General features: G+C 39.1%; 2 protein-coding genes and 1 long non-coding RNA gene across 9 annotated transcripts; 2 read left to right on the top strand and 1 right to left on the bottom strand.

The window, feature by feature from the left end:
- Positions 1-24,747: 24,747 nt before the first annotated feature.
- On the bottom strand, positions 24,748-94,184 carry Sgce (sarcoglycan epsilon). Of its 6 annotated transcripts, XM_051177163.1 has the most exons (13): positions 94,007-94,183; positions 77,546-77,653; positions 67,240-67,362; positions 65,815-65,972; positions 61,735-61,807; positions 56,842-57,040; positions 42,550-42,712; positions 40,026-40,237; positions 39,039-39,065; positions 38,165-38,353; positions 28,041-28,084; positions 27,134-27,168; positions 24,748-25,034 (listed from the first exon to the last, which is right to left on the bottom strand). In XM_051177163.1, the coding sequence occupies exons 1-13, from the start codon at positions 94,113-94,115 to the stop codon at positions 24,984-24,986; spliced, it is 1,491 nt and encodes a 496-aa protein (XP_051033120.1). In that variant the 5' UTR covers positions 94,116-94,183; the 3' UTR covers positions 24,748-24,983. The 6 variants fall into 6 exon arrangements, with proteins under 6 accessions (XP_051033120.1, XP_051033121.1, XP_051033122.1 ...); XM_051177164.1 differs by lacking the exon at positions 39,039-39,065 and having other exon boundaries at positions 94,007-94,184; XM_051177165.1 differs by lacking the exon at positions 27,134-27,168 and having other exon boundaries at positions 94,007-94,182.
- Positions 94,185-94,384: 200 nt separating this feature from the next.
- Peg10 (paternally expressed 10) lies at positions 94,385-103,889 on the top strand (the record flags this gene model as incomplete). Its single annotated transcript, XM_051177205.1, is given in 3 exon segments — positions 94,385-94,632; positions 101,331-102,391; positions 102,394-103,889. Coding segments are annotated over 3 exon segments (2,535 nt in total), but the record flags the coding sequence as incomplete, so codon positions are not given.
- Positions 103,890-104,569: 680 nt separating this feature from the next.
- On the top strand, positions 104,570-106,550 carry LOC127216470 (uncharacterized). 2 transcript variants are annotated; one of them, XR_007834027.1, is made up of 2 exons: positions 104,570-105,955; positions 106,018-106,550. It is a non-coding gene; the product is annotated as an uncharacterized LOC127216470 (long non-coding RNA). The 2 variants fall into 2 exon arrangements; XR_007834028.1 differs by having other exon boundaries at positions 106,002-106,550.
- The last annotated feature ends 389 nt before the right edge of the window (positions 106,551-106,939 follow it).

Genomic DNA, 106,939 nt, shown 5'->3' with positions numbered 1-106,939 from the left:
GTGTTTGCAATTCCTCAGAAAGACCCCCATCTCTGAAAGTTAGTATTTTTGTCTATCTACCAAATGTTAAGAGAACCAAATTGGCAATTTTGTGTTAAGCAATATTAAATTGCATATTAATATGTTAGTATTTTTGACATGCAGAGATAATCATGTTCTATTGTCCTACTTAACAGCTTCCTTTGTTATTTTTGTTTTTTGTTTTCTGGGTTTTCTTTTAAGGATCTTGATGCTTTATTAGTTACCTGAAAATTTTTCTACTGATAATTATTCCAAAAGTTGAAATACTATTTGGTCATATGTGGGATAGTTTTATGAGGATTGATGGAAACTTTAGACATTAATTTGTAAAATTATTGGTAAATATTTATATTCAATAAAATTTATTGTTATGAATGATAGGAATTAAAAATACTATTATATCCCCTAGAAGATCCATGAAACAGTATAGAAAGGAAGTTATTTTTTAAAAGATTTGAGGCTATTTATTAATTAACAGATTAATTAGAAGTAACCCACTTAAATCTTGGAGAAAAAAATGAGATAAGTCAGCATTTTAAAAGGAAGCTTGGGGCTGGTGAGATGGGTCAGTGAGTAAGGTACTTTCTGTGCCTAAGGATTTGAAGAGGATCCCTGGGATCCGCATAGTAGGAGCAAAACTTTCATAAGTTTCCTCTGACCTCTATGCATGTGCTAAAGTGTGTGTGTGTATGTGCGTGTGTGTGTATGTGTGTAAGCATGCCTCCAGGTGCACAAATGCATGAGCACACACACATATTAAACATAAAATAATTAAAACAAAAATAGAATGTTGTGGTTATTTAGAAGTATATAATATCAGGTAAAATCACTAAAGCTAATTATTTTCAAATTTCATCTATATTAGGATTTTAATTTTGAACATTAAGTGGTACTTGTATTTTAGAAAATTATTTAACAATTAAAATTCTTTAAAAGTTTTGTCATAAAAATACTATTAAAGCACACCATTATTTTTAATTCTAGAACCATTACAGAGACATTAATTCTTTTAACTTCCCATGGACAGATTGATTCTTTTCCTCCGCGTTATCACTGTCTCTAAAATATAAAGCCTGGCACCTGCAAGGTCACTGTGCATCCTTTCTTCTCATGTTGCTTTGTTCTCATTCTTGTCACCTGCCTACTTCTAATTCTTTTAAAAAGTGAAATTTGAGCATCCGTGTGAGCCCACATACTTTCTTTTCTTTAAACATTAATCATCTAGACCCATCATCTTAAGAGACCCCGTTACTGCAGTGAAAGCAACTCCAGAGTGAAGATGTCATCTCTTGTGAACCTGGGGTGCGGTTGCTAAGAGAAGCCATGGCCACAAGCTAAGAAACTTTGGCTTTATTTCTCCTCTTGTTGTCTTGTATACTCACAGCTGCTGCCTGTTTCTCTCTCAGTCTACCTGCTCCTGTCAGGATAAACAAGAACCTCCATGCTGCTAAATCCCTCCACCACTGCTGTCCTTCTCCTCCTTGACCCCCAGGCAGCTGCCTTCAAATCACCTCTGCCATTTGTGGTTTTGCTTTCTTCCTATCTGAGGAGCCATTCCTGCAGGCTTGTTTTGTAGGTCCTCTTCACACCTCCAGCGTCTAAACAGCATTTCCCAAACCCAGTTCTGACCTCTACTCCCGCTCCTCAATGCCCCTTACCCAATCACATGACTTCACACATCATCTGTGTGCTGAGGACTATGAAGTTGTCCTCTATTTGATCTGGAATTCACATATGCATTTGCTTTCTATGTTCTACTGTTTGAAACGACATCTAACCATGAAAACAATGTACAAAGCCTCAATATTAGTGGTCACACAAAAACTGACCAATCAAACCTCCCAGTCTTCCCCACTCTGACAAATGCTAACCACCCCTCTCCACAACAACCACAATGGACACTCTCTTTGATACCCTTAACTCAAAAACATGATGTCTTACAGTACGGAAATCTTGTCAGCTTCCTTTCAGAATCCATCCATAGTACAGTTACTTGTCATCACCTCCACGATGACTGGCCACTGTTCCAAAATAGGGTCAATTCTCTTCTGGATTACTGTCTGTCTATAACTTGTTCAGGTTTTTGTTTGTTCTGTTTTGTTTTAGGTTTCTTGCTGAGGCAGGGGTATGTGTATGTACAAGTGTACAGAGAGAGCCCTCTGGTCTCATTCCTCAAGAGCCTTTTATCCTCTGTTTTGAGAGAAACTCGAAACTTCTCGCTGACTTGGAGTTCACTGATGAGGCTGCACTAGCCTGTCTCTGTGTCCCCTGTGCTGAGGTCACAGGCAGGCACAGGTACCTCCACCTGAGCTTTTCATTGTGGGTTCTGGGAATCAAACCTGGGTCCTGGTTTTAATTGACTCCCTTAAAGCACATGTTTCAGAAGACAGCAAGTTTTCTTTTCATTCATTGTTATTCGTCCAGGTGCTATATCATTACTTCTCTTAACACATCATTTGCTGAGGTCATGGCTCTATCAACACTGCAAAATCACACCTAGTTCTTACTCTATTTTTGAGGTAAGCAAGCAGATCTAAATCATGAGGCCATTAAAAAGAAGTTCTCTTAGGGGAAGAGACAAAGGGCTGAAGTGATGCTTTAGCTGGCTTTTATGGTATTAATTGCAGTACTCTAACTTTTTTAACAGGTAAGCAGATTGCATTAACATGGGTTCTTTGTATTCCCAATGGCAAACTCCAGCTAGAACTGAACACAGGCTTCCCTGAAGTGGACCTTTTCATCCCCCTGTGGTTATGCATTCCCTATTTTGTCATTACCTCTTATTGTTGTTTCTTACAGTAGTAACTCATTTCTCTTAACTGAAATACTCATCAAAAGGAAGAAAATTTAAAATGCAAAACAAAATAATAAAGCCACCTTTTTTTCAAAGATTGAATTTTTGTGAGAACCAAAACTATTCATCAATGTTCAAACAGAAAAATGACTGTCAAAGGAATACTACTTTAAAGACCACTATGGCTGGGCTGTGGTGGTGCACACCTTTAATCCCAGCACTCACAAAACAGAGTTCGAGGCCTGCCTGGTCTACAGAACAAGTTCCAGGATAGTCAGGGTTACATAGAAAAACCCTGTCTTATGAAACAAATGGATGGATGGATGGATGGATGGATATTAACTAGTGCCAAAACATAGACACACATGATAAACAGATCAATGGACTATGTAAAAAAAAAATCCTGAAAAAAAGTGTTTATTTTAAATAAACAAAATACTTTAAAACATTTAGCTAACATTATGAAATTCATATGTACATATAGAGCAAGTGAAAGACATCAAAACATTTTATACATTAATTATAACAAAAATTACATGCCAAAAATGAGCTTTTAGAAACATAAAGTTAAGAAAAAACACTGTTGTATCCCTTGACATACTAATATGGGATGAAACCTTATGGAAAATCTTGTGAATGATAAGATTTGTGCCATTTTCTTTGGTGATTCATTCAAGTCCAGACATCAACAGTATAACTGGTTCACCCTATCTGTTCATGTTTTCAGTGGGCATTCTCATGCAATAAATAAAGTGGTTCAAAATCCTGCTAATATCTGGTCCCTTATAAGGCAATTGCTTATTGATGAGCAGTATTAATAGAATTATTAAAGTTTCACATGGGTGAATATTAACAAAGTTTCTCACAAGTCGGTATGATTATACAGAGTGTGTGGACTTGTGAGGTGAAATTGAAATGAATAATGTCATGCAAAGACATAAAATTAAATCTATTTTGGTTTGGTGTTTTCGGTTAATATGATTTGATCCTTCTCTCCTGTGTGAAGGGTACAGATAAAGGTGTAGTAAACTAAAAGTAAGCACCCATCACTTCTTTTGGCCTCCTTCACACTCATCTCCACCTTGGGTCCCATTTATTTTCAGAGAAACAGTCATGGAGAGATGTTTAGTTGTAATCTTGGGTCCAGCAGTTAAAAAATAGCCCACCTATGCATGGGAACTGAGACAAGAGGCCTTCCTCGGATGATACCATTTTAAATTGAAGTCATAAAGAGGTTGTACATGGACCAGAGTGGTCAGTAAATGTCTTTAAACAGAATAACGAGGAATGGTAAGGCTTATATAATTGGATATTTAAGCTACAATTATAGCAGAGGGGAAAGAATATGTAGATCAATGTTAAAGCTGACTTCATTAAAAGAACATTCAAATAAAATGAGTTTACATTAGGTATTTTTCTCATGGCTACTTTTTAAAGAAAGCATTTCTCCTGACTCATGGTTGGAGGTATAGTATACCATAGCGGACAAGGCATGGTGGCAGGAGCATGAGGCAGCTAGTCACAGTGCATCTGCTGTCAGGAAACAGAGAGATGCATGCTGGGACTCAGCTCACTTTCTACTTTTACTCAGTTGAAGACCCTAGACCATGGGATACTGCTACCTGCATTAGTGTGGGTTCCCCCCACCTCCATCAAACTTTTCTGAGAACACCCTCATAGATCCACGCAGAGGTGTATTTCCATGGGGATTCCAAAGCCAGGCCAGTTTGCAAGGAAGATTAACCTCAGATTTCATTTACTGTTACTGCAGAAAGACAGATGATAGAGTCTATGTGTAGTCCTAGAATGACAACTCTGAGGATAAAAACGCCAAACTGCTATTCTTATAGCAGTCCAAATATAAGCTAAACAATGAACTGAACACACACACCACACACATCAGAAGTGTGACTATGACTATCTTGTCACTAAATGAAAAATGGCCAATGAAGGGAAATCAAAAGTTAGAATCACTGCATTCTTGTGCATGAAAATTTAAAACTTAATTCTAAATTCAATTATATGAAAAATTAAAATGTAAACATGCCAAAAAGACATAAATAGATAAAAATACAATCTGTAAATTTGCAGAAATGACTATTTGACAGAAATTTAATGCCCCAAGCATATAGAGGGCTCTTTCGGAGTAGAAATACCAAGCTGTCTCTAGATTTCACTTGGTTGCTAATTCTGTACAGAGGACCTCTTCATTCACATGTCTTAATGTATATTGCACTAATAATTTAACTTGGAAGAACACCAGGAAACTGGCATACTAAATACAGTCTTTCTACGGATCCTTCTGGGAACCGGTGAGAAGGGGCAGTTTTTCTTAATAGCCACTGTGTTTTCTTATGCTTCCTCCAATGTTTTCCAAACTAAAATTAATTAAAACTATATTATATTTAGCAGAAATTTGGAAACTAAATGGCCCATCTGTCTGTGTGAGAACAGATTCAATATTATTTTTCTTCCTAAGGAGTATCTTGGCCTACCTCAAGAGTATTAAACTCTTAGTTTCCCCCAAAAGATGTCGCCCCTGCCCAATATCTTAAGTTGCTTTTCTCTGGAACCCTGGGGTAGTTAACTCCAGGTGAATCCCACATAGTAATACAAATAGTTTATGGGTTTGGTTGTAGCAAATACTTTGCAATGGGATATTGAGAATATTCATTTTTGTTACTTCTTCCAGTCCTTTAAAATCTATCTCTATGGCTTGCCTTTTTTTGTCACTGTGATCAAACATGGGACAAGAAGCAGCTTACGTGAGAAGAGAATCAATGTGACTCACAGTTTGAGGTGCTGCTCATCCTTTTCAGAAAGGCGTGGCAGCAAGAGTTCCCTGTCTGCAGGACTGAGACTCCTGCTTGCTCACAATTCAGCGGAAGCGGAAGTACCCTGACACGAAACTGGCTTTCTCTCCACACCACCCCACCACCACCTCGTCCTCGGGAGGCTGCCTTCCACATTCAAAGGAGGGTTTCTGCAGAGTGTGGAGTATATAACTCTAATCCCAGCAGTAAGGAGGCGGAGGCAGGAAGATGTCTGTGAGTTTGAGGCCCAACTGGTCTACAAAGTGAGTTCAAGGCCACTCAGTGCGTAATTTGACCACATCTCAAGACAAAACAAAAATAAGCACAACTAAAAAACAACAATGGATGGTCTTCCCACTCAGGTAATCTCTCAAAACACCCCTTACAGACATACTCAAAGGAGCACTTCACTAATGCTCTAGGCATGTCTTAATCCAACCAAATTGACAAAATTCACCGGTACAGTGCACAGAATTAACTTAACCAAGCACCTACAAAAGATCACCTGGATGAGAACTCCTTACATAGACCCCAAATCTCTCTCGAATGTCAAGTCAATGATCTGTATTGTAGTTCATCCTGCAAAACAACTCTATGAGAATCACCCTTGTATTGCAGCAGAGCCTTAATCATGTCTCCTTTTTGTGCAATCATTCCGTTCCTGCTGCAGTGGACCACTTATTCTAGTTTCTTTGCTAACATCTGTGGGCACCATGTCTTAGCTTTTAATTTTCAGTAATAAGAACTAGAAGGAAAGCTGTCCGTCTCAAAGAGCAGAGGACTTAGGTGTCTGTCATTTCCATCACCCTCATTCTTGGCCACTTGTTCTTTCTCTCTTGTCCATTTCAGTTGATGTCATTTTGCCTTGCCCTCATCCTTTCTTATGGTTTGGGAGTTTTCGTAGACAGCAGCAGTCAGAGTGAGCAATGGACCACAGTCACATGCACTGTTCGCTTTAGTGGCTATGCTAGGATGATAAGCCTGTGTAGCAAGTCTTCCGGGCTTTCTTCCCTCCTCCTTACCAACAATGCTGCAAGTTCTCCCTACCTCCCCACCTCCTTCTTTAAGTTACCATAAGTTCTAGTATTTTCTGCCTGCTCCTCACCAAACTGCCAATACTATTTTCCTTATGGAAATTGTGGTCCTGAAGACAAGATGCCAAAACCACAGCTTCATAATGGTGGCACAGCCTTTCCCTCACAGCAGAACAGGGCCTCGTGTGTGCTTACTTGCACCATTGTTAATAGCTCAACAAGCTCCCTCTACGACGCTGACCCACATTTCAGGGTCCCAGATGTTCTCCATGGCTCACAGACCTACCTTGGCTGAGTACTTAAAGATCACTGGGTTATCACTCAAGTTGCCAAATCCTGAACTTATTACTCATCTGTGTGGTGATGAGGCCGTCTCCGGAAGCTCCCAAATAGCCACTGCAGCTTTCAAACTGAGTCTGTCTGTTAGCTCTCCTCAGTTTCTCCACATCATTTACAGAACAAGCTCCACTGTCTTTTTTTTTTTTTTTTTTTTTTTCTCTCAAAACTTTCAAACGTCTCAATTCCCACACTCTTTCCTCTACTGGGGCATGTGATCGAATTAACACCAGTGAAACCATTGGCGATTATGCCATCATCTTATGCTAAGCAACCATGATCCACATTCTACTTAGTAATGGCTCTTCCCTGCCAATAGCCCAGTGTTCTGGTCTCCATTTAATTCCATTTTTACCACCAACATTCTCAGACTGTTCCAGCTGCTAACTATGCCAGATTAGGTCACCCAGAAGCAGACAGAATTAGATGTGCAGGAGATTTGCTAGGGGAAATACTCCTTAAGAGAAGGGAGAAAAGACATAGCAGGGGTGAGCAGAGGAAGCCACCATGCAGGTCTTACATTTACAGGCAGAACAGCCTGTATGCCGGGCTCCTGAGGGAAAAGCGAGTCATAAGAAGGGCATAGCAGTGTCAAGAAATCATGGTAGGGGTAATGGGGACCTAGAACTAAGACTGTTCATCAGAAATGCCAAGAATTGACCAGCTAGAGGCTGGCTTACCACCCTTGTTGTACCTAGTCATGGCTAAGATCTGTAGTCACAGATAGCCAGGGTGTCTAATGAACTCTAAGGCTGACCCCAAGGTTATAAGTGGGAGGTTATCTGTCCACTGCCTTCCTTGTGATGCCTTGTTAAAGGACATCTCTGAGCAGCACACTTCCATGACAACCACAAGAAACAATAAGGGAGCATTTGTAGTTAATAATAACGATAACCCAGAATTTACAACTAAATTCTCATGCTCCTTCCAGAAACCAGAAGAAAAACTGAGATAGTTATATGTATGTGAAAATTAATAATGCAGAGAACACAGCAATTTAATAAGCAAAGAACGGAGGGAGACAAAATATAATTTAATTTTAATATCTGATATAGAAAGAACAGCTTAAGCATACAAACAAAAGAAAATAAAGTTCTCATGATTGTAATATTCACAAAAGGGAAATATTTCTCTTAGTGAAGAAAAATCCCTTAAACAAAATTAAGAGGTAAATTAGAAAAAAATGAAAAAAATAGCTGCACTTACTTTTAATATCCTTACACAAAGGATTCTTATTAAAACACACACACACATACGCACAACACACACACAACAAGGTATTCTTCAACTCATGGTTGCTTCCTTCTAGTTTGAATTGCACAGTACAACACTTCAACATTTTGGTCTCCATTTCAGAAATAATTTAGCTTGGAAGGAACAGTGAGGCAACTTTGTCCAAAGCAATCCATTCTCTGAATATTTCCCTGATTTTTTTTTTTTTTCTTTCTGCTCTTCTCTCTAAATGTGCTACAGGAGGCTTTCCATGACACCTTCCTTAAACATCACGTGAAACCAAATGATTGCATCTGTCTTATGTGGAGTGGAACCTAGGTGTTCTGAGACCCATCTGTCCATGGTTAAGAGCAAATTCTAAATTTTTCCTGTAGACACTCTTGACCAAATCTTAGTATTTCCTCAGCTCACCCCAGTGCGCTAGTACAATGGCCTTGCTGGTTAGGTTTTTAATATGCAGAGAAAAACTTTCTGTCACACACCGCGCCCCCCCCCCCCCGCATGCCCTAGTAGCTAAGGCCTAAATTTGCAATCCTTGTGAACCAAACAATGCAACCATATGCCAGACACTGGCCAGAGAGTATCTCTACACTCTCACCTTTATTCGATAGCTTAATGCTGAGCCTTACTACGTCTATCTTAATTTACTTGTTTCTATTACTCAGTAGTGAGTGATTTGCTTTTCTCTGTATGTTGTAAACACTGCTTTTAGAGCTTTTCTATTGCTTTCAGTCTTCCATACACTGCTTCTACTATGTCAGGGGTTACCTTTCCCTTGCTCCTCCCAGTTCTTCTCTTATCTGAGCAGGGCTGTGAATAAAAGCAGACATATTAGGGAACAAAAATTCAAATTGCAGTGATTCTCATCAGCTCACACATGGAGCAAGTGCATACTTCATTTCTGGAAAGAATCTCGACTTGAAAATATCAGTGGAGTCATGTGGTGAAATCAAAAAGGCGGCACCAAAGGGCTGGAGCTGCTCCCGAGTCTCGGCATTCTGGTCATCTTTAAAATGCCAGAGGGGCCACGTGAAGTCAGCAGAGACTGGGAATGTGTGCTCGAGCCAGCCCCTGACCTCCACCCTCTTCTCTCAAGGACAAAATACTTTGTCATGTATTTATTCTTAAACAGGAACAGATTTTGAAGGTTCAAAAAGAGAAAACTACTAAGGAGAAATCACACAAAGTTTTGTTTTTCCTCACCTGGGCAATTCTTGTTATTTCTACATTCCAGCTCCATGAAGCCTTTTGTGCTCTTATAATTTTTTTTTTCGTATACTACAAGAAAATTGCCATTTTTTTTCCATTTTAAAATAGTAGAGTTTCGAAGTTTTTCTCACTTAAAAACATTCCTTAGGGTCTTTCTCTCAAGGTGCTATCTTTCCATTGTGACTGTGTGTGTGTGTGTGTGTGTGTGTGTGTGTGCGCGCGCGCGCGCGTGCACGCGTGTATGTGTGTGTGTGTGTGTGTGAGAGAGAGAGAGAGAGAGAGAGGGAGAGGGAGGGAGGGAGGAAGAGAGGGAGAGAGAGAGAGAGGGAGAGAGAGCATGTCAAAAGATAACTCTTGGATGTACCTCCTACCTTTGATTTTTGAGACACGATCGTTCAGTGGCCAGGGATTTTGTCTCTTAGGTGGGATTAGCTGGCCTGTTTTCTGGACACCTGCCACTCTGCCTCCCACCTCACTATCGTTTACATCCATGTGTCACTATGCAACTCTTTGTGTTGGTTCTTGGGACTAAGCTCAAGTCCTCATAACAGAGAGACAAGTACTTTAGCTCTTGAACCATCCTCCATGGCTGTTTGTATCGTTCTTTATCATTACATAGTATAGATGTAAGACATTGACATGGGTGGCATAGCATCAACATCTTTACTTATTGATGTCAATTCCAATCAAATAATAATAAAAACAGTACTGCACAAATAGCTTTGCCTTACATTTCATTTTCCATTAATAAGTGTATCTGTGTAAGAGAAATTATCAGATGTGGACTTTCTGAGTCTTAGGAAATATGCATTATTAATTGTATTCTGGGAGATTGCCCTCTTAATGACCCTGGGGATGTACACCTCCAATAAAAATGCATCATGGACCTCTCCCAGCATCATAGCTTTCCCTCAACACACTGCATTGTCACCTCATATTCTTCCATATAGTTAAAAGACATTAATATTTCTCTTCATGTGAACAATTTGCTTCTACCGTTTGCTCTCTGTCTTAGTTCATAAGACTACTATAGCAAAAAGGTTATAGATAAAAAAGTTCATAAGCTATCCAGTCTACAATCCACAACCCCAGAGAATCTAGGAAACAAGGAGGAACCTAAGAGAGAAACATGGACCCCCAAGAAGGTGAAAGGGACAAGATCTACTGAGTAAATTGGGAGCATGGGGACTAGAGAGGTAGAAGAAAGAGGAGAGGAGATGGAGAGGCGGGAGGAGAACATGAGGGATCAGGAAGGTCAAGTTGGGAGAAGGTCAGAGAAGGAGAGCAAGGAAAGAGATACCTTAATGGAGTCATTATGGGATTAACCAGAAATCTAGCACTAGGGAAATCTCTAGGGATCCACAAGGATTACCCCAATAAGAATCTTAGCAATACTGGAGAGGCTACCTTAAACTCCTTTCCCCTATAATGAGATTGATGACTACTTTAAATGCCATCCTAGAGCCTTCCTCCAGTAGCCGATGGAAGCCGAAACAGAGGTCCACAGCTAAGCACTGAGCCAAACTCCTGAAATCCAATTGTAGAGAAGGAAGAGTGATGAGCATAAGGGTCAAGACCATGCTGGGGAAACCCACAGAAACAACTGATGTGATGGACCCCAGACTGAGAGCTGAGGAACAAGTATAGGACTGAACCAGGTTCCCTGAATGTGGGTGCCCTGGGCAGTCTATGGGGCCTCTGGAAGTGGAACAGTATTTATTCCTAGTGCACAAATAGACTTGGGAACTCATTCCCATGGAGAGACACTCTCTGTCTAGATACACAAGGGAGGGCTTAGGCCCTGCCCTAAATGATGTGACAGACTTTGACTATCCCCCACAGGAGACCTCACACTCACTGAGGAGTAGATGGGGGGTGAAATGGAAGGTAGGTGGGGGAAATGGGAGGATGGCAGGGAGAGGGAACTGGGATTGCTATGTAAAATAAGATTGTTTTTAATTTAAATTTAAAATGTTTAAAGGTTCATAAGCAAGAAATTTATTCCTATCACTTATAAAGTCTGGGAAGTCTAAGGTCAAGATGTTGGCAGACTCCATCTATGAGGTCCTCACGCCTATCTCAGAGGCAGCAATGTCCTCCCTGGTCCTCGAATGGCGGAAGGGGCAAGGCAAGTCTCTAAGGTTTCTTGTAAGGCTGCAGACCCCATTCCTGAGGGACCCATTCACATGCCCTTATCACTCTACAAGGTCCCTGCTTCTTATACCAATGCTTTTCAGGGTAAATTTCAGTGTATAAACTTTTGTTTGGGGTGTACAGACATCTAGACCTAAGTACTTGTTTATCCATTGTTGTTCTTTTTCTTACAAACTCTTAATAAATTTTTATATAATTGGGAGATTAACTCATTATCAGTGATGTAAAATATTCATTTTTTCCTTCTACCTTTTGTTTATTGTTTTATTCTGCAAGAAAGAATTTTTTTCAAAGAATAGATTGTGTCAGTCTGCCATCTTACAACTTTTGCATTTGAATATTTTTGAATAAATAGGATTTCCCATTCTTCTTTAACAAAGGAAAACTGACAGTCATTTAGACCTGTGTAGTGTGTGCTATGAATCTAATTTAATCTTGTTTCAGATGACCTCTCTGTTGCCAGAACTAATTTTTAAGTAATTTATCTTTTTCGTAAGTGATTTCTTCTTTCTTATATTATGTACCTAGACCACTATATGTGAAGCAATATTTTCATATTGTATCACTCACATTGTGTAACAAATTCCCAGTTTTAAGTACAGAGGCTTCCAGGTTCATTATCTCAGGGCATACTATAAAATGTTTCTGTTACAGGTGAAAGTATCATTCTCCATTTTTCTAAAAAGGACATTTGCACAAAAATGTTCATAGCAGCATTATTTGTAATAGCCAGAACCTGGAAACAAACTAGATGTCCCTCAACCAAAGAATGGATAAGGAAAATGTGGTACATTTACACAATGGAGTACTACTCAGCTGCAAAAAAAAAAAAAAAAAAAATGATGACCTCGTGAACTTTTCAGGCAAATGGATAGAACTAGACAAAAACATCCCGAATGAGGTAACACAGATTCAGAAAGACAAACAGGGTGTGTATTCAATCATAAGTGGATATTAGTTGTAAAACAAAGGATAACAAAAATAAAATCCAAAGCTACAGAGAAGCTAGGTAACAAAGAGGACCCTGAGAGGGGCACATGGATCACCCTGGGAAGAGAAGTTAGAAGTTACCTACAAGGAAAACCGGGGGTAGGGGGAGGGAAGGAAGATGAGAACATCAGGGAAGAAAATGGCCTAGGTGGGGAGGGATACAGTGGAAGAGCAATGAAAAAGATATCTTGATAGAGAGAGCCACTAAGGGCTTAGAGAGAAACCTGGTGCTAGGGTAACTTCCAAGAATCCACAAGGAGGACCCCCATCTAAGAGTTCTAGCAATACTAGAGAGGATACCTAAACTGGCCTGCCCTATAATTAAATTGATGAATACCCTAACTATCATCATAGAGCCCTCATCCAGTAATTGACAGAACCAGACACAGAGATCCACAATCAAGAACCAGGCCGAGCTCCAGGAATCCAGACAGAGAGGGAGGGGCAAGGGTGGTCAAGATCATGATAGCTGAACCAAGCTCATGGAAACTCAAGGACTCTGGACCAACAACCATGGAGATTCCAGGGGACCAAACTAGGCCCTTCATATGTGGGAGACAGTTGTGAAGCTTGAACTATCGGAGGAGCCCCCGGCAGTAGGACCATGATACAAACCTGGTACATGAGCTAGTTTGCTGGAGCCCGTTCTCTATGGTGGGATGACATGCTCAGTCTTAATGCATGGGAGAGGGCCTGTCCCTGTCCCAAACTATTCTGCCAAACTATGCTGACTCCTCCTGAGAGCCCTTAGCTGTGAGAATTGACTAGGGGTGAGCTAGTGGGGATATGACAGAGGATGGGAAGAAGGGTAGGAGGGAGAGCTGTGATTGGAATGTAAAATGAAATAAAAAAATAAAAAATAATGGAAGAAAGAACTGAGAGGCCTCATTTTTCTCCAATTAAATTCAAAGTTAGTTTGTCTACTCCCAAAAATATTCTAGGTGTGTGTGTGTGTGTGTGTGTGTGTGTGTGTGCGCACACACACACACACACACACACACACACACACATATGAATATACAAATATATCCAAATCACAACAATTTTACTAACCTAGGATGAATGATACCCTTTATTTGGTTCAAAGAGATAATAGGTCTTTTTATTTATGCACGTCTCTTCTGTGATAGGCTCAGTGGCATTCTGAAACTTCTATGTACATAAAATTTTTCCAGGCCAATTCATTACTAGATGATTTTGTTACTGTTGTTTGTTCATTGCTTGTTCATTGAACTGCCATTTTAAGTGAAGACTTTTCCATCATATCTTCTAACTAGTAATCTTATATATGTGTGTGTGTATATAATGTTATCTTTATATCGAATATACCATTATACTAGTCAGTTTTAAAATAATAATGTTTTTATTCATTTGTAATTGTCTAGTTGACTCTCTTGGATGTTTATATTTTTCCTCACCCTTATGCTGATAGTTCAGCCTGAACTTTTTATTCACTTTTATTTTCTGCTCCTGAAGCCTTTGCGATATCAGATTGTCATATTACTTTTGTAGTCTTGTTTTGGTGGCTCATGTGTAATCACCTGGGGTCAGAACATCTCTGCTGTTACCTCTCCCAGCACGAATCCTGCTAAGCAAGCATGTGTCCGGGTTCTGTCTCAAAGTACTGGCTTCTATTTGATGAAATGAAAGTGAAGATTGCTGTTTTGCTCTTCAGCAACAACGGAGATGACTGCTTCATTTTAAGCTATAAGTTAATTAATGTTAAATTGGATTTGCGTCTGGCCATTTGTGTATCTCCTTTGGAGAGATGTCTGTTCTGGCTGCTCCTTTTGAGCTGGGTGTCTGGGCCTTGTTGCTGAGTTGGAGCAGTTCTTTGCACAAAGTGCCTATCTCTTATCAGATAAAGGAGCCGCAAATATTTTCCCCATTCTTCAGACTTTGTTTCATTTCCTTGATGGTGGTTTGGATGTGTGAATCTTTTTTTTTTTTTTTTTTTTGGTTGTTTTTGTTGTTGTTGTATGTTTGTTTGTTTTTGATTGGTTTCAAGTGAATTATATGTTTATGACTATGTATTTAATATTACATTTTTTCCTGTTTTTTTTTTTTATTTTGTTTTGATTTTTTTGTTAGGCAGGGTCTGTCTGCATCATCCTGGCTGTCCTAGAACTAGTTACAATTAGCAGGCTGGCCTCCAACTCAGAGAGATCAGCCTGCCTCTGCTGGGATTAAAAGCATAAATCACCACCTCCCAGATAATTTAACATATCTCTCTCTCTCTCTCTCCCCTTCCTTCTGCCTGCCTGGTGACCCTGCCCCTCCACTTTCTCTCTCTCAAACACATACTATTTGTTTGTTTGTTATTTTAGCCCTGCCAGCCTATCTTAGAAACATAACTTGCTAAGAACAGGCTGGCCTGTAACTCCTGGATATGTGAATCTTAACACAGAATTTTTTTTCTATATTCCTGAGTTTATAGTTTTAAGCCTTTGTTACATTTTGAATTATTATTCTAATATAATTTTATTGGCATATATGTGACAGGTTTCATAGACATTTTCACTCAACTGTATCGTCTATTTTGGCTGTATTTTTCCCCAATTCTTCCCTCCCCCCCCCTCCCATTATTCCCTCAGACTCATTTCCAGCTTCACATCCTATATTCATATGTGATTTAAAGTGTCTGTAAAAACTCCAGGATCTACAAATAAGAAAAACATGTAGTATTTGTCTTTCTGAGTCTTTGTTCTCTATGACTGAACAAACCCCTCCATAGTTACATACCACATTTTCTTTATCCATTAAGCTGAGTTTTTTTTTCCAAATATGGTATAGAATCTAATCTCATTCTTTCTTCTCTTTCCCCAACCCCGACCTCCTTTTTCCATTTGGAAGATGGATGCCACGTCCTCACACATGATAAACAAGTACTCTACCTCTGAACTAAATTCCTGTTCCCTCTTACATTTTTGTTTTTCTGAACAAAGTCTTGCTCAATTACCCAGGATGCCCTCAAACTTAAGATCTCCTGCCTCAGCCTTCCAGGTGCCTGGACCCGCATGTGTGATTGCACCATACTACCTCTAACCACATTGTTTGCTTGTGGCTATCTTATCTCCCTAGCATCATCTGATAGGGGCTTTCTTTCACCACTGAATGGCTTTGGAAACTTAAAAAAAAACAACCCAGTAGATAAGAGGAAGAGGGCCAGAGTGGATAATGAGTGTGCCTGTGTGAGGGGGTAGGATCAAAGTGCATTATATAAACTCAGCCAAAGTCATAAGAAAGCTCATTATTTTGTATAACAAATATACAGTAATTAAAATCAGGTGATTACCTAGAGTGTGTTTAGACATGAAATTAGACCTTTAGATGTATATGGATCATTTTAAAACATTGATCTGCCAGAACTGAGGATGTATTACAGCTTAGTTAGCTTATTGCTTGCCTAGCATGCCCAAACCCTGGGTTTGATTCCAAACACCAAGTAAACCAGGTGTTGTTGCACACCTGTACTCCTAGAGCTGGGGGAGCAGAGGTCAGAAGATTAGGGTCATCTTTGCCTACTTAGCAAGTTTGAGACCAGCCTGGGGCACATAAGACTGTTTTTTAAAAACAAGTACACCTGTCCTCTGACTATAACTTTTTTTTTTTTTAACCCATTTACCTTAACAGTAATTTCTGGTAAGATGGGATTTACTTCTGCCATCTGTCTACTATGTTATGTATGCTAAAGGTTTTTTGGTTCCTCATTTCCTCGTTCTTGCCTTTTGCGTTTAGTTAATTTTTTTTTTTCAGTGAACAGTTTGAGGACCTTCTTTTTATATAATTTCTACACACACAGACACACAGCGACACCCACACCCTCTATCCCCCCACAGTCCCACAGAACACATACAACACCACACACAGCACAGACATACACCCAACACACACACACACACACACACACACACACACACACACACACACACACTTCTTCTGTGTATTGTTTTCAATGCTGGGGATTGAACTCAGGCCTTCATAGGTGCTAGAAAAGCACTTTAGCGGTAACTGTCCAGCCTTTAAATTCAAGCAGATACTAACTCCCATCTCTGCCTTCTTTTATGTTCTTGATGTCATGGTTTAAATCATTGCCAACTTGGTTGCATTTGGAATAAACCAAGAAAGTTGCTTCTGATGAGTGTCTGTGAGGGCACTTCCAGGGAAGTCTAACAGAGGAGGGAACGGCCACGCTGAATATGGGCCTCTGTGTGCCTGGACTAGATAAGAAAGACAAATCGTTCCGAGAGCCAGCAGTCACTCCTTTTCCTGTCTGCAATGTGACCAGCCATCTTGTATTGCCACGGACACTTCACTGTCACGATGAACCCTAACCTCAATTACACTGCTCTCCTTAACAGGGCTTTTTGTCAGGCATTTTCTCACAGCAATGAGTAAAGTAGCTGATACAGTTCTCCACAGTATGGATTAGTAATTTATCTTTTCAATCATTTACCCTTAAGTCTTGTATACAAGTCAAAATTACAAAGCCCTGGCTTTCATATTTACACATCACAAAAGAACTGGCTTTTATATTAACCCATGGATTCACCCTCATTGAAGACAATGCTGCTTCAAAGGGCATCAGGTTCCTGTTGTCTGTCTTCACCTGAAGGTCTCCCTTTTGTTTCTCTCATCAGTCCGGTCTAACCACATTTAAACTCCCTCAGCTTTTATTTTTTTCTGGGACTGTCTTAATTTCTCTGCCTTGTTTAATAGATAGTTTTGTTAGGTGCACTTTGAATTGGTAGGCCCCCCCAACTTTGAATAATTATGAAGAAAATGGATCTGATGTTCAGTCGAAACCTCAACTTTGAAGGATGTCACTAGAGAGAACTCAACAACAAACAGATTACATGGCTCCTTTTAACCGAGATCTGCCCGTATGTTCTCCAGGCTTCTGTTGCCTAACTGAGGTATCTTAAGGACAAATCCTGTCCCTTTCTGTTCATTTTACCTTGGGCCTGAGAGAGGGAGAATATTTATAGATGCAGTATGTTTCTTCAAAGGGAGACATAGCCAAAGAGCAAAGAGACCTATCTGAACCTAGTGTAGAGTATGAGATTCTATAGTTGAAGACTGTTGCCATATTTGTGAAAGAGTTTGGGGATCTTGTCAGGAGTTTTGTGCATTTGCCTGTGGGAAGAATTAAATACTTAAGATCAGTATATAGTCTGGTAAAGTGACTACATCAATAGTGTCATTCAATAGCATCCCTATAGTTACAGTCTGCCCTATAGTCAGATTCAGGGCACTGCTAATTGACTTGCTTGGTCTGATACAAACAAATGTGTCACAAAGAGTGCTTTGAGAGATATATACTGTGCACATTTTATCTATTTCCATCTCTGCCATTCTATGAGAACACATCCTGCCAGCCTAATCCAGACAGAGGAGAAAGAAATTAAGTGTCCCCAGCATGTCGCTGAGGCTATTCTATATCAGCCAACACAAGGCATAAGAAGAAATCCAGTTGATATCAGAAACATCTTCTGATCAAATATAACCTAAATAGTTGACTCCAAAAAACTTTAAAAAGTTATTTAAATACACTGAAGTTTCAGAGTGGCTATTTACACATCAGAATTGTAGCAACAGACAACTGCATGCCCATGAAGAAACAAGCTACACTGTGGTGTAATCTGTTTGAAGGTCACCCCACGCCCTGCTTCATTTTGAATTTTAAGTACTAGGAATTTCTCACAAGTGGACTGGACAAGCTTGTGAGTCATTCTGATGGAATGAGTGGACATGATGGATTTGATTTTTTGTTAGGAAAGCTCCTAAGGGTATAATCTATGACTATCCTCTATCAAGACAAGGCACCAATATGTGTTGTTACCTCTCAGTGGGACTAACATGCACAATAAATGAAGAATTCTTCTCTCTTAATGACCACAATGGTCTGCAAGTTCTTGGTCTCAACATTGAGATATCAACACCAAAAACATTTTACTTCACTTGAAATTTCCCTAATTTTCAAATGCCATAATGAGCAATTACCAGAAGTAAACTGGGCTTATAGCTCTTATTTACTTTTCCAGTGTGTTTATTGCTCTTGAGGTATGTGTAAGGCATCCTGTGTTACACATTCACCTGAAAAACAACCCCTGGATTTCACTATCTTGATCCACAGTGGAACCTTTGAACACTGTGCATTGTCTGACCTAGGCATTGCCACAGCTTGCTAATGTTTGACCATCTGTTGTAACCATAAAACTTGTTGCAGATCACTGACAAAAAATTCGGCAGATGACACTGAAAACTCTCAAGATGGCACACGTACCATGTCCTTTTCCCCTAGAAAGAGTTGGTATTTGTGACAAGATATAAAAATGCTTAAAAAAGAGTCTCCTTTCCTTACATTCACATTTCATAGCTTAACAGAAACTTCAAGCAACGCTATGTGCAAACTATTCTCAATGACAAGCATGTCTGTTCCGTCAGGATCCTCAGCTTAAAACAGCTGCTGTCTGCCTGTGTATTAACTTCTTGATCTTTCTCTGAGTATTCATATTTTAGTTACTTTTTTTTTACTACTTTTTTATGACTTGGTTTAAGTCTGTATGAGTGTGGCAGAGTGTGCATGTGGAGGTCAGAGAACAACTGTCAGTAAATGGTTCTCACCTTCTACGATGTGGGTGGCAGAAATCAAATTCAGGTCTTCAGGCCTGAGGGATAGGTACTTTCACTTGCTGAGTCATGGTGCCAGCAATTTTATTTTTAAGAATTTATCTCTGAGGTAATTTCAGAATTGTAAAAACTTTAACTATAGTAAACAGTCCAGATATACTTGGATTTATTATGTTGATGTTTTACCACACCGGCTTTCTCATTTCTGTACATGCATTCATTTACCTGTAGTTTAGTTCATGAGGTCGCTGAGGATAAGTTGCAGACATGATCACTTTGCTTCTAAATCAAATCCTTTAGTGCAAATCCCTTTAAAACAACAAACAAACAAACAAAAAACCAAATATTCTATTCTCTCTGTTTAGGCATCAAAACCAGGGATTTAGTTTTGATAGAATTTCATTATCTGATAGGTGGGCCTTATTTTTATTCTATAAATTGTCCCAATAAGGTAACTTTTCTGATCCAGAATTCATGTGGAGATCACATTTTACCTGTGACTTGTCTCCATTGTCTTCAGTAACTCCAAGACTGGAGTTCCTCAGTCTTGGCCTCTATGAGCTTGGTAGTTTTGAAGGCTAAGACTGGTTATTGTATTGCATGCCTTTAAGTTTACTATTATAGTTCCTCTTGTTTAGTCTCAGACAGGCATTTTTGACATACAACCCACAGTACCTTCACTGTTTCACTGTGCAGAAGTCTGGGAAACATCTATTTTAACCAACTGTTCCATGTTAAGAAACGTGATACATTTGCCTCTTGGTGGGCCATGTTGAAAATGGTTGTTCACATTCACACGAGTCAAAAGAAGGAAGCAACCCACATGCTCACATAGAAAGAAAAATGAGATAAATGAAGGAAGATTAGAACAATTACCAGGAATGAATATTATTTTTCTCAATCCATCTCTGCACGGTTTTGGAGTATAAAATGCTATTATTCATATAATCAAGGGGAACAGGGATGAGTTATTTTTCTCCAATGATTTAAGAATTAGAAGGCAAGAAGACTTTGGAAGTCAAGCAAAGCTTAAGTTTCTTCCAGAAGGACATCAAGTTTAGGAGATACCCTGGGGCAGGCAAGCTGTAAATCTTCACAGCTGCCTAGGGTAAAAGCCATGTTTCCTTAGTTAAGCCAGCAGGGAGGTCAGCTACCTGGGGGACAAAGAGGCCCCCCGCTGTCAGGAGGAAATCTTTAGAAGAAGGATAAGCCCTTCTCCCCACCAAATACTTAGGCTCTAGCCATCACCTGAAAGGAAGAGAGACAGAGAGAGACAGAGAGAGAACAAAGAGGACTTCAGGAGCTGTGACCCACCAAGGTGGAAGGACCCAGCCAAAGCCTATGGAAGTGGCTCTGGGAGACTGCTAAGGGTGTAAATTTGGGGAAGGGAAAGTGCATTAACTCATTAAAGGGATAATTTTTCCATCTATCGCTCCAGCACGGCTTAAGGAGAACCAGCTTCTCTGGGGGGGTGAGCCTTGAGTGATTGATAGGCCCAACTGGGTTAACTTTTTTTAATGTTTTGGATAGCCTGGAATATTAAGTCTCTACAAAGGCCACAGATTTCATCCCCTTGACCAGAAAGAACTAGCTGTCCTTTAACAGGTCTTTACTGCTGTTGTGTTATTACCTTTTTTGAAAGCATCCACCAACTGTGTGGATCCTGTTCTCTTGGAGAAATAAAATAACAGTCTTGGGCTGAACAACACCTGGGAAATGTGCATACAGAGAATGGGGTGTTGTAGGCTCCCACTGTTACAATAACTACCCTGCTATCAATTGCCATGCACAGCACAGGTCCTGATCTCTTTTCCGAACTTTAAATTTAAATATCCACTTGCCTGCTGTTCTTGGTTTTCTCAAAAGAACCTTCAATTCACATGCATAAGACAGAACTCATTTGTTTTCTCAGCCCTGCTTACCCTCCTGAATCACCTTGTAGAGCTGGCCCCTTCCTGTTCCATAACACATTTTCTGAAATATAGTTGCTGCCCTTTACTGCATAAGTAGCTCTTGAACCCTCTACCTTCTCATAGTCAAAGCTATTATTCCTTCAATTGTATGTCTAATAGACTTTACAGTTCTACCACACCCACTCTGCCCACTGTTCACCACACTACCATTAGATTACTTGTATAGGAATGAAAAATATGACATCATCGCCCTTTTAGTCTTAACATTTCCCAGGTTCCATTTTTCTGCCTCCATAGTCACATAAAACTCAGCCCTAGAGACCTCTTGGGTCTGCCCAACACCTCACCAACATCCCTTACTGTTCTTCACACTAGCAACACTAGAGTCTCTGACAGAACCCAATGCACGCTCACTGGTTTGTCTTTTGCTTAAAGGGCATGGATTAGATATGGATATGTGTATGATTCAGACACGGTCTGCTTCTTTTCATCGTGAGGTTCAACAGGCCTTTTGATGTCACCATGAACTTTTTCATGGAAGCAGCTCTGTCCTTGGTGAGCAGGTGAGGAATCCCTGAGATAAGCATGTTTCATAGACGCAGTTACTTTCTCACACAGCTGTCCACATGATTGCACTTTGGCCTGTATGACTACTTGGTTAGCATCTGTCTCTCCTACTAGAACATACACACCCTGAGGAGTGTTGCGGTGTATTCAGAGTCACCACTGTATTTGTAGGACACTAACTCAGATTAACTTATTGGCCATTTAAAAATGTTAAGCAAATGGTAAGCATGCTCCATAGAAGCTCTCACATGCACACCCATCATAGTTTTTTTTTAAAAGATATTTTTATCCACCCTCTCCACTGAGATAGTCAAACACGATCATGATAGTTTAAATCATGAACTGTGGGTTTCCAGGGTTACATGGCTTCTTCCTGCTGTAGCTGTTCTTAAAAAAAATATTGGCTTAGATACCACTTTCTAATTATTATCTTAGCTGAAACTCAGCCTTAACACATTTGCCTAGTATTCTTCATTATCATCAGGGCAGACTTGTTACAGATGTGAAAAATTTTATATAACTTTTTTTTTCATTGATTTTACATACTGACCACCATTTTCCTTCCCTCCTCTATTCCCATTCCCTCCTCCCTGACTCCCATCTACTCATCCCCATCCATTCCTCCTCGGTCTCCATTCAGACAGGGACAGGTCCTGATCTCACTGCTAGGAACCTAAATCAGACACATGCAGGCTTTCTAACTGTTTGTCCAGAGTCCATGTGCTCCCATGAGCTCAGGTCATCTGTTTCTGTGGGTTCCTCCATCATGACCTTGACTCCCCTGGCTTGTACAATCCCTCCTCCCTTTCTTCAGGAGGACTCCTGGAGTTTAGCCCAGTACTTGGCTGTGGATCTCTGCATCTGCTTCCATCAGTTACTGGATAAAGGGTCTATGCTGACTATTAGGGTAGTCACCAAGCAGATGAGAAATTGTTAATGAACCTTCTAACTGTTTTAGTGTGTCTTGTTTTCTTGGAGCATGTTAGAAGGTTCTTGAAAGACAATTAGTCTCTTATATTGGTGACTATATTTGAGAAGACAGAAGACACACAGTGTCTGGGGACATCTAAATTCTAAATCCAAGGTTAATTAAATCTCCACAAATGCAGAATACTACAGTTTTAGGACAGGCCTTATTGTATCCAACTGGAAAGGTATTCTAAATTTATTTTTTGGAACTCCAAACCCACCAAGAAATGCTTTCCTCACTACAAGGATGTATAAGGACCTACAGCATATGGCAAAATGCTTATTTAAAAAAAATAAACACTCAAAATAAGGATCTTCCAGGTATGAGCAACTAAATGGAAACTTTTGGACTCTCCGGTGTGACATCAGAGGGAAGACTGCTGCTTCAGGTGGGTTTTCAGGGATTGAGACAGTCAACAGTGTATGAGACTTTGGACAATGGTCAGCACAAAGATCAATGTTATCTCCAGCTGCATTTTCCAAACCCCTCCATATGTTTTTACAAATGAGTAATTGTACTGGCTCTCAATCCACAATTCTCTGATGATTATATCTTATCCTAGTCTCACTCACTTAGTGAGCAGAACACTTTGATTTCAGCAGCAGTTTAAGCCAGTTTCTGTACCACAGCCCACTCTCTGGGGCCTAGGTATGTGAGCCTAACACAATATGCTTTCAACCTCCAGCTTCTCACTCCTGAGGAAGAGCGAGAGGCAAAGGTCTGGTTATCCTAGAAGTAGAGATCTATCTTTAAGAAATAAAATTGCCTTGTAATCCTAGTCCTTGAGAGGTTGAGGCAAGAGGATTGTGAGAGCTAGGCCATCTCCATTGGAAGATGTCTCTAATTTGAAAAATAAAGTAATGGAAACCAAGTCATGCCCATATACTAAGTCCTGGAAAGAATGAGGAGAACTAGGAGGTGATCCAATGACATGCTGGAGTAGTCTCTCTATATGGAAGATAATTTGTCATACACAATAAAGAGGGGAATGCTTTGGATTAGGAAATGGTATTTATATATCTGACTAACTACTGGGTAACCCAGAAACTGGCCCAGAATAGAGAAACAAAATGTTTCCAGCTAGTCTATCCCTAGGTAAAGCTGAAGTTTCTGTGACTACAGCCATATTGGTCCTTGGCTCCTAGCTTCTCAGCTTAGTTACCTTAAAAGGTAACTAAGATCTTCCCAAAATCTGAGGGGGCTCTGATTGACTTGTCACATGACCAGCTCATGGATTCAAAGGAACAAAATACTATGACTACTACTATGACTCAGTGGGATCAAATGTTTCTTCCTAGCTAATCCCTGAAATGGAGGCAGAGTCAATGTGGAATATTTATCAGTAGGAGTAGTGTTTCCCCAAATGAATAGGTATGTTTTTTTCCAAAGGAAATGAAATTTTGTTGCCAGATAAAACAATACCTGTCAACTAAACCGCTAACCATAAACACCATAGCAACTGTCTTAATATCCAAAGATGCAAGATCTAGAAATTAATAGCCCAAAGTAAAAAAGGAATTATTTGGAAAGTATTACATGAACTTAAATTATTTTTAATGGAACTTAGCTCTGTTGCTAATGTTAAATTTCCCCAAGTCTTCTGTAAGAATAAATTATTCAAAAAGGCCAGCAGCAGATATCCATGATAACCCAACAGTTTTGGAGTAATGAAACCACACAAAATTGGATAAGGAAAGTGCCAAGCCTGGAACATGAAATTTCCCATAGTGGACACTGCAGGGCTAATTTACAGCCCTATTAGCAACTGTTCTCTCTGTGTGGAAAAGCCCCTGGCTTGCAAACATCCAATTATAAAGCCAAGTATACACCCTGGGCTGCCCTACATAAAATGGGCATATTCTATTCTACATCAAAAAACACTATGCTTACTCTAAAGCACTCTATGAAACACAGGAGTTGAAGCATTATTTAAATGGATTGCTCACTTGGAACACAGTTTATAAATTCATAAGAAGCACTTAATAAAAATCCCATTGAATGACCCTGCTCTTAGAGACTAATAGATTTATACTACACAGGAGGTAATCACATACATTTTTGAAGAAAATTTTACTGCACATGAGGCTTCATTAATATTTATTTTAAAGATCACTTTTTATTGTAACAAATATAAAGTCATTGATGTCTTATAAATTTTCAAAAGTGCTTTAAGTACAAAAAAAATTAGTAAATGAAAGATACATTGTTGCAGTATTTGGTATATACTTAATACAGTCAGCATGCATAACTGATGTCAGAAAAGCTCATGCATTATTGGAAGAGAAAGGAAATGAGACATAAATGCTGTGTTGCTGATTATAAACTCATGGCTTCAGTCAGTTTTCTTTCTTCAGGAATACCATTTACCTAGAACCAAGATGACAATGTGAGTGTGAGTTATGCAGGATATGGTACATCTAGATTTTAAATACAAGGAATTATTACAAGAAAGCCTCTATTTTAAAATATTATATTGTTACTAAAATTTGTAGTTAATGTAAAAAAAATGGGCGAGTTTTGTGATATCTCCGTACACGTATATCTTGTATATTGCTCATATTTAGCTCCTTATCACTTTTTTTGTACTCTCCTTTTCTTCCTTCAGGTCCTCATCACACTACCCATGCCCTTCCTTGCCGCCAAAGACTTCTACTTTCATGCTGTATATAGGACAGTCAGACAGACAGAAAGACAGACGGGCACACGTGCACGCACGCATGCACACACATACACACACTATCCATACATACATGAAAAGAGATTTCAAGGATAATTTCTCTATCATCTTACTTTAAAATAATTATATTACATTATTTTTCTATATTTGGTTTGGAAGGAGGGAAGGAAGCAGGAAGGAAGAGATTAATTCTGAATTAGCACCACTTTTCCTGAACTAGGATGCAGGGTTTTATTTTCTCAAAAGCCATAGCCTGAAAATTTCTCCCACAATAAACAAACAGAATGAAGTTAACTTCCGGATGTGTGACAGCACTTTTCAAGTGGCTTAAAAAAATTAGCACGTGCACTGGAAGGGCAGAGGAAGTGAGAGGACCCGAAAGAACAGCAAGCCTACTGTCTTGGACCTAGTCCAAAAGGTAGTGCTATTGTCTGCCTGTAACTGCCCTATTATCCCAACCAGTGCTCTAGCCCAGTATCCAGGGTCACAGCGACTTCACTTGCTAAACTTTTGATGAGAATTTTAAAGAAAACAACTAACTGCGCAAAACAAGCTGCAAATCTATAAAGCCCATACAGGCAGCTACAAATAAAAATTCAAGTATGTTCATAAAGAAAAAGCCAGCCACTGTTTCATAATAATCTTGTACAGATCAGCCCCTCCACACCGTGCTAGGAGAAGCAGGGTGAGGGACAGAACAGCTCAACTGAACTCATGAAAATACCTAATCAGCCCCCAAATCCTTGCTTTGCAGATGGAACAGAGGGAATTGGAAACTGAGAAAAGCACCATTTTTATGTAAATAAAAATAAAGGAAACAACTGTCCCTTAGCTCCCTCTCCAGGAGCCTAGCTCCACTTAGTTTTAAAAGCAGGAGAGGCTGAAGCAACAGTCTCTCCTAGTTATACAAAATGATAGGGTGACCTCTTTCCCATGACCCTCAGGACCTTTGGAGGCTCACCGAGGAGGAAAAAACAACAGACAGAGCCCACAAGATAATGTGCAAAAACACACAAGAAAGCAGGAGGTAGGAGGAAAGTTCTAACAAGGAGGACAAACTCTTTCTTAACTCAACCAAAATGCCTGCTCCCCAAAACCTTTTTAGAAGAATCATTTTGAAAATGAGGTTGAACAGCCAAAAGTTATCCAAGGGGAAGCCTTTTCTTATCACACATACTGAGCTCTAAGCGCTCCTTCTATCAGGGAAGAGGAAAGCACCCCAGTATTGAGCACAGCACCCCAACATACCAAACAGGTACCACCATCTACTGACACCATCCCCAACAGCACCTATCCAAGATGTCTAGTCTCTCTCCTTATAGGCACATAGATAAAAAACGAGATTGGTATTAAGTCTCAAAAAGTCAGTTTTCCTGACTTCTACATGTTCATTGCATGGCTCCAATAAGCAAGGATCAGAAGAAAACAGACATCTTAGGAGAGACTGACTTCCTCAGTGGTTGGAGAGGAAGGTGCTATAATCATTTTTGTTATGATCATGTTCCTTTCAATTTTTTCCCTCTTTAAAAAAAAAAAAATAGGCATGGAATTAGTAGAGCTAAAGAATTGGAGAATTTTCCTCTTCCAGTGATGCATATTTATAACTAAGTTTGTTTCTTCATCAATCTCCTGAACGTTTACAGAACAACACTACCCATCAATATATTGAACGGTCTGCTTGAATCACATTAGCATTTAATTAAAACAAGCAATCAAAAATGTAGGAACAATTCTGATAAACATCATCTTATAATTAAAATATGATTAAAAAAATCTTTATCATACTTGCCTCAAATCTTTGAAAAGTTGTCAAACGAAAATCTCCTTAAATCCCCGAAAGCAGTAAGAGAGGATAATTCTGAATGAAAACATCCAGCGCATTTCTACAAGGGGCTGACATTTTTTTGGAGACTCACTTAATGGCTTTCCTACCACAAAGCCACTATTCATACTTAGAATTCCACACTCAACTTACATTTTTAGAACTTCTCTTGCTTCTCCAAGAGAGGAACAAAGGCATTACTGGTTGCCTGGCAATTAGGACTGGAATCAACTACTAATTAGGAGACAATCGCGAGTAAGTGAGGGATGAGGGAAATAATTGGCTGTGGAAAATTTTTAGGGACACTTGAAAGAAATAAACTTAAAGAAAGCAAGTTTGGGGCAAACACACAGCCCCAGGGAGAATTGTCTACCATCTTGTTTTCGGTGGTCTTGTTGTAACAGCCTTTTTTAAAGCGGCTTTAAAACCAGGCCGGCCATTTCTCATTGATCACCCTGAAGGCTCAGTGATTAGTCACAATGGCTTCCCTTTGTGAGAGTCAGATTCAACCTGCTCACTTACTGAGACAAATCCTGGACCCATCCAAGCTAAAAACCTTTTATAGCAAGAGGAAGAATAGGCAGTACCCTCCACCCCCACCCCCTATAGAAAGGGACTTGAATTCAGTCTCCTTAATTAGACTGGACCTCCGAGGATGTGACTGCTTTAAGATCATTTTCCCTTTGTCATTCTCATGCCAATTTATGCAATAATCTAAGCTATTATTCTGAAGTTCTAAGTCTAATTAGGGAATTATACAACTGTTTTGCCTTCCTTGATGAAGATGAAAGTGTCATCAATTGCATAGCACTATGATTAACTTTTAATACATTAGATTCATTCATAAACATCGAATTAGCATTTTAGTACTCACCTGTAGTCTGCTGTTGAGGAATCTGAGTCTGGTGTGGCAAGTTCCTAGAAATAATTAACATTATTGAGTAAAACTCTGTGTTCAGACTTGTAAAGACAGAAGAAGTCACATTAAGATGGAAACTTGCCAGGTGATGTTCTCAGTTCCCCTCTCCAGGGATCACAAGTGAAGAAACCAAAGTCCAAGGAAGACAAATAGGGAGCCCTAATAATGACCATGAAATTCTCACCACATTTTACTAAACACCCTCACAACTCTAAGACATCGTTTTTTCTCTTTCTTTCTTTCTTTCTTTCTTTCTTTCTTTCTTTCTTTCTTTCTTTCTTTCTTTCTTTTTAACATGAGGAAATAGCCTTAGCGTTCCAAGGTCACAACTAAAAACAGTGGATAAAGGTGTAAACAGTGACTCCAGCAACTGAAATACTGATCTGTACAGTTTCAAACTGGGTCTAGATCATAGAGCAAGTATATACCTGTGCACACATATATAAGTATGCATACATGTCATCATCACTAGTACATTGTAACAACTTTTAAAGCATATCACAACCTTTATTCAGTATCCTCTTCACAAGAACCCCATATGTTTGAAAAATTCAATGAGCCTATATTTGTCTTTGCAAATTTATTACCTAAAAAAATCCTGTCAGTTTGAATTTGTGTCCCTGTGTGTGTGCCATGGCACTTGTAGATATCAGTTTCTCCTTCCACAATATGGGTCATAAGGATTGAATTCAGGTCATTTATGTTTGGCAGCAGGTACTTTTAGACACTGAATCATCTCACTGGCATATATATATGTGTGTGTGTGTGTGTGTGTATCACATAGATTACATAGAGCAGATACATATTACTCTTGTGAGAAAAGATTCCATATGAATGTATTAAATGTTGAAGTACTATTTTAATTTTAAAAAATAGCACCTTACAAACCACATCTCTGTGGTCTGGGAGACGGCTCAGTAATCACTTGCTGGACAAGCACAAGAATCAGAATTCAGATTCCCAGCATCCATACAAATGCCAGGTAGGTGTCAGTTTACACATAATTCCAACACTAGGGAGACAGAGACAAGGGGTTCCCCCTGGTGAGGAGGGAGGTAATTGGTCTAGGGGTCAGCAGGTCCTAGCTGAAGCTGAGAGACTCTGCCTCGGTGGATAAGGTAGGGAGTTCTCAGGAAGATTCTTGAATTCAACCTTGAGTACCCACATGCACACATGCATGCATTCTTCATGCACCCACAACCATGAACATGCATATACATGCACCACACACAGATACATGCAGAAATCAAAAACAAACAGGACCACTTGTACATGTTTCACTCTCTAAGCAACCCTAAATTAGATGATAATTAGGCCATTTAGTATGCACTCAGACATGTGCTGACTGCCATTATATTTCTCTGCATATGCTATTTTGTTGGCTCAAATTGCCTTATTAGTGAGACCCATCCTATTTTGTTAATAACTCTAAGAGAAAAGAAACATGCAAAAACTTAATGAATATATGCAAACGGGAGATACTTACAAAGACTTGGGTATTTTGCACATATTTATTAACATATAGATGTATAAATTCTATGTCAAATTTTGATATTGTCATTAGTTCATGAAAATACACAATTTAGGTTGAAGGTGGAATAAGGCCCAGAGTCAACCTATTCTATATTGTTCCTCTTTAGCAGGGCAGTTCCTTTCAGCTGAAAGCACACAGACCTCCGATGTACCAAAGATGAACAAAGGAGGTGGGAAGCCAGCCTGCTTTGCATCCTTTGCCTCACGCACAGCCCTAAAATGTGTCTAGTAACCAAGAGTTTGAAAGTCACTGATGTGAATCATTCCTGCCAGCCACTTCTTATGTTCCAAATAAAGGGGCTGGGGAAATGGCTTAGTAGGCCAAGTATTTTCCACAAAAGCACAGGACCATAGTTTAGATCCCCAGAACCCTATATAAATTGCTGGGTGAGTATGTCAGTCCTCCTATAATCCAGGACCTGAGCACAGAAGTTGGAAACCAGGGATGTGTGAAGCCTATTGGCCAGCCACAGTCCAGAGACTACCCAACATTAAGCAGCAAGTACCAAGGAACACCCTGCCTCAACCTAAAGCTGCTAGCAATTAAAAAATAAAAAGATGTCCCAGCCAGATGGTGATGACACAATAATCTCAGCACTCGAGAGGCAGAGGCAGTTGGATTTCTGTGAGTTTGAGGCCAGCCTGGTCTACAGAGTGAGTTCCATGGTAGCCAAGGTTACACAGAGAAACCCTGTCTCAAAAAAAAAAAAAAAAAAAAAAAAAAAAAAAAAAAAAGAAAGAAAGAAAGAAAGAAAGAAAGAAAGGAAGAAAGAAAAAGAAAAGATGTCCTATGTCAACCTTGGGCTTGAACACATATGTGCACATGTATGCCACGTGCATATGCATATGCACGCGCACACACACAAACACATACACACCTCTACATGCACACACCATGCACATAATAAAGAAAAATAAACAAACATAAATAATGATGGAAGTGAAAATTGCACTTGCTAGCTGAATACTGTTTAAAGCTTCCAATGCTTTGTTTGTTTGTTTGAACAGGTTCTTACTTTTAGATCAGGTTACCCTCCAAATCATAGATATCCATCTGCCTCAGCTGGGTGCTGGGATTAAAGAAGTACGCTTAGCCTAAACTCATAATCTCTACTAAATGAGTTTGAGTGATTAAAAAGAAAAATCAAGTCCCACTTAAAATACATTGTTAAGGAAATAACAAAATCCATTCTCACTCAAGTTAAGGAAATTATTTGATAACTTATCCCAATGACCACATCCTTTATTGCTATTAGGTTTTAGCTATATTCACACTCATATGGTTTAGGCAATATTTCTTTTGGTTTGCTTGTTCTTTCAGAAGTAGTTGTATTGGTTTTTGTCACTAAGGTAGAAGGATCTAGAAACCATGAAGAGATGCGCTTAACAATGGAAGAGTCGAGACCTCTGTTATGCAAGTCAAAATGTAATTACATGGGGCCTTGGGATAAGGGGTGGACCAATTTCATTTCAGATCCTCAGGCATAACTGACATGGATCTATTCTACATCTGAAACTGCTCTACACTTCCCTTACATTCTGAACACACTTCCTCATTCTCCATTAGCTCCAGGCACACCTAGTCTAATGACAAATTAAACCAACACTCTGACAAAATTCACAGAGAAAAGAGGAGAAACCCAGACAACTCTTAGCTAAAGACAGCAATTTCCAAAAGCTGTAGATGAAGGATACCCTAAATTTAAAATCAGTGTTTGAATAAGGCCACTGTTACTCCATACCCCTGTTGGACCCCACAGTGCATTCTTCAATGGAATACTGTTCAAAAACCAGTGGTCAAAGTCAACCCATGCCCGTTATTTCCTGAACTTTCTCTTTGGCTACACTGAGAAACTTACGATCACAATGGTCTTGGATGGGTGATGAAAACTTGATGGTTAAAGAATATATCGCTTACAAAAAATTTGGAAAAGGTACATGAGAGAGCCATTCGTATACCTGAATTAGTCTGGGGGTTTAAAACAACCAATACTGACTGAATGATGTACGTGGTCCCCTGAAGCTGCAGATGAAACTCGAGATGAATTATATAAAAAAGGGCTCACATGTGCAAAGAAGTCAAATAACAACAAAAGCGTTGAGCTACTTGCAGGCATTCATACCTGTGTGTGAGCATGTAGGAAACTGAGGTAGGGAGATTGTAGGTTAGAGTCCACTCTGGGATGTACAGCTGATTCTGGCCCACCTGGTCCCTATGAGGGCATGTGTGCTACCTAGAGAAGGGAGGTGCTCATAAAAGCTCTGCAGCAGGCTTCCTGCATAATATACCTACAACTGTCTGCACTGGGGCTATAATGAAGAGAGAGCAGCGGGAGGATGTGGGAACATGTCCATCTTTGCCGAGAACAGTCCACTAAAAGCAATTAGACAAGAGAGCAGGGCTGACTTCAAACAGAGCACCTATAGTCCTTCAAAGAAAGGACCTTTGCGAAGCCATAAGACTATTTAGAGTAATTAAGTTATTAATGGACTTATGGAAAGGTTATAATATGTAAACTGCAGCATTATATAGAAAAACTAAGAAAAACTGTAATTCCCTAAATTATTAGCATTAATTATTTCCCAATTTTATTGCCATTAATTACCTGCATCTAAATAGAAAATTGTACAAATTAGTCATTGCTCAAGCTTCATTCTTTAAGAAAGCAAAGGTTATAATTTGCAAATTAGTAAATAAGTGATTTGGGGGAGAGCACAATTATTCGTTATTTGTACAACTGTTCTGAAGTAATTTACATTGTTGGCTATCCTGTAGAGTAATTCTATAAGTAAGGTGAATGATTATCAACAGATTATGTTGCTACTTGCTTGAAGACTCAAAAAAAAAAAAAAAAAAAAAAAAAAAGTGATTTGCAAAAAGGCACAGAATCTATGCCGGAGTTGAAAGAAAAAGGACTTCAGTGTGTAAACTATCTTTTAAAATAATATGGAGACATTTAGCAACAAACACTAGTTATATTATTGGGGAAATTTGCCAATTATCTAAGTAAAACACCTCCCTGTGAAAGTGATGGCTTGGACCTACAAGTCTTTTTGCTGAGAAGTCGGGAAGTTTGAAGAAGGTAGATGGGAAGGCTACACAGAACCTGGGAACACCGTTGCGGTTTTAAATGTGAAACCCTTCATTTCAATTAAAATCCACTATACAGTCTATATGAAATATAAGAGAGGACGACTCCTCCGTCTGGCTTTTTCCAGTTCTTCCCTTTGCTTGTTTAAGTCTAGAAACAAACTCATCACAGCTTTAACCTGATGCATCAGGGACCAACAGGACTGAAATGCACCAAGAGACAAAGAGCCCATCATTTTTAGCATACACGTACAAAGTAAGAGAGAAAATTAAACAAATGCCCTGCAACATCCTCAGGGGCTGATGGCTCTTGTGAACAGGAACACCGTGGTCCTGGTCCATGGGAATAGTGAGTTTCAGCTCACAGTTAACTTTCATTAAAATTTGATTGTTTATATATGGAACTTTACCTTGAAAAGTTGGTTTACATGCTCACTGAAGAGAAAACAAATGGAAAGCACTCAAATAAAAGCTAACTGCAAGACTTAATTGCACTCAGACGGATGTTGATTTGCAAATGATTTAAGCATAGTTTACCCCCTGTTTGAGGGACACTCAATCATCCCGGATTAGACGTTAGGTTTAGTGCAATGAATAAGGACAATCTCCACATAGCCAGTTAAAAGTAGTTGTTCTCCATTACATAGGGGTCCTCTGGGAAGATGCTTTACCTAGACAATGTCAGGGACTATGCAGCATGTTGCAACAAGAATAAGGAAGTAGATCGTCCCCCTGAAGGGTAGGTAACAAAGCTCCTTGACACTTCAAAATACATCAGTTTCTCTAGAAAATTCAATATTTGGGATCCTTCAGTCGATGCCTGCCTCTCGAGGCATAAAACAATATATATTGACTACATTTCCTAAGCTCTTCTTATTCCTTTGTTTATTTCAGTTTTTTCAAGGTTCGGCATTTTCCTCTTATTTGGCCACTGTTTTCAAGTCACTACCAATCACTCCCCCATAGCATTCCCTTCAAGCAGGTGAAGAATTTGATAGAAAGTCCAAATGTTAAAGGCATATATTCACAAATGACCTAAGCTTTTAGAGATAAAAATCCAGTCCTGTTTCATACTTCCAAACATGCCCTTCGGGGGAACTTTAAAAAGAAATTGCCTTTGAAAACTTTAGGTGGAAGAGTGTATATGTCATCCACCCCATTAGGATGACCCGAGAGGTTTTGCAATTCTCACACAGTTGTGGTCCTGCTCTTGTGCTGTGCACCTCTACCAGCCTCCAAAGCCTTGAGTTAGGGCTGAGCTCCACATTGGAAAAGCTCCAGGAGATTCTGAGCACCATGGTATGGCGATAGGGTTAGACTGGGTGTCTAAAACTTAAGGACATAAAATTCTATGACTCAGAACTTATTCTTGTATCTATAAAGAGTATCTTCTGGAGTTTTGATTAAGCCTCTAGTTAAACACATCACCTCAATTTCCATGATTCTTTGGGTCAAGGCAATTCACATTAAAGAATTATTTTAAAATGTGATTTCCAGAAATGAATTGTATTAAGGAAACTACTGATGCTCAGGGGAAAGGTCATCAATAGAAATTCATGCACTGAGAGACACAGGCAGCAAAGGGAGGAAGCAGTAAGCCTGACTAGGTAGAGGGATAGGAACCATTCCTCAGAACACTATCAAGGCAGTCAGACAGATCCAGGAAATTGCCCAGAGCACAGAGCACTAAAGAAACATGGTGACTACTGTGTCCTTAATAAAATGTGGGAGAGAAAAAGGACATGACTGGGAAACTAGGAAAATCGAACACATTATCTGTAGTCTAGGTGACAGCAAAGCACCATTGTTAAGAACCTCACCATGGCCATGGTGTCAACTGAGGAACTGGCTGAAAGTAACTGCAAACTCCATTATCTTTGCAACTTCAACAGACCTCCAAGATCATCCTAAACGTATATACATATACAGCATGAGCAAATATATCAGAAAAGATCAAATGAAATTGATCTTCCCTCTCGACACCATGGGAAAATCTCACCACATGATCATATTGGCTCTGCAATTTGAAAACTGAAAAGAACTGCACCTTTTTCTGAGCAGGTGACATGCCTCTCAGTCTTACAGAGCCTTCTGCTTTTCTTCCTCCTTTAATGTATGTAAGCTGGCCCAGAGATACCTTCGAGGTCAATGACCACACAAAGTAGATATCAGAATCCATAAATACTCTACACTGACTTCATTTATCTTCGTCCAGTGTTGGTGTCTTAAATTTATCTCATACAAATGATCATGCTTATTTTTTTTGTAACTGGATCATTTATGGTGTTAGTCTGGAGCCCTGTGAAGTATTGAGCCAAAGCAAGAAAAATATTTCTATGTAAGTGTCAACAGTGGCAGCCTCTAGTTACACAGCTGTTGTGAGCTCTCTATACTCACTGACTTGTTTAAAAGACCAAATTAATTTCTATGCAGCCTTGAAGGAAAGCTTTGAATGTTTCCAAGTCTTACTTATAAGTTCACGCAAGTGTTTAGCCATATGACTTTGCCTGACTATTTCGGTTATTTAATTTGAGGAGTAAACATGAAATCCTGTAGCCGATCAAATCCCTTACAATGGTACGCTTGGATGTGTGAGGCTGAAATGCTAGCCCTTTCACAAAGGACTAATGAGCAAACACAAAGCAGTAGCACCCGAGCACACACCTGGCTATGAGGAGCATACGCGGCTCAAATAAATACCTAATTTTTACTTTGAAAATTCAACTCCATCCAAAGGACCAAAATATTTATTCATAAAAAAAAGACCTTTTTTTTTTTTTTAAAAAAAAGCAATGATTTTCAGTTAAAGTGTAAAAGTTGAATTTTTGTAATAAAAAGTGTTGATGAATCTAACACAATAAATTCTCTATTATCAGGCATAGTTAGAAAATGAGGTTAATCACATATTCTGGCTTATAGGGAGTTACCATAGAGACCGTGCACATATTATCCATTTCCGAGAATAAAAGGAAGATAATATACACTCAACACCGAAACGACACCGAATGTAATTTAATTTTCCTCTGATGAGTCAGGCGCACTTGATGATCCCACAGTGCCTCAGAACAATCACTGTGAACATCATCAATTATCTATGGACCCTATTTATATAGAAGTGCTAGTTAATGGGGCTTTTCCATTAGCAGAAATGGGAATAATACAAAGGGTTTCTGGACTTCAAAACACATACATGCTGAAATTGTTGCAAGTTCGGTGTAATAACCTATTGTATTTGCAAAGGGCTGATAGGCATAATGGTGGTCTTGACAGGTTCTGAAAAGGCCTGAGAGATGCAGAGGCTTACGAACTAGACAGAATTCTTTGTTTTGTTTATATAACAGTGGCAACAGTGTAAAATCCTGGTACAAGAAAAATCAATATTTTTCAAGGAAATATTCGTTATTCTCAACATGTATGACTGGAAAGGGTATTTTTAAAAGTGGCAGCAGCCTTTCCCTTCTCACTTAGACTTCACTAATACTAGCCTAACTGCATTACACAAATCCACATTCTTAAACTCACCACAAAAAGTAACGTATTCTAAAGTGCATAGCATTGTGATGTCAGCAACAGAAACGTCTCTAGACCTGTGCTCCCTGGAGACACTCTGACCATTCTCCACAGATTCAAGTATCCAGCGAGATAGCTCAGCACACAAAGTACTCGCTACAAAGGCTAATGACCTGAGTTAGATCCCTAGGACCCATATGGTAAAAAGAGAGAAACAACATCTATCCACTCCATGAGAACTATGGCATGCAAAAAAAAAAGAAAAAAGAAAGAAAGAAAGAAAGACACAGAAAGAAAACAACAATCCTGAACAATCCTGGCTTTCAAAATACTTAATGACTTCATGGTTTGAGTATTATGAACACTTGTTTTGCCCTCTACACAAGGTAAGAAACAGAACCTAATTGTTAAATGTCATTCTCAATTTGCATCTGAAAAATTAGATAGATGGATACACTGTGAATTATTACAATATTCTTCAAACTACTGACTATCCTATCATTCCCTAATCCTAGTAAATGGGGTCTTAGCTTAGCCTATAACAATGAGCCACCAATCTTTAGAAAGAAAACATAAACATACATACATTCCCTACATTAAAATTAAGTATTGTGAAACTTTCATATGCACATCATTAGTAATTATTTCCAAAATCCAAAATTTAAATGCATTCAAAGTTTGACCAGCATGGAAGGGTCTGAATCTGTCACTCACATAGTCTTAGCTTATACAACCAACCCTAAGTAGATGATGTTAGAAATTTATGAGAATTTTACAATTACCTTATTTTTCAGAGGGTTTGGGGTAAATGCATTGAGCCAGGCTGTTTACAATGTTCTGTGAGATTATTTTTTGATCTTATTTAGCACATATATTTTACGTAATGATAAATCAGCACTCTCAATGGAAAAAAAATGTTTGTGTCTCAGATAAAGTTTTATACAGGTTTCATTTTTACTGTGTTTGTGTGTGTGTGTGTGTGTGTGTGTGTGTGTGTGTGTGTGTGTGTGAAGGAGTAAGGGACAGGAGGACAGAGAGATTTTTCTGCATATCCATACCATTTACTTTACAAATAGGAACAAACACAAAAATACAATTGTGGCTTCTAGTTCTTGGGGCAGCACAACTTAACCCATTCTAATGTAATGTAAAAAAGAAAAAAAAGAGCTACATTCTAAAGGAATAAATGACAGATGCACCTACCACCTCATATAGCACAAATCTAGTTTCTAAGCATAGAAAATCCCTCCCCTTCCTTCCCCACACCTGTTATTTAAAGACCACCACCCCTACCCCGCTTCTAAACCACTGTCTTTGAAGCATGAGATATTAGCTATCACTAAATATATGTTCATGTGGACATGGTGGCTCATGCCTCGACTTCCAGCACTTAGAAAGCAGGGGCAGAACCAGAAGTTCAGGGACAGCCTGGGCTACATAAAAACCCTGTCTTAAAAAACACCCACAAAGCCAAACAAAAATAACTGTATGTTCAAAGCCCAAATCAATCAGAGTTGCTTGTTTTGATGTACACACACACACACACACACACACACACACACACACACACACACCTTTTATACAGAAAAAAAAGTTTATATTGTAGGTCTATGGTAGTTAAAAGAAGTATCAAACCCATCACCTCTTAGGAACAATGTGATTGTCATGCTTTAGTGATGACTGCCTTTTTACAATGAGTTCATCTTCGGACAAACACGTAGATTATTATCAATGCCAATGTCTCACATAATAATGTTGATGCATTTTTATTACTAAAGAAAAACATCTGGAAAAACAATTCTCTTACATTTATGTCAAGTCAAGTCATGGAATTTTGGTACGGTGTCCTCCACTAATACGTTAACTAAACCAGTAACAGCTAAACACCATGGTTTGGACAGATACTAGTAAAATACCCATGCATTCTGGCAACATGCATACTTACTGCTGTGTCTGCATCAATGGCATGTTGGTGCTGTCATAGTTGTCTGTGTGCAGGGGAGGTATGATTTCCCCAGTCACAGGGTGAAATACGGGGAGTGTAGACAGGGGCCATGCAATCTCTCTGTTTTTGGACATGTCTCGAAGCTCCTTGGTAGATTTCTGAATAGAACTGTGATGGACAAGTTGGATACTACATAAAAGAAGAAATAAAAAAAAACCCACATATTTAAAATGATGTATTAGCCAAATGAGTACCAATTTGAAAAAGACACTTCTTTAAAAATAAGAAATTATTGCTTTGGGGGTATTCTATAAACTAGCTCAGAAAGACTTACATCTCACATACCTATGTAAGCATCAAATTAAACTCAGCTATGAAGCACTATACTAATATTCCAGCCCAAGTCACAAACTAGTTACCTATTTATTTTCTATGATTAAGATAAAACTATGATAGCTTTTATTTTATTGCATCTGGTGGGGGCATTTATAAATACTCACAGGAGTTTCATTTTATGAAAGGTTAAGACTGTAGATTCAGGAAAACAAGTATGAAAGGCCTTGTCGTCTGTCCTCTGGTTTATAGAAGTGCAGATTGGGAAATCACATAATACAAATGACATGTTAATATTCTGAATCTGTAATAGTTTAGTTTTAAGTTTTAGCTAGGTTACCTTAGGTTTTGAGCCCTTTTTATTTTTAGAGTCTACCCATCCTAAACCTCTCTATTTAGAAAGCAGCTTTCAAATTTATGAAGTCAACTATGAATGATGGTGAATGAAAAGAAAGCATGAGGCACACGCACGGAGCATGATGGGAAACTGAGAAGTGACCAAAACAATGACAAAGGAAATAACAGGAAAGAAGACACTTACTCTGGGGTTTGCATGTTTCTCTTTTCCCTAGAAACAAAACAAAATTTATGAATTAAATAATAGCATTGATATTTGAAACATTAAGACTATATGCTCATGGGACCGTGTGAGATGTGGGAATTCTGATGCCGTGACTCAAACCAGGAAGCATTTGCCACCAGGGTTACAATATTACTAGGATGAGTACACATACAGCGATGGAATACTGATGAGAAACACAGAAAATGGAAAAAATGGAGATTAAGAATCAAGCGCTTGATTGAAATCAACTCTATGACATAATGAAATCAGGCTACATGAAGAATGGAGAATTTGTTACTTGCTGCTTTATGAGTTTTTGAGCCTTTGCTTTGTTACCCTGACTTCCAAGTAATCTCGGGAGATTATCTTAATTGACATAGATGTCCTGGAAGTACTAACTATTCATGAAGGGGAGACTCATTACTCAAATGATTCCTTATTTTCATTAATTTACTCTTGGGTTATTTTTTTTTAATATATTTTAAACATTTAGATTGTGTCATCCTGTTTGACAGCAGAATGACTCCAAGAAAAATTCTGACCATCACTTTTCATCACACTGACTAAGACAATTTATTTATTTAAATGCAATTACCATGTCAATAGACTCCTGTCTGGGCTCACTCAAGATGGCTTGCATAACCACGGTGTCTAGCTTCAATTATTCTTGGTACTGTTTTTCCATCATGAATTTATATCTAGCCTTAATCATTTCTGAATAAAGTAATTTTGGCTCCTAATTTGGTTTGCTAGACTCACAACTACTTTAATTCATTTTAAAGGAATAAAGTACTGCGGGTTGACTTGAACCAAATTTCCATTCATTTAAGGTTTTTTTTTTTTTTTTTTTGTTTTTTGTTTTTTGTTTTTAATGAACTAGAGGCAACTTTGCTTTTATAATGGAATCGTCTCTGCTGTTGTCTTAACAGGCTTGCCGATTCTTTACTAGTGTTTGAAAGTACTCACACGCCTTCCCGTCGGCAGCACATGATGTAAGCCAGGACTAGGAAAAGCACCATTGCCACTGCGGAGGGCACAGCCAGTGTAATGAGGAAATCCGTGTAATAGTCCCTGCTTTTCAAAGACTCAGAAGGGGGCTTGTACTCCCCGCCATCAGGCAAGATCCCCTCACCACGAACCACCTCCTGATAGGTGGACACTTGTTTGCTTTTATCAACCTGATACAAAAGAAGACAATGACTCATCAAATTAATAGTTACAAACACGAGACTTTAAGATCTAGACATAGCAAAGCAGTCTTTGACAAATTACCTTCAAAAACTAATTTACCCTGACTTGCTGTTCCTTAGTGAAGCTTAGGGAAAGTACAAAGACCTTATCAAAGCCTATTTCCCTATCCTTTTTGCAATAGAAACACATAAATACATGTATGCATAATATGTGGGTGGACGGTTTTGCTTGTTTGTTGCAAAGCAGAAGTCCTTAATATCGCTATGGACAAGCTCCTAGTGCAAATATCGCTATATTTAAATTTCTTGTGACAAGCTCCTAGTGCAAATGCTAACAAACTGGCTGATAAACCAACACGCGGGGATGGTTTGTAAGGTTACTGGAATAGGAAAAAGAAAAGACAATGTCCAATGTACTTTAGAGTCTTCCTTCTAAGTGGCTGTCGTTAATTTTAGAAAGAAGAGCAGAAACCAGACTACACCTCCCCCAATGGTGCAGCAGAAACCAGACGCCCCTCCCCTCAATTATGCAGCACCACTAAATTCTATTCCAGGATCGCAGCATGTTATGCTCTCTGAACCATGGCCACTCATCTCACATTTACGGATCTGCCTTCATTGTGCTACATGTAATTCTATTGAGGTTTTTATTGATGGGGATTAAAAAGGTAGCCATGGGAAATTTGATGAAATTCATTTGACGATTAAAGAAAATGTTGGGAGAAATATTTTTGGCCTTATTCAGCACCCTCTGCTGGAAAACTATGCATGCTCGGTATGCTATGCTAGCTGAGCCTTTAGTACCTACAGAGGAATCCGGTGCACTGCCTCCTTCCAAACAATAGTAAAATAACAAGGCAATTTCCTGGGTTTCCATTCCCAGTATTAGGAAACTGGTTGTCCAACCACCTTATGCGGTTTTTTTTTCCTTTTTAATTTAGGTAATGACTTTAGCATTGAAAATATTTTTTATGTTTGCTATAAGACTATGTTATTTATCTTTATTTTATTTTTTTAGGGAGAACATAACTTCAGCTAGCCTGGAACGGGCTGGAGTCAAACTCAGAGTGCTAGGATTACAGGCATGCACCACCACACCCAGCCTCAAAAAACTCGAAACTTTCATAATGGAAACAATTTTTAACTTTCAGCAAGTAGCCAGGGTTGCTAAACATAAATTCACAGAACAACATAGCCACGAACAGAATGCTGCTGGCCGAGCCTGCTGTCTCTTGGTTGGTGAGAGGGTTGGGACATGGCCGCAGCTGCTCCCTCAGCCTGATGATTAGCACCATGACTGAAATAATGAGCTCTGTAGTGTTAATATTTACCCAAGATCGTACATAAACCACGGTATAAGGGGAAAAGAAAAGTAATTTTATGTGATTTAAGAAGGCAAAGAAAGGGTATAATTTTTCTAAGACACAAAAGACCAGAGAAAAAGCACCAGGGCAAAAGGCCACAGGGAAAGCTGAGTATTGCAATGTGAGTAATGTGTTCCCTGGCCAGCACCGGGGCCTGGAAAGCAGCCTGCAGTTACCTCTCTAAGACATGAAGTGACAGTTGTGTTTATGTGTCAGTAACTTTGTTCAAACGTCAGTTTTAAACTTAGATCTAAATCATCATCAATCATAAAAAATTGACCCAAGTTAAATCTAAAGGTCACTAAAGAACTAAAGGTCATAAAAAAATTAAAGAATCTAAGAAGATCAAAATATTGTTGGAAAGACACACACTAGAAATAAACAGGGGTAGTATACATCTTTTATATATATGTGTGTGGTTTAAAAAAAAAAACTTAAGAATTTTGATACATTTATTTTTAAGACTGTAGGCAAAATACTCTCTTCCCTTAGAATTTCTCCTTGTCTGCTGAGATCTGTCACTGGAGTTTGCAGAACAACACTGCCCCATTTTATCTGCACTATCTTATTGTACTCTCTAAAGTGACCGGGCAGCACATCCAAGCAGACCTTCTGCTCACACCATGCTGGCTCCCTAGTGTCTGCTGAGTTAACAGCCTCCAGGATGTCCAGGAGGCTTCACCTGGACCACCTGCCAAGATAATCCTGCCTCAGCAACTAATCAAGTGTAGAGGACAAAGGTGGAGAGACTCTTTCTTAAGTGGATATACCATCATCTTATTTACCAAATCCCTAAAATCAAGGAAGTCCACACAGTTGACAAAGAAAACCTAGGCTTTACTTTCAACAGCAACTCAGGTTCTAGTCAGACGTTAAATCCAGACACATCTAATTAAATTTGCAAAAGCAAAATTAAAAAGAAAAAAAAAAACTCACCAGTGAAATTTTGCACCAGTCAATGTAAAACTGAGTTCGAAACTTTTTATCACATGTTATCACAGGCTCCATTTCTTGACTGCATCTCAACTGATTCTGTGGATTTTCAACTTCTCGTAAACAGGAAGAAAATGCAACATCGGCACCAACCATGACATAAACACTGCAAAAATGTGAAACTCCCAAGTTATCCTTTAAGAGAATTGAAAACACTGAAAAAACAACAACCTTCCCCTGAAAACAGGACTTAGCCTTTTGAATTGAGGGATTAACTGAAACCATCTATGAGGTGGGAGTCTAAGCTTTCAAAGCATCGATTCATGTAGGGCCTCCTGCTGTCCATTCCTTTATTCAGCCAATATTTACTGCGTGCTTAGGTGTACCCAGTACTCTTCCCATTCTATATGAATGTATAGAAGTTATATTTCATCCTTTTTATTGCATTCAAACCAGCTACGTGCTACATACCCTGATTATTACATTTAGTAGACTACATGCATTAAGATACTCCTTTAGATAAATTTGTTAAGAAAATAACCGTGTCACTAAAATAGTAATGTCTTTTCATTTGATTTCATCATAACTCAATTATGATATTACACCCTTGAGCAGCCAAGCTCTCTTTTGACTTCATTATTCTACTGGACATTTCTGTCAGTGTTTTGAGCACACAGACCCCTCCGCTCTGGGTTTCATTTCAGATTTCTCCCTTGTCAGCTAAGAAGTTAACATAAAAGAAAAATATTGTTTGGTCACCACAACTGAAGCAAAACATGTTTTCTTGAAGGGTACCCTTAGAATCCTGAGGCAAGAGTTCCACTGAATTGAGAAACAGGATTTCACAACCAAACAGAGACAGTGACTGCTGTGACAGGGACAATCTCAGAGAATCTTGGCCAGATAGGAATCTTATCAACTTTCCAAAGAAGGGGAGAAGGCAAAAAAATTCCCTAAATAACTATAATTTCTTTACTTAAAAAGATAAGAGTTAGCTATTTATGAAATGTGATAAGCCTACCAGGGATCCAGCTGTCTTTGAAAAACTTATTTAAAACAAAGACAAACAAACAAACAAACAAAAAAAAAAAAAAAACAAGTGATCCCAAGAGTCACAAAACTTCAAGAAAACCAAAAGGCCCAAAAAGAAAAATTTGAGAAAGCAAAATAAATTTGGAAGACAGTGAAGGTTTGCAAATGTTCTCAAAGTTACAACATAAAGATATGTGTGTTCTGTAAAGATTTACACATACAAATCAATAAAATAAAACCAAAAATCTAGAAATTAACTCGAATATTTAGTAAATAGATTGTTGTCACAGAAAGACTTATGGAAGGTGAATAATATTTACAATAAATGGTTTAGAGCAAGTAGGTATCCACATGAAAATGGAGAAAATTTTAAATCCCTACCACTATCTCATACTATAAAAACCAAGTTAACCCAAAACTGATCCAAGAAGACTTCTGGTTTTGGATCTAGCTAGCAGAGAAAATTGGCAATCATCACCATATTCTAACATTAAAAATAAATGAACAAGCTGGAAAAAAAAAAAAAAAGAACAATTCTTAGGCTCACAAGACAAATCAGGCCATAGAGAAAACTGATGCTGAGGGGCTTGGAGAGACCAACAGATGAACAAACACAAAGACTCACAACCTCCTGGAAAAGAAGTTTGCAAGCACTGCCTCTAAGGAGGCCTGTGAGCTGGTAGAACAAGAAACCTGAGCTGTAGGTGTAGAGTTGCTGGAGGGTCAGTGTGGACAAACGTGGACAAACAGTCACAGACTTCAGAGCAGTCTGGTCACCAAGGACCCCACATTTATGTACGTTCTCACTAGCAGACCTGGCTCATCTTTTTCGGGAAAAGAGGGAAAGGGACAATTCTGTTCTTTAAAAGGCCCGCCTTCAGGAGAAACTATGCAGGGCCTCAAATGTTTGGATTAAGGGAAGAGCCAAGCAGGCCAAGAGAGGGAAACACTTAACTCCACCACTGTACCAACCATCACAGACAGATGATTATGCTCTCAGCTCCAGCACGCAGGCTCACTTAAAACAGATCTATTCACAAAGCTAGAGAAACTTCCCCACTCCCACATATTAACTACACCATTACTTAACTTTACATAGTTTCCTTTGCTAAGTATCAGTCCCAGCATTAAAAACAAAAAACCAAAAACCAACCAAACAAAAAACATTGGTGGCAAACATAACAGGCTCAAAAACCTGAACAGTGCCTGAACCAGACCCAGCAACTCTTGTCTACGTAATGTGAGTTCTAAACAAAATTCAAAATAGTATTTTGAGATAAATATAAAGAAGGCTGTGAGTAAGTTTTTCAAAGACTTGGGACTACTGCCAAGGCAGTTCTTAGAGGGGAATTTACAGTACTGAATGCATATATTAGGAAAGAGAAAGGCTTAAAAATCCATCACATAAACTTCCACTTTAAGAAACACAAGCAAAACAAGCCAACAAATTAAATCCAAAGTACACAAATAAAAAGCAACAATAAAAATCAGAGAAGAAATTAATGAGTTGGAAACCAGACTGAAGAGGAAAATCAAAGAAATGAAAAGATAATTCTTTTAAAAATGATGAAACAGGCAAATGGGGGCATACGAAATGAATATCAAAAATAAATGGTACACATTATAAGACCTTTCATAGACACAAATTCATAATCAAGGAATTACCACAATCATCTCCAAACCCAAAATTTCATTGTGCAGATGAAATGGAGTAATTATGGGGGAGACCTACCTTGTGTAACTAGTAAAAAAAAGAAACTATCAGTGTCTATCTACAATCCAGAAAGGAAACTCATCAGTAACGAGCCTCCTCCAGTGTGAAAAGAGCAGACTCTCACACTGGAAGTCTCAGACTTCCCCACACGTTTGATAAAATAACACTAGTTCCCTGCAATGTCATTCAGAATACAGAAGCTAAGAGAACGTTTTCTAGATAGTGCCAATAACCTAGCACTTTCAGGGCAGAGGAATGGGAACCAGAAGTGAGTTTCAGAGTGTATGTGGAATCCAAACAAAATGAAAAAATACAAACCCAGCACATTGAATCTAACAATGTATAAATAAAATTATAAAAGGTGGCCATGTAGAATTTATCCCAGCTATGAAAATAAAATTAAAAATAAATTAATTTATCATATCAGTGAGCTTCACAAGGAATCATCTTATTAATAAATTAAGAAGTATCATTTAACAAAAAACCAACTGAAACACTCATGAGTGATAAAATCAGAATGGAGGGAACTTCCTAATCTCAATATGGATCATCTTTTAGAATCAAAACCAGATAGTGATAAAGAGAAAAAACAAAAACCCCTCAGATTTTCCATGTCAACATTGTACTAGACGTTCTAGCTATATAGTCAGAGATGAAAAAGAAATAAAAGACATGCCAATTTAGAAGAAATAAAAACATCTGGTTCACAGATGACAAGATCCAAAATAATGCATAAATGTCACTCAGAAACAATGGTTCATTATAGTAAGTTTACAGAATACAAGAGAACACACAGGCAAATGCATGTAAAATCATTTTTCTACATACCAGCACAGAAGGACCTTGAAACAAAAGAATCATCCCATTAACATTAGAACCTAACAAAAACTAACACAAGAAAAGCAAAACATGATGAGAAATAAAATTAATGGAGAGAAATTTTCTTTATCAATAGGAAGACTCAGTAATGTGAAAATGATAGTTCTGTCCAAATTAATTCATAATCTCAATGAAACGCCAATCAAAAGCCCAGTGATTTCTTCTATGGACATGGACAAACTGGTTCTAAAGCTTACAGAGAGATAAAAGACTCCAAATATCAAGCATAATACTGAAGCAGAAGAGCAAAGTCAGAGGCCTGAATTCACCTACCTCAAGACCTACCACAAGGCAAAGCAATCAAAACAATGTAATTGTAGGGAAAGAACAGACAAGGAATTGGAAGCCCATACAGAGCTCAGGAATAAACCATATAAGTCCTATATAAGCCCTAGATGAGTACAGATAATTGACTGTAATGAGGGACAAATATACTAACATGAGTTACTCTTTTCAACAAATGGTCCTTGAACAATTGAACGTACATGAGGGAAAACAAAACAAAACAACAAAAACCTACAATTGAGTCTTCATATATACCTTGCTTTCTTCACAATTGTTGCCTCAGAAGTAGTCACAAATCTAATTGCAGATTGCAAAACTACACAATTCTAAGAAAGTAATACAAAGAACTATTAGATGACTTTCTAGAACAAAGCACTAAGAGTATAATTCATGAAATAAAGGAATTGATAAAACGGACAAATTTAAATTTTCTCCCATAGTAAAAAAAAAAAAAAACTTTCAAGAAGAATTTCCGGAGCCTGGGTGAAAACATTTGCAAATTTCCTTTATCATAAAAGCTGCTATCAAACATAAACCACTAATAAAATGAAACTGACTTAAAAATGTCCTAACATTGGGGGAGATAGCTCACTTGGTAAAGTATTTGCCTAGCATCCATAAAATCCTGGGTTCCATCTTCAGCACCTCATAAACTGGGCATGGTGTTATACATCTGTAATCCCAGCATCCAGGAAGTAGAGGATCAAGACTCCAAAACCATTCCCAGCTAACCAGTGCAACACCAGTTTGAGACTGTCTCAAAAAAAAAAGTAAATAAATTAAAAGAGGAGAAAACCTTAGTAGAGAATTTAGCAAGGAAAACATAGAGAGAGCAAATAAAGATGACAATGTGCAACGTGTCCCACACCACATATTATTATTAAAAAACCTGAAAAAAAGCAGCATTGAGAAACCATAAATAAACTCTGGAACTTTCCTGAATGGAGTGACACAATATGGTACAGCCAATTTGAAGACTGCTTGAGGTTTTTACAAAAGGAACCAGCACTTAGTTATACACACACACACACACACACACACACACACACACACACATATATTTAAAGAATACATAATATTTAATTGTAATTGCCAAGTACAGAAGCAATCTGAATGCCTTTCAGTGAGTGGGTGAGTGGTCAACTGTGAAAGATCCAGAAAAATGAAATATTATTCAGCACACACACCACAAAGGAATGAGCTGTCAAGCAAAAAAAACTTAAGTGTATGTTATTAAATGAAAAACTACAAAAAGGGTACATGCAGTATTACACCAACTATGAACTATATTGAATCTCAGATAAAGCAAACTCTGGGGAGACTAAAAAGGTAGTTGTTGAGGGTCAGAGGGAAAAGGATGAAGAGGTGAACACAGATTTTTCAGGGCAGTGAAAGCACTCAGAGTGATGTACCATAGTACATATATGCCATATGCATTTGTTCAACTCCATACAATGTACACTGCCAACAGTGAACCCCCATGTAAGCTATGGACAGATGCTGATGATATATCAGTCCTGTCCGTCAACAGTAACAACTGTACACCTTTGGCCAAAGATGAAAACTGAGGGAGCTACAAGTGTGTGAGGCCAATGGCAAACACAGCTTCTCTGTACTTTCTCTTTAATGTTGCTATGAACTTAAAAATTATCTAAAAGCAGTTTACTTAAAAAATACACAGTGACTTAAATGCAAGAGTTAAAACTATTAACCCTAAGAAGAAGACAGGCATAAATCCTTATGGCCTTGGACTAGCCAATGGTATTTTTCTAGCTTTGACATCAAAAACTCCAGCAGTGACAGGAAAAAAAACTAGATAAGCTGAGCTTTATCAAAATTAAAGCATTTCATGCTTCAAAGAGTCACAATAAGAAAGCAAAGAGAAGGTCCAAAGGGGTTATTTACAAATTGCGAGTCTGATAAGTGACTTGTAGCCAGAATATGGAAAGGAACCTCACATCTTAAAAAGACAAACAAACCAGTTAAAAAATGATCAAGGATCTGAATAGACATATCTCCAAAGAAGCAGAAAAAGAATTGTTCTGTTCTGTTTCATTGCACATAAAATATATATATGGAAAGATACTCAACGTCATTGGCCAATAGTGAAAGAGACATCAAATCCACAAGAAGATACCACTTAATTCCTGCTAGGATGATGATAATCAGAAAACAAGATGAAAGCCAGCCGGTGGAAGAATGTAAAAGAATGAATCCCTCCTAGTCTGCAGATGGGAATGTGAAAGAGCTTAAGGCTTTGGGAAGACACCTTACCAGTTCCTCCAAAGGCTACAAACAGGGTCACTAGATGACTCGGGAATTCTATTCCCATGGCTATATCTAGGAGAAATGAAAATAGATCTCTATGCAAAATGTATAGCTGAATGTTCACAGCAGTGGCATTTCTAATAGTAAAAATGCAAAAATAATCCAAAGGCTTGCCAACTTACGACCGACCGACCACAGTCTTAGAATATTAAGTTATTCACTAATAAGACAAAACATTTTTTTTACAATGGATAAAACATGAAACTATTATATTAAATGATGAAAAACCCAGTCACAGCAACCACATACTACACCATTTCATTTATGTGGGATGCCCAAGGAAAGGTTAGTGTAAAGAACAGCCAACTAAAAGGACCTCTGACAGTGGAACCAGGATGCATGAAAGGACTTTGGGAGCACATTCCCCACAGAGGGATACTCCCTTAGCCTAGAGGCAGGAGGGAGGGCCGAGTCCAAATGACTTGACAGATTTTGTTGATCTCTCTTGGAAGGCATCACCCTCCCTGTGGAGTGGGTGGGGGAATGGAATGGTGGTGGGGGGAGTCAGGGGGCATGGGAGGGAGAGGAGAGGGAACTGGGATCCATATGTAAAATAAGAAAAGAACAGCCAACTAAGCTAGAGTTTGTCAAGAACTAAGGTTGTTGGTGGTAAGTGACTAATGATACATACAGGGGCGGGAGTGGAGAACTCTGAGATGAGAAAATTTACCTAAAGTTTATTGTCATGTCATCCATTCTGAATGGGTGATTGTGTGATATGTGAATTCTACCCTAATAAAGATGTTATCTGTTTAACTGTTTGAGACAGGATCTCATTCTAATAATCTGGATTTACTACAAACTCACTATGTGACCCAGACTGGCTCAAAGTCACAGCAATCCTCTTGCCTCAACCACCCAAGAAGCAAGAGTAGGCATGAGCCTACTTAATGCTATAGTATTCTAATAAGAAATAAACCAAAGTGTGATATAAAAATTCAAAACTGTGCCAATGTGTGCATGATGTCACAGCCATATTTGAGATGGACAACTGTTCTACAACACAGCTACACAAATATATTTGTTCTTTATATTAATTTACATTAGGGCTGAAGTTTTATATAAGAAACTTAAAAACAACAACTATACGCATTTGAGGAATAAAGAGTAACTAATGCGTAAGTTAAGGATCCAAGTAAAAATTCAGAACAAAAGTAAATTTAAGAAATCATTGGAGAAATGAAATGCTCCATGATATATTCTGTTTATAAAAGTCACTGCGTTCCAACCCCACACAAACCAATCTTATTAACTGCCTACCCAACACCATACTTTTTTCTTGATAACTGTAAAGTATTTTCATAAACAGAGACAAATGGATGTGTTTCTCATAACTTTTAAGAGCCCTCTTGCTCAAACATGACAGTGATTTGCATTTACAATTAGTAAGATTTTAGATTAATTCAGCTGAAGTTAATATAAATAAGCATAAGAAGTTTTGGCACTTTGAAGTGTGTTTTTCTCTTAAATTATAAAAGCAATATAAAAACATTATAGAAAACTTGGAATATAAAAGCAGTACTCATTTATAATACCAAGATAACTATTTTAATTTTCCAATGTACCTTGCAGAATATTTTTCAAATGCATATATTTTAACCTAATTGCAATCATCTCTAAAATTTAATTTTGTACCCTGCTTCTCCACTTAATGCGTCATAAGCATTTTCCATATTGTAGTCTTTGTAATTATGGTTTTATGGCAATATAATTTTTTAAGTGCACATGATTTATTCAGCAATTATTTCAGAGTTGGACATGCAGTTGCTTCTAATTTTTTGATGTTATAAATAAGATCGTAAAGCCTATCTCTGTGTATCTCCCTTACTGTTGCTGTCTTAAAAGAGATGCCTAGAAGTGGAAACATTTTTATGGCAGTGCCAAGTTACTTTCATCTCTACTAGGATGATCCATAAACTCCTCAAACTTGATATGTTCTGAACTGAGCTCATCTTCACCCCACCCCACCCCACCTGTTTCTCCTCCTATCTCCTTCTCCTAGTGATTGGCAGCCACAGATGCTCAAGTCATGAACCCCAGTGCCATACTCTTTGACTCCTCTCCTTCTCTCAGCTCGATCCATCATTAGTTGCTGACAGTTGCCCTGAAATAACTCACAAACACAAGTGTTAGTTACTTGGTCCCATCTCAATGAGAACCACTCTAGTTTGAGTCACCAACACTCCACATGGGGGCAAAGCAACAGCCTTGTAAATGTTCTTAAACCCAATTTTTGCCATTGTCCTCTGGAAGCCTATTTGTTGAGTGAATGAATGAGCAGATGGACAAATGAATAATAGCATTTACCAGTTAAAAATAAAAACAGAGCACAAATTCAATGATGAAGAAGTAGACAGTGGCCTTATCTCATAGGTCAACGGGTGTATTTGTTGCTTTTGTAGACTAAGCAATATGGACACATGGCTCTTTCATATATATATATATATATGTATGTATGTATGTATGTATGTATGTGTATATATATATATATATATTTTTTTAATAAGACCACACTTAATAATATCAAGTCAATGCTGTACAAGAAAAAAATGTCCCTCATGATGTTTTACTTTTAGGTATCTTTTGAATATACATTCAAAGAAATCTTATCAAGTAAAATGAAGATAATTGTTATATTGAACCCAACCATGTTTTCAAATGAGCACACATTGTCAAGGACAAAGCTCTAGATTAGTGGTTCTCAATGCTTCAACCCCTTAATACAGTTCCTCACATTTGGTGACCCCTCCAACCATAAAATTATTTCACTGCTATCTCATAACTATAATTTTCTAGTGCTATGTGTGGATCACAACGTAGATATTTGATATGCACGATATCTGATCTGTGACCCCAGTGGTGAGGTCAGAACCCACAAGTTGAAAACTGCTACTCTAGATGACTATAAAGTATTGTATTTCAAAATGCCCGGAGCTTCAGTACCCTAAATAAAACCTGGTATGAACAGTTTTATTGCAATTTGAACAACTCTATTTCCCTTCAGGTGGAATATGCTTGTTGAGGCATTTAAACATTATATGTGAGGAATCAAGCAAACAGAAAAATAACCTCATTCAACACTGTCTTTCACGGCAACAGCAAGACAGTGATTCTGATGAATATATGTTTTCCATAATTGTCCTACTCATGGGATACATTTGACTCCTGATCTAGTGACCAGAATAAACACAAACCAACTGGAGAATGTATCTATGTATATGACATGTCACCCAGGAATGGGAGCTCCCCAGAGAGGCAGCACCATCTTATGAATTGTCTCTTACATCACTTCTCTCTGTATACAACTGCAGTTAATCAAAAAATAAGATGCGAAATTAAAGATTTTCAAAGCTGTGTATAAGATATACAGCCAAATGACTCAGTAAATCCCAGAAATTAACATATTATAATTAATAATTGCATTTTAATCCAGAGCTTTGAGTTGTAGAAAAAGGGCCGGGCCGTGTGTAACACGTCTTTAATCCCAGCATTCAGGAGGCAGAGGCAGAAGAATCTCTTGAGTACAAGGCCAGCATGATCTACAAAGTCTCACAGAGAAATCCTGTCTCGAAAAACTAAGAAAATAAAACAAAACAAAAAAGAAAAAAAAAAAACAGCAAAAATATATTACCTTCTTAATAATAAAAGGAGGGGTGTGGTTAGTTCTTAGAGACCTGTAAACAGGATTACTGAAGAATCTATGTGAACTGGTGTACAGTAAAGGGAAACTGAGGGAGGAGTGGAGAAGTTGTGTAGGTTCAGATGGCCCTTGAACCATCTAACGTCCACGCATCTATCTATACTCCATTCTGTCTCATTTTACTCTACACTGTATGTGATAAGCCTAACATAGAAACTTTCCTATCAACTGTTTTCTGCAAAGATCCCTTTGCTTCAGGATAACACCCACCCAACTTCCATAGAATGTATTATGTGGTTCAGCCTTTGGCACCTTCATACCTATTACAATATTGGGGAAGATCAAACACATGAAATCCTAGGGTTCACTGTCCACCCAGCCCAGTCTAATAAGCAAGCTTCATGGCTGCATGACCCTGTCTCAGAGGAACAAGGTGAATAGCTCCTCAGGAATGACCATAGTCCCCCCCCTCCCCCCGCCAGAAGGGAAAAGATGAGAACAATTTCAGAGCTGAGCACCCTGGCCCAGCATCATGACTTTCCATCACAACATTATTTGGCAGTCGCTGACTTACATTCTCCTCCTCACTTCTCACTGAGGCTTCTGATAGAGGTAAAGCCCAGCCAGTTAGATGGAGTATTTTATGAAATGGTCCAGAGAACAAATGAAGACAGTTTCTCCACCACCGATTGAGGTTAGATCTGCATGCATTGGTCACCAGAGGAAATAGGTTTGACAATCTCTTACGAGAAGTGAGTGTATTCTTTAATCCTCACACCCCATCATTCCCTTCCTAGTCACCATTTACACCACATCGCTCACCCATGGTTGGCAGCTACAATATGCCTAGCATGAAATATGACCCTGCTCTTCTTTCCACCAGCTTTATCCCAGGCTAAATACATCTCTGAGTCCTTAGCCTTTGGCTCTATGTCAGGAGCAAAAGCAACACCAAGTCCATGCACAGTTGCCTTGGGGTTATGAGTCTGGCAAGTGAAAATTAATCTTTTCAGAGGGCTCAGCCTTCCTTTGCAGAAGATTACTCACTTTGAAGTAAATCTTTATAATTGTTTTCTGTTTGATTTAGAAGAAGTTTGAAAGCTGTCAGCAAGGTCTGCAGGGATGTGAAAATGCTCATCATAGTAGACGAGCTGGGATGCTGCAGAATGGGCCCTGCTGACTGGCATCTAATGGCACTGTGGGCTGTAGAAGAGCATAAAAGGGTCTACTACTAAGAGCTACTCTTAGTCACCTGTTTGTTATGTCACTACACACACCAAGCACAGGAAAAAAAATGTTAGTAAACTGTGGCTGCCACAATTAAAAAATAATAATAATTTCATGAAGATCTTTATTTTTTCCTCTAAATTTGGAGCACGATTTATGTGTATTAAGGGAACACGTTTATTAGTTTCTTAATTACTATTACCAAAGCATACACAACATTATTTTTAAATAATATTATGGAAACGCAATATCTGAAATTCTTTGCCTATATCTGTCCTTCCCTTGTTTATATTTTCAATATTGCATTTTAAGTATATTTAGAGGTGCATGGTTTTCTAAATGCAAAGGCAAAAAATATATTACATGAATTATACATACACACTATATATCATTTTAAACTGTATTAAGTGAATTACATATGCACAGTATATATCATTTAAAAGTGTATTAAGTGTATAAGTGGATTACATGTGTATATATATATATATATACACATCATTAAAGAGAAAGAAAGGCATAGAACTGAGAAAAGTTTGGAATTTACTTGTCCTCATAAAGCAATGTGGTTAAAGAAACTTTAGTTATCATAGTTATCATAGTTTATAGAGCAACTAAAGAAAATAAACAAAATCATTCCTAGGGGCACATTTTTCTTCTGCAACTATAACTCAAGGAGGATCTTATTTCACTGAGGGTTACATGGAGACCCTAGAGGGACAGAGCTGGCATCATGTACAATTTATAGAAATGCTATTTTAAAAGACTTCTCCTATGCATATTTTGCAAAGGTTAAGGCTTAACATTAAATTAAAGCTTGTGGAAAGCATTTCAAGTTGGGCAGGGATCTGAGACAAGGATCTAAATAAATGCCACAGGGCGGGCTCTCTTAAATAGCTGACAGAGTACACTGCCCTCAAGCAGGTGTTGGGGGTCAGTTAGCTAATGACTGAACTCTCAAGGAGGACTTGGAGGGCCAAAATTCTGTTCTTAATTTAGAGTCACATGCTCAGGGACAGCTCAAAACCTCAGGATCTCTCTGGAGGGTATCAGAGGCCAGTAACCATGTATTATCTACATTTTAAATAATACTTAGCCAGTCATTCTCAGGCTTGGCACAATTGGAAAGTTTTGCTTCAGGTTGGTGTTTGGCTTAGAGAGTTGCTTAATTCTACCTAGTTCAGTTGACATCTTAAAATTAGGTTCTGCACAGGCTATAGAAACCCACAGAGACAGCTGACCTGAACAAGGTGGAGCTCATGGACCCCAGACTGATAGCTGGGAAACAAGCATTGGACTGACCCAGGCCCCCTGAATGTGGGTCACAGTTAGGAGGCCTGGGCAGTCTAAGGGACCTCAGACAGTGGAACCAGGATGTATGCCTGGTACACAAAAGGACTTTGGGAACACATTCCCCAATGGAGGGATACTCCCTTAGCCTAGAGGCAGGAGGGAGGGGCTAGTTCCTACTCCAAATGACAGATTTTGATGATCCCTCCTGGAAGGCCTCACCCTTCCTGGAAATGGGACAGGAGCGGTGTTGGGAGGTATGGGAGGATAGGAGGAAGAGGGAACTGGGATCGATCGATATGTAAAATAAGAAAAACTAAAACAGAATTTTAAAAGAAAGTAAAAACAAATCGATAGTTTTAGTCTTAGGGAAGCACAAATATAGTCTTCAGAGAGACTGAATAACTCTAAGGGGTATAGAACTAAGTGAAGTAAATATATCAAGTTACAGGACAAAAAAAAAAAAAAAAAAATAGGGTCTGCACTACTGATTAGAGAAGGTGTGATCCCAAAAGAAGCATAACTGTCAAGCCTGGAGCTCATGCTGTTGCTTCCCAACTCTTTCTGGCTGTTGTTTAAACAGTCATCTTGGAGCACATTAAGAGAACAGTTGAAGAGGGGGCATGGTGGAAGTGTGTTTTCAGAGGACTGTCCTGCTTTCCTGCTACACAGGTATGCTTTTTAATTTACTCACTGGGAAAGAGATCCACATTGTAACTCCACAGTGAGAAGTTAAGCTCCAGAGTTACCTTTCCTATAAAAAGCCAACTAACACTCAGACAAGAGATAAGCCCGCCATTTTCCTCAAAGCACTCCTATGTGTGCATGACTGACTTCAAAATCCATTGCTATAACGTTCAAGATAAAACTGAATTCTGAAATTTTAAGTTGAGCTTCACAGCCCACTACTTCCCTCACCCTCTCTTGCCTACCCTCTCAGACTTCATTTATGCGTATTTGTGGTCTTTTCTGTCATTTCCAGACTAGTTCTCCATTAAGCTGCCCTGAAATCTGATTTTTCAGAATCCAGTTATCCTAGCTAATTCTAGATATGACCTGCATAGAAATGCTACCAGGATTATGGGAGAAGGGAGAGTCTGAAGGGGGATAGGTTGCCCAAACTGTGATTTATTCCACGTACTATACTTTCACAGGATTGAGGGAGAAGCAATTCTCCATTGACCTACAGATAAGAAATTAAAGATGGAAGTGTGGTGTGATATCGACACTGATACTGGCGCTTCCAATTTACCCAACAGGAGTGTTTTTACTTACACAGGTCAGACTCTGCACTGCTGGCGAGCTGACATATCCACTTCAAATGCACTGTCTCATTTAATCACGTCAGAAGCTTGAGAGAGAATGTCATCCCCAACTGGGACAGAGAAGGAAGTTGAGGCACAGAGGGGTTCCACATTTGTGCAATGTCTCCCAGCCTGTGAGTGACAAGGCCACCCTTTTGGCTCTAGTGTCACAGGAATGGGTTTCAAATCCACTTCAGCCATCAGCCACCAACACATGGTGGAAAGAATGTGAAAGGCGAAGAAATAGTTTCCTAGAATAAAACTCCAGCAGGCCGTGAGTCCTCCAGCTGATAACTGGAGTCAATTTCCTTTGAAATGCATGGCCCTAAATAATCAGCTTGTCTCTGAAGGTACAAAAGGCTTAGTGCTATAATAAATGATGTCGAGCCTGATCTACAATTAGATTCACAGGACCTGGGTACTGTGATTGAAGGAACCACTGATACTATCTCTTTGTCAATATAGAAAATTGCTTATATGTTCATATCTTCTTATTAAGAAGAAAAATGCAATAGGCTATCTTCCATCTATAATAAGTTTGATAAGGTCACCATGCTTAAAAATCCACATTTAAGGCAACAAGATAAAAGTTGTCTTACCCCTCCTTCATGTCGTTAATAGGAAGTGGCACCCTGCCACCCCTGTCTAGGGCCGACGTGATGTTTATAGCGTTGAGGCGCTCCGGTTGCCACACATTTTTTACAGCCCCAAGAAAGTCTCCAAGAACCTCACTGGCCAATATTTCTTCCACATTCATATTTTTGATGAAGAACTCTGCTTGATATGGCAATGGGAATTCTAGTGTTGATGAAAGGGGATACGCATATTTTTAATGAAGCAAGCTCTTACAAAGAACAGTTTGAGTTTTGTAGTGTTCTATGATAAGTCCTGGCAGTAAGGAGTAATACAAAACAGTTAAATCTCCATCTGTATGGACCAGATGCTTGGAGTAAGCAAACTGTGACCCAAAATTGTTCTTAAAAATATGTCTGAGCGGAGGGCAGTAGTGTACATCTCTAATCCTAGCACTCAGGAGGCAGAGGCAGGCTGATCTCTGTGAGTTGGAGGCCAACCAGGCCTACATAGTGAGTTTCAGGACAACCAGGATTACATAGTGAGATCCCATCTCAACAACAGCAACAAAATTACATCTGTACTCAACAGATACAAACATACAAACTTGCTTGCCATTAATCCCTAAATAATATGTCAACTATTTATACAGAACCCACATTGCAAAGTTTTACAATACATAATCTAGAGATGATCCACGTATGGGAGGGTATGTGTAGGTCATATTGTATAGGGAATTGGAGTTTTCTGATTTGGGTATCCAAAGGAATCTAGGAAGCAGTTGCTGGTGGGTACTGAGGGATTTCTGTGACTTCAAAGGCTTCTCTGTAACTAACTGACCATGTGTCTAAGACGTAATATACATTAGACACTGAATTGTATCTACAATAAAAAAATAAACCATGATTCATGGAGGTAATTTATAATTACAGAATATAGCCAGGGAAAGAAAGAAGATAGCAAAGAATAAGCCTGTGTTTTTAATTTAAAATATTTCTGATATTGTTTGGAACATGCTAAAAGGCATTGCTGTTTTTTCTATGATATTGGTCATATCGTGAGAATTCTAAAATTTATCTCAATTCTATTTGGATTATTGTGTACTAAATATTTCAGAAAATAAAGCTCTTGTGCAGTTTCGCAGAGTTTTAGTGAACTTTTTTAAACAGTCACTAAAATTCTCCTTTAAAAAATTTAAGCTGGGTAATGGTGGTACACCCCTTTAATCCCAGCACTAGAGAGGCAGAGGCAGGAGGATCTCCAGGACAGCCAGGACTACACAAAGAAACCCTACCTTAAAAAAAAAAAAAAAAAAAAAAAAACAAAACACAACCAAAGAAGATTTTAAATACCCTAACTAAATAAAAATATTTCAGTTTCTCAATTGTTATTTTTGAATTACTGACATTTTCCTTATGATTGTTCTTTTGAAAACAAAAATGTTTTCTTTTTACACAATACTATTTCAGCAATAATAAGAGTTAATTTAGAAACTATTTGTAAGCCAGAACAAATGAAGATTCATGTGGATTATAACAGCAGGAAAGTCAGCAGGTTCTTATACCCCCACACTTCCAGTGGAGGATTATCTTTAGAGATGTTCAGAAAGACACAATAATTTGAATTTATCTCATCCAATATTTCGTTAAGTTAGAGATTGTGTCTATAATGTGCTCAGCAGACTTCACATATATGGTAAACACTTATAAAATATTAAAACTTTAGTCCTTATTTTAACATGAAAAGGTTCATTATATGAATATTTCTGGGTTCTAAACAAACTTAATGTCTCCAATATCAATTATACTATGTACATTCTCTAATTTATTTAAACAAAATTATGAATTTATAAACTGCTCTACTCTTGTTTAATAAATGGAAGATAAAAATACATAATAAGCACCTGACATCTTAATGACCTCATTTCTTGGAAGACTCTTTGATATTAATGGAAACAAGACACTGGAGATTTGGAAAGGGTGCCAGCTCTGGCCGGCTGGCCCTAGTCTTCTCCAGAGCCATGTAGCAGGCAGTGATCACTCCCAAGGCCACAGCTCTGTAAGGCCCTACTCACAGAAAACTCTTTCCTCCTCTCATACAGGCACTGATTTGCCTCATGGTTTTGCTAGATTTATTCAATGCATATCCCATATGTGGTCTTCCAAAAATATGACCTCTTCATTCTCTTCAGTTTATAGAAATGCATTCCCTCCTTACATATTATAGTAGCTTAATAATATGATACTTTCCCCCATGCCTAGAAATGAATCATGAAGAAGAGTTTCTCAGTGGTAAATGATGTAAAAATTATAGTAAATATAGTTTTGGATATGCCAGATGTAGACAATTACTCTTTTCTCTAAATATTTTTATATCCAGGCTTCCATTAAAACACAGAAAGCCTCCACTCCAAACCTCTCCACCTAAGCCCAGCGTTTTATCATCAGTGCTACTTCTGGAGAACTACTCTTTGGCTCTTCCTGATCCATTCAGCCACACTTAGTGGTTCCTTTTCTGAGATCTGCTACAAGGCCTTGTGGTTGCTACCGTATCCCTCCAAGGCTCTGGGCTGCGCAGCCTGCCTGCTGTCTCTGGGCCAAGAACTACTTACTGCCAGGTCTCTCTGGGATGAGTCATAGGAGCTTTCTAACTCTGGGGAAATCCCATGCTTGCTATATTTGGAAATCAAAGAGGCCAAGAGAACAGTAGGCCAACGGATTGGTGGCAGGCCTCTGAGGTGCTAAACCCAATTTAGGGATTCACTTTATGCACGCCCCCTGAGCACCATGCTGTATGGGGCTACATGACTGATTTCCTATTTGGTCACTCAGAGTAGACAGCTGGCTGAGGAGATGAGCTGAGCATGGCTACCTTGATTTACAACTTTGTTATTCCTTTTTCTAAACTTTATCTGGGACAAATAGCATGAGTGAAGGCCATGTTCAAAGACATTCATTCTCAAGTACATATGAATCTTGTCTAGACCTGCAAGGACAAATGTGTGACCTTTAGTGGTTTTCAAACCATTTGGGGCACTATGTAGGAAAGAAATGGAGCAAATCTGGCTGGACTCCAAATGGAGATCTCTAAAACATTCTTCTCCCCACTTATGAACATGGCTTCTACTTCATGCACATAAGTAGTCCCAAACACTTACTTTGGACCCTCCAGTTGTATAGTATTCTTACATCAGGATCCACATGAATATGGAGGTTCCATGGGACATTAACACCCATGATAGGTTCTGGATGTCCACTTTTTACAGCAGAGACCAGACTAGAGAAAAAGAAAGGCCCAACTGAAGACCAGGCTCTCTTCCAGTCTGGAACATCTGACAAAGACATGGTCTCAAGTCTGTAACCTCAAGGTTCAAGAGTCCAAAGCCACCACAGTGTAACTATGTGACTCCAACCATGAATCCACAAATGGGAAAGAAAAGACAATGACTCTACCAACGCAAGAGTTCTCAACTCTACAGGAATAGCTTAAACTAGACACAACTATCCAGTCCTAATTAAGAGCCAGGCTTCCTAATCTATAGATACCTAAAGAACATAGCACATATAGAGGATAGGAGTGTGGAGAGGGAATGCTTTGTCTAGGGCCATAGAACTAGACTTCATACTCATTTTCATATATAAAGAGCACTTTACATTTTACCCTGGCATAGTCATCTACAGTTGGTACTATTAAAGCACATAAGGGAAGACCCACTGAAGGTGGCTTCAAGCAATCTTTCCAGGTACATATTGCCAATTTTGTACTTAAGTTGTCTAAGGGCAACTCTTAACTCAGCCTTACTGAGTTATCATGAACTTCAATATACTTATTTCTGGAAGAATGCTTTTTTGTCTGTTTTCTACCAGCAAACAGGAGCAGTAATTCCCCATCAAAAATATACTCTTATTTTGCTCTTTCTCAGAGGAAAAAGTTGGTAATAGCTCCCTTCCTGTCAGTGTCTTTTCTAGCAGAAGAATGAAGAAGATTATCCCATAAGTTTCTAATGGTACCTAAAGCATTTTCTCTTTTTTAACATTTAAGTCTCAACAGATGAATCTCTGTGAGTTTTAAGACAGCCTGGTGTACAAAGCAAATTACAGGACAGACAGGGGTATATAGAGAAACCCTGTCTTGAAAAAAAATCAAAACAACAATAACAACAACAATAATAATCCCTCAAGTTTGGGATATGGGATGGTATGATTTTCCCCATTTCCTCCCTCTAGGTCCTCCCAGCTAATTTTCCATGAGCCCTTCTGCTACCCTCCTTCCCAAGTTGGTAGCCTCACCAAAGCATTCTAAGTGTTAAACACATTTCCTAATCTTTGCCATAATAGGCTCAAAATGTAAGCATATTTTTTTTTCTAATTCCTGTGTCCCCAAACTTCGAAATCCTCAGGACTCTTTAACATTTACTGACACAAATGAGCGAATTTCACTAATTAGAAAATTGTGTATCCCAAGTCCCCAAATCACAGTTTATCTTTAGAGTAGCTACTTATGACTACACTAAAGTTAAATATAAAAGTAGCTACACTTATGACAGTAGTATTTACGACTACACTAAAGTTAAATATAAAAGTAGCTACTAATGACTCTGTGTTCTTAGACTTAACTCCCAGGCTTCAGAGCAGCCTTGGAAGCAGGTGTGTCTTAGCATCCTTTAAACACTGATACAGCAAGGCTCAAAAACATCAACTTATAGTGAACAGCCAGCCTCAGTTCGTCAGCACAGAACACTGCTTTTTTAAAACTTAGAAATGGCTTGGGTTTTTTTTTCTACACTTTATTGTTTCACCAGTTATAGTATGTATGTAGGTATGTGGTGCTTTATAATCCACTATTCTATTTTATGTTTATAAACATTAAAATCCTTTTTATAAATAAGAAATGATCATCGACGTGTTTTCTGCACTTACCTTCTGCTGACATTATATTAATTATCAAATTATGCCTTGCAGTCTCAAAGGTACGTCTATTGTAAGCAGTTATCTATTAGAAAGGGAAAAAAATCATGTTTAGCAAGCGAAATGCTTTGAAAAATGCAACTCATTAAGGCAAAATGAAAAGAAATCATTGCTCTTTTCTATTATTTGCTGATATATCTAGAAAATTTCTTTTCCTGGGCAATAATAACCCAGAATGTTCAGCAATACTGTAATAATAATTAATAATAACTATTATTATTATTACTATTATTATTATTAATTAGTCAGGTCTATTTAGCATGCTAAAACAAAAAGTTAAATACAGAAAAATTCTTTCACAGAAAGCCATTAGGCACAGGAGGCAAAATAGATTGGTCACTAGAAGATGGATGAACCCATGACTTGCTGGTGATATACTAAGATTAAAACAAACAGCATGCACATACACATGAGCGCGCGCACGCGCGCGCGCGCACACACACACACACACACACCCTAAATATGTATGCTTGTACTTGTAAATTGAATTGAAAAAATCATAAAGAGTACACTGTAAACCGAGCATACCAATGTTGCATTTAGTGCTAAATAGTGCCACCATCAAAGGATGTTAGAAATAACACTTTCATGATATAAATATCCCTCATGGTGAATACAGCAATAAGGATCATCATCTAGGAAACTTAGAGTGCATGCTCAAAAGCCACACATCAGCATATCACATAGTCAAATGTTAGTAAACACTTGCAGGGTCAGTGAGCTTATAAGGAAGTCAGCCCAGAAAGGGCTACCAGAGACAAACATGGCTTCAGAACTCAAGGGATAATTAACTTTGTAACAGGCATTAAATGGAGCAGACACATCTGGAGTACCTCAACAAAACCAAATGACTGTGTCAAACTCTTAAGAGTCCCAGCTCTAGGTTTCTGGTGGTGACTGCAGCTGTAGGTGACATCAAAATAGAAGATTGGGAGAGAACTGGCTCCAACTACTAAGAGAGAAAACCCTTGGCACTCAACAAGCACCAGCGATGTCCACAGAGCAATAGGACTTTGAGAGAAGTGTTACAGTCTTGACCAATACTGAGAGTTAAAACAGCAAGATTCAGAATTGAGGGATAAATCATTCCAAGCCTTTGGCAATATCTATTCTGAACAGTACACCAACCCACAGAGCTAAAGGAGTTTCTCTCCCACCTGTCAGAATTCCATTGGGGTTGCCACTTTCTGCCTCGCAGACATGTGATCGGCAGGGCTCACTTCAAAGAGTAACCTTAAGACTAACTATCAAACTAAGTAGGAGAGAGAGAGTGCTAAATCCTAACCACTAAATCACCTGGGACACAAGCTACCAAAACCAAGTAGGAGTTATTTTTCTACGATATTTAAAATCTAAATATTTCAAATACATACTGACTGCATGGATTAATTCATAGTCATATAATTAAATAATAGTTTAAGACATATAAAAATTGACTAAATTCATAGAATGTGTTAAATTCCTATGCTAATTACACTGTACAGATCTACTTGTACTCTATAAAAGGTTGTGTTAGGTTTTCATTAGTACCTTTTAAGCATATTATTTGATACAGACCCAAAACATTTAATGCCTGTGGTGATACATAAGCAAATCTTGACCGTTCTCTAACTCACCTCGACGATGTTGACGATGCTACTGCTCGCCTGTCTTAGCCCCAGGCTGCTTTCCAGCAGTAGTTGAAATTGTAAACTTGATGTTTAAAATCCCATTTATGTAATGATATTAAAATCTCATTTACTTATTTACTTAAGCTCTCATTTACTTATTAAAAACATGTAGACAAAAATATACTGTCTAGTTTTGCTTGTTTTGAACACTACATGTCATTTGCATGCCATCCGTATATATAGTCTTGTGGCTCATCTCCCCATCTCCCTGTTCAACATTTTGTTTAAAACTATCCATGCTGCTGGACAAGCCTCCGTTCACTTTTCCTCTTATTATTTACCACATAAACACAACACAATGTATGCACCTAACTCTTACAGACAGCCTTTTGATTCTGTTGTTTTGTAGGTTTCCAGCGCTCTGTTTTATGAACAATGTTCACGGAGTGTGTCCGTACATGCCTTCAGATGATTTTTTGCAAGTAGCTTGCTTGGGTATATATATCTAGATGTGGGACTGATACTTATGCAAGGGACATGGTTTCATGCTGGTCCCACAGTAGTTATATCAATCCACACACTCCCCTGCAAAGCACTAATGATAAAATTCTCATTATTGTCTGAATATGTATGTTGTTCCTTACTGGTAAGAATAGACATCTTACTTGGGTATTTGTGTGTCCTCTTCAATGGAATATCTTTTTCTTACTGAATTGAGATTTTCTTTTCAATTTTAGGTACCCTATAGCAGGGCATAAGCAATGGCAGTATCTTCCTTCTCCTGTTTTCCAGCTTACTGCTTAAAGAATCTCTTTTGATGAACAATTCATCACAGTGAAATTCATATACTTTTCTCTCAGAAGTATGCAGGTGATATTTAAATCTATTCTTGTCCCCATGACAGCAAGGGAATATTCTATATTTTAATATAGTAATTTAACCTTTTGCTTTTCTACCTAGATTTATGCTTGGAGTTTAGTATGAAGGATCAAACTCTATGGTGGGCATGAAGGATCTAATTAAAATGACTAACAATTTTTCTGAGCACTAGTTAAAAAATATACATTCTTTTTCCAATGACATGTGACACAAACTCTTCAAACCCCTATCGCTGTTCCTTGTGTGGTCTGTTTCTGTCCTTGCTACTCAACCCTTCAGCCAATTTGTTCAACCCCGTGTCATTGCAACTCTGTACTAATGACATGGCTTTATGGAAATCTGAATGCCTTTGTTTTTCTTCATTAAGGCGTAGTTATTTCTAGCATATAACCCTCCCCATTCATGTAAGAAAAAGTCAAGTATTATTTTAAAAAATCTACTGAAAACTATATAGGCAGTGTACTACTGAATCTATAGATTAGTGGAGACTATGCCATTATCATACTATCTTCCTATTACTGAAATTACTATCTATGTGAATTATAAATTATATATTTACTCCTGGTACCTTATAATTTTTATCTCTACTAAAAGTGCATGCTTCTTTGAAACAACTATTTTCTCAATACTTCTTATTCATGTACAGAAATGTAACATATCACTCTCTGAGATCATATACTTTTTCACACCTCCCTGATTTGTTTGCATTTGGGGGTGGGTGGGGTGTGTTTCTATTGTTTTTTTGTTGTTGTTGCTTTGTTGTTCAGTGCTGGAGATGAACTTGCATGTGCTTGTCATCTTCTCTACCCACTATGCTAGAACCAAACTCTATTTTCAAAATCTAGAAAGGCTGATTCCTCCTCCCAGGAAGGCTTCCTTGACTGTGTGAACTGGACTCCTAAGCAGCTTCTGATGATAGCAGTTCCCATAGCATTGGGTGTGTATTTCTCTTCCAGATATCCGGCCGCTAGACCATAACGCTCGTCTGAATGCACTTGTCATTCATCCTTCAAGCCCTAGTCACCTTTCACAATGTTTGGTAATTAAGATGTCTAGTGAGTGACTTTGTTTCAATAAGCATGAAATTTGAATAAAAAATATGGATTTGACTTGGCAATTCGACTCAGTGAGTAAATGCACTTGCTGCCAAGCCTGAAGACCTCGCAGGAGAGACTCCTGAAAATTGTTCTCTGACCTCCACAAATGCATCAAGGTACATGTGCACTCTCACACATACACACACAGAAATAACTGAAATCATTTTTTAAAATATAGAACAAAGAAATGCTTTGCATTTATCTTATTAAATAGACTTTATATTAATCTGTTTATTTTAAGCATCATTTAATTTTTCACCAATTTAGTTTACCATAGTAGCATAGCATACTTTATAGAGAAGGCTATTATATGTCAAAACATTAATGAATACATTTCTATGTTAAAAAAAAAATCTTAAAAGTCACTGCTATGTAACTTTAATTTCAACAGTTAAAACAAACGATTTTTAAAAAACCCACAGTATTGCTCATTCAAAATGAATTACCTCAATAATGGTTGGTTTCCCCACATTTTCAGCTGTCGGAGACCCATACAGAACCCCATCACTGAATGGTGTCCTTTGAATGTATCGAAGCCATCCAGGTCTGTCTGGGTAACCCATTAAATTTGTGTTAAATGTTATGGGATCATTACTAACCTCACCTAGATAAGGAATAGAGAATTAAGACATAAAACAATTATTTTCAAACACATTTTTTCAGTACTATAAATCAAAACATTCTACCTGAAAAACAATCTTTGACATTTGTAGCAAACTAAATACACAAATGGAAAAACTTCATCTGGAGATTTTGACTTTAGTCATGCATATAATGAAAAATATCCTTTTGGTTGTTGAAATGGTCTAGAGATCTAATAAATAACAGTAGTAGAGTCTAACAATTGGTACTATTTTGAGGACAATACTTTAGGACAGTTTCACCAGTGAAACAGCAAGTATCGTTCACAAATATCTCCCAAAATGCATTCCTCTGCTAATGAGAGACATTCTCTTCACGGATCTCCAAACGTTATCAAAGTAGCAGAAGAATTGGTCAAATAATTATAAAGGTATTATAATGGGTCATAACAGTGTACTTAAGTGTAACAACTGCTGTCCAAAAGTCTTAGCCATATATTTTTCTAAAAATGGAATGTCTCATAAGAAAACACATTGATGAAAAGACCCCCTTTTCTGTTAAAACAGGTTTACCTTCATTTTATGAATGTCAGATAAGCTGCTACTCATCATATAACTCACAAAAGAATATCTTTATTAATTCTAATATTAAGTATGTGTTCTTCCAAAATTTAATTTTCAGAAGTCATTTTTGTTACTTAAGAGTTATAACCTAATGTTTTCTCTTAGTCATCTTTCTGTATCTTCATTAATGTGACAGCACTTGTGGTAATTCAAAATAACATTAAACCAATAGTGAATTAAATATTTTAATAATTGTTATTACTTTGAATGAAAATTAATCATCATATTATTAAGAAGACTTATCAAACTGTCTCATTAAGTAAAGGCTTTTAAAAACTGATACTTAATACCTTATTTCATTCTCTTACACAACAAATATATAGTTTTCTGAAAGAAATATAAGAAGCTATGTCAGAGTCTAGAAAATCACAATTGGGTACAGATGTAATTATTACTGTGAGACTCAAGGTAGGTCATTTACCAGGCAGGGACATAACATTCAAGATTGAAGGTTAAGAAATATGTACTCTCTAAAATTCAAAAAACTATTTCCTTTTATAACTAAATTTCTAATCTAAAAATGAGAAAGATCCTCCAACAACCAATTTTTCACATATCCAAATCATTTAAAACAGTGTCAATTGTATTTGATTTCATATCACTCAGGTTCCGAGCAATGAACAAAAAGAAATATTTAACCCTTCTTCCCTCCTGCCGAGAACCTACCAGGCTTTGGGTAAGGTGGAAATTCACCCTTAAAATACTCTCTCTCCAAAACATGAACAAAGAGGACACCTGCAGACGGGTATACATTCCGATCAGAGTGCACCTTTGAGAAAAGAGTGTACACTGCAAGCAGAAGAGAAAGGAGAGAGACAGGTGATAATCAGAATGGCCCTCGATAACTCAGCGTCGTCTACCGAGATGGGTCTCACTGTGCACAAACAGCTTGGAAAACCAAAACAACACACAAGGGAACCGTTAGTGCATATTTGATTGAAAGGAAAGCAATTTTAGGACAAAGCATAAGAAAGCTCTCCTGGTTTGTGTTTAGAAATCATTAAAATACTGAGCAAGTAAAATAACATACATTACCTTTAGTATTTTTAATTACTATTAAGCATAAAGACATAAATATCATTTTGATGATTTCTTTTTTCAAAAATATTACCAACAAAATACATATAATAAGAACTGATAAACTGCATCAGTACAATTTCCCCCTTATCCTTTTTAAAGCACGAATGCATAGAGTACTTTTAAAATAATAAGTATTATTGCTTTGCAAGCAGAGGCAAGTCAGCCTATATAACTCCCACCAGAAAATATGCAGCAACTCATTTATACTTAGAAATATGTGCTAGCAACTTTCTCTGTCCATTACTAAAACCTTTCTTAGAAATAATTACTTTACTTCATGTCTCCTAGTTTGGGCATCTAATAATTAAAATAGCATAACCTATTCCATTATGCTACCTCCTAAATAAGCAGCAACAATTATACAACACACTTCTGGACAAATTATTCTTTAGGCGAAATGGGACCTGTGACTCAGGTCATAAGATTTCAGTGCAGGAAAATGGCTAAATTGGTCCGATTAGTTTCTACCTTGTTTTCTCTACTGATATCATCACCAACGCATTATGGCCATAAGCTCTTGTCACCTCTGCAATGTATTCTGGGATTCTAGCTTCATGACTGGCCAGTAGCTGCAATTTGTATACAGATAAATCCTATCAATCTTCTTTCACTCAGTCACTGATGGATTTGTAAATGTGGTAATTAATTTCAGGAACCCCAAGAGTGTTCACACCAAGCTCACAACTTGCTAAAATCCCTACACAGTTAGATCACTAACAGTAAAGGTTTCAGTATTAAAAGAAAACAAAAAACAAAAAAAAAAACAACAAAAAAAAATCAAACAACAACAAAAAATAAAAAACTCCCACAAAATGTTTCTCCCTTTGAGAAAATTTGACCCTCTATTCTGAGGAAAGCTGCTCATAAAACAGAATAATGAACCAAAACATTTTGGTTGTAGTTTCATGTATCCATAATTTGAGTACTAAAACCACAACTTCAAAGTCTATGGAGTAGCCAGACGTGGTGGCTCATGCCTGTAATTCTATCTCTCAAGAGATCTATATGAGGATTGCTTTGAGTTTAAGACGAGTTTTGGTTATAGAATAAGTTCAGGTAGCCTGGATTACAGAGCAAGATCTGTCCAAACAAAGTAACCACAACAAAAAGGCTTTGCAAACAAACAAATAGAAAGAAGCTTCGAGATAGTTTAACTAGGTATGTAGAAAGGCACTGATGTGATTGACATTGAAATAGGTAAAGTCTACCCTTGGCGTTTCTATTGCCAGCTTTTACTCAAGGACTATTTACTTCCCTGGGAAATGATGATCACATTCCAAATCATAATCACTGAATCAGAGAAAAATGATAAGGATGAAAATATGAGAATCTGAATTTCTTTGCCCCAGTTCAATGGCACAATGTATCCTAAATATCAGATGGTGTTGGAAATGTGAAGACCACAGAGACATAAGCCCTGCTTCCCACAAAGACACTATCCAATCTTGGGAGACCATCATCTTCTTCACTACGTACTACCCCAGGATAGAAGCTGTTCTGGCAATACCATGAAGAGTGGGCTGACTCTGGAAAGATCTGGGAAAAACTCGATAGATTGAATATTTTTCCTATGGTAGTTGTTTACAAGCAAGAGACAGGGCACTCGGGTACTCAGCCGTGAAAGCATGCAAGATACAAGAGTGGGGTGTTATGGGGACCCTTTAAAGGAAGGAAGGAAGCTAAATATGCACAATCCTGAGATTCATGCCAGGGGAAAACAAAGCTGGGAAGAAAAAAAAAATCAAATGTGGAGAGTTTCAAACTGCTCCTGAGAAATTATGTTTTTCTATATGAAAGTTGTTAAAATTTCAGATCTCAACCTTATATCCAAAGTACAGGAATATTTAGAAAGATCTAAAGGAATGTCTTCTGAACACATCTGATGTATTAATCTTTCTAGAGATGAAAACACTGTACGGTGCAATACTGAGTTTTATTTTCCTTGTCATTTTTTTAATACCTTGAGGAGTGTTGAGCATATTTAAAGAGGTTTATTGATGCATGTGGAATGAATGAATACATTCTAAAACAAAGCAATGCAGAGACAGACACAGGTCTCATGCTAGGGAGCTAAACACATATGACACTTCATTTAAGGTACAGTACTCTGCAGATTATTATCCTCCATTCCCATCATAAAGTAATAGCCTCCTTTAGTGTTTGCTACGCAAAGTGATATATGTCAGCTTGTGAGGCCAAAAGGAAATATTTCTCACGTTAAGTAACACTGAACTAATTCTATTTTCTATATAGCCCTCATAGAGCCTAACATGAACCCATTAAAGGGTACTTATCATTCCTCATCACCCACCATGACTAGTTTAGAACCCCCCAGATTCTGCCCTCACAAAACAAAACAAGCAGACCGAAACTGTTTCTCCAAGTACAGAGTTAAGCACAATCTACCACAACCCTCTCAGGTTTTAAGATGACATGCACATTTTTTTTTTATTCATGTGCACTCAATTGCTGTTCTGCAATCTGTTGAACTGTACCCTTGCTGGTCAGTTACCTTGGCAACTCCACAGTAAAGTCTGATTCTCTTTAAGTATAGTATGCCAATTCACTGGAGAAAAACATGATACAGATGTAAGACATATTCATCATCTAGAAATGGAAAATAACTAAGCCACTATGTTTTGTTTGTGAGAATAATACTTCCCTTCTTTACAATGGGTTTAAATTATGGCCACCCACACAACATACTTAGAGAGGAACCTTTTCCCTGTCCCTTTGTTATCTGCAAAACAAATAGCTCTTCATAAGAGGCTATTTGGGCAGTAGTTACACCTATGCTTCTTTTCAAAAACAAAATGACAGAGAATTTGAAATCCGGGCTGCTGTTCTTCTAAATGTGAGCTCTGTCAATAATGTTCATAGGGTCTGCACAAACATCCATAGAAACTGCCTCTTGGAGTTAATGCTCCCGGCATTCACAGGTGTCTAGGTAATATCCACAAACAACAAACTTGATACACACTATTTTTCTTAATAATGAGTATGAAAAATGAAATGTTAATATGCTATGAAGCCACAGCACAAAGATCTCATCATCTCCACAATATACATGTGTACAGCACAGTGCTTATCAAGCCAAGGTCACAGGGGCTGGCCTCTCTGTCTCGCATGGTTCTGTAATCTTGTACAGCTGCAAATCCATTACCTCTGCAAACATGCCACTGGAAACAAATGAAACTGAAAACCAGTATGTAACTAAATCCCTGCAAATCTAGCAACATTAGTGGGCAAAATAATTAAAGAAAAATTTCAACCCGTGGAGAATCAAAAACATCTTCGTCAAATAGAAAAGATGGCTATGGTTATAAAGATTAAAACTTTTGAAAATGCACTGCCATAAGCAATAGAATCTATTATCTATTTTTAAAACAAATCTCATTGTCTCAATAAGGGAGAGCCAAAAGGAAAATAGTGCTGGGAAATAATTTCAATATTTTACCCTCCCTAAGCTCCTACGTCTCTCATTATCATGCAACCAAAATCTTATTCACAGAAGTATTCTTTGCATGTTTAGTCACAGGGAATATAGAAAAGGTCAAGACATTTCAACAACTCTATATTATGTGACAGTAGATAGCCAAGAATCAAATAATAGATCTTGACAGCAGTAGCAATAAAGTGGGACCGTACGCTAGCTAAATTGTGCTCGTCCTCCTTTGCTAAGAATCCGTTAGAAATTTTCTCTCTGTGTGAAGAAAAAGGTAAGTGTGTGTAACAGTGTGCTTCCTTACAATTACCTTAAAAACAAAAGCAGACATGGTTATACTTCACAAACACTGAATCTGAAAGAATTACGCTGCTGATGAACCTATAACAGATCTTCACAGTTGCTGTGATTATTTATTCCTGAAATGTAAACACACACACATACCATCCCATTTTTACAAAGAGGCCAAAGAATACATACACACTGAACCTTTTTTCTGCATCACTAAGAACAAGGATACAGCCATACAGATAAAGCAGACACTGAGTGTGAGGCCGGAAAGTTCCAGCTACATTTAATCTTAAAGCTGGGTCTCTTCGCGATTTTTGTTAAGAATGTCATAAATTATCGTCAGTAAGTGTGTCCAAGTAGCCTTTGTTAGGTACCAATTATGTGTATGTCCCATTTATAGGTGCTTTAGCAACAAATCGATGACTTTAAAGTATCTGCTTACATTGCCATTTTCTCATTTTTGTAAGGTTTATACGGGTGGAGTAAAATCTTAGGTTACCAGGAAGCCCGCAGAATGTAGCATGCAGAAGGCTGATGTTTTTAAGGTAGCAGCGGTTGATCCTATTTCATAATGTTGTAAGATCATCATTTCGCACATCAGTTACTGCGTGCAGATCTATTATACAGGGGGCCGCATGGACTGTTTGGTTGCCCGTCATTTACAAATCACACGAGTGCACCCCAGTAGGCTAATGCATTTTAAGGTTGTGTGTTTTATAGATTTTGTTTTCTCCCCCCGTAGACACGTTGTCAGCTGTCATTTTTCATTGCTATCAGTATGTTTTCTATAGCAGCTTCTCTAGCCTTTTAAGTTTGCCATTATTAACCCGCTGCAGGTTTAAAAGCCGGACTAGCAAATGAGGTAGTACTGAGTGCTAAATTAAGAGAAGATACGTGCTGTTTCAGTGTGTGCAGTGCTCTGCTAGATGTGAAAAGCCAGAAGCCTGCATTTGAAGCATTAGCTGCCCAGGGACCCTTTTGTGGTGTGTTTCCTGGTTCTCAGCTGCTGCCGTACGCCTGTGAATAGACTCTCTTACTATACTCGATCTCGGGATGGTATCATTCCTTGAGGCAAAAGCGGTATAAACTCTGTGCAAGGTAATACATTCACAAATAAATAAGTGTATAATTGAAAGTCTTAATTTAATCCAGATGTTATGTAAACACGAGCTGTCAAATCAAAATGAACATAAGGTGTTATGTGAAATAACTTACAGAGAATTATGCAGTCTGTGTGGGAAACAGACTGCATAATTCTAAACAGAGATTTATAGATTAAATATTACTCTTAGCAGGAGTGACCTAACCAACCTAAAAAGTACCAGGATACTATAATTAATAGCTTTTATATGAGAAATTAAAAGTTTATTTCTAAAAGCATCTCAATTTTATCAATGTGCCAGTCACTGCAAAGTACCAAAAAGGTTCTTTGGAAACAAATTATTTAAATAAGACTATATATATTTCCAACTGTTCACAGCGTTATCTTAATGAAAAGTACTACCTGGAAGAAATTAGATAAAAATTATGAAGATTTTTCAAGATGTTCAAGCTATAAAGAGGGTACTGACCATCCACCTATGTTAATACAACTTTAAAAAGCAAAATTAGACCTTAGCAATGAGGCATGAGTAGCCTAAAAAACAAACATTTTAAGTTCTAGGAGGGGAAATGAGACTTCATTCTTTCCATATGACACTTTAAGGGGCTTTTAGCAATTTCTCTGAGACTCGGAGTCCCTGCACACACAGATCCGCGAGGAGCCGCTACCCAAAGCATCAGGGCAGACTGCAAGATGAATCCCTTTGGCTCTCTGAATCAAGATAACTCATCTCGGGATCTGCAGAGCTTAATAAATTTATGAATTCCTTCCTAATTCATTTTTAACAAGTTATTACACCATTCAAATTGAAATTTAATTATTAAACCAGATAATTACTGTAGAAAAATATTTTAAGAGATCTTAATAGTCAACCAGATACACAATGTATTTTCTTAGGTTTTTGTTTTGACTTTTTTTTTAGCTTCTCACTGAGATTTATGCTAGGTTTGATCAATTCAGCTTTATAAATGTTGGCTTTCAATTGAAAGCGTTTCTCTGCTGTCAGCCCTTCACCTCAGGGTATCAAAGGCCGGCGGGCCACTCATTTAGAGGCAGACAGCTATTGTTTTTCTTGCAGTCACAAATAGTCCATGCCTAAGCTGTGGGATTCATCCTAAGCACAGCATTAGATTGTCTCCTTTGCTAAGAGATACAGACGCTTCTGTTTACGTGAGGCAGAAATCATGGCTCGGATCTTTTTCTACAAAAAAGCAGCAGAACTTCTTCATGAAAAATTTTCCTCCTAACTGAATCCAATTTTCCTAAATTGGAATTATCTTGGTTATTACCTAGTCAAATACATTTTTCCCTTTTGCTTGTGCGTTTGTGTGGCTTAAATGTCAATAGGAAAAGGGTGCAAACTATTGTTAATGGGTGATCAATAGAACACGGGACTCAGAATGCCAAAAAGTTGAAAAGAGTTTTAGATGTCCTGCTGTCTAGTCATGCAAATATCTTTATTAAAGATCAAAGTGATGTTTCTGACCAAGACACGGCCTTAGCCTCCTATGCAAGCCAGAATTGGCATTCATTTGTTTTCCTGGAAGATTAAGTCCTCCATTTTACTGTATAGGTGACAAAACTGAATTCAGAGGAACTAAACATTTGTTTCACAACCATAGATCCAGGACTAACAGAATAGCCACGGAGCTTATCGGTCTGACAATACAAAATACAAGCTAACACATCTTATGGTTAACGGTTCTGCTATGATAAGATTTAATTTAGTAATTCTTAGTAATTTCTCTGTGATTTATAAAGAATCAGAATTTGATCAGATAATCTAAGCTTCTCATTTCAGAGTTGTCTTAATTATACTACAGAACTAGAAAAGGCCAGTTTACACACATAAACTTTAAAAACTTAAGCAGGAAGAAGCCTGCTTATGGGTTTAGAAGAGGAGGAGGCATCTCAACCTTGTAGCTAAGACTCAGGAGAAGAATCTCACATCTCTTGACATGGTCCTTTAGAGTCTTAAAATTGTGAGATTCTACTACTGACTTTACTCCTATCATAGGCAAGGGAATATTTTCAGCACTTCCTAGGGCACTTCCTGTTCCTCTAAAGCCATAGAAGAAATGAGGTCATTAAGAACCATATTTCTATCTGCAAATGTGTCTGTCTGTCTGTCTATCTGTCTCTCTCTCTCTGTCTCTGTCTCTCGGGTTTACTTCTATTTTGTGTGTATGTGTGAGTGCCTTAGTGTACGTATGTCCTGTGGAACTAGAATTACAGCTCATGTGAGCCACCCACTGTGAGTGCTGGGAACCAAACCAAGGTCCTCTGCAAAAGCAGCAAGTGCTCCTAACCACTGCACCATCCTTCCATTCCCAACACTCATTTAATTTGATTGTTAGTAAAGGAGCCTCCTTTAAGACTGAAGATGAAGCTATCTAATGTACATACTATCTTATTCCGTGAATATTCAGTTAAAGTTTAACCTTTAAGTTGAAAATAACTAGGGAATCTAGGCACAATCATTTTGACTTTTGTTTTAATTACTCAGGGGAAAAAACCCTCAATGAATGTCAATCCATAAACCTATGGTTTATAGAATGTGTGTTTTCATGGGGGTTGTGGTGAGATAACAAAAGGAAGGGAATACAAGTACACAATCAGAGTTCACTACATGAATATAGGGGAGTGTCCAATGAAAAAAATGGACTTTCTATAATTAACATGATGAAAATAAGAAGTAAAGTTAATTTTAGGTATATAAATATGAAAATATACTTATTTTCATATAAATTTTCATATAAATTCATATAAATATATACATATGTCTTAATTTCTCTAAAATTACTCTAGGATAAAGGATGAGGGCCCATATTGAAGTGTTTTTATGACTTTTATAATCACTTAACATAAATTAAAGAATAATGTGAAATATGTTGGCATAAGGCAATCAAGTTCCTCTGAATTTTATTTACAGAAGTACTAATCCACTATTTTTGCTAAGAATTAGAGTATTATTTTAGAAATCATGTCAAAGCTAACCACAAAATTAATTTTACTATATAAATAACAATCTATGCTCCCTTGAAACTGTCAAACTGTGACTGGCATTCATGATCAGGAATATGACAGAAATGTGAAATCAGAGATAGCAGTTAAAACATCCTCACTGCACAAGTTGCTAGCACTTGTAAGCTTTAAAGCAATGACCTATGTTTTTTTCATATCGTTAAGGAAACCTACAGCTTTCTCTACATGTTATTTCATTCACTCAGAAGAATGCTTAAAGGTAAATGGGATGAGAAAACCAGGAAGGAAAAAAAGTCTAAAGGACAAGGAAATAAGAGAATTACAACCAGGCTGGTTTCATGGAGAGATTTGAGACAGGTTTTCTTTTTCTATTTCAAGAGATAGTCTGTCTTAAGTTACACACTGAATGTTAGTCTGAGGTCCATTTGGAAGCATGACATTGAAAATGAAAAAGATAGTTATCCCTTGGAGTTTCTGGTGAATGCTGTCTGTATATCTGTCTAGAAATGCATTTCATTAAGAACAGACCCATTTCAGCCACTCGGCTAGAGCTAACAGCTCATTAGATGGGACACTTTTGGCAAATCAAACAGGGACCAGAGGAGGATGAGAGAAAGGACAGAAGTCCTAAGAACAGTGGTTTAAAACAAGAGGAAGAATAAAAGAAGGGAAAGATGACTGTAATTTATTACAAAATTCTGTGAAGTCCAGAGGAAGAATCTTCGGGGATTCCATGGGTGTATCAGAAGCCAAAGAAGGCTCCATTCCTTTGGAAAGGACAAAGTAGAAGGTTCAGCACTAACGAGAACAACTAAAGACACACATATCAGACCCTTAACTAAAAAGAAACAGGAAGCATGACTATGCCAAACAAATAAAACAATAAGGGTTATCAGAGTGAGTATTCTGAGGGACCTGTGGGAGAATCCACAGGAGGTAACTAAAGAGGACATCGGAAGAGGAGTCCCGAGCAGTTCTAGAATGAGTACTCTGGTGTTCTTAAAAACAAATGCCTGGCATCTCTTTATGAGAAGTTACAGTTATAAAATTGTTATCTCCACATAGATATGAGCAAAAAAGAATTCCTTTAAAATATACACAGATGTTTGTTTCAAACACAGTGGAGATACTGGGAAACTTTGTCCTACTGTGAAACAGACATGGGGGATAAAGATTCCAGCTGCTGAATAGTGGGGTGCCAGTTATAAAAGATAGTGACCCAACTTCAAAGATACAGGGAGAAACTTTATTATTTTTTATCTTAAAGGAAGGACATTTGATGATATAAATTTGCTCTTTTCAAACTATTTAAACACTAGCATTATTATGCAAACATTTTGGTGGCCCCCAAAGTTATAGAAACTAGGTCTATTATTTCATTAATATTTATAACCACATACAGCCAATATCTGGGGAAGGAGAAAGATCTTAGAGCTGTATAAACAAAAAATTGAAGTGAAAATTTACAGTGATAACCGATATTCTAAACAAAGCTAATACTAAGGCAGGCTTTCCCCCTAAACAAATGCATTGTTTCAAAGGTCATGTAATGTTGCTAATGGACACATTTATAGATAGAAAAATGTACAAGGATGAACCCATCATTCAAGGGTGAAGCCATCTTTCTAATAGAAATCAAGTACCAAGTAATTATTTACTAGCAAAACATCAATTTGGCTTACAATCACCAAAAATTAGACAAAATATTTATGCCCATTTTTCAAAATTTACATAAAGGCTGTTTAAAAATGATATTGTTAATTGTACTCTTTAATATTTTTCAATGTTTTAAATAAATTGTTATGATAAGCACACTTGGACAATTTCTATGAGTGGCATGATAGAGACTGGATAAGGGTCATAGGTTAAAAACAAGAGTGATTTTTAGTTTTTTTTTTTTAAGGAAAATAATGGATTAAGAACACAACAGGATCAAAGTCTTTTTTAGAAGATTAGGAAAACAAATTTTTATTTTTTCAAATTGACGTATTAAACACTCACTGACACGGGACTAAAACAGAGCAATAGGAACACTGGAAGCAAACACTACATTTATAGCCTAAACTCACCATCTTTCTTCCCAGCAGCCATTTTTCTGCTGATAATAAAGCTGTTGGCTTGCTTGGTCTTCCAGTTAACTGATCCATTTATGCCATCAGCACAGCTTAATAAAAAAGCTTTCCAGAATAAAAAAAAAATGCACACAAAGAAATGAAATTAATGTCAAATTAAAAACGACTATCACAGATACTGTTAACTCAGCTCAGATTACATCTGGTCAAAGTAGCTAGTAGCTGCTACTTTGACTAGCAAATGGTTTTCAACCAGCAAATGTTTATTACCTGCCAATATGGGGAATCTACAGGAATAACAAGTAAACAGGATGTAGTTCCTGCCCCACAAGGCGCTTACACTCTGTGAGGATTGAATGGTAACTTCTATACAGAAATATTGATTTATGAAATGGCGTAAGTGATGTCCACAGATGGTCAAAAGCATGAGGAACACAGGAACACTGGAGGGGAGACAATTATCTTTGCCTAGGAATTTTGCATTACATCAACCCAGAGTTGAGTTTGGAAATATTAAAGTGGCAGTGATGACCAGGGTTAGATAGAGTCCAGAGATACACAAGAGCACCAGAGGGGAGACAATTATCTTTGCCTAGGAATTTTGCATTACATCAACCCAGAGTTGGGTTTGGAAATATTAAAGTGGCAGTGATGAAGAGGATAAGATAGGGCCCAGAGACACACTGAGGCTATCACAATAGTCAGCTCAAAGTTAAGGGAAAGACAAAGAGACGCCAGCCAGCCACAAGACCCAAAGGAGATAATACTGAATACTTTTCAAACCTCAGGATACATAGATAAAGGAGAATCACAGATGGCTTTGAAGGTTTGGTCTAGCATCATACTGGCCAGAGATACATTAGTAAGCACAGAAGAAAGGTTAACTTCAGGAGAAAGAAGAGAATCAAATTTGGGATATGTTAAACTTAGGGTACCAAATGGACATCCAGTAAGCCCAGCTAAGAAGACAGCACTTCAGATTTGGTTCATAAATAACCATAAATGGGCTTCAGGTGCAGACCTGAGGTCATTTCTCAATAGAACTGACACAAAAGCTAAAATCCCAGTGCTCATGGCCCCAGGGGACACATTTGAGACTCTAAACCATGAGGTGATCTGGAGCACGTACACTCATCATCCTGTTTCTCTTCATCCAGACAGCCTATCTTACTATGAGTTTCCAGTTTTCACCCTGGCTTTTTAGATTTCATGGATTTAGCCTTCATTATTCTGACAACACTAGCTCTCTATTCTATTCTCCCCCTTCTCAGCATCTCAGAGAAGTTGCCTCTGGGTTGAGCACAACTGCAAAATCTCCTAATGTTTACCCCATGCCTCTGTCCTTTCTCCTAAACCCAAAATGGGGTAAGAACACACAAGGAGCTAGAGAGGTAACTCAATGCTTAAGAGCACTTACTGCTCTTAAAAAAAAGGCACTGCTTTGGTTCCTAGCATCCAACTTAGGCAAATCATGATTTATAACTCCAGGGAATCGGATGCTTCCTTCTAACCTCCTCAGTTACCTGCATACAGGTGGTGTATATACATGACACACACATAGATTCAAAATCTAAAAAAGAAATGAGTAACATAGAATGTACAAAGTAGGCAGGGGCAGTAAAAGTAGAACGTGTTAATATACATACTTCCATATCAAAATCAGAGGATGACTCCACAAAGAGAAGACGGGTAGTCACGTTGGACAACAGAGACTGACAGGACACATATTCCAATGAAAGAAGATGTCACAGGGAAGAAGCTTCAACTTATATCCCCAGTTCCTACAAAATGGCCAGAGGGTGAGAGCTTTAAAAAAAAAAAAAAAAAAGTACTAGCTGTCAAAAGTAGGAAATTTACTTGTGACCATTTGAAAATGGAGTTCTAGTAAAGTTATGAAAGAGTAAAACAAACTGCAAGGATCAAGACGTAGAAGCTGCAAGCACAGTCCCTGCATGAAGAGCAGCAGTGGGTATGAGGAAGCAGAGTGAGCAAATGGTGGAGGGCAGGGAGGAGGGACGGTGGAGTCATGCTGGTAGAGGGCATCTGAGCTTCTACACACAAGCTCTAGAAAAGTGTGAGGAGAAAGAAAGGAAGAAAGCAGAGATAAAGAAAAGTAGACCCCTCCGGGCCAGACACAGATAACAGAAATAAAGAAAATGCCTCTTGAAGGAGAAAGTAAGGACAACTGAAAGCAAAAAAAAAAAATTCTGTAGAGCCCAAAACATTAATGCTAAAATTAAGTCACAGACTATGAATAAATTTTCTTTTCACATTGACTTTTCAGTACAATAGTTAATCAACTAAATGAGAAATACCAAGGACCCGTGTAAAATGGGGGGGGGGGGATGCAATTCATTCAAAATCTAGGGTCTAGCTGACTATGGTGACTCGTGCCTGTGATCCCTGTACTTTCAGGTGACAGCAGCAGGATACAAGGATAAGGACAGACTCCTTGTTTTGAAACAAAAAGAACAAATCTTGAAAGAAAAAAAAAAAAGCCTAGTCATTAACACAAACAATCAAACAAGCATAAAGTCTTATGGGAAGTAAAAGTCAGAGACTTTTACTAGCAACTCTAACAAAGAAACTACTTGACTGCCATTCAGTTTTAAGCTATGCAAATTTAAGTGAACTAGCTTTATCTACTAAATGGATAATCTCATGATTGGCTTCCCAAATAAGTAGTTGATTTGTCCTATAACTGAAATTATGGATTTCTAAAGCTACATAAACACATAGTAGGCATCCCCAATAACCAATTTTAAACAAGATCCAAAGCCATAACATTGTCCCATGACTCAGCAGTCCTCTCCAGATTTTCTTCACCATTGGGTTCTAAAGGCAGTATGGCTGGTTATACACTGAGGCAGCCCCTTCTGAGGAAATGGCCCATGTACCCCATAAGGTTTATAGCAAATATAAACACAACACATATCCATGACACTGTGAAAGAAAGTCTAGGTAGATGGGCTACACAATTTCATCAACAGTTATGGAGTCTGACTGACGTAACGTGAAAGAATATGATAGTGTAGTCTGATTTGCTTGTATGCACCAAAACAAGAGTGACCCAGCACTGAAAATCCCTACCTTCTTACCCCCAGCTAATCTATTTTAGCAGTCAGAGCATTTGAGTCACTGCTGGATGGTGAAGAAACCCACCCTACAGATGCAGGAAGCAGATGACAAATTCTGCTCTACTTTGCAGCAGCATTTAGGTTTTACTATTTCACACTACCAGAGCCTGGGTACAGGGCTTTCATGTATTGTCTCACTCAATCCTTACAAACCCAAGTGAATCTATCAACGTGTTTGAAGATTACAGAGGCTTAATCTTAAAGCACGGGGTAGTAAATCCAGCAGGCAGACGCCCTGGAGCTTGTCACTTCTCTGTGGACTGGGTGATGAGTCATCACAGAGTTCGCATGGGCTGAGAGACCAGATAGCACTGAGTTGATTCCTTCCTCCATTCCAGTGCAGCCGTCCTGTGACTGACCATGCTGTACATAAAATCATTGCTCTGAGTTTATACACAGCACCAAACATACTGTATTTTATGAATGACTCAAAGGATTTGTTTGCACAACTACAAATCAGTGAGGTTTTGTTTTTATACTCTTGCCTTCAGAACTTCACTAACAAAGCATGAGTTCCACCGTCACTTTGTGTCTGTGGCTGGTAAACTAACATATTACCTCCACTCTTTCCGGATCCTTAATAGAGATAGCCTAGTTGCCTTTCATAAGATTTTTTTTAAAAAAGTCTGATTAGTGCTCTAATTGTCAAGGATTAAGGCAGGGCAAAACAGCTCCACACATCTCATCCATGCTCTTGCATCTTAAGGGCAGCAATGCTTTGAGTACTTTTTTCTTTTTGTAATGTAAGAGGAAGCCAGATCTTTCTTTTAAAGTGTTTATTTATATAGTGGTGCATGTGTGAGTGGTGTGTGTGTGTGTGTGTGTGTACGTGTGAGTGGTGTGTGTGTGTGTGTGTGTGAGAGAGAGAGAGAGAGAGAGAGAGGGAGAGGGAGAGAGAAAGAGAGATACATGTGTAAGTTACACATTGATCAGGGGACAACTTTATACCGTCAGTCTCTCCTTCCATCTTATTTGGGCTCCAGGGATAGAACTCATGTCTTCACACTTCATGGAAAAGCATATTTACCATGGAGCTACCACACTGATCCATGCATATTCATTTTTTAAAGCTCACATTAATTCATACAATAGTTGACTGACCTCGGATAAGTGAAGCCTGATAAATCTAAATAAAAGGGTAACTATTTTGCTCTGCTCACCAAGCAATGTTATTAAAGATGAGATAGAATGTAGTTGCTTAGACATTCAAGTCCCCCACACACCTTACAGAGAAATCTCAATACTATTGAAATAATTATTTGTTTTTAATTTTTTTGCTCAACATCATGGGAGCTGATTCCTTGTGTAAAAAAAAATCACTGTAATCTATATACTGACAAATGGAGATTACTCACTGAAAATAAAACTGCTTCTTAGCTTTTTCATTAGAAGACCAAAGCATTTTATTTCCTGTAAAGAAAAAAAAACTTTTAAAAACTATGACTCAGTTTTAAAAATCCTTTTCCTGTATACAACTTTTCAAGATTAAATCTAATGTGTAAAATAGTGCTAACCTGAATAGATCAGTTATTGGACAAATTGCAAAGGTAACGCAGCATCTCCAGAAATCGTTACAGGAAGAGCTTCATGATCATTTGTCACAATCATCCCTACAAGGCGGCTGTGCTCTAACTAAAGAGCACAAAGGCAAAGAGCACCATGGCTCCTGCCTTTACTCAGCAGAAAAGTAACAGTTCACACTTATCGGCGTGCCCAGTGCAGCAAACTCTTCAATGCTTCCCCTCTGAAACAGTCAGAGCTGAATGAATCTGAAGGTGGCTGGCATGCCCTCGAGTTCCCTAAAAACCAAACACTACTTAAAGTTTGCCTTAAGATTTTCTGATTCATTTGGAGGCTTGTAGCAGTATAACAAGTTTTCATCTGGCCCTGGGCAAGCAGTCTCTGAAGGGAGATTACCGTTCTTTCCCCAACCTGGGTAATTTGCAGACTAGGGGAGGGGGAAGTTGCTGTTTAATACAAGCAATTGAAGAGCTATGAATAGTGACTGATTGCTGATGAGCTAATCAGAATGACAAGGGACAGAAATAATAAATAATAACTTGCTCAGACATCACTGTCCAAGTAAACAGCAGGATATGCCAAATGGAATTTAATCTGATTAGCACACTCACCTTCCCAATGAATGATCAAGCCTTATCAAGCCTTTCTCAGGTTCCGCTTCAGTTATCTCTGCACATACTACTACTCTGAGGAGACCCAAAGACTTTTGCTGAAGTTGACCAGTCTTCCCTTCCCCAACTAAGACCCTTTTCCCTTTTCAAAAAATGATTTAGTATCATTATCATCACTGTGTGTGTGTGTGTATGAGAGAGAGAGAGAGGGGGGGGGGTGCACATGCCATGGTGTATGTTTGAAGATCAAAGAAAAATCCTGTGGAGACGATTTTTTCTTTTCAACTGTACATAGGTTTCAGGGATTAAATCAGATTGCCGGCTCTCGTATCTAGCAGCAAACACCTTTACCCACTTAGCCATCTTTAGTCCCTCTTCCCTTTCCTTTTGCCACGTTCTTAGCACTTATAAAACTGCTTCTAAACTGTTTCTATTGGTTTTTTCCCCCTTTGTACAAAAGATCAACTGACTGTTCTTTTCTATCAGCACCCATGTTTTCCTTGCAAAGCTAGCTAGCCTCTGAACAAAAGTGTTTACACATTTTAACTCATTTCATCTTTGCATTAACTATGTGAAACAGGTAGTATTAATTCCATTTCACAGTAAGGACAAGAAATCTCCGGAAATGATGTTCTTTGCCACCAGTCACATGCGTTGTAAATGGTGGGATTGGATTTTGAGCCCACTTGGTGGTTTACAGCAAAGTCACTGTTACTTATTTACCAACCCTGCTTCAAAATAGTTTTTAAAAAGAACGCAATGTGTAAGTGACATGTTCTCATCTGAGATACCCTTATTATTGCTAGCGTATCAACTACAGGTTTTTTTTTTTTGTTTGTTTGTTTGTTTGTTTTGCTTCTGAGGGGGAAAAACTTGTTTTGTTGTACCCCTGCATTAGAAACAGCAACAAGACAGTGCTTTGGCTATGAGGAAGGAATTAAGCCAGTGTCCTTCTGCTAAACAAAACACAAAACACAAAACAAATTCATTGATAGAAGAAAGCCATCATGTTGGTAAGAATTTAGGCAGTGAAGAGACATCACTGAGTCTGTCTCCTAAGCTGCTAGCAGGTGCCAGGAAGGGCATTTCATTCCTAGGAGAAGTGCTTGCTGCAGCAAGACTTGAGAGCAAGAACTTTAAAAACAAAATCCTAGCAGAATCTGAACAGCTATTTAATATGATTTAAGTTTACTGCAATTTTTATCATTTTTAAGCAAGGTAAATTATGAGACTGGGTGAAATAAAACTGGACCGCAGAGATACAGAAAGCAGCGCTCTGAAGAGAGGCTAGCTGGACTCAAGTCTAGTCCCACAAACACACACACAGACACACCACTGGTTATTCAGTGTTTCTGTGCCTCCGTTTCTTCCTCCGGTAGGAACAGAGCAGAGCTCACATCATAAAGGCACTGTCAGTATTGAGTGAGAAAACACACATAAAACCTTTTCAGTGGAAGTTAGCACAAAATGATAACCCACAAGTGATTGATCTGTCATTTATTTTCAAGTAATCTGAAGAAATATTTGGGCTTTGTAAAATTTTTTGGTTTTGATATTCAATTAAAAAATTATGACTTCAGGTGGTATTATATGACACCCTCTTTTTTTTTTTTTTTTTTTTTCTACAACCATGATGTATGAAATGTAACCATATTTCTATGATAGGCTAGGGAACATACTGGAGCACCCCCAAAACACTTAAAAGCCCAGTCTTGTCAAACTTTACCTCACTGCCTCCAGGGTCTAAGAAAAAGGTAACCAGGCATGTGCTCAGGCCTGACCCTTAGTCAGGGAGTACTGGCGACAGAGAGTCGCAGTTAACCTCTTTGAAGACAGCAGATGCTATGTGAATTCCATCTACCCTCATCTTCCCTGAGATCTCATGAACTTTAGGTGTTTTTTTCTGAGGAAAGAATGCAACCAAAGGGAAAACCTGCGTGCCGTGTGCACACAATTCATTTTTACAGTGAGAATAATTCCAAGACGAGGCGAAAATCAAATTGCAGGATTTGAAAGGGTAGCTGAGACCAGTGGTTTCTAGCTAAGGTTTGCTTCCTCGATCAAATAACTTAGAAGGAAAGTTGTAGTTCTCCTCTGCTACACAGCACTATCTGCTCTGCTGCAGAAAGGTAGCTTTGGTAGCTACATTGGTAGCTTTACCAAAAGACTTCCACGATGTATGCAATAGCTGTATGCATCATTGCTGTCTAATGTCCTCATGTAAAAGATATAGGATTGTTTTCAAATGAAGGCAGTTGGTGAAAAAGGGGACACAAAACACCAGACACTATTTGAAATCCAGAGTGCTAGTGCGATCTAGTGGAAAGGGATTAAAAAGCAGTGGGTTTCTGTGAGCCACTGGGGTACGGAAGTGAAGCTACTGCAAAGATTTCTATTCAAAACCTAAAGCCATCGCGCTACACCCTCTTTCCAACTAGGAAGCATCTAAAAGAGAAATGGTCTCATAGAGAGTGTTTGCTTTAAATTGCCATTAGTTGTCTATATTATAGGAGCCATGCTTTACAACCATATTGCATTACAACTTTTGCCAGGAAGCTATATTTTATAAAGTACCTTCTCACGTCCCTATTGTCATCCTACCAAGGCCACTCACGGCTACAGCATATACTCGGCTGTCTTTTCATCTTTCTATATTTTATTCATGTAAAATATTTGTACACAGACATAAAAATATCATGTTCTACCATGCATGTGAGTCACTCTGTTTTTCACTGAGAGCATACTTGCACCTATTTACATGTTAAAATTGCATAGCTTTCCATCCTGTGGCTCAATCATAATTTATTTACTGTCACCGTGAATTAAACTGGACTGAACTTAGACCAGAGATCTCGCCTTTCCAATCAGACCCCCTTCCGGCATTACAGAGACCATCGGGCAAATGACAGAAATGTAGCAATCATAACCGCCTTGCAAACAACCCCAAATTCACTTGAATATCTTTGGTCAAATTTTACCCCTTGCAATGTTCCTCCTCTCTTCATTTCTCTATCCCCGTGTTAGCCTACAAGGTCACTATCTCCAACCTGGGTTTAAACAGCCTCCAGTGGCAATCTATTCAGAGTCCTCTAACCTTTTCTTCATACAGCAGTTAGAGTACTCTTTTTGAAATGCAAATCTGGTCTTGTCCTGCTTAACTCCCCCCCCCCCTCCCCGAGACTTCCCATTGGAGTTAGTACAAAGATGAACCTCTTTAAGGTGGTCCACTAGGTCGAGAAAGATTGGCTCCTTAACCCCCGCTAGCATTGTCTTTGCCCATCTCTTTCTTCTCTCAGCGCATTTTATTTAGCATGCTCTGCCTGCCCACAGGACCACAGCAGAGCCCCAGTCTCATTCACACCTTTCCTAATTCACCGTCTACTTCTTCACATCTGAACGGATCCTTGGAAAAAAAACTTTCACCCCTTTTTCCAGTCTAGTGTTTGCAGCACTTAGCTTGGTCCCAAAGAGTACAATTTTAAGTGTAACTATTTGATTAATCTTCACAAAGATTAACCCTGAAGAAAAAAGAGCTTGATTCATCTTTGTCAATTCAACAGTGTAACAAGTTCTTTCGCTGGACCACATATTTCCAGTATCTGTCACAGTTTCCTAAAAACACCCAATGCATGCCCAAAGAAAGTATAAAATAATTATTCATTCATTAAGATTACTGAGGGTTGTTCTAGTTTTTTACTATTACTATCAACCATAATAAACATTCACGTCTGTATCTCTGAGCACTTTCACCGGTTTACATGTAAGCTAAACATCCACAAGGGAAACCGCTAGATCAAAAAAAAAAAAATTAAAATGTATAATTCAGATATCTAACAGCCTACTGCAGCGCTGGTCTTTGATTAGAATCAACTGTGCAACTACTGAAAATAAAAGGTGTCAAAGGTGCTACATTGATTAACTGTTGCATGGGAGAGAAAAGCTGTATCAGTTTACTGCCTAGTGAGAAACACCGATTTGTTAAAGAGAGAAAACAAAAATCTTAGAGCTAATGTTTTCTTTGCTTTTGCATTCGAAGGTAAAACAGAGCTGTATTTCTTTGCATGCTGCTGGGAAAAAAAAATAGGGAACTGAAACACCCCACTATAACTGCACTAGGAAAATTAACTGTGATCTCTTTCAAATTCAGAGTGAACCTCTGATCTCCATAATAATCAAAGTGGTGGCCAGATGAATGAGGGAAAGAGGCAAAGAATGGGAAGGAATTTACACTAAAGCTGCCTATCTCCCAAACAGTTTTGAAACCAGCCGCTTCATTTATCTGAAAAGAAAGTCTGTCCTTCCTTGTCACAACAGATGCTGTGGTGATTCCCGTGGTACAGGCTGCCAAGGATCTATTCTAAATATCTGATTAGCCTAAGGTAATTAGGTAGAAAGTGAGCCATGTGAAAGATGATTTTTAAATAATGTAATACATTTAAACCACTGACAAATGTTGCATTAAATTTCCTAGGTGAAGATTAAAAAAACCAACCAACCAACCAAACAAACAAACAAAAACCTCGCCAGAGAGACCTAAGAAAAAAACGGCATAGCCTTTTCTATCACACAATTGCTTCTGAGAATGTAACAATAGTCACACCAGCAACAAATGTTTGGAAGCAACGTGGTCATTTTCCAGAATAACTAAGTTTTAAAGCTTAAATATTGGGATTATTACTTTGTAGTTCAGAGACATAGGCAAGCCCTGCACTCAAGGAATTGCAAGTAGCTGCCCGCAGATCAGGTAAGCTTTGCCATGCCAGAACCTCACTTTTGAGAGTTTCTCTCCCGGAAATAGGAGCTGAGCCAAAGAATGCCTGTGGCATCCCCAGCAACTGGGAAGACAGCCACCGCAAGCGGCTGTGTGTGTTACTACAACCTCACAGAAGTGTATGGCACTGTTACAAAATGAGGGAAAAATAGAAGAAAGTTGTTTAACAGTAAAAATCTTCTTTATGCAATCAAGATGAGAGTTGGCCCGTCTGCTGACTTCAAAACACTGGAGTGGAGAAGAAAGTTCCAGGTCTGAGGCCTGAGTGAAAGCAGCAGGAGAGAGTTGATTGTCAACTTCCCTTTTCTTCACATTTCTTACAGAGCACCCCATAGTTTGCAAGGTTTCCAAATACTGAACGCAGATTCTATGAAGTCAGAAATGCTGCTCAAAAAAAAAAAAAAAAAAAAAAAAAAAAAAGGTCCCTGATGGAAGTCCTATAACCTCCTGAATTCATTTTGAATAATCACGTCTTCCAAGTTAGATATGGTTATCAAAATAAACAATCCATGGGCAGATGCACAGACACATAAGAAAAATCTGCCCCAAGACGTGTTTGACACGGTAAGAATGTGCTTCCAAGGTAGTCAGAAACCACACTCATCCGGATAAGCTGTTAAAAAAATACAGGCTGGAAGCTACTTTTGATAGTTATGATTTTATAGTGTTGCTCAAAAAAAACCAAAACAAAAACAAAAAAACCCCCTCAACTTTACTATAAAGTGATACCAGAGGGGTCATTGTAGAGAGAGCTCGTCCCACATTCTCCTGAGGAAGAGGATGTCTGGAGGGCTAGTGGCCGGCATCTTGCCTACCAGGTATCCCTGGAGCCCCAGGCATCCACCACCATTAGGCAGATGTCTGCTTGAACCAAGGAAAACACCTGGGGAGCAAGGGCAGAAAAAAGAAAAGAAAGTGACCCAGGGAAGCTAGTTCAGACAAGGGCACTTGGTCCGGGAGAAATGATCTTGGATTTTCTCCGATTTTCAAGATTGCAATGCAGAGGAGAGAAATATGAACTTGCAACTTACAGGTTGTTCTTTTTAGAAAGTTTATCAGAGGAGAGAGAGAAAGAAAAAAAAGAAAGAAAGAAAGAAAAAAGGGCTTCCACAACAAGCTTGTGTACTGGCTACACTAAAACATCCCAGTCTTCAAATTCCCTGTGCAAAAGAGGTCTCTGATACTGGTAAAATAAGAGTGGAGTTGATTTTCCTGTCCAGCTGCACTGTTAGAAAGGGCTTGAGTTGAATCAATCTGCACTTTTACCCACTGATGCTGGTTCTGCTCTCTGAAGCTAACAGAAGGGAGTTCATTTCTACTTTTACTCTACTCAAATTAAACATTTCCAGACCCTTTGAGGATACCCTCTAGGACAGAGTTGCCAGATCCTCACCAACCCCACAGACTGTTCTGCAAGTTGTCTAATGTGTCAACATCTCTCTTCACACTGACAGCCGGAGATGAACACGATACTCCAGATGTGCTCGATTAGAGCAAGGTCCTATTAATTTTTATGATGTACAGACATTACAGTTAATACCACAGTCTAACTTGGATTTTTTATTCATAAGTCATATCATGCCATTGCTTCATACTGATCTTCCTAAAGAATGGGGAAACCAAACAAAAGTCACCCCCCTTCTCTTCATATCGGTGAACTGAGTTGCTCTGGTTGCTGCATTTTGTGCCTGTACCATAGCACTGGACTCAAATAGTATTTAACTTTAAATCCTGTTACCTATTTGCAATAGCTATCCCTTCTTCACATATCCATGAACTGTAAAACAAGACTTCTAGTTCTCTGTCAAAATCATTTGTACCAGTGTTACACACGTGAAAACCCAGGGCAAGGGTTTGTGACCCTACCCGGTTCCTCTCTTCTTCCAGACCCGGTACCTATACACATCTGGCCAGCGCTGGTCCCAGCTAGTCTCCGGCTCACACACCAGTCCTGCTAATTAGTCTGTATACCATCTCTCACATCAGCCTACAGTCAACAAACTGCTTCCCTGAACACAAGATTCATTTATCTTTCAAAATAAAGTGTAAAAGATAAACACAGTTTAAAAGTACAAGTCTATGAAAACATGCATACATTCGGAGCAAAACCCAGGAAGGAAAGAATAACAGTGAAATGTTTATGGCAGGGTGTGGAGGTTTTTCAGGATTTACTTTTATTATTGTTTAATTCACTGCTGTCTTTACTACAGTTACATGTCTTTAAAATATAGCAATGAAAACCATGTACAGAGAATTTGGCTTAGAAGCAATTCATATAAAATGGCTTTAGCCCGTTGAGAATCTCTTTCCAATCAGAAAAGTCTAAGCAGAAAAATAGTCTGTGATAGAACTTGTTGATCCCTAGAAACATCAGCCCTGCTTCCTCTCTCCTTCCTTCCTTCCTTTTTCCCTCTCTCTCCTTTTTTTCAACACTACATTTTTATTTAGACTTAACAATCAAATAATAAAGGAAAGAGAAGACTAGAAAACTAGATATTAAAGTATAGAAAAAAAAAGTTTGGGTGATGTGTGCACACGCGTATGTGTGCCAGTGAGAACGTGTATCTGTGTGTGTGTGTCTGTCCATCCATCTCTCTGTCTGCCTGCATGCCTGTGTTAGAGAGGTTAAGAAGTATGGAAAAACAATATAGAGACCAACAGAGCAATGTGTAAAAAGTTCTTCCAGCCCAAGAACCGGAACAGACAAACCTGTGTCATCTGATTACCTAGGGCCCTGTTCCACACTGAGACTAGGAAATAAGATGAATAAATAGGTGTTTAGAATAGAGACTGTAGAAGGGGAAGATTAAAGAAAAGGATCAGGTAGGGTATGAGCCTATGGACAATTAGCTAGGAAAAAAGAAAAGAAACAATAATTGTGGAGAAAAACAGCATGTATAAACCCCACACTTAGATCCACAAATAATCTTAGTATTTGACCTGAAACATTTTTAACAAGCTAGGATTTCTTCACTGTTTCAGTTTTTTTCTTTTCAAGGGGTGATTTCCATCAATGAAAACTAGTGTTAAAAACTAGACACATGTTATCTTTGTCTCCCAGGTTATATCTCTCCCGTTTTTGTGATGTTCATTCCTGTCTGCATAGTCCGTGAGACAAGTGAAAATTCTATTTGGCTTACAAATACAATTTACTTCCCAGACTAGAAGATTTGCTATATATAACAGGTAAACCAATAGCTACTAGATTTATGTATGGTAAACTGTTATCACAATAGATAAAAGAAGCAATTCAAACCCTAGTTACTCTTTGACAAGTGAAAATTTTATCTTGTTTAAAAATAATTTCTCCTACTATATTAGAAGCTAAGCCAACTACAAGCAGTGAGTGTATCAGCAAGTTTGATTCCATATCAAATCCTCATTTAAAAAAAGGATAAAATGTCCAAAATGGGAAGTCTATTATTTGACATGTGGAAATTCTACCTTTGCTTTGAAACAGAGATCCTGCACTCCTCTAGAACTTACTCCAAATATAAGATGTAAAATCAACAGCTTCACAGATAGGTGGCAAATTGCCATAAAACAGGTAAAGTGTTCAAAAAGAAGAAATATTATGTGCGATGTCAAAATTCTCCTCGGTGCTAAAGTACTTTGCCCACCCCGCTGAAAACTAAACATGGTGCTAAATAGAGAGATTGATAGCTCTAGAGCAAAGTTTCACAAAAAAAAAAAAAAAAAAAAAAAAAAAAAATGGATAGAATGTTCAGATACAAAGGACAGCTAACACCTAGCAAGGTAAATAATGTATAGAAACCCCGACATGCACTTCACACTGACCCTTCTGAAAAGCTGGAACAAAACAATCCACACCAGGAAAATCAACTTAGAAAAATCTAAAATTCACCTAAATAGTAAACATCAAGAGAGCTGACAAGTCTTATCTATCAGAATTCAGACATGTTGGGTTTTAAGCTTCATTTTTGTGTAACAACAACAAAAATCTAAAGCACCTATTAATTTTGTCTGTCCAGTTAAATAATGTTTTGTTCTTTCAGATAGCAAGGAATTTTTACCTAAACATCTGGTATTGCTTTTTCCCTGGGATATTTATAATTTGAAGCAAAGTGAATTATTTTTTCATATGTAGAGCATAAAATTCCTCAAGGATATTGACCAGAATTATAGCTACAGGCGAGAATGCTGAGGTCGGGGAGTATCTGCTCGGCTTGCTGGTTTGAAATACTCAGCTGTCATGGCTGTTCATATACATCAGAAAAATATTAATTTAATATTATTTCTTTTAAAGAAAATTGCAAATCAATGTTATTTCATGCTCAAAATCTACATATTTGAAAAAGAAAACATGAAGAAAATTAATTTCATCCAATATTTAATTTTGAGAAAAAAAATATACAAAACCCTATGAAAAAAATGTGTTTTTTAGATACCTCTGTAAGCGTACGGGTAGTTTGCCCGCACCACAGTGAGGCGAGGGTGTCACAGGTGACCCTGTTCACCTTTACTAAGGCTCTCTCTGGAATTTGGACAATGAATAGAATTATTATTATTACAAAAATACAAACAAAGCCTTTTTTTTTTACATTTTAAACAAAAAAAAAAAAAAAAAAAAGGAATCCTGGTTCAAATTTTGAAATGAAAAATCAAATTAGTTCAAACCTTGAAAGACTTGAGTGATTTTTTAAAACTTGAATTCTCCTTGTTTTTTATCCATGCTCGCTATAGATCTCTTAAAAAAAAAAAAAAAAAGCAATGCTATCAGTGAACAGTTAGGTGAATTAACTTTGTATGAGAAACAACTGCTAAGCATATGACAGTCCCGCAGTCACCAGAGCAGTGACTGTTAAAATAAGCATTTTTCAAAAATCCTGGAATTAGTCTCTTGCTGAAAATGATAAACATTTTTTAATTCAAAAAGCATGATTATGTTCATGCAGCGTCTTAGATAAATGCCGTTCCCTACTGGAAATCTGCACTTATTCATTTATGCTTCGGGGGGGGGGTCAACGCTTAATTTCTAATTAGTAGGTTCCCAGTAAATGAATGAGTTTTTGCTTAATGATAAAAAGCTTAATGCTTTGTACAGCACAAGGTCCCGTCCACCTTTCAGTACACAATGGGTCAAAGTCTCGCTTTTTCCTTTAAGAAAAAGCTACAGGAATTCTTCCTGCAATACGCAGAGATTTAGTCTTGAAAGACAAATGTGTTTCATCTGCGGGGAATAAATCCAACTCAGTTGTAGACAATTTGATTTTTCTTTTAACTTTAACTTTTTTGGACAAAGATTAGCAACAGATTGCGGATTTGCTCAACGCCTAACATTGTGAGCCGCTTAGGTGGGACTCCGCATCCAGGCTTAGTTTCCCCTCCTTTTTCTTTAGTATTTCAGTGCTTTGTACCTTTGCAAATTTCCCTAACGTTAAAAACATCACAGGTTTATGTGTACCAAGTCAAGCAAATGTTTGCAGCAGAGCCTCAGCAACCTGCTTCAAAGGTTTAGGCGTGCAGTTCCCGCACCCCAAAACATTCATTCACCCCCCAGATTTAGAAAAACGTAAAGGCGCGGAGGAAAAAGCCGAGGTCTCGTTGTAAACCTAGCAATCACCACCACCAAAAGTCCGTAGCTGAAATCTCCAAAGCCCGCCAAGAACGCTGGGAGCACCCACAGCTGTTTTCAATTGTTCTTGCTTTCCCCTCAGAATGTATTTAGTAGGGCAACCGGTGCTGTTTGCAGCTTCTTTGGCCCCCAGCCATGGTTGACCCTGGCCTGAAGACCGTTTGGCTCCCAGCATTTTGTGATTCTGCTTCCCTGTTCGGTAAAACCTAAGAAAAATAAGGTTTGCGCCACCAGGAAATATGTTTTTTAAAAAGTGTAGGGGGGATTCAGTATTTTAAATGTCATATTTTGGTGGTCTCTCTCCCTCTCTCTCTATCAGATTCCAGAAAGGGAGAAAAGATGTACATCTTTGTGTAACAGAGAAAGCATCTGGTCAGCCATGTCCTTTGGCTCACATCTAGGCCAAGGAGTCTCAATTGTGGGGTAAAGCCCCCACTCCGAGGGGCAATGACCCCCAGTTCTCTGCTTCAGGGATCAGAAGATGTCCACCACCAAGCTGGGGGGGGGTTGCAGGGGTGCACCCTGTGGAAACTGGAGATGAATTCCTTCCCTGCTGGACAGGGAGGGGCTGTGGGGGTGCAGAAAGAAAAAAGGAAGAAAGAAAGAGAGAAAAAAGGACCAGGGGTCAAGCCTGGGAAGGGACCCACTGGGCCCGGGTGATGGGCTTCAGGGTACCCCGAAAGAGGGATGCTGTGGGGGGGCACTGAGCATAGGGGCTAGCACCCTTTTGGGCGCGCCCTGGTACCCAGGAACCCGAGTGGGGGAGGGGGAGGCGGCGGCCTGTGGGCCCCCGAACCTCCACATCGCGCGCAGGCCACTAACCTGTCAGTAAGAATGTGCCAGTGGTCGCGGGGCTCATCTTGCGTGTCCCCCGACCCTTTCCCGTCCAAGCACAGGGGTCTCCCAGCTCCCACCACCACGATAATAGCATTCTTGGCCTGCCTAGGCCGGCTTCTCCCCTCCCCTCCCTTTCTTCTTTTCTCCAGGCTCGGCCAGTTCAACATCAGTACCGTGCACCCCCCATCCGAGCCCAGGCTCCCCCTAGCGGCGGGCCAGCGCAGCGTGCGCCGCGCCCCCACCCCTCCACCCATCCCCCCAGGCGCCCGCCCACGCACCTCCCCCCCGTTCCCCCCGTCCGCCCCCGCCAGCCCGCGAAGCACGCTGGGATTGGTCGCCCCCTCCTCGGAACATGCTATATAAGGCGAGCAGTCCGGGCTCTCGGTACACGCGTTTCCAACTCCGGTTGGTGTGTGTCGAAGAATCCTGACTGCGACCCGAGGACAGCGACCGAGCCGAGAAGGTCCACCCAGCCTTGCCGAGGTCCGCTGCGGGGCTGCGGTCCGGAACCCCTCCGGACCGCGGTCACCAGTGGACCGTCGCCCGGCCAGGTGCGCAACCCCGTCGCCCTTCCTGTCTTCGCAGAGGAGTCCTCGCGTGGTGAGTATGCGGTGAGGAACACTTTTTTTCTTCTTTCTCCCCCTTCCCCGAAAAAAATCCCGATCACACGCAATCCCCGTTTATTCCGGAGCTGCGGGAGATGAAGTAGCGCCCCCGGAATGTCTCCTCGCAAATGGGAATCTTTTTTTCTTTTCTTTTTCCTTTACCCTGTGCCTTCAGTGGCCGGACCCCCGAGGACGCGAGTGTGCAAAGCGAGCCTTTACGGCTTCGGTTTGCACGACCCGCGTCCAGAACTGGTCAGTAGACGCATGAGCTGCGGACGGTGATGAGCTGCAGACGCACATGAGCTACGGACCTAACTGAATTGGCGATGTGCTCCTACTCAAACGCGCTGCAAACTGACGGCTCTGCAACTCCTAGGCGCTCGGGCGCGCTACGGATGGACGGACGGGCGCTTCACGCGCCGCGATGGACTAGTGGGCGCTTCATGCGCCACCAAATAAGTATTGAGCCAAGGGGCGCTTCACGCGCCACCGAGCACTCGGGCCGGGCGCTTCACGCGCTGCGGACTGACGGGCGCTTCATGCGCTCCGCTGTGCTAATGGGCGCTTCATGCGCCTCCATGTGCTAATGGGTGCTTATTGCACTTCGCTGTGCTAATGGGCGCTCCATGCGCCGACATGTGCTAATGGGCGCTCCATGCGCTTCTGTGCACGGACGGGCGCTTCATGCGCCCCAAGCCTGCCCGAACGGCGCTGATCCCGAGAACCGAACCGATCCGTGCTTCACGCACTCGGGCCCGAGCCGTGCGCGGGACGGTAAACCAAACAGGAGCGCGCCACAAAAATGACTCTGTAAATGCGCCACGACCGGCTGCTGCATAGCCAGAACGCGGGCTCTTGGAAAAAACGGGGTTAAAAAGTACAGCTCTGCCCTTGGAGAGGGGTCGGGGGTCGGGGGGACACGGGGTACGGGACTAAAACCCACGTCGGCGATTGGAAAAGCTCCTACTCTGTTTTCCCGAGGGGCGGCTAGCTGCGTGATGGTGGTGTTAGACAAAATGGAGCCCTGGGCGGCAAAAATTAAGTGTTTAGCATTCTGCCCACGCCATTCCTGCTCTGGCATTAAGAGTAGACCCGGGGTGCTGGATTTTGGAAAATGGCAGAATGGGCTGCCTTGTCTCGTGGTGATTGATTGAGGTGACGTGACGGTGCAGTTGACTTGGTGGCGCAGATTGGCGCCCAGCAACAGTTTGTGGAAACTGTCTGGTTTGCAGGGTGGGGATGAGGCCGAGGGGAGGGGGTGCGTTGCTCTTGCTGCATGGAAAGAAAATGGCTCTTGGAAGCTGGTGGGAGGGGTCTGGGGAGGTGGGGGGGCAGGGGGGTGGGGGGAGGCTTGCAGACACTCTGCAGCCCTGTAGCAGCCACTCTCAGACCTGCCCCGCCCACCTTAGCCTGCCTTCTCTGCAGAGAGGCCTAGCGCCTCGCCTGCGCCTCGCCTGTCTCGCGCCTTTCCAGAACATGCTTCCACTGGCCCAACCTCCCAAGTGCTGACGCCTCAGAGCCAGCCTCCCAGCCCCGCCCAAGGCCCGCCTCCTCTGAGGTAACCTGCCCAAGCCCCGCCTCCTCTGAGGTAACCTGCCCAAGCCCCGCCTCCTCTGAGGTAACCTGCCCAAGCTCCGCCCAAGGCCCGCCTCCTCTGAGGTAGCCTGCCCAAGCTCCGCCCAAGGCCCGCCTCCTCTGAGGTAGCCTGCCCAGGCCCCGCCCAAGGCCCGCCTCCTCTGAGGTAGCCTGCCCAGGCCCCGCCCAAGGCCCGCCTCCTCTGAGGTAGCCTGCCCAAGCCCCGCCCAAGGCCCGCCTCTCTCAATGTCCAGCTCTTCCACTGAGGAGGCCCAGAGCCCCGCCTTCCCCTCAGCCTGCCTGCGCCTGCGCAGTGTGGGCCCCAACCCCATGCCCTCCCTCCCTTCAGCCTTGCCCACTGCGCAAGTGCGCCACACTGTCTGAGCCTGGCTGTACAGCCCCGCCTCCCTGCGGTTTCTCTGTTGAGCGGTTTTGTTTTTTGTCCACAGGTGTCTAGTAAATATATAAGAATAATAAGAATAATTAACAACAATAAGAAGTATACCTGGATGCATAAGCACTTTCAATTAAGTGCCTTGCACTATTAAATAAAATGATCCCACAATTAAAACTGATAGTGGGATATGGGAACTTCTAAGATCTGGCTGATGCCTTAAAGCAATTAAGCCAATTATTTACTTTAAATTAAATTTAAAATATTTTCATATTTAATTATTTGCCTAAGACACCATTGGACTTACTGGAATTGAATGCTTTGGTGATTGCAAAACAGAAGCAGCTTGGAGCTTGGACTATGTTTCTTAAGAGTTTGGAGTGACATTGGTATTATAGCTTGGCTGCTGAGGAAGGAGGCTTTTGTGAGCATAAAAACTGTTTTGTTTTTGGCTTTCTTTTTTCCTTGAAAATTCTAGATGGTTAGCTCTGGCTGACCTGCCTATGTGTAATAAGTTGTGCTTGGCACATAGTAGGCATTCATTCAATATCTGTTCCATGGCCAGAGTAAATTACTCATTGTCCTGCTGCTGGCCTTGAGGCTTTTTGAGGTTTTGGTGCTTTTTCCTATGGTGCTTTGCTGTCCTGAGTTGAGTTGCTGCCCCTCTCTCACTTTTCAAACTTTCTTTTTAAAAAGTGTGTTTTTGAACTCCAGTAAAGTAAGCTGTAATTATAATGTGAGACAGAATTATATTCCAAGTAATTAGCTTTTTTCATAAAAAGCTAATTATTTGTTATTCCAAGTAATTAGCTTTTTTCATAAAAAGCTAATTATTTGTTATTCCAAGTAATTAGCTTTTTTCATAAAAAGCTAATTATTTGCTGTCCCAAGTAATTAGCTTTTTTCATAAAAAGCTAATTTAAATTTGGGGCAAGTGGGTTATTACTGTTACATATTGACATTTAAAATTTGTGTGATGTAACAGAGTGGTTACATTGCAAGACACAGATTGTTTCAACTGGCTTAATTAAACATCTGTAATTTACAGAGAAGCCAAATAGAAATTTCTCTTAATTAATGAAGAAATTAAAAGAAAACTGGCCCCATATATTACAGACCATGAGCCAGGGTTTCATTAAGGGGAGAAATGGGGACTTTTGCCCCCCCAAGTGCTCACTGTCCTACTGCCCCTCCCTTGAAGTATAACTAACTATGGGAAATACATGCTTATAATTACAGCTTGAAATTTGCTTTGGGAATTTTATGCATACTAAAGAGGTTCAAAACATTGTAAGTAAATATATGCAAATTAGAATTACATTTCACAAATAAGCCACATAATACTAATAAAAGGACATTTAAGATTTTCAAGCAACTAAGAGTTGCTTAATGGTGTTTCATTTACTAATGAGACATTCATATATGGTTTTATTTGCTATTATTGTCCTTGGATGTGTTTGGGGAAATTTAAAGAAAATTTAAAGAAGTCATTGTAAAGAGTTAATAATTAATCAGATATACTTATTAACTCCTAAAGAGACTAAAACTAAATTGTATCTGAAGATGGCAATGATCTCAGGTAGCTTGGCTTGCTTATGCAGTGTGACCTTCAGTTTTCAGGAATGGGGGCTCTCAGCAACCCCATGCAGTATCTAGCTCTTTGAGAGGGAAATTGAGGAGTCACTATTTTTAAGTAAAATTAAAATTAAGTCAACATGCTCCTTGGATCCCATCAAATTATGCTGCCCCAGTTGCTCTTTAGACATTTTCATTATTTGTTTATAGTTACTGTTAACCTGTTTCTGTTTGCCCAGGGCCCTATTACTTTTTACTGGATAAACTATTCTGCCTTGCAGCAGAGTCCAACTCCCAAAATTGTAAAGCCCCCAAGGGTGATCCTGAGGTCTCAGAGTGGTAAAGGTCACAAATCTTAAAGTGGTGACCTCACAGGCCAAATAAAGCCTCAAATTTATTTATCCAGTACTGTATTATTATTAAAAAAAAAAAGAAAAAAACCCAAAAGCACCCCCTATATATCCTGGCGGGAGGGGTACACCTCTCTAAGTTACATGGGCCAGCCCCTCCCCCATTTTCTTACCTCTGGTCTCTCTTTAAATTAGCTTACTGACATTTTACAAATAATACAATCAATAATTTGCAATATCAATACAAACAATGTATTGATTGCTATTTCCTAATGCAATTTCTGTCCTCTAATTGCCTTTTATAGGTGTCAGTGCCCAGCAGACCTGTAAAGCCCACCCCAAAAGGTTGTGTACCTTCCTGACCTGGGTCAGGCTGCACCAAGCCATACTGAGACCACCTTTAAGGGAGTTTTTAATTTCTATTTTGAAGTTGTTATTTTCTAGTTAACAGAAGTCACACTTGAGCCATCTGATCAGTACTTATTAATTGTTTTTTAAGGAAAGATTAAAACAATTTAATTTTAAAAATACTACAATGTTTTGACTATGGTCTTTGTTCCTAATACACTTGTTTTTAATGAATTGGAAGTGAGAATGAATGGCACAGGTCAAGTCGTGTTCTAACTTTTTAAAACATGGTTGTCAGTTATTTGTTAATTTTGGTAGCTTGTTATTAAAATGATTAAGTAGAAGTGTTAAAATGGCACACTAATTCCTGTCCTTTAAGGACCCTGTGTGCTCTACCCATGGTAGAGGCCATAAGGAACAGCTTGGGACAAAGGGAAAATGGCTGCTGGTGTTTATGGCAGGGGAGGGGCCTAAAAGATGAGGTGGGGTTGGGGGTAGGGGTGGGGGTAAGAAAGCAGAGGGATTGGACAAGAGTAATGAACAGGTGTCATGGGGGATGACAGTTTTCCTTTATTTTTAAAAATACTTTGAAATTGTAGCTGCTTTTCCATCTAACTTTTCTAATTAACATCTTAATCTTTTTTGTCTTGTGAAATATAATTATGTACCAGTTTTACTTTGATTGGTCCGAGAAAATTAGCTCATTTTTAAATTTTTATTTGTTCAAAAGTTTTATAAACTTTATGTCCTTAAACTTTTATTGAACTTTTTTAATTAAAAGTTTCTAGCCATTAAAAAGTATAAACTTGCAAAAATAGAAATTTAAGACTTTCTAAAGTTTTAAGCTTTAAACTTAAAAGTTGCTTGTAAGCTCAAACTTTCAAAAAGTTTTTTAAACTTCAGGAAACTTAGCTAAACTTTTTTAAAAAGTTTGCTACTGTCCAATTTCAAAGTTTTAAAAACTTTATAAGGATGTAAAGTTTAAACTTAATGTTTGTTCTTCAAACTTTTTAAAAGTTTTTTAAACTTCAATAAACTTAGTTAAACTGTCCAATTACAAAGTTTTAAAAACTTTATAAAAGTTTTAGCCTTTAAACTTAAAAGTTGTTTGTAAGTTCAGACTTCTGAAGTTTCTTTTATTTAAAAACTTTACTAGATTGTCCAGTTACAAAGTTTGTAAAACGTTGATATTTTATTCTTTACTACAATTATTTTAATTTTCCAATTTGAGATTTTGAGAATTCAAATACATAGTTATTAATCATTCTAATTGCATTTAACCCTTTTTAGGAAGTGATTAGTCACTACACTCATAATGAAAACATTTAAACAACTCTTCACACATACACATATCCACTTACCTTGGAGTCCAGACCTATCCCAGCTTAACTTTACAAGCCTTTGGGTGGGACCCTACTGAAAAATCTCAATTAAAAACTAAATGCTATACACACTGGTGATCTGTATAATAATGTGTATTTTTAAGTATTTTTAGATTCAGGATGTCCAAGCTGCTGAAGTTACAGCCCCTTCCCATTTATACAGAAAGTTAGATTTTTGTTTTTTAATTAATAACCTTATTAAGAATGAGTTAATAGTTACAATTCAGTGATTTATATCTATATTATTTAATTAAAGGCATGATAAATTTGAATTGTACTATTATCAGACATCACTAAAAAAAATGTCCTATTGTAAAGCTCATTTCTTCCTAGAAGACCTCAATTAATATTTGTTTAATGATTATCTAATAGGGTAAACTGACATCCCCCTGTGCTGTTCAGTGCCATTTTTGTCCCATTGAGAATTCTGAAGGGGTTAACTTTTGGTGACATAAGCAACTAGACTATCTTGTTTTTGTGATAGTGCTTGGCTGTTTGACTTAATAATTAGACCTTTAATGTGAAGGGTACACCTCTGTTGTGACATTTGGCTGAATGTACTTTATTTTTTCAGAGCATTGTGGTTCGAATACCCCACCTCTTTTGTGCGTGTGGTTTCTGATTGATTGGATTTTAGTTATATTTTCCTAACATCCTTATTAGTATAAGGCATGGTGTTGGGATTGTTTGGCATCATTTAGAAGTTATTTTGCATAATCTGTTTCCTATTTATCTTTGCCTTGAAAGTTGTTTGCTGTGTAACCTCCATAAAAATGACTTATTTACTATTGTCACTTTTCCTTTATAGTCTGTAAGGGTGAGTGTGCTACTGCTGAAGGTCATGTGTTAATTATAAGGAGCAGGTGACTCTTGAGATGAGTCATTTGGATGTCTGGACATCAAGAAGTAGTATGCTTTTTAGTATGTTGTAAATGATTGCTTCATCCTCTTTTGAGGATGTGTTCTACTGACTGTCAACTGATAATTAGCTATCAAAGAATATTTGAAAAACTAAATCCTTGTTTATAGAGAGTGTTTCGAATGTAGATGTTGAATGCATACGTTTGTTGTCATTTACAGGAACAGGCGAGTTTTGAGAACCAAGAAAAAACGCCGACCACGACCAGCCCAGAATCCTGGGCACCCTCCCACCATGGCTGCTGCCGGTGGGTCCAACTGCCCTCCTCCTCCCCCCAACAACAACAACAACAACAACAAGCCCAACAACAACCAGGACCGCAGGCACCCTCCCAGGACCAACAGACACCCAGACTGCCGTACTCGCCGCAGTACCAACGCAGAAGGGCAGCACGTTTATCAGGAACGCATCCCTGGAGGCACTGATGATGAAAACGAGCCCCAGGGCGCTACAGCAGCCGAAGAGGAGGATCCAGTCTTTTTCTTTGATGAAGAGTCCCTGAAATACCTTCCTGAGAAGTTTGATGGCAACTCAGACACAGTGAACCAGTTCATTTCCCAGTGTGAGGTCTTCATGGAGAAGAGCACCAGAGATTTCTCAGTTGATCGTATCCGTGTATGCTTCGTGACGAGCATGCTGATTGGCCGAGCTGCCCGCTGGGCTACTGCTAAGCTGGAACAGTGCGCTTACCTGATGCACAACTACCGTGCCTTTATGATGGAGTTGAAGCATGTCTTTGAAGACCCTCAGAGACGTGAAGCTGCCAAACGCAAAATCAGACGTCTGCGCCAGGGCACAGGAACTGTTGCTGAATACGCTGGCATATTCCAGACGATTGCCCAGGATCTGGATTGGACCGAGACTGCCCTGATTGATCAGTTCCTTGAAGGCCTCGGTTCTCAGGTGCGCCATGAGCTGTCCCGCCGTGCAGAGCTCCCCACTTCCATCTCTGAACTCATCCGACTTTGCGTTCACATCGAGAGAAGGCTGGCCCGTGCTGCCGCCGCCGCTGCTAGCAGGCCCCCCCGTGCTGATCCACCCCGCGCCCTGGTGGCGCCCCAGAGCCACCAGCAGACCGATCCCACTGAGCCCGTCGGAGGTGCCCGCATGCGCCTCAGCCAGGAGGAGAAGGAGAGACGCCGCAAACTGAACCTGTGCCTGTACTGTGGCAACGGAGGCCACTACGCCGACAACTGCCCCGCGAAGGCCTCCAAGAATTCACCGTCGGGAAACTCCCCGGCCCCGCTGTAGAGGGACCTTCAGCGACTGGGCCAGACGGAACAAGGTCCCCACCCCCCGAGGCTCCGACTCCGCATCTGCAGGTGATGCTCCAGATCCATGTCCCGGGCCGACACACCCTGTTCGTCCGAGCTATGATTGATTCTGGCGCCTCCGGCAACTTCATCGATCAGGACTACGTCATCCAAAATGGAATTCCTCTAAGAATCAAGGAATGGCCAATCATGGTGGAAGCGATTGATGGGCATCCTATAGCCTCGGGCCCAATTGTTCTGGAAACGCACCACCTGATTGTTGACCTGGGTGACCACCGAGAAGTGCTGTCTTTTGATGTGACCCAGTCTCCGTTCTTTCCTATTGTCCTGGGAGTTCGCTGGCTGAGCACACACGACCCTCACATCACCTGGAGCACTCGCTCCATCGAGTTCAACTCTGATTACTGCCGATTCCGATGCCGCGTGTATTCCCAGATACCTCCTGCTATGCTGGTACCAGTACCACAGCCACCACAGCCACCATTCTTCTACCACATGGATGGCTACAGAGTTTTCCCTCCTGCGAGGTATTACTACGTTCAGAATGTATACACGCCCGTGGATGAGCATGTCTACCCGGGTCACCGGCTGGTTGACCCTCACATTGAAATGATCCCTGGAGCGCACAGCATTCCCAGTGGACATGTGTACTCATTGTCCGAAACTGAGATGGCTGCCCTGCGAGAATTCGTGGACAGGAACGTGAAGAATGGACTCATGACTCCCACCGTTGCTCCCAATGGAGCCCAGGTCCTGCAAGTGAAGAGAGGATGGAAACTCCAAGTCACTTACAACTGCAGGGCCCCACACAACTGCACAGTCCAGAATCAGTACCCTCGCATGTCTCTTCCAAACATGGAAGACCAGGCGCACCTGGCAACCTACGGTGAATTTGTTCCTCACGTCCATGGATACCACCACCACCACCACCATCACCATCACTTCCCTGGCTATGCTACCTTCGCAGGTCATCACGTGATGTTTGCGTGGTACCCAGTGGGACGAGATGCACATGGAAGAATGATCCTCACACCAGTTGTGCTCACCTGGTGTCCACATGGGTACCACCATCAGCCTGTTCCGATACCCCAGTACCCTCCTCCACAGCCACCACCTCCGCCGCCGCCGCCACCGCCACCTCCACCTCCACCACCTCCGTCCTACAGTACCATGTAAATAACTGTCTCTGCCCTCAACTTTTTCCTGTGTAGCTTCTCAATCCGTGACTGTGTGCTACTGAATCTTCAGGCCACCTCAGGCACAAAGGCACGCCGGGCTAAAGTCAGTTTTCCATCTTGACTGCCAATTAGTAAGTTGACAAGGCCTGGGTTTTACCTGTTAAAACCTCGCCATCTCAACCGCAGGCTGCCAAAATTTCCTTACAGAGAAGCTGATGCAAACACAGGACATGCTGATTTCTTACAAAGGGGGAGAAGAGGAGGAGGACATGACTTTGCCCGTATACGGGCGCCTTATGAAGGAAGCCACACTCTGGTGCAGCATTAAAAGGCTTCCGTGATTATCTTGCTGCACCCTCTGGAACTTCACCATCTTCAAACTCCATCTTCATGGTTCCGTTAGTTTTCAAGGAGCAGCAACTTGACTGGTTCTTTGCAACATGAAACACCTCAGCTTGAAAAGGAAGTGCTTTCTTAGATAGACTTGTGAGTGTGCCTTCACATTCTGGTGCAGATCACATGTACCCAAGAACTCTGGTGTTGACACAACATCTTACCATCATCATACCAGCAAAGTGTCTGCCTCCATTTGCATCTGGGATGTGATTTTTGCACCCAGATCCACACTCCCATCATAGAAGATGTATATGAAGAAGAATTAGAGCACTGGACATCAACTTTTTAAGAATGAGGTTTCTTGCTACTACCTTGAAACAGTTTTCTAATCTTTTTCTGTTTGATTCTCTGCTACTGCCATTAACCCTGCTGCAGGATTTGCCACCTTCCTGCCTGACTACTGACTCCATTTTGCTCCCATGCAAGGAGATGAAAGATGCAGGGTCTAACAGAGCATGTGTTTCACCACAGTCTCCAGTTGCCAAACACAGTTTGAGCAGCAGGACACAACATGGTTTTGGGGATTTTTTTTTTTTTTTTTTTTTTGTCTCTCCCTTATCCTTGCATGTTTGAGTAGTTTAGTAGTTTTTTGTTTTGTTTTGTTTTGAAGTATGCTATTTTCAAGTGTTGGCTATGCTTTCAGAATTTCCATTGAATTACAAAGTACTATCCTTACACATTTCAGTTTTATCAATTGGGCCTTTAAAACTCACACAAAAATTGGCTATTGATTCTTGTTCAATGGGATGAGAAAGCTTGTCAATCATCGTGTGTTTTACATTAATTACTTTTGAATGGTGCATTTGTGCTTCTGATTTTTGTGAAGCATCACTTCAGTTTACCTCAGAACTCAATTCCATCCTTCATGCATTTTAATTGATTTGATCTTCAAGCTGCAGAGTGCCTAGAAATGGGTCATCATCTGCAGCCCTGGCATAGACACACGGACATTTGCCACCACTGCAAGCAGATATCTGGAGAAGCAGATCCACAGCAGTCAGGGAGAACATGCTGGTGTGACTTCACAGCTCACATACAACTTCCCTGACACATACTGGACTGCTTTTTGAAGCTTGCCAATGACTTTCGGCAGTGTGTACTATGCTCTTGTTCCTATACTAGCTATAAATGTTAGGTGTTAAGGATAAGTAATCTTCAATTTACTCTATAATGCTGAAATTTTAAGTTTCCTTTTCTTTTTTTAGGTTTGTTAAGTTTCCTTTTATTTTGCTTCTGTTGATCAAATTTACATTGTTTCTTTTTTTTTTTCTTTTATTTGGCATTTCCAACAAAAATGCCTTTATTCATTTATCAAGAAAGTTGGAAAATGAGAATACAAACTGACAAAATTAACTTAATTGGCTACAGGCCCAAATTTTTATTTTTCATTAATTAATTATGAAGGGGATGTGAGAGTTCCTATTGCTGGTCATGAAGGTCATCATGAAGGGTCAGTTTAGTTTGAACCTAGAGGCATTTGGCTGAGATGCTAATTTGAGATGAGCATCTGTATGGTGCAGTCTAGAATTGTGTTTAAGTTTGCAGGTACCTCTTGGACTCCTGAACTGATCTGGCTGTCACACATCATCGACGTCCCACATCCCACACAGTTATGAGATTGGCAACAGAGAGCACCTTGTTGGAGATGCCAGAGCTGTTTTGAAGGACCACCTGCGGAAGAGAAGTGTCTGCAGGAACAATGCTACATATTCAGCTGGAGAGGGAACACGCATCTGATGGGAATGAAGCTTTTGGTTGTTTCAGATTGTAGAATGTTTTTTAGTTGGTTTTGGACATTGCATTGTTTTTCCTTTTTTTCTATAGTCAATTTAAGTAATAGGGGATAGATAATCATTAAGAATTTTAGTCTGGGAGGGACTATTAAGTAATTTAGGTGGGTGGGTAAGTTAGGGGATAAGTTAGGATAAGATAGGATAAGTTAGAATAAGTTAGGATAAGTTAGGATAAGATAGGATAAGATAAGATTAGGATAAGATAAGATTAGGATAAGATAAGATAGGATAAGATACAACAATAAGTGGACACGCGTACTTATTTGTCCCTCTTACCCCTCCCTACAACCTTACCTTTAAAATTCTACTCAGAGGGAACTGCAGGGAAATCAATCAACATTTTATGAGTGAATTGGACATGGACAAAATTCTAGAGAAATTTCAAAGATGATTAGATTAATAAGCCCCTAGGAATTAACTCCAGAGTAAAACCTTGAGAGAGTGACCAGGTAATAGGCATCATTTGAGAAACTATTGCTGGAATAAAGTTTGTAATGCTGAATGATATTCATGGAAATTGTAAAAAAGTGATGAATAAAAACCCTTACTATTTTCTTGTCAGTAACCCTCCTCCCCTCCCATCCCCACCCCCCTCCCCTCCCTAACCCATCCCTTCTTCCCTTCCCCCTCCCAACCCCACCCTTCAAACTATATTACTGTATTCTTTTTACTATATTACTCATACTGTATTGATATTACAATAAAAATTCAATAAATAAAGACTTAGTGGTTAAGGCAAATTGTGTCCTGATCATTTCAGCGCCTACCACCATTAAGAATGGAGGGAGGAGCAGTGGATGGGCCCAGAATGACAAAGGGTGGGCGTTAGGAAGTCAAGGGGTTGGGGAGGGGCCATATGGGAAAAAAGAGGGTGGGGAAGGGTGGGCTTGGGAAAAAGTTTGGGATGAGGTAGCATATAAACACATAAGTCACACAATTCAGCTTCAATGATATGCCCAGAATACCCCAATATATTGACTAATCTGTTCCAGCTGTGACATTAACAAAATAAAGTCATCACTTCAGAGCAACTCCAGTGACATAACTATTAATCTCAGTATGACTTGAATACTTGAGATTTATTACTATATTAGAGAGGGAGGGACCTGGGAGAATGAAAGGGAAGAAG

Source organism: Phodopus roborovskii, unplaced genomic scaffold (assembly GCF_943737965.1).
Source record: "Phodopus roborovskii unplaced genomic scaffold, PHOROB, whole genome shotgun sequence".
Taxonomy (NCBI): Eukaryota; Metazoa; Chordata; class Mammalia; order Rodentia; family Cricetidae; genus Phodopus; species Phodopus roborovskii.
This window is presented reverse-complemented; position numbering and strand designations above follow the sequence as displayed.

Coding starts and splice junctions, on each gene's coding strand:
- Sgce (XM_051177163.1), bottom strand. CDS start 94,115: ATGCTATTATCGTGGTGGTGGGAGCTGGGAGACCCCTGTGCTTGGACG. Junction 65,973..67,239: donor TCCACCTTACCCAAAGCCTG/GTAGGTTCTCGG, acceptor TTCCTTATCTAG/GTGAGGTTAGTAATGATCCC. Junction 38,354..39,038: donor AGAAACATGCAAACCCCAGA/GTAAGTGTCTTC, acceptor TCTTTTATGTAG/TATCCAACTTGTCCATCACA.